This window comes from Eucalyptus grandis, chromosome 8, assembly GCF_016545825.1.
Source record: "Eucalyptus grandis isolate ANBG69807.140 chromosome 8, ASM1654582v1, whole genome shotgun sequence".
NCBI classification, from domain to species: Eukaryota; Viridiplantae; Streptophyta; class Magnoliopsida; order Myrtales; family Myrtaceae; genus Eucalyptus; species Eucalyptus grandis.
In genome coordinates this window covers 10,860,009-11,004,187 of record NC_052619.1, presented here as the reverse complement: position 1 = coordinate 11,004,187, position 144,179 = coordinate 10,860,009, and the positions used below count along the sequence as shown (strand labels likewise).

The 144,179-nt window shown below is 39.6% G+C and overlaps 8 protein-coding genes, 3 long non-coding RNA genes, 1 other non-coding gene and 3 pseudogenes across 14 annotated transcripts in view; 9 read left to right on the top strand and 6 right to left on the bottom strand.

Annotated features, from left to right (window-relative positions):
* LOC104434864 (peptidyl-prolyl cis-trans isomerase FKBP43-like) overlaps positions 1-4,068 on the top strand; it is a 4,356-nt gene extending 288 nt beyond the window's left edge. Inside the window, exons 2-8 of the mRNA XM_039299571.1 lie at positions 125-192; positions 315-541; positions 804-934; positions 2,268-2,463; positions 2,758-2,862; positions 3,370-3,681; positions 3,960-4,068. Of these exons, the coding sequence (XP_039155505.1) occupies positions 125-192; positions 315-541; positions 804-934; positions 2,268-2,463; positions 2,758-2,862; positions 3,370-3,681; positions 3,960-4,068 (1,148 nt within the window). The remainder of the gene's footprint in view (positions 1-124; positions 193-314; positions 542-803; positions 935-2,267; positions 2,464-2,757; positions 2,863-3,369; positions 3,682-3,959) is intronic.
* Positions 4,069-21,337: 17,269 nt separating this feature from the next.
* On the top strand, positions 21,338-27,543 carry LOC120286955 (annotated as a pseudogene).
* Positions 27,544-75,489: 47,946 nt separating this feature from the next.
* Positions 75,490-76,485, top strand: LOC120286954. Its single transcript, XM_039299570.1, has 3 exons — positions 75,490-75,846; positions 75,923-76,093; positions 76,423-76,485. Exons 1-3 carry the CDS (start codon positions 75,490-75,492, stop codon positions 76,483-76,485), a joined length of 591 nt encoding a protein of 196 aa, XP_039155504.1.
* Positions 76,486-80,970: 4,485 nt separating this feature from the next.
* Positions 80,971-82,012, top strand: LOC120286837. Its single transcript, XR_005545540.1, has 4 exons — positions 80,971-80,985; positions 81,406-81,464; positions 81,617-81,701; positions 81,858-82,012. It is a non-coding gene; the product is annotated as an uncharacterized LOC120286837 (long non-coding RNA).
* A 5-nt stretch (positions 82,013-82,017) lies between these two features.
* On the top strand, positions 82,018-84,275 carry LOC120286836 (SH3 domain-containing protein PJ696.02-like). Of its 2 annotated transcripts, none has more exons than XM_039299376.1 (4): positions 82,018-82,093; positions 82,234-82,660; positions 83,406-83,601; positions 84,003-84,275. In XM_039299376.1, exons 2-4 carry the CDS (start codon positions 82,517-82,519, stop codon positions 84,032-84,034), a joined length of 372 nt encoding a protein of 123 aa, XP_039155310.1. In that variant the 5' UTR covers positions 82,018-82,093; positions 82,234-82,516; the 3' UTR covers positions 84,035-84,275. The 2 variants fall into 2 exon arrangements, with proteins under 2 accessions (XP_039155310.1, XP_039155309.1); XM_039299375.1 differs by having other exon boundaries at positions 83,983-84,275.
* A 1,022-nt stretch (positions 84,276-85,297) lies between these two features.
* Positions 85,298-88,831, bottom strand: LOC120286392 (annotated as a pseudogene).
* A 363-nt stretch (positions 88,832-89,194) lies between these two features.
* Positions 89,195-90,743, bottom strand: LOC120286413. Its single transcript, XR_005545336.1, has 4 exons — positions 90,689-90,743; positions 89,989-90,030; positions 89,461-89,520; positions 89,195-89,271 (listed from the first exon to the last, which is right to left on the bottom strand). It is a non-coding gene; the product is annotated as an uncharacterized LOC120286413 (long non-coding RNA).
* On the bottom strand, positions 90,742-92,750 carry LOC104456428. 2 transcript variants are annotated; one of them, XR_005545335.1, is made up of 4 exons: positions 92,612-92,750; positions 91,618-91,758; positions 91,420-91,534; positions 90,742-90,756 (listed from the first exon to the last, which is right to left on the bottom strand). It is a non-coding gene; the product is annotated as an uncharacterized LOC104456428 (long non-coding RNA). The 2 variants fall into 2 exon arrangements; XR_005545334.1 differs by having other exon boundaries at positions 91,618-91,747; positions 92,612-92,732.
* A 1,623-nt stretch (positions 92,751-94,373) lies between these two features.
* LOC108956994 lies at positions 94,374-97,221 on the top strand (annotated as a pseudogene).
* A 2,497-nt stretch (positions 97,222-99,718) lies between these two features.
* On the bottom strand, positions 99,719-100,804 carry LOC104416267 (F-box protein SKIP23). The gene has a single exon (XM_010027679.2). It carries the CDS (start codon positions 100,802-100,804, stop codon positions 99,719-99,721), a length of 1,086 nt encoding a protein of 361 aa, XP_010025981.2.
* A 3,379-nt stretch (positions 100,805-104,183) lies between these two features.
* On the top strand, positions 104,184-110,568 carry LOC104456427 (plastid division protein CDP1, chloroplastic). The gene is given in 13 exon segments (XM_010071213.3): positions 104,184-104,671; positions 105,031-105,144; positions 105,243-105,312; positions 105,315-105,379; positions 105,577-105,681; positions 105,773-105,895; positions 106,179-106,547; positions 106,726-106,821; positions 106,956-107,075; positions 107,967-108,035; positions 108,131-108,910; positions 109,544-109,734; positions 110,095-110,568. Coding segments are annotated over 13 exon segments (2,472 nt in total). The 5' UTR covers positions 104,184-104,386; the 3' UTR covers positions 110,180-110,568.
* A 449-nt stretch (positions 110,569-111,017) lies between these two features.
* On the top strand, positions 111,018-115,642 carry LOC104456426 (succinate--CoA ligase [ADP-forming] subunit alpha, mitochondrial). Its single transcript, XM_010071212.3, has 7 exons — positions 111,018-111,311; positions 111,906-112,115; positions 112,688-112,858; positions 113,617-113,740; positions 114,228-114,289; positions 115,167-115,248; positions 115,369-115,642. The coding sequence occupies exons 1-7, from the start codon at positions 111,084-111,086 to the stop codon at positions 115,506-115,508; spliced, it is 1,017 nt and encodes a 338-aa protein (XP_010069514.2). The 5' UTR covers positions 111,018-111,083; the 3' UTR covers positions 115,509-115,642.
* Positions 115,643-116,153: 511 nt separating this feature from the next.
* On the bottom strand, positions 116,154-120,347 carry LOC104456425. Its single transcript, XM_010071211.3, has 3 exons — positions 119,886-120,347; positions 118,849-118,979; positions 116,154-117,285 (listed from the first exon to the last, which is right to left on the bottom strand). Exons 1-3 carry the CDS (start codon positions 120,009-120,011, stop codon positions 116,505-116,507), a joined length of 1,038 nt encoding a protein of 345 aa, XP_010069513.2. The 5' UTR covers positions 120,012-120,347; the 3' UTR covers positions 116,154-116,504.
* A 2,535-nt stretch (positions 120,348-122,882) lies between these two features.
* On the bottom strand, positions 122,883-127,983 carry LOC104456424 (E3 ubiquitin-protein ligase RING1-like). Its single transcript, XM_039299568.1, has 3 exons — positions 127,562-127,983; positions 126,638-127,518; positions 122,883-123,243 (listed from the first exon to the last, which is right to left on the bottom strand). The coding sequence occupies exons 1-2, from the start codon at positions 127,849-127,851 to the stop codon at positions 126,669-126,671; spliced, it is 1,140 nt and encodes a 379-aa protein (XP_039155502.1). The 5' UTR covers positions 127,852-127,983; the 3' UTR covers positions 122,883-123,243; positions 126,638-126,668.
* Positions 127,984-129,941: 1,958 nt separating this feature from the next.
* On the top strand, positions 129,942-130,014 carry TRNAF-GAA. Its single transcript has one exon. It is a non-coding gene; the product is annotated as a tRNA-Phe (tRNA).
* The last annotated feature ends 14,165 nt before the right edge of the window (positions 130,015-144,179 follow it).

Sequence of the window (144,179 nt, the reverse complement as noted above, 5' to 3'; positions counted from 1 at the left end):
CGCACATTCTTTTGCCTGTGAATTTGATACGACCCTTTTATGTTTCGATCGGTTGTTCTTGTTTGTGATTTTATTTCATGAGAGTGATGATATCGTTTGCTCTGTTTTTCCACTGAGTGAGTAGGGATTGAAGTGAAACCCGGCAAGCCTTATACTCAGAAGCCAAATGGGTCGAGGCTTCGCATCTCCCAGGTAAAACGCTTCTCTGTTCTTTGATTTTGGTTCATTGCAACATTGAAAAGTCCAGATTTCATCAGTTTTTTATTTTATTTTATTGGTATTACCTTAAATTGGATGTGCATAATTTTGGGCAGGGGACACTCGGGACTGGTGTTGCCACCACCAAGAGCACGGTGCAATGCAATGTGGGCAATGCGACTCCTGTATTTATATGCTCCTTGCTTCCGGGAAAAGAAGAATCTGCTCAGATAAATTTGGAATTCGAGGAAGCCCAGCAAGTCATTTTTTCTGTTCTCGGTGTTCGCAGTGTTCACCTCACAGGTTACTACGTGCGAAAGGGTCGAGAATTTGATGATGACTCGTATCCTTGGTTGAGTTATGTTGTATTATTCCTTCTTACTGTTATCTCATTTCTCATATATTTTTGTTTTCTAATTGTATAAGATGATCGATTGGTACCATTACATCATTTTAACCATGCAGACATTGGTACACGTTGGGGTGAGCTAAAAAGGTCGAGAGATACTAATCAGTGTCCTTACGGACTTCACTTTCTAGACTGTTTCATACACTAAATATAGAAGCTTCATTCTAGAGTTCCGTTCCTTTATAATGATTATTAGAGAGTCCTACGGAGAAGATATTGCAGACACTGAGACAGATATTTCTGAGGACGACGACAAGTATGAAGATAGCTTTATCAATGATGGTGGTGTTGAATTCCTTCCACCTTCTCCTATGCTGAATAAATCAGGTGCTCGTAGTTTAACAATGTTCTTTTCTTATTTCTCATAAGGCATTTGTTGATGAGCTTCTACTTTGAAAATTATGTATGCACAGCTCTTCAATCTTTATATCTAAAGGGGAAGAAAAAAAAAGCTCAATTTTGAGAAATCAATTGGATTTTATATAAAGAACAATTTGGAATCTATCGTGATTAGATGTCGATATCATAACAACACAATAGACCATTTTGCTTTGTTGAGTTACGCATCTAAAGTCCTTGGAGTTGGTTGCTTTGTTCAATTCTCGACATTGCTTGAATTCTTTTTGCTTGATATTAGTGACACCGAGAAGCAATTACAACAACATATGCAACTAATCTTTCACATTTTCAGATTCAATGAAATATAAATCATTAAATAATTTCCATTTTGTGTAACTAAGTACCAGTTGTCCAGCCATGCATTTGTAAAATGAAATTTGGAGCTCATTCTTTTCTATCTTAAGTGCTCAAGATTGTTGCATCAGAGTTGCTTGCATCCTGCATCAAAGTAGGACCAGTGAAAACCCTCTAGTAACTCTTGTTTCTGGAGGCAAAGGCAATATCCTATAACTTGTTGCTTTTATATTTTAGAAAGAAAGATTATTAATGATGTAGTATGAAGAAATTGACCTTCTTTAAAAAATTGCTGTTCGGCAATTTTATTTATTTATCAATAATATGGTATCAACTATCACAAACAAAATATACTTAACTGTGGTGCCATAGAGAAAGATTATGATGTTTGAGCAATTTGTATGATTATGTGACCATAGAGAAAGAATATGATGTGGGAGGATTCTGCTTTTATTTTTGTGCTTGCCAGATAATCTTATATAACTAATATTATTCTTCACTTTAAAATGTGAAATTGCTTCTCCTTCTCATATTCATGTGATGTCATTGGTGTTTTTTCCTTTGGCCTTCACCGTGATAGATTTGTCATATTGTATTATTATTCTGTTTCTTATGAATTCATTAATGTTGTAGGATCTCGCACCATGCCAGATTTTATTTTATAGTTGTTAGCATTCTTTATTTTGAAATTTCAAGTTGATTTTCCTTCTTATATTCGTATGATGGCATTACATGGACAAGTACAGATATGTTGGTTGCTCTCATTATGCTCAGTTTTGCATCTTCAATTTAGGAGAAAGTTTATATGGCGTGTTTGCAATGTGAATTTTTAACAGCAGAGGAGGAGAAACCAAACCACAAGAAAGGAAGAAAGGGAAAAGACCGTCGTCGACGACTTAGGAAAAAGCATGAAAAAGTGAATCTAATAAGGTCAATAGCTTGCAGAATTCTGAGGGCCTGTTGTTAGAATCCGATGAGGAAGATTTCTTTGTATCCTCTCTACTTAAGAAAAAGTCTTATGCGAAGGACTCAGAAATAAATGTCCCAGTTGTAGTCATTGAATCTCCTTTAGATGTTGTCAAGAAGAAGGGAAAGCAAGATGGAAGCACCACCATGAAATCATCTGAACCTTTGCCTCCTGTTGTTGGCATTGAACCTGGAAGGTAATTTATTAAATTAGAGACTTAACAATTTGTTACTTATTTTACTTTTTCCACGATAAGAGAATTCATTGATTTGCTGGAAATGCTTCGTCTTCGCACTTATCTCAACTTGAATAGCTTGTGTAATGTCCAACTGAAGATAAGTGGTTAAGGAATGGACTCTTGACTATTGTGAGACAGGAACTTATGTTTTAGTTACTCATCTAAAGCAGAAGGCCTGCCTATAAATATTATAAAATCAGATACACATGGATGCACATGATTTCATCTAACACGTTGATACATTGGAACCAGCACTGCAATGAAAATGAAGAGTAAATTGCGTATTGTGGAGGGAGAGATGCAGAATCAAGCATGGCAGGAAGATAAGGAACCAAAAGCTGAGGATCCGAGTAAGGAGTGAGTACCTTTATGTCCTCACGTTCTTGTTGACCTCTCATTATCCACACTCACATATATAACGATGCTTGGTTGAAAGCATTGATCCTATAGCTGGGTGTCCTAGGGTTCATTCCACATGTAATCTTTGACATGATGTAGCAACAAAAGTTTGACCCATCTTGAAAATGAAAGACCTCCATTTGTAGGTCCCCCACTTCCTACCTTTTATTAATTTCAGTGACCCCACACATATGTATATGATGAAAGATTGAAGTAGAAAATTTTCAAAATGATTGTGCTTGATGCCTGAGCAAAACTCTTATTGTTATGGCTTGTTAGTGCAGATAGCTAAGCATGAATACTTCAATAGTAAATGTGGACCGATGACCTTTCTACTTGCATTTGCAAACGAAGTCTCATGGCAAGCACTGGTCAGTTGCCTAGACAGTAATGAAAGTGATTAAACGATCCTCATAACAAGGAAAATAGAACTTTACCAGGGATTTTCTTATCTGTGATGAATAGGAGATCTGCTGTTGAAATTAAGCAAGCTCTAAGTAGAGAGAATTGCAAGAAGTCCAAAAAAAAGAAAAGGAAGGACAATAGCTTGCCCCATCAGAATCCTGGAGCCCGGTCGTCAGAACCTGATGGTGAAGATTTCTTCGTATCTTCTCTACTTAAGAAAATGTCTTCTGCGAAGGACTCGGAGACTCAGATCCCAGATGTAGTCATGGACACACCGCTAGATGTTGCCAGGAAGAAGCAAAAGCAAGATGGAAACACTGCCGTGAAATGTTCTGAAAGTTTGTCTCCTGCTGTTGACGGCAAACCTGGAAGGTAATTGACTGAATTTGAGACTTAACAATATGTTACCTATTTTACTTTTTTCACAATAAGGGAAGTCATTTATATGCTGGAAATGCTTCAGCTTGACACCCACTTCAGTTTGAAAGGTCATGTACCGTCTCAAAAACCATAGATAAGTAGTTAAGGACTGGACTCTTGACTATAGTGAGACATGAAACTTTTGTTTTAGTTATTCAACAAAAGTAAAAGGCCTTCTATAGACAAGGAAGCATATGATTTGATCTAACATTTTGTTACATTGGAATCAGCTCTGCAAATAAAATAAAGAGGAAATTGCAGTTCATGGAGGAAGAGATGCAAAATCAAGCATGTCAGGAAGATAAAGAACCAAAAGCCGACGATCCAACTCAGAAGTGAGTAGCTTTATGTTTTCATGTTCTTATTGGCTTTTCATAATCCAAACTCACATATATATAATGGTATTTGGTTGAATGCATTGATCATGTAGCTGGGTGTCCTAGGTGTAATCTCAGACGTGATGTAGCAACCAGAGTTTGGACTCCACTTGAAATAATGAAAAACGTCCGTTTGTAGGACTCTACTAGCAATGACTCCGCACATATTTATATTTTGAAAGACTCTACTAGCATTCTCATAATATGATTTTGCTTTTAAAGCCCTCAGGAAAAGTTCATAATTTTTCTTTTTGAGTAATATGTCTGAAAAGACCCTTGAGTCTTTATAAACACCGCTTCGAACACAATTGATACATTTTAAAATGGTCATTGCTCAGACATATTTACCCTTGGCCTCTTCTAGGTTTTTTGGAAAAGAAATAGAAAGGATCTTGGAACTGTAATTGTTATGGCTTCTCAATGCAGATAGTTAAGTGTGCATGCCCAAAGAATAATTGTTGAGCAATGACCTTTCTGCTTGCTTTTATGAACGGATTTGTATTAATTCTCTTGTCAAGCACCGGTTGGTTGGATCGACACTCATGAAGGTGGTTAAACAATCCTTATGACGAGAAAAAAATGTACTCGATGCACCTTCTCTAAATTTGGGATTTCCTTCTCTGTGATGAACAGGAGTTCTGCCGTTGAAGTTGAGCAAGTTCCAAGCGGAAGAATCGCAAGAAATCAAAAAGAAGAAAAGGAAGAACAACGTGGCAAATGGGAAAGAAAAAAGAACGTGAAATCTCTCTATCTCCATCCCTAGAGAAAGACGATGGGAAAGAAACAACCGCTCTTTCTTGTGATTTGTTTGTGAAACCAAAGTCACCGTTAAATTTGAACTTTTTACTTGATATCAGCTTATAGTTGCGAGATGAATTTTGAGGATTTTGGACTACATATTCGTCATTATTATTCTTATATATGTTCCATGTGATGTGATACATGGCTGGTGTTATTAGATTCTGTAAAAACCATAGATTTTTTTTTTTAAATTTAACTATGTATATGAACTAAAGTTATTCCTGTATTAGAGTTTGAGAAAACTTGTGATATGTCTAAATTCAAACTCATCGTAAGAGTAGGAAATGTTTTTGCGATGAATATAGAATACAAAGTTGTTCTACTAGATAATAACCAAAGATTATTATTTGTTCCTAGATGCTTTAGATGGTAATGTCAATAGCATATCTCATAGATGAGCACATTTGACCGAATTGCGGGTAATCCGTGGACAATCATGAAGAGGTTCCATTCATGATACATCATCACCACTTGGACACAAACACGTAGGCCACTATCTCAATGAGTTGGTATCTTACGTGGACTAACTTAGCTTGAGGTACGTTCCTTAGCCTTCTTGAAGCTTCAAGAATCTTCTAAATATCTTCACATGTTGGTAGATGTAGTAATTCTTGATAGGAGTGAGATTGTAAATAATGTCAGTTGGTTGGAAGAGAACCTTTAATGTAATTTACTATGGTATCGGTTAATTACTCCTTGGTGAATTTTTGTTCATAAACGCAAATTACTAATTATAGGTGTAATTGACATTGCGACAATTACAAGTAGTTGTCTATATCATATAAGAGAAACTTATCTTCAAAGTAGTAACATAACCTAAGAGGAAGTAATTTACCCTATAGTAAATAATTTAATTTGCAGTTAATTTTCACTTTATAGGTTAATAATCTATGTTAATATTAGTAAACTGAGTGAATGGTAATTGCTACTAATGTAACTTTCCTTTTATTAGTAAACTGAATACTGAACCTAGTTGTAACAACATTCCTCATTGGGGCAAAATTTCTTTCGGTTTATAAATTACATTTTTATATGAATATTAATAAACACAAATTATAACAAAAGTTATAAATTATCTTTTCGGCTACAAATATTTAATCAATTTAACAAGCACAATGCTGACAAAAGCGCCCAGATTGAGACAACCGTTTAATTTAAGGTTACCAATTTCAATTATTGAGCACCGAACAACAAGAATATAAAAGCTTCCAAAATCAAATTGTTGATATGGTATTTTATGTCATCATATCACATTCTATTCTTCAATACTTGACTAAGACCAAGTCATGAGGTTATTATCCTAGGTTGAAACAAGTTCTCCTGTCGGATTATTGTCCACTTGAATAGACCAGATTGATTATGCAATAGCGGCTATTTTTATGATCAATAAAATATTTGGAGTTAATAGTACTAAGTAAAGATCTTTTAATTTCTGAGTATATATTAACGATTACCGGACATTAGATTTTGGTAGGAATAATTTTGTTTTTGTCCAGGTGCAATATTTAATGCAAAGATACAAATTCATCGATGGTTTCTTTTAATTCTTAGGTTACAAACTTTAGCTTATTTTGTAAGAAAAGAATAACAAACTGCATCATACACCATGAAACATGAGACATTATCTATCTATCTATAAGAAAATAGTATTTTGAAGGTTCGTGGGCTTTTCACTCAATTTTGCCACTTGGCAATATGTCTAGGGCACAACTACAAAATGTGGCCAATAAAACCCCAGACCCCGATTGAGGAAAAGAGCAAAATAATATTAAATGGGAAAACAGAAAAATGAACAACACTTCATTTAAAAATATCAAATCAAAAATCCTTTACGAAATTAAATTTTAGAAAGTTAAATAAATTAATCACATAATTAGGAAAAAGTAGATATCAAACAGAAGGTTATTCAAAAGAAAGCCTAAAATTTAGCACTACCACGTAAAAAGTTCGTGTGAAATTAATAAATTAACTATATTATTATCAACAATTTAAATGTTAAACAAAAATCTACCAGAAGTAAAAGCTAAATTTTTTAAAAAAGCAGTATTACCTAAAAAATAGACAAAAGATATTGAGATAAAAACTTAAACTAATAAAAATAGTTGCACTCAGCCTGGCGCTATTATATCAAGCAATAAATAACTCAAGCCCAATCATCCTATGTTATGTAATTTTGAAGATATATGTGTCTATTTCTTTTGCTAACATATATTTTAAAAAGAATACTAGAAATTTGATTAGGTTCACAAACCTATTGACCTAAGTATAGTGAGCTTGAGCTTGACTCAACAAGACGTTCAAAGAAGCTCACTTGACCAGAAATCATATTAGTCGACCTCAGGTAATCACGAAATTAAGCCCCAGTTACTACTGAGTAGCTTGACTCAATTTCACTCCTTCATGTGATGGTATAGTTACATAATGTAAAGAATTAATAGTTGAAGAAAAAGGTGCCAAAAAGTGTATATACCCAACCATTTCCAAACAAATTAAAAAAATTAATGTTTGATCTCATTTAACAAATAAAGAAAGATTCCACCCGTGCAAGCACAGGTTACTCCACTAGGTATTATATGATGTCTAAAATACAGTAAATGGTAATGTTCTCTATTGTGTATGAACTGAATCAGTTGTGGTAAAGTGTAATTATTGCAATAGAGGCTTATGCGGTCATATTGACGTCGTATGCATCTTCTGTATCTATATCTATGAATGAATGGATAAAACCTAAAGTTGAGAATGGTAGAAAAACTAGACTCCATATTAATACTAAGCAAAAGTTGATCTCCAACATAGCTCGAGATTGACTTGTTGAAGTGCTAAGAAATTATTGACATAGTATTTGAGCGAAGTTGATAAATTTACCTTCTGTTTCTCTATCTCTACTTCATACAAAATGATCTGCCAAATATGTGCCATTCTATCCCAGTATATTTCTGACAGAGCATAGCTAATCTTCATCATTTTTCCTCATCCTCTTGACTAGGGGAAGAGAATTACCTTTCTCGTCAGAAACAGATTCATCCGCAGACAATGAGAGCCCGACTCCGGAGACATGGCATTTTCCTCTCCTCCATCTTCATCAGAAGCATCGCATGATTCGTTTTCATGTGCTGCAGAACGAGAACAGCCAGGTTCGTGGTCAGGATTGTCTTCTTCCCCAACTATACTGGTGGCCTCCGGGAAGTGCTGCTTAGCATGCCTCAGCATTCGCTTTAGTGACCTTGCTAAGTCGGATTTAATACTTCTCATAATCTTCTATAAGAAAGATCAGCTCGGGATGCAGCGATTTTCCTTTTGATCTTTCCCACAATTCTCCTTCTATTAGTGTTTTCTTGCTGTTCCTGCCTCTTAAGTCATCACATAAATCACTCAAACACAAAGAAAACATTCAAAAAGAAGAGAAGGAAATGCAAATGATGACTGGAGCTTGAGACTGGATAGGGTGGCAATACATAGAGTACTCACCTTCTGCATTTCAGCAACAAAATTATAGAGTTGAAAAGTGAGATGCTTGTGTCATGGGTCGATAGTTTCCTTGACTGCAGATTAACCTATGCGGCGTCCGGTGAACGGAATTCACCAGACCAGCCTTCCTTTTATAGTTGTTCCAATGAACAATACGACAAATATTTCTTTTTATATGAGATTGTATCATACCCAGCTTGGCTCAAAGTCTAATCCATTGAGCGAGACAGCAGCCCTAAAAGCATTTGGTTTCGGCTTACCATAGCCTCATAAGGAGAATGGCATTAACCTGACCGTTTGTGCACGGGAGGCCAACTTCGCCCTGAGCTCATAAGTAATATTATCTTTCTATCCTAAAACTCTTAACGCCAACGTCCTAATGATACTCCCGTGGCCAGTTGTGTTAATCCTTCTCTGCCCTCGGTCTTCACTCGATAACCTCAAACTTCACTCTCAAGGATTCGCGGGTACAGAGAATCACGGACCGTGTCAAACTCCCCATCCATTCTGCAACGCCCTCGTTGCGGGCTGTATTGTCGCTTCCCTCGTTTCCAACCTTCAAGGCCTTCTTGGGAATTACGTAGATGGCAACGCTTGTCAAACAGAATAAGTCACAGCACTCCATTGCTTCCTTCTCCCAATCAAAGCTGTTCGCGAATCTCCAATCACTTGTACTCCCCGACAAGTGTGGCACCTCTAGCCAACTACACCCCTATGGCAGCACTTTTTCGCCTACTAAGCTCCTCCCGATTTCAAGCCAACAGATGATCCTCTTGGTGGAAACGTGATCGTAGACCTTTTCTTGCCCATTGATCCAGGACGTTATTCCCAACAGTAATTCAATTCCTTCCTATGCCCCCATTGCCATCTCGAAGCTAGACAAGAGCCGCACGTTATCCGAGCCCCTTTGGCCTCGCAATCTCTTTGCCCTCATAGGACTGGGAAAACCACATGCTTTTCCCAAAATCACCCACCTACCGGAGAGATCCCCGTTCGATACCATTTGTCATAGGTCGATAATTTCCTTGGCCGCGAATTAACCCGTGCGTACTGGCGAACGGAATTCACCAAGCCAGCCTTCTTTCTATGGTTGTTCCAATGAACAATACGACGAATAGCTCTTTTCGTATGAGATCGTACCACGTCTAGCTTGTCTCGTGCATCTAGTCCATCGAGCGAGACCCCTCTTTAGACTCAACAATCGGCTTTGGCCTACCATAGCCTCATTAGGAAAGCGACATCAACTCCCGACCAATTTGTGCACGGGAGGCTGATCCCGCTTTAAAGCTCCTAAGTAATATTATCCTTCTATCTTTGTGGCATCCCAAAATTCAAAGTCAAGTTATAAGGTGTGTTAAAGCCTCTAATTAGGTAATGAGATTACCTATGGTTTAATGCTTTAGCCATTAGTCTTTTTAAGATTAGGTGATTTGTGCTTATGTTCATGAGATTTTAAATTTGATAGATTAATAATGATAATCTATGCTTGGCCATGCACCTTATGAATTAAATAAAATGTCACAAGACTTTGGCCATGTGGAATTTAAAATTTAAAATTTATAGAAGAAATTATGAAATGGGGAAAATTTAAATTTTATTAGGATGGGCCTTAGGCCCATTGGCCTAAGCTTTAGTGGGCCAAGCTAGTCGGCCCAATAGGAGCCCACGGTGGGGCTGTCGACCGGCCCATTGAGGCCCAAGGAGGTGTGGCCGTCGGCCACAAAGGAGGCCCAAGAGGAAGGCCCAAGCCCAAGCCCAAGCCCAAGTTCAAAGCCCATCTTGCATGTGTGGTGAGAAGTGGCACAAAGGAAGATGGCATGCATTGGCCATTGGTGAGGCAATCTCATGATTGCAAATGATGGGGTTTGGGGGAGATAAAAAGGGAAGAGAGGAGAGAGAATGGCCGGTTAGCCATTCGCCCAAGGGAGAGAGGTACCGTGCGAGAGAGAGGGAGAGAGGGCCGAGAGAGGAGAAGCCGAGAGGAAGAGGAGGAGTCGCCGTCCGTCCGCCGTGCTTGCCGCCGTGTGCCGTCGTCCGTTCGGTCTAGAGGCAAGTTGGAGTCCTCTAGCTGCTCTTGCACGTGTGTGTGTGTTACATGTATGTCGAATTTTGGGTGATTAGGAGAGAAAAACCGAAGCTTGGATGGCTTGTTCTTGAGTGGTGTTGCTGTTTTCGCTTGAACAGTTTGAGTCAGAATGTTGTGTGAGCTTGCATGCATGTTTAGAGTCCGATTTTGGCTTCTATTTCTTCATAAAAGTTGTAGCTAACATCTTAAAATACAACATAATAAAATTTGGTGGAAAATTATGGAGATTTAAGGGGTTAAACTCTCATCCTACGGAGACACCAGATCTGGAACGATTTCACTGACCTTTCGGTGGATTTGTGGTTGCATGTTGATTTGAACTAAGAATATCTCTTCTATTTATTCATTAAAGTTGTAGGTAACATCTTAAAATACAACATACTCAAATTTGAAGTAAAATGAACAAGTATAGCCTAGGAAATCGACTTATTCTTGAAGACTGGAGACGTGGTACTGACACCCGAGACTTCATGGACCCATATGGTGACTTTTCTTTGGAAATTTGACTTGGATCTCTTCATGAAACTTGTAGAGAACATCTTGAAGTAAAACATATCCAAATTTCAGAGGAAAATAATAAGAATAGGTAGGTGAAGACTCAGTATTTCGGAGAAGCATGCACTGGACGATTCGGTGTTAGATTCAGAAGCTTCGTGAGACTGTAGAAATTAATATAAAAAATTTGACTTGAAGTCTTCATAAAAAATGTACTTTAGTGTCCTGGCTATAACTTGGTAAAATTTAGTAATTTTTGGAGGTCGTATGGATATTTTAATCAAATTGTTTCGGAAACTGTGCATTCTGATTTCATCCGAAAATTATATGCTGTTTTGTGTGAATTATGGATTTGTGTGGATTTCTCATTGGCCGTGTATTTTGCATGAAATCATTATCCTATTGTCTTGTTTATCACTTGCCCTAAATTTTATGATTTTTGAGAATCATATAGATATTTAAATTTAATATCTTTGAAAGTGGCATAAGCTGGAATTTAAATAAACGTAAAAGGGCATGATAAATGGATTATTTTAATTGGCATAAATTCCATAAATTATATTTCATGAATGATTGTACCATGTTGCATGTATGATGAGGTCTTGATGTATGCATGACAATGAATTGAAATGCAGGTGTGAATTCAATGTTGAACATGATTTTTGGTTGCCATTGCATCTTATGCCATGCTAAATTGAGACCGAAATTGGTGAACATGAATAATGTTAAATGAGGAGATTGTTGTGGCGGATGGTAATGCCCGAATGTATAGAGACACATTGCCGGATGGCCTCGGGAGTGTCAGGATGCCCGGTGGTATACGGTACGTAATTCCGTGGGAGGCCCGGTGGTATGTCGGTACATAATTAAAGTCTTGTTGGAGGTCTTTGCTCGAAAGGAATGCCTCGCAATGCCGCAGGGTGCGGGATGCCCGGCCAGGGAGTGTAAATGTCGGAAGCCCCGTCGGAGGTCTTTGCCCGAGGGGAATGCCTCGTGATGTCGCTGAGATGCGAGATGCCCGTAATGTGGGGGCAGATGCCCTGTCCCGGAATGGCTGAATGCCGGAGGTTTTCGCATGGGATGCGAGTGTAAAATATGAGATGAAATTAATGATCCGAGGAAGGGTGATGTGGTGATCAAATTGAAAGTTAAAAGTGGAAATTGAACCATGCATGATATGATATGATGATGATCACCCATGGCATGATGATATGCATGATGATGATCACCCATGGCATGATGATATGCATGATGATGATGATGTATGATGTGATATGATGATGATGATCACCCATGGCATGATGACATGCATGATGATGATGATGTATGATGTGATATGGTGATGATCACCCATGGCATGATGATATGCATGATGATGATGATGTGTGATGTGATATGATGATGATGATATATGATGTGGCATGATGACATGCATATATGTTGTGATATGATGATGTCATGATGATGATGACATGTGTGATATGATGAAGTCATGATGATGATGACATGTGTGATATGATGATGTCATGATGATGATGACATGTGTGATATGATGATGTCATGATGATGATGACATGTGTGTGATATAATAATGTCATGATGACGATGATATGAGTATGACATGATGATACACATGTATGTGTTATGATTGTGGTGATGATGCATGATAGTATACGCCTGGCTTCAAGGTAAGTAATGCCTGAGATGCATGTATGACTTGTATGATGCATTGGGTGGTTATTGGATTCCTTTCTGTTGAGTGGTTGTACACCCATTTTGGGGAATAACATTTCGACTAGAAAAGATAACATTCTAAGGAGGAGGATAGCAAAGGGATAAAACTTTTGGACGCCGATACCGATCAATGGACTTTAAGTATTCGATTGGAGAAGATGTCGGTCATCCTTTGAAGTGTAGCCGAGTATAGAAGACTACGGCATTTTGATGTACTGACTAAAGATGTCCATATGCTTTATGCAAATAAACGTGTTCGGCTTTAACTTATATAAGATGTTTAGTAGGTGTGCATCGTTTTCTGAATATAGGGAAGGGAGTTTGTTGGATGTGCTTCCGTATATGAATTGCGCAAGGGACCTATAAAAAAAAGAAGAAGTGTAAACCTCCTATGCTGCATGGACTTGCTGCAATTGAAATGGTATTGGAGTAACATGTTAATAAGGAAAGTGAAAGGTAAGCGAACTGTGGCGACCCTAATGGATCGGGGCCGCCGAGGGTGCCACAATCTTATAACTCTTAGCACCAACCGTCCCGACAACACTTTTACGGACCAGCTTGTGTTCATCCTTTCTGCACCCTTGCTCTTCACTTGATAACCCCAAGCTTCACTCCCATGGGTTCACGGGCATGAGAGAATTATGGACTGTGTCACTTGCAAGTTAATTCAACAAGTTTTTGAAATCTAGTGCTTGGCAGAAGTTGCTTGGATCTTCTAGGGGCAATATGAAGTTTTGTTATTTGAGCCAATTGCTTCCACAATCTTGTAACCATTATGAGTAAATGATTTGCTTGAGGGTTTGCACACATTTATCACAACAAAAACAAAGTTAAACAAAATAACTTGGTACAACTTTCACCCCCCACCCCCGAAAAAATAAAATTTGATGAAGTGCAATCTTACCCTTCAACCTTCAAGGTCATCTCAAAGCAAATGATGATAGTACTCTCACTACAGCTTCAGACATAGAGAACATATTGTCCTCCAGTACCAATTTAACATCAAGAGCAAGTTCTCCTTCAATCGTTTTATTTCTAATTTGAGAGGAGAGAGAAAGTTCCTTCAGTTTTCTAATGGCCCAATCCACATCGCATATGACTGCTTCAACTGATTGCAGAATGCAAATGATTACTGCAATGCTGGTGTATTTGTCGACAACAGGATATAATTCAGAAATCTCCACGGACCATCAATTGCTGACCCTGTAACTTTGCACAACTCTATAGCAACATCTTGAGCAAAGATCGAATCATCAGGAGGCGAGCTTAGTTGAAAGGCTAGTAATACCAGACTCCTAACAACTTGGAATATTTGATTCCATTGCTTTTGCAGATCTGTGTAGCCCAGGATTCATGAGAGTTTCTCAGTTGGCAGGGCAACTTGTTAGTAATCATCAACATAATATCACCAAGGACCTGAAAAGAACATACTGCCATAGCTTAGAAAACAGCACATGAAATCAGCAAAAGACTTATGAAAGAGAAAATTTGCTTTTACCTCAGCCTCACGAAAGGATGAAATTGCAAGAAGCTCGGATAACAGAGGCTTCAGGATCTTCACGACGAATATCTCAATGTTCTTTATTTTGGATCATTAATCACATGGGTTGTATTTTCACCATCAAAACCGTACTCAGTTATGCAGACTGACACCAAATCTTCAAGCAGCTGGGCAAAATGAGGGCCCTGCAAATAAATCATTAACATATCCTTAAGGCAGATAAGTGCTTGATGGAGATTATCTCTTTGACCTTCAATCCTACTTTTGTTCTTTTCATTTGGAAGACTCGATTGGACTGACTTAAGGAGAAGTATCAGCTTCAGCAATTGGGTCCCAGAATCTTAATGTCACCATAGATAGAAGTCTTAAAGGGATCGTCCTCACTAAAACAGGGCAAGACCTGACGTGACGAAGCAGAATATTCAAGATGAGATATAATGTTTGAGCAGCTTGTGCTCTTGTTGAAGGATGATTGGCCAAGACTCTGGGAGGCTGTACTAGCATTAGAAAATTCAGGATCGTATAACTTTATTGTAGTTTGCAGTAATTGATTGATTGCTGACGTTGCCAAGAGAGGCATCTGTTCTTAAGTCAAGGTGGTGCAGCCAGAATCAGTATGGTCAGGAATATCAATTGCAGTAGTTTTGCCCATTTGCCCTTTTTAGTCCATTGATCTGCCTTGGTTTGCCTATATGTTTCTCCACCAACTAATGGAATTTAACCAAGTCAATTAGCTCCTTTTCAAGTTCTACCCTCTTATCACCTGTTGCTTTCTCCATTTCAGTGGCTATGGTGTTGGGCACCACCTCCGTTATACCCGGTAAAATTATGGCGCAGCTTTTGGTTCTCTTGAACCTGAGCCTGAGTCAGCTCTCTGACCAAGAAGGACTGATCTGCCAAGAAAATGAATACATAGTTACGAAAATGCAAAATTCTTCCACCCGAAAACTCATGCAAAAGGTATGTGTTATCATCGTTTGAAAACTCATTACGTCGGGTAGGTTCTATATTAAAAATAATAAACTAATTTAGATGGGTAAGTCCTAGGTTCCATCTTGGACAAAATCCGAAACTACTCATTCCCACTGTATCATAGGGTTCGAACAAGCATAGGAAGCCATCTGGTCCTAATAACCTCCGATTAACCATCCTTATTTCCTTGAACAACTCTCTTCCCCATCGCAGCCGTTTTGTCCTCAGCTACTTCGCCCTTGTCATTTTTTCATCACCATTTATTTAGAGCCTGTTTGGTTTGACTTTGGGGAAATGCTATTGAGAGAATGCAAATACCTTTGAGATAAAGGGGTTTCGAAATGTTAGATTTTGGTAAATTATAACTGAAAAGTGCTTTAGGAAATACAAGACTGTTTGGTAAACATATATTTGAAAAGCCCTTTAGTGTGACTAAATTAAGTTTTTTAGTTTTAGTATTTTTAAAATTGTAAAAAACAATGACTATATAACCTTTTACATTTTCATGCCGAGAGTAATGTTAAAGATATATATTAGTAAATTTATTTAAAAATTATATTAAAAGAATTTGATTATAGATTAAATGCAAAGCTCAACTTTTGGCCTAGTTTTTTTAGGTTTGTTTTCAACTTTGAATATTTTTTTAATTATTGTAGTATTAATCATATTTGTTAATTAATGATCATTCTAGTGTATTGATAAAAAGTTAGGCTATTGATTGTCAAAAGATAAAAATGACAAAAAAAAGAAAGGCGAACAACATTTACAAAATGGTTTTATTTTTTAAATAAAAATCCGATGAAACTCGTTGTCGATCAACGACGGTTGGGGTGTGGGGAAGATAATCGGTTTAAAAAGAAGAAGAAATTAACAGATGAATAGTAGAGGTGGACTTGCATTTCAAAGGCCAGCATTTGGCCAATGACATCTTCGAATGCTGAATCAAACACCTAAATTTTTTCCTAATGGGCTTTCGGGCCGAAATTGGAAATGCTAAACCAAACGGAGCCTTAGTCTACTACCCAAAAAATAAAAATAAAAATATAAACAAGCCATTTGATAGAGGTTTACTAATTTTCCATCCTTTTGCATGTTGAGTTTTCTTCTTTCGCTAGGTATTCTTTTCACAGTGATTTACTTCTCGATGATGCGCGTATCAGCAATGACCTTCAAATGAGCTCAATCTTGTTCAAGATGGGCTCTACACACCAAAAACGAGAATGCCTCTTGGGATTTTCCTTAGGCGGATCCCCAAGTGATTTAGTGGGTAGCGGTTTGAAGAAGAGAATATATAAGTAGAAAGAATTTTATACTTGGAAAAGATGAGAGAGTTATAATAGATTTCCCCAATTTGTGCTCTCATCTTCCTATTCATAGTAGTCAATCTCTGAGCCATGGCTTGCCACGTGGCACAAACACATTTTTAGATACTATATATAATTTAACTCTCATTTGTAGTAATAAATAAGTTGTTCTCTTGCCATTATAGTTTTGTCTCAATAAGATTCAGGCTTCCAAACTTTGATATTCTTAAGAAGGAATTCCGTAAAAAATTTTGTTCGCAGGCTTCAGGCGGCTTTCAAGTATGAACCTTTGATAACTCCCTAGACACCAAGATTCGAGGTTAATCGGACTTGAAATGTTTTCCAGGATTTCGATGTTGGCCGGATACGAACAGATGATTTTTTATTATTATGGGCTTTTGACCATCTAAAAATGTTAATATCTGACCCATTTAGTGAATTTATGTTTTCTAATACAAAGCATCTTTTTTAAGACCCCTCATTTAAGTCACATCAAGCTATGAGCCATGCACTGGCTTTGACCAACCGCACTACAAAAGAGCATATAATTCCAATGCGAATATGGTCCTAACTCCAAATTGAAAGCCAACTACTTCCTCTGGTCAACTTTGACTTATTTTGTCAGCTAGAACAAGCAAGGTGATTACTTGAATGAAGTCAACACCATACTCGCGGGTTGAACAATTGACTGCTGGCACGTTTGATGGGACGCAATATCGAGAATTACACCCCAAAATAAAAAAAAAATTGTTTTTCTCGAAGGTGAAAAAGAAGTCATGCTCTGGCCATATCATATCAACATAAATTCACACCATTAAAAAGAAATGAAATTTTGTCCTGAATATGGTGTGTGTTTCTACGTATAGTCATATATTATTGATTCTATCCAGTGCTCCACGTTAATAAATACCAAATCGTAAAACCATAAACTATGAAAAAAAAAAAACAAAATAAAAGAAGTTAAAGTGAGGGTTATCTCAAACAAGATCTTTAACATTAAACTTCCAAAATCCCATTTCTTTTCTGCCAAAATAAATGGAAATACTTCAATTTTAGGAAAGATTTTGAGAATCTGGATATATAATGATCCGCATGGACTTGAAGATTGGAGTAAGTGTTGAGTAACATGTAATCCTCGAAATTTGAACAAAGAGCTAAAGCCACTTCAATATCAACCCAAAGTTTAATCCCCATTCTTTTTCATGGCCAGAAAAATCCCTCTTTTCATTTGGTAAACCAGTTTGTAGTGAAAGTGACAAAGGGTCATGCAAAAATAAAGATTCATGAAAATAGGGGCCTCATAAGGGAAGTGACAAAAATGAGAGAATGAGAAAATGAAAAATATAGCAAAAAGTATCACTAAAACCCTAAACTATATCTGCCGCAATATCAAAATGACACAAATTGATAATATGGGAGGAAGAATGTAATTGCATTCATTGTATCCTCTTGCACATGTATAAGAAGTCCATTTAAAATGGAAGAAAAACAAAAAAGAAAAGTAGGAAAAAATATACAATATAGCATTTTCCTATTCTAAAATTTGTAAATATGATATTGTGGATTGATTGAATCAATTAGTCTCCAATTAGAACAATCTCAATAAAAACATATCATCAATAGTATCTCCACCAATCCCTTTTAAGCCGGCGGCTTAGAAATATCAAAGACGCCTACCTTGCTTAATAGATATATGTGTTGTCTCTGATATAGTGGCTTATTAAAATATCTGCAGGTTGTTCCATCGTTTCAATCTCCTTTGTTATTACCATCCCTTCTTGGATTTTATCTTGAGTGAAATGACAATCAACCTCTATATATTTTGTTCTTTCATGAAGTCTGGATTTGCCATCAATTTAAGTGTAGCATCATTGTCACAAAACAATTCACTTGGTCCATCCTTGCTTGTCAAGATCTAATAGTAGACCCCATATCCAAACTATTTCATAAACTCTTTTGCCATGCTCAATATTCCAACTTGGTTGAGGATAATGAGGTAGTCACTTGTTTCTTTGTCTTCCATGCTATCAAGGATTTTCCCAATTTTATGCAAAAACTAGTGATGGATCTACGAGTCATTAGACAAGTGGGGTAGTTTGTATCACAATAGGTTGTCATCTTCATGTTGCAATTATGAGATAGAAGTATATCAAGTCTTGGCCATCCTTTAAAATATTTTACAACCTTCAATGCCACATTTATATGAGATTGTTTTGGGGTCATGCATGGATTGATCAAGTATATGTACTGCATAAAATATGTCAGCTTGGTCATGGTAAGGTAAATCAACTTACTACAAGTCACGATATCTTGATGGATCTTCAAGCAATGCATCTTCATTAGATGATGATGAACCCACATTATATTCATGTGTTGTTAGTTTGGCTTTTTGCTCAATTGGCATGACAACGGGCTTGCATCCCAATAGTCTGCCTGCAAAACAATTTCCAAAATAAACTTCCACGACTAAGACAAATTTCTTTGTCGGATCAAGTTATCTCAATGCCAAAAAATATTTTTGGCCCAAATCTTTAATGTGGAAAATAGAATGCTGGTATTATTTAAATTTTCCAATAGCCAAGTCATCATTTCCTATGATAAATATGTCATCAACATATATCAATAGATAAATCGATGAGGTACTTGGGTCTAGGTAAATAAGACATAATCATGTTTGGAATGTTGAAAACCTGCATTTGTGAGTGCAATGGTAAATTTTGCATGTCATTGTCGAGAAGTCTACTTCAGTCTATATAGGGATTTTCGGAGACAACACACTTGAGACTCCCAATATTTGTAAACCTTATGGGAGTTCTATATAAATTTCCTCATAAAGGTTGCCGTGAAGAAAAGTATTGTGAATGCCCATTTGATGTAGTTGCCAATTATGAGATGCGGCAATGGATAAGAAAGAACGAACAATTACTTCATTGGTGACTAGGGACAAAGTTTCATGGTAATTGAAACATTCCCTTTTTGTAAATCCCTCGGCAACTAAGTGAGCCTTGAAACGTTCTTGAAGCCATCGCCTTGTAGTTGATTTTATGTACTCATTTGCAATTAATCGATAAGTAGAGGTACAAGATCCCAAGTGTGATTCTCAATGAGTGCCTACAACTTAGCTTCTATGGTCTATTGCCATTGTGGATCACGTGCCACTTCATTATAGGAAGATGGTTTTGTTCCTGTGATAGGTGACTAATAATATAACACGTGTTCTGGAGATAGTCTAGTAAATGAGACATAAGATGATGCAATGTAATAAGTACTTGGAGAATTCAAAGTGGGACATTTGTAAACCTTGGTTCATGTAGGGGGACCAACATGGTGTCTAGAATGTCGAGGCGGTTCTATATGAGTCTGTTTAGGAATCGACAAACAAGCATCATTAATAGATGGTTGTGGGGTGCCACTAATGAAATAGGTGAATCATTCCCCTCATTTGATAATATTGGTGATCCAATTTCTCGATTCAAAGATGAAGAAATAGCTGGCATAGATGGTATATACTCTGGTGCAATAAAGATATATTGGGGATATGTAAAAAATTCTTCTTCTAATGAGAATGGACGGTAGTCAGATGTTGTGACAGATGACTGAGATGAAGATTTCAACTCCTAGAATGGAAATACATCTTCATAAAAAATAACATCTTGGTTGACAAAAAAATGCCTCGTAATATCTCCACAACTTGATATCTTTTGTAAAGAAAGGTATCTAATAAAAATGTGTGGAATTGCACAAGGATCCATCTTATTTCGAGAAGCCATAGTTGCTATAAAGCATAAGTGGCCAAATACTCTTAGGTGATGAATTTCTGGTTGATTCTCGAAGAGCATGTCAAATGGGTTTCATCGTTCAAGAACATGATTTGGCATGCGATTGATTAGATAATTTACCATGATCACACAATCCTAAAAAAAATTCAGGAATGAAAACTTAATATTTTATTGTACGAGCAACTTCTTGACACCATGCCATGAATTGTTAATATTGGAGGAAGAATGTAATTGTAGCCACCCGTATCTTCTTGTACATATATTACAAGTCCATTTATAATGGAAGAAAAAACAAAAAGTAGGAAAGAATATATAAGATAGCTTTTTCCTATTCTATAATTTGTAAATTTGATCTTATGAATTGATTGAATCAATCAGTCCACAATTAGAACAATCAGAAAAAGGCGCATCTCAATAGTATCTCGAAAACGAAATTTCCAAACTTGTACCTTGCGACAAGAATACAATTCGTCTACCATTCAAAGATCCTCAAATTTATTCATGGGTACAAATATATCCTCTCTCTATCATGAAAAACCTAAACTTTCTTTAACGTGACCCAATGCTCCACTATTTTTCGTGTCATGAATACCTCAATACTTATACGAACAAGCCGTGAGAAAAAAGAACTTTCGCCATAGTTCCGTCCAGTTCGATGGAATGGCTTGTGTGGACAAAACGGGCAAATGGAGCTGACGTAGAATTGGTGTTTGCGAAAGATATGATTTAAGGATTTTGATGGTACAAAAAGTTTTACGCCAATGATCCCATACACATATTCAAGGCTTTTGGAACAAGGAAATAAAAAAAAACATGTTTCGGCGCGAGTCATTGTCGGAGGAACCGTCTGGTTTGTCCCCAAATGATACGGTCGCCATTCCGATTCGACCCCTCCCCACCTACGTTTACGGGGGCATTTGGCAGTGCTCGTTCCAATTCCACAGACCGTTCAGCTTCCAATGGCCGTACAATAACCTCCCCGCATTGTCATTCCGACCGGAATTCATCAACCTCTGTTTTCTCCCATCTCCAACTTCATCGAGAGAAAAACAGAGGGAAAGCAGAGACAGAGAGAAACAGAGACACGGAAAATGGGGAGCTGGGGAGCGATTCTGAGGCACCGGGGGATTTCTACCCGCTGATGAAGCTGAAGATGGCGGCGAGCAATGCCGAGAAGCAGATCCCCGCAGCCCCACTGGGCATTCTGCTACTCCATGCTCCACAAGGTCTCCCGCAGCTTCGCCCTCGTCATCCAACAGCTCGGCACCGAGCTCCGTGATGCGGTGAGCGCCGGTTCTCGATCTCCACGTTCTCGTGATGGGTCGGTGTCCGTTCTTTTCTTTCTTTCTTTCTTTCTTTCGTTTTTCGTTTCCGAGAAATTTGGACGATCGAGACGTGGTGATGATACGTGCATAGGATTGTGGATCAGGGTGGATGAGCATTTTGAGCTTTTGTGGATGCGTAATCGCTGAATATGTCCGTTTGTGGTGTTTCAGCAATGCCGTGATGAATTTTGGATGCATTGACTCCGCCTTTTGCTGCTAAATGGGAACGAAGTTGTTTTCTGTTTCTTTTTTTATCTGTTGGGGCCAAGAGAAATTTTTCTATGGCTCAGTGAGCAGTGCATCGGTGATCAGGAAATGTAAGCAAATTTGCCATATCATGATGGGAGGAGCAATATGAGAGAGGAAAAAAATTGCTAATTCTAGACTACCTGCCAAAGACAGCCGGCACAACGGCTTAGATAAAGTCAGTGAACCATAAATATTCTGCAAAGATGAATTCGGGTACATTTCTCTGTATGTTGTGCCTTGAGCGGCGCCCTTACCTACCAAAAGGCCCCGAAACAGTTTAATGAGGCATTCTAGTAGAGGGTCAATGCATGATCTTGATGCAAGACCATGACGTTAGAAGGAGTATTCCAAGCTTACGCTATTCTCTCTCATCAGCTTAAGCACAAGGTTTCCATGATTTTGGCATTTAGTTGATGGGAGGAGGTTCCTTGAGTCCATCTTCCTCCTCCTCCTCCTCCAAGGGTTTTGCTGTTTTAGTATTATTGTTTCTGCATTCCTAGCGAAATAAATTATAGGCTTTTCTCTCTCCTTCTTTCTCAAGAGAGATTCTGCAGGGAGGATATCATGTGTCAATGTTTGGAATGTTTCTTGGCTGCCCTGGCTTTACTCATACTGTTTGATAGCATGCGTGTGGCACACGTGGCACCTGGATCTAACAGTTCTGATGAACTGGATATAATAACAATTTAGTCATAGAAGATGACACAAGTATTAGTGAACCAGCTCCAGGACCTGATATTTGTCTATTCCTAGAAATCAGAATATCAGCTGTGGAAGTACATATTATTATCTAACCAATTTTACATGGTCAATGGAAGCTAGTTACTTTATCCTAGACAACTGTTGAAATTCAAAAGTCATAGGAAGTAATATAGGCTCTTATGACATGAACCGCATCTAAGTATGATGTTGGCTGGAATGTCGTGATATTAGTTTTGAAGTCAATGCTGTCATCATCCATAGATTCATGTGGTTACTTCTTGTTTTCTTTTTATACTTTCTCCTACTAACTTCTGTTGTCTGCTACTCCGAATGCAAAACTGTGAACTGTTAGATTAGTTGATGCAAATGCTACTAGTAGCCAATGCAGATTTCAGTGGAATTATTATATTAGTTTCTTGCAATGTGTTTTATCTGTTTAAATTTCTTTCACATTTTTGCAGGTGTGCATATTCTATTTGGTCCTGCGAGCACTTGATACAGTTGGTTCGTCCCATAACTCTGTATTTATTCTCTTTGTCTTGCATTTGCAAGATATTATGCTGTCTATCAAATATAGTGCATCTGTCCTATATTACTGTCATTTCATTTTGGGGACAGTAAACCTTAGCAGTCGTTTATCAAATTGATTTCAAATGTATCTATCCAGTTGGCAGCTCTACTTTTCCCATCAAACTTCTACATAACAGGAAAAGGAAGTGGAGGTTTTGAGGCTACATTTTCTTGTCTGTGTGTTTTCAAAGGCGAAAACCTATTCCTCTGTGAATCTCGATAATTCCGTATTTTTTAGCTATGGGAAGTTGCAACACTTATCTTTAGCACCTTTGGTTGGCTACTTTGCGCGAGCTGTCCTTTTCTGTCAATGACTAGCCATAGCGTGAATGCATTTGGAGTTTCCTTTTATGCTGATAACGTTCATGCAAATATTATGATGTTGGTCAGAGTGAGTAATTCATATCTAGATTTCATTTTATTTATCACCACTGACCATCATAAATGGAAGTGAAGCATGTTAATGCTCTAGTTGTTAGGGCCCCTGCTGATTTATTGGATGATAAACATTGACTTATAGTTTTAATCTGTTGAATAATCCATAAAAATCAGTTTTGAGGATTAGTCCTTAGTTCCCCTGTCTAATTCTCTTTAACATCGTGTTGAATAGTCGCTTCCAGCTCCATAATGACAGTAGTATGTGTTTTGGTGCTGGAATCTTATTTCTTCTAATGTAACCTTTCCAGAGGATGACACAAGCATACCTACTGATGTCAAAGTGCCTATCCTGAAAGCCTTTCATCAGCACGTGTATGATAAGGAGTGGCATTTTTCATGTGAGTAAACATGCTATTCAGTTACCTCTTTCTTGCCAGTTGAAGTTTTTGGTAATCTAAAGACTGGTCTTCATGTATTTAAATGCTTGCTTAAGTGTTGCTGCCCTCTGCTAACTTTTGCAAAAATTTCAGAAAACATGAATTGTATGTATATTGACAAAAATATTGTTGGACTCATATCTCTTAGCGGTTTCCTTGTACAAGTATGTGTCTCTATGCGTAAATAATTGGTGTGCTCCACATTTTGCATTAAGAATGGTCTTCGGAGCTACCTGGAGATTCTATCTTTAACAATATCCTGTAGCAATTGTACATCTTTGCCACATTGTTTTCATAGAGGTAGTTGTGTCTGTGACTTTATTTGAATTGACTTCAAATTGACTGAAATCATTTTCTTAACACCGCCTCGTAGAACAAGATATATCAACAAAATTTTGCCTCTATGTTATGATTCTACATGAGGAGCTCTACAAATAGTATCATCTACTTTTCTTTTTTTGCATTCTTTTACTAACTTTTACGAACCAATACTAAAGTATGATAGCGCTCTCTTGCTGTGACAAATTCTTGTAATATTTCTAGCATATGGGGATATTGGACAACCCCATAGGGTTAAATATTGCTAAATTATATCTAATGTCAAGTTGGGAAATAAGTTGTTTCTAAGCTCTTTAGGTTCCATCATGCCACTAATTCTCAACTGGCAAATTTTGGGACATGCAGAACTTGGTTAGCAAAGCTGTCTTAAGTTGCGACTGTTGTTACCTTGAAATTCTTATTATTGTAAGTTATAGTCTTTTGCTGTTTTAGTATATGAGAATCTGTAGATGGTGCTTATCCACTTCTCTGTGTTACCTCATTTGAGAAGAAGTTGGAGTGGACTATTTCAGTGGTCCAGAACTTTAGTGAGTTCACTGACTTGAATTTTCTGTTGTCGTATTAAGGTGGTACAAAGGAATACAAGGTTCTAATGGACCAATTTCATCATGTTTCCATGGCTTTCCTGGAGCTAGGGAAAAGGTTACAAACTAACGATTTTTCTTTGTAATCTTGATGTGAACGCCTTTTATGACATCAGAATATTCTCTTCTTCTAGCTGATCTTTAGCCACTCACTTAACCATATGTGTTTCCTTCACCAACATATCTAAACATCATAATGTCACAACTGATACTTGATAATATCATTGTCTACCAGATGTTTCTCTAACCAGTTTTTCTGTCAATGGGAATGCAAACTTGAAATTAAATTTTCCTGCAATTAACACAACCTTGGCAAACTGTTTCTGCTGGTTGTTAATTGACTTATTTTGCTTTATAGACCGTGGCTTTTGATTATACTTGCAGTTACCAAGAGGCTATTGAGGATATTACTAAAAGGATGGGAGTAGGAATGGCAAACTTTATTTGCAAGAGGTTTGTGATCTATGCTATGTGACACTTGTGATATTTTCCAAGACCTTACCTTAACAAGTAGCCAAGCCTCTTACAAAGATTACAGTACTTGGTTGCGCTTGGACTAGTTCGATATTGAGCAAGTGCATATACTTCACATGAGGAGAATCCTTGCCTCCAATGGGTAGCCCATCCTGCCTTTTACTATGACCGTGCTGGAGTAAGGGTTTGATCTTAGCTCTTTGGTACAACTCCTTGCGGGGTTCACTTATAAAAAAAAAAAAAAAAAAACTTCGGGCATCTAGAAGTTTATCATTTGGCCTAAATGACCATTCTTCCATCTTCCAAGGTCCACTGGCTTATTAACTCACTATTGACTACTATTCGCCTGCTTTATGGTAACTGATCAGGTTGGATTGAAACAAGTTTGATCAAAGAGCTGGCAATGTTCTTTGCACAAAGCATTTCAATGCTAGTTGTAGTCTTGCACCTTCCGGAAGAGCTGCTTGAGTGGAGATTAATCTGTTTATATGTCATTCAATTACTTATTTTACAAAAGTAACTAATTTCTTCCTCACCGCAGGTGAAACAATTGATGATTACGATGAATATTGCCACTATGTGGCAGGACTTGTTGGTTTAGGTTTGTCAAAGCTTTTCCATGCTTCGGGAGCTGAAGATCTGGCACCAGATTCTCTATCTAATTCGATGGGTTTGTTTCTACAGGTGGTTAAAAAGACGACTAAGTTTCATGTGTATTGCCACCTTTTATTTTTGGATTTCTGACATTGTTTTTGAATGCAAAAATCAGAAAACAAACATTATTCGAATTATTTGGAGGATATCAATGAGATTCCAAGTCACGCATGTTTTGGCCTCGTCAAATTTGGAGCAAATATGTAAACAAACTTGAGGTGTGCCTCTTCAACATGATTAATGACTATTAAGTGCTTAAGTAGATTGTTCAAGCCTTTTGCTATATGAAGTCGATTTTCCTTCACCCTGTTTGTAGGTGAATTGAGATATTATTCACTTATAGTGCTGAATAACATATTGCATGCACATCCTTATTTTCTCTATTCTGTGATTGGCCCCATCTATATAGGACTTGAAGTGTGAGGAGAACTCAGAGAAGGCAGTGCGATGTTTGAATGATATGGTCACGAATGCTTTGACACATGTTGAAGACTGTTTGACCTACATGTCTGCTTTAGGGGATCCTTCTATATTCCGGTTTTGTGCCATTCCTCAGGTACATGGTCAATTCTTCAAGGCAACATTGTGCTTCTCTTCAACCAAAAGTTGTTGCCTTCCTATATTTTAAAAAATATAGGAGGTAGCTATTGATATTCAAATTTCGGCTCTATAATAAGATCTCCGTTGAAAGTTTTCTCACGAACATACTACGAGCTCACTGTACACTACTCCCCACCCACATTCTCATGCACATTTGCACGCACAGCGTGCGCTCAGACACACAAATTGTCCCCTTCTCTCCCCTTTCACACATGTTTGTGCATCCTACACTAGTTTGCATTAAAGAAAAAGGTTGCTCTAATATTGGTTTCGCACATTGATTCTGAAAACTTTTCCTGCCATAATGAATTTTGCTGAAGTTGCTCTTCATTAAGACTTTCTGTACATGGTTGTTTTGCTTTCATGGTATTTAAGATTGCTATTTTCTTGTCTATGCCATTAATCTTTTGATTATCTGGGAGAAGCTACTTTGCCAACATTTTTGTACTGTTTCTAGATAATGGCAATTGGAACATTAGCTTTATGCTACAACAATATTGAAGTTTTCAAAGGCGTAGTGAAGATAAGGCGAGGTAAGAAAATGATTTGCTGATATTTTCTTTCATCATTGAAACTATAGCTATCTAGACTAGATGAAATGATTAGGCATGCTGAAGAACTTCAATGGCACTAGGCATTCGTAAAATAGTTTTACTGAGCCATTAGACACGAGGAAATAATGAGGTTTACTGAAGAACTAGATCGAGGCAAGACGGAAATGGCTTGTGCGGCTCACCATTCATTAGTTCGAGACCATTCATAGGGCCTTGCTTCCTGTTCTCATAATTGGTCATTTGTCATGGCAGTGTCTATCCATGACTCTCTCTACTTTGTGTATGCTCCAAGATAATGGTCCCTTAGTGATTCCATTTCTCTACCTATACTTTTCAGGTCTTACTGCTAAAGTTATCGATCGTACAAGAACAATGGCTGATGTTTATGGTGCATTCTATGATTTTCTTGTATGCTGAAGTCCAAGGTATGAAAGTCAAGAAGTAGCATGCACATCTTGTAATCTATTCTCGTGCACTTATCATCTTTAATTTTTAGTTATTTCTTCTTGAAAATGCACTAGACCTTATAACCTGTGTTAGACTTGATTTGTTGGAAGCAAACTGCTGAAGGCCTGCTCAGGACATGGCCAGCAATTAAAAGGGCGAATTTTCCAATGTCTTAGGGTTGTCATTGGACCAATTCCAATCCCTGTATCTCTAGATACTTCTTTCTCAGAGGGCTAATTCCCTATGTAGCTCTAGGCAAGGGCTAATATCCAAGCTGCCCCTCAATGCTGGTCTTAGACTGGTGGGGAATGACTGCAGTGTGAGGACACGTTAGGAGTTCTCGTTAGAGATAGCAGTACCAACATACATGTGAAGCATGAAGGGGAAGTAAGTCAAAACTGTTTAGAGGCTAAAAGAAATAATTTTAATGACGGTTCAGATAGTGAGGAAGGAGTAAAATTCTTTCAAGAAAAGTGGCTTTTAGATGATGAAGATGAAGAGTTTTCAGCTGTCAGAAAATATTTCAGAGATTCCAGAAGAAGAACGTTGAGAGAAGTGAGAGTGGCAGAGAACAAAGCGAAACATCTGCTTGTTGGTTTCACCTGCAGGAGATACATTTATGGAAAGATCTAGATTAGTGGAAGAAATAGCAAATGGTGGCAATGAATCAGTGTATTTTGACTCAAGCGACTGCCAACCACCAGTCAATCTCATTTGGCTCTCTCTACAAACTATTGAGACCTTTGACCTGCAGTTTTGACGGAGGGATATCACAAACACACAATTATTTGTGAAAAATGCACGCTTTACCCAGAAAATGAAGAGATTCGTGGATATTGTCCTCTTCACACGATTCTTTTCTTTTCTTCCTTTTATGCTAAAGCTCCGCGCAATTTTTTTTTTCATTTAGCAAGATTTGGCCCCACTCCAAAACATTGTGATTTCTCTAAAATGATTTCCAATATTTTGTTTTTCTCAATTTACAACCGCACCCTGTTCTAGTCCATTCTTGTGTAGATCGTGCTCTTAGTTTCTCTTCACACCAGCAAAAATTCGGGCCGCTGCCATCTGGGCTCTATGGAACATTCTGACTTGGACCCAATTTTCCTTTTTACCTTAATATTTTTCATAACTAATCTTTTGATTAAGCTTTGCAATTTAAATACAATTACAATTTGGGCTATATTGAACATTCACTCGTACAATAGTCATTACAAAACAGATGAAGAGATATTACTCGGAATGGAATTCCATTTCTTTTTGTCTTTGATAGCAAATTAAGTGCTTCCAAGTCCTGCTTCTTGCATTGGCATATTTTAGATGTTTAGAATTCTGTCATTAACCAATTCAAGTATTTCTTCGAGACTGCAACAATGAACAACGAAAGAAAAAGTCTGTTTTCATCAGGCATGTAATAAAAAGGATATCAAAATGACAATCTAATTGGTCTATGTCTACACCGAAATTTGGTCCGACATTGGTCAAATTGAAAAAAAGTTAAGATGCTTATCACAGAATAGGAAAAAGAAACGAAGTTTCGCATGTATATAATCGATTACACAAGACATAAATATGTGATGGTAAACTCTTTTGTTTTATGGCTCCATTCTTGTGGGCTTTGGCTTTCGTTGTCTTTTGTTTTCACTTGCCCGCCCATGCACTGTTGACGGTTGGTCCAAGCGTGCAGTGCACGAGGCTTCTCCACCTTGTTATTTGTGCTGAATTATTTGCAATTACAGTGTGCTTGCCTTGATTTATGGATTTAATTTACGTGATTATATAATATGTGTCGTGACCTACCTTTTCCGTTAAGAGGGAAAAAGACATAGGGGTAGACCTATGACCAAGCCTATACCTCGTGTGATATTATGGTATTTGATATTAAGTTAAATTGACATCTAAGAATTTTTTAATGAGAATTCGTCACTAGCCTATTGAGATTAATTAAAAACCAAGTGAAGTATGTGAGCATACCTAACTCAATACACAACCAAAGAAGATAGGGTTGAGAACTTGGTTACACTAATTAATCAACTAATGCCCTTTCAATACCTAATGTTATTCATTTTAAGATATTTATCAGGCAATTTGGATTAATTCTAAACTTATCCACCAACATGTGATGTGATCATACATATGTATAATCATTAAAACATAATTAGCAACTAATGAAGCATTAAATAAATCGCAAGAAAAAATAAGAATCCAACACTAAGAAATAAGACAAATGCCAATCCTAACTAGACTAAAGGGAAAAAATAATCAATATATTGAAAATGCACAATGAAGAGTGTTTATCTTAAACCCTATTATAAAACTTTAAAAGCTTATTCAATTTGGAGCACAAATTTTTTATCAAAGATTTTCACACATTTTAAGAAAAAAATACTCAAAAACTAATTTTTAAGCTTTATCCTAATTTTAGAAAAAAAGAAGATTTTTTTGGATTTTTTAAAAAAAATTAAGAAATGAAAATGTGATTTTTAATCTGGAAATAGCGACCCGATCCGGCCCGGGTCGCCAGACCCTCACACAGACTGGGCCTGATGTGAAGGCCCAGTCTACCTCAAAATTGAGGCCCCGCCCGTAAAACAAAAATGGGCCTTCTGGACCCGGTCCGAAAATGGGACTGGGCTTGTGAAGGCACGGGCCTAATTCTACGGCCCGTGTCCAAACCAAGGTCAGGTTTGGGTTATTAAAAGGACATGCTTCAAATAGGCTTACTACTTCGGCCTATTTTAATTAAAACTTCGCAAGCCCACACTCTTCCTAAAGCAACACCAAGCCCCTTACTGAAGCCCTCTTTCAATTAGTCAGTATAAGGCCGGAAGCACCAGCCCAATAATAATTAGAACCACGCCCACCTGCACTAAAACCCTATATGCCCTTATCGCCTACCACGCTTGCTCCGTCACGTCTTCTCCAGCACGCCCAGAAACCAACGACGTCCATTAAACCCAGAACAGCAGAACGCTAACTATCCTATGTTATATCAAGAATCACTCGATCCTCCAACGACCACCATCGGCTATTGGAAAGTCTTCATGAGCGATTTGTGCTCGACAGACCCGACTCAGACCAAATCGTTACAGACCCTGACTCCTCCATTAGTCGAAGTCCGAGCGACGCGGAGTTGTCCTCGGCCAAGCCAACTCCCAGCCCCTGTAAACGTTACCCCTCCACAAACCCGTCACGACGCAAACAAAGGATGCGCGAAACGACCTATGTTTCCCGAAGCAAATCGAACTCAAGAAAAAGTTTGCGGATCTAGTCGAGGCATTTTCACAAACGGGCGACGTGCGACCCTGGTAATGGAGTTTTCGACTCGAACAGGACTCGAACCCACGCTGGGTTCTCGACGGAAGACAAGCAGAGACAGATGACAACAGAGCATAGGACCGACGGGGGCGGAGATCGGGTGAACCGGACGGCCACGAGCTCCGGCCTGGCGCAGTCAAAACAGGACAATAGCAGAGCCGAGGCTTACCTGTTCGGGGCCGGGAGCGGTCGTCGGACGGGTCCGCTCGTGGCCGAGATGTTTGGAGCCCTCACCCTCTCTCTGTCGCCCCTTGTTATAAAAAAAAAAAAAAAAAGAAAGCTCTCCTCTCTCCGTTTCTCAAGCTCTTCCCCGAAACCCTTTTGGCTGATTTTCTTTCTCTTCAAAGACTACAGGCTGGCGCACATGGCTTCTGCCGCCGCCAGCCTGCCATGGTCGACTGATCCCTGACCCTAGGATTGTGCCGCGGCTTGCTCTGCTTCTGTTCCTGCTGATATGCTTCTGCATGTTGCTGTTGCGCAACGTGAGGGAAGGAACAAGACCCGCTCGTGGGCCGGCCCGCGTGGGTTAAAAAAAAAGAAAAAAAAAAACGAGCCGAGCCAGATTCCATTTTTTAAAAATAATAATAATTTTTTTTTTTTTTTGTAAATTTTAATACTAGCAATGCAAATACTTTTAATATCTATATCTATATGTGACTGAATTTTGGTAGATTTTGTAATTATTCTACCACTCATAGCACTGTACCTTCTTCTTTTTTTTTTTTTTTTTTTTTTTTACAATTGATGTACTTTTTAACCGCAACAATCACTTTTCTAGCGATGTATTAATGTGGTGGACACATGATAGTGATGAGTGAACATGTGTAGCTACATGGCATCAGAAAAATTAACCACATTTTCACCATGTCAGCATTTTAATGGAAGATTTTCAATTTATGTGGAATCTAGCAAAAATGCATCATTAGATTGAAAAAAAAATGGTAAAGTTTCCTGCTCTTAATGAAAGAAATCAAAATTCATTGGCTTGATAGCAAGTACGCTAAAGTTCAGTAAACGTCCATAAGATTTATGTTGAAATTCCTCAAGTATTTGTGCTAGGAAAGTTAGATAACTTTCTAGAAGAGATCTTGTGCCCATCTGCGTTCTCCCAAAATTTTGTACAGGCTTACAACGTGTATCGACTATCACCCATCTTGAATTAAACTTCTATCAAAATCTGGCGTTGACATCCATCAGATGTCTCGAAACCTCTCGATAGTCAATTCGACCACTTCTTCAGGGCTGCGGCAACACACAAAGAACGAAAAGTTCACATTGGTGACTCGAAGAAACATAACTTGAAGATCATTTTAACTCATACACCAAAGAAGAGACAAAAAAAGAAGAAGAAGAACTTATGGTCTATTTTCCCCCACTCAATGCCTCTGGCTATGATGAACTATAAGGATCTGCTTGAAGGGATCATTTGCCATTAGCTCTTTGATGAACAAATATTTAAAATCCATGGATCTATTCAAATTAATATGTTGATTGCTACAGAACTTGAATTACGAGATAAGCAAATTGAACACGAGTTCCTAATAAAATCTTGAGAAATCAGGAAATTTCACTGGAAATTTCACCTGTCAGACTTATATATGACCTATGTAACTTTCTTATTACTAAAGAGTCCATTCTAGTTACTTTCAACTTCTTCAAATTTCCAATTGAATCCGGTAGATTGACGGTCTTTAACATTTCAAGTCCAACTAAACCAACAGGTTTATTTTTCACAAGGGTACGGAAGCTCCTTTATCACAACACCCACATCAACACGGTTGTGTAAGCTTTAAGTCCTTCAGGAGAGTGTGGAGGCACCTCTATCTCCTAGCACCCCCTTAACGAAAAACCTGCAATCTTCACTAACCTCCCAATAGAGTGCAAAAGTTCAATTTTCTAGATTCGATTGACAAAGCACAATAGATTTAAAAAATTTTGGACAATTTTCCTCTTCTATTGTGATGACGTGATTAAGTAAAAGTTATTACTAAGTGTGAAGTGGGTATTTACCTGTCGTGTCATATTGGGTTAACCCAACAAGAATTGGAAAATGCCTTGACGGGATGGCGGTTCGTTACGCGGGTTATCGGGTGTTGGGTCTAGCTTTCACTAACTTCCAAGGCAAATATTAGCAAAAAATAGCCAAAAATATTTGGAAATTTCAAGGGAGTAAATTTCATCCAATGAAATGTAAGTATTGGGCTTGCTAACCAAAAAGTCGAGGAAAATTACCTTTCGTCATTTTTAACATTAAGATGCCATCCCTTTATATGGGCAACCTCTACAAGGGCATTTTCCCACCACTTCAATTCCTTGGAGGCAAACTTCATCTTGTGCTCAGATATAGCTCTCTTGTACAATTGGGTTTTGAGCTTAACATCAGTAGGATCCACGTGATAGAAAATGGGCAGTATCACTTTCTTCCCCTTTGATTTTGATGTGCATTCTACCATGTGTGCAACCTCACGAAAACACCACGAACTGGTAGGATAACCCTTAGAGAGGATAGGTATGTAGATTCAAGTCTTGTCAATCGCTTTCAAAAGCTCTTTACCAATTTCTTCACCCTTTTGGAGTTCTTTGCCATCTAAGAAAACATCGACTCTGGCGCCCATCAACATGGTACAAAGGAAAGAAGCAAAATCCTGACGCACATCCGGTCCCCTAAAATTCAAAAACACATCATACTCGAATTTTGATTTAGTTTCCATGCTCAGGATTACCTTGAGCTCCTCTTCCTCTTGATTTTGGTCAGTCGTCTCAGAATCCTGCCAATGAGTATAGACTACAGCCTTATGAGACTTCAAAATAGTAATCTCACCAAACAAGCACAGCCAATTGCATCCAACATTTTTAAGTGCAAGTTTCTTTCCCTTGCCTCAAGGTTTGTCAATTTTTGTAAAAATACTTAGCACTTATTTAACTATGAAGTGAAGTAGATTACGTATTTACAGTTCACCTGACACGACGAAGTTCAGAATGTCATAAAAGCGGCGCCTCAATGGAGTCCAATTTGCGGCCAATCATCTACTATTGCATTCACCAGCAATATAACCACGGCCTGCAAAAAGAGCTAATTGCGACAAGACTTGATGAAAGAAGATCCGACTAGCTTCTCGAGGACAAGTGTTTCTTTTTGGCTCTGCAACCAAAATGAAGACAAATCAAGAAACGTGGGGAGGATGAGGGTGATTTTCAGAGAAAGATAGGAAAGACAGGAGTTAAGATGCAAGCCACTGGGGAAAAGAGGAACAATATTAATTGGGCAGTTGGGTATTTGAAAAAAAAAATGGGTAAGAGTTTATCGCATTACGCTGTAAAATGAAATTTTTGTTTCTCCTGATAAGTTTCCGCGAAAGAGCGGACCCTAGGATAGTAGCAATCAAATATGAAAACCATTAAAGTCCAAAAAAAGCTACCCCGACTACCCGAGAAAGCAGTGAGGGCGTGGTTGGGAGCATTGGGGTTGGAACAAGGTGCATTCACAGCTTCCTTTTTGACCGTTTTTTCTCCCTTTTTAACCGTTTACTTAGTATATTTTTGACCGATTGGTAGGGGCGTTTGCTTTCAAGGAAATCCTCTTCCATTTCCCCGTTCTCATCCTCTTTTGGAAACGCCAAACAGGTTTGATGAATTTAAAGCTAAAACTGGCTTTTTTTTTTTTTTTTAAAACAAACAAAACTGCGGGTTCAAAGTTTTACTCAACTGAAAACACGCCATTGAGCGGGAACGGAAGTTGATGGTTGCAGATTCTTTTTTATAGATATCTCTCATGCTAAAGACTAATAGTAGATCATCTTCTTTACCAAAAACATGAAGCTCATCTCAAGCTTCTTGAAATCTCGCACTGCAATCTTATATTCACTCGCCCTAACCCTGCTCTAGATGACCTCTGATGCAGCACTAGGCTAAGGCTTGTCTGAGAAATGAAACCACATCTGTATTGTAAATCTGTAGTTGCAAATAATCCAGCTAAAGTAATAGGAATTAGACCTAAGACAATTCCAAATAGAAAAATTTCAATCATTTCAATTTTTTTTGAAAGGGAAAAAGGAGAGGTAATATCTATCCCTACATATTAATCCGCATTGCCCTTGAGTCGGGAAAAGTACCAAAAAAGTCATAAACCTATTGCATTGGTACCAATTCAGTCCTAAACTTTTTAATTGGACCAATTCAGTCCTAAACATTTTTACATCGGTACCAATTCAGTCCATCTGGCTAATTTTGACCGGCCAACGCTGACGTGGACATCGGCCGGTGACTAGACGCCGACGTGGCCATTTTTCAATATTTTTATTTTTTTGAATTTTTTTGAATTTTTTTTCTTTTCTTTTTCCTTTTCTTTTTCCTTTTCTTTTCTTCCTTCTTCCTCCTTGGACTGTTCCGGTGGTGGCCGACGAGCCTCCGGTGAGGCTCGCCAGCCATTGGGCAAGGGCCTTGAAGCCCTTGCCTGCCACCGGTGAGGGTCGCGGCCCTCCCTTGGCCTCTCCTAGGGTCGCCGGCGAGGCGGCTTTGCTCGGATCTAGGCGAGGCCAGCCTCGCCGACCGCGGGCGAGGGGCCGCGAGGCTGGCCTCGCCAGATTTGGGCGAGTCGCCACCTCCCTCGCTGGCCTTGGGCAAGGCCGAGCGAGGGCCGCGACCCCGCCGGCGGTTGGCGAGGGCCGCGCCTCCCGCGGCCCTAGGCGAGGCCGAGTGAGGGCCGCAACCCTCGCCGACGCCGGCGAGGGCCACGCCTCGCCCGTGGCCTTAGGGAAGGCGAGTGAGGGCCGCGGATCGGCAGGGCGCAGCCTCGCTCGGCCCTAAGGCGCCCGCGGTCGGCGAGGCCAAGGCGAGGCTAGCCTTGCCCGCCCCTCACCGACCCGTGGGTGAGGGGGCGAGATCCGGGCGAAGCCGCCTCGCCAACAGCCCTAGGAGAGGTCGGGCGAGGGCCGCGACCCTTGCCGGCGGTAGGCGAGGGCTTCGAGGCCCTCACCGGCCACCGCCGGAACAATCCAAGGAGGAAGAAGGAAGAAAAGAAAAGAAAAATAAAAGAAAAAGAAAAGTAAAAAGAAAAAAAAAAAGGAAAAAGGAAAAAGGAAAAAATTCAAAAAAATAATAAAAAATATTTAAAAATTGCCACATCGGCGTCCGGTCATAGGCCGATGTCCATGTCGTGCCGGCCAACCAAAATTGGCTAGATGGACTTAATTGGTACCGATGTAAAAAGTTTAGGGCTGAATTGGTCCAATTGAAAAGTTTAGGACTGAATTGGTACTAATGCAATAGGTTTAGGACTTTTTTTGTACTTTTCCCCCCATGAGTCTCAATAACCACTAATTGGAAATTGACTCTCTAAGGAACTATAGAGTCTATGGGGCTATTTGTTTAAATTTGTTTCAATTCCCCGCAACATAAACTTTTTTGTTCTTTTGTCCTGGGAACAAAAAAAAATAATAAAAATGCGTTTGTTTATACTTTTGTTTTCAGGAACAAAAAATCTATTTTTTTTTTTTGTTTTCAGGAATAAAAAATCATGGGAATAGATTTGGAACATAAATAAGAAGTAAAAAAACTTGTTTCTTGTTCTTGGAACAATTTCGAGAAACACTTCTTTTTTTCTTTTTCTTTTTTCTTTGGCCGGTCACGGCCTCGACCATGGCCGGCGACCAGCCGTCGAGGGCCGGCGACCTCGTCGGAGTGTTGCCGGCCTTGTCGGGGGCCGGTGAGCCTCGTCGTGGCTGGGCAATGCTGCCAATCCTTGTCGGCTAGTTGTCGGCCATGACCAAGGCCGGCAACCGGCCAAAAGGAAGAAAGAAAGAAAAAGGAAAAAAAATAAAAAATATTAAAAAATTAAAAAAAACAAAAAAATTATATAAGTTTACCAAACGTGTTTTCTGTTCAAAATTTTTCCCTAGAACAAAAATAATTTTTTCTATTTCTGTTCCGGGAATAATTTTTGAATAGAAATGTTACCAAACGTGCCCTTTGAATACCACATAAAGATTATCGATAAGTCATATGAACGCATGAATCTACTTCCTCGGCTTGTCTCAATCAAAAGTTGACTTGGCTTTTTCATAGTCCTTTGTTTTTAGTTGCGTCTCCGCACTAACGCACTATCGTTGGTGAAGGGAGTGCATCGAACTTTACTGAGTCAAGCTCGAACTCAGAACTCACGCAGCAAGTTCCTCTCTATGTTCCTCGTTTGACCATCCTTGGGCTTTGCTAATGATGTTCAGCCCATGTTTTCTTTTTCTTTTTTCTTTTTTTATTTCCCCATTTGACCATGCGGTGTGCATCAAGTGGACGTGAGGGCTATCAGCTAAGATCAGGCGTGTGTCTATGTTGACACCTAAATTTTGATTATGTTTTAATTATGCCTTAATTTCTCTATTTATGTATTTTTCCTTTTTTTCGGATAATAAATAATAGATAATAATAATAAGAGAAAAAAAAAAGAAAAAAAAAATAAGCAGCCAAAGGGGGCTGCTTATTTTCCAGAAAAATAAAAAAATAAAAAATATCCCATATTTTCCCAAAAAAATAAAAAAAAATCAGAAAAAGCCAAAAAAAAATGATTTATATTTTTCAGAAAAAGAACAAAAAGTCAAAAATCCCTTTTATGTTCAAAAAAGAAGAAAATGTCCAAAAAAAATATTTTTCCTCCACAAATGCATAGAAAACCCCTAAAAATCCAAAAAAAAAAAAAAAAAAAAAAAACCTTAGGGTTTAAACAAGATTAGATACTAGAAGGGCATTAGTGATTAAGTGTAATCAAGTTCTTGAACCTAGTTTTTCTGGTTACGCAGGAGCGAGTATTTCTCCCAATACTTCGCTTAAGTTTCTAATCGACTCACCCCAAATTGATTAGTGACGATTCCTATTTAAAATTAACTTACAGGTTAAAAAAACTTGGACCATTAAGTCATGAATTGGTGGACTTGGAAGAGTTCAGGCTAAGCCTAATAGACCTAGCCAAACCATTAGCTTCCGCAGACACCTGGCCTTGAACGGGCATTGAAAAAGAGGTCATGACAGTCTAGTCCCCTGAAATTCAAAAACACATCGCACTCGTCTTTTGGCTCAATATCCATGCTTAGGATTGCCTTCGAGTTCCTCTTCCTCTTGATTTTAGTCGGTCATCTCATAAGCCAGCCAATAATTATAGACTCCAGCCTAATGAGACTTGGATATGGGAAGACCATTAGGCAAGCACAACCAATTGCATTAATTATATATGCCGGTTTCTTTGCTGTGCCTCAAGGTCTGTCAAGATTTGGACATATGCTTATCACTTATTTAATTTTGAAGTCAAGTAGATTACGTGCTCGCAGTCCACCTACCACGACGTAGACCTCATCACCTTTCGATCTTAATAAATGTATTTTCACCCTCAATTATCTTAGCTAGTTGTTGTCAAACGAATGATAGTTACTGTCGCGAACTAATTTTTCGGGTGCACCACCTAAAACTAGGTTAATGGACTGTCAAGTTTTTAAACTTAACTCGGACTCTCCCAAGCCCATACCAAATCACGATTTAAGTCTAAATTTTTTAAACATGCAAAAGATTATTAACTAGGAGTCGCCACTAATCGATTCACGGTAGGTCGATTAGACACCTAAGTAAAATAAAGGGAGATTTATTTTACTCTTATGAACCAGAGACTATGAATACGGGAACTTGGTTACACTAGATTTCTCTAATGCTCTTTTGGTACCATTCTTTTTATTTTCAAAATGTGTTTGCAGGCAGCTGATTTATTTTAACCTAAATTACTATCATGCAAAAATGGTGACCACACGGATGCTCATCCACTATTAAACATTCAAATAAATTAATAAATAAATTGCATCACACAAAGCAAATGACACAAAACCAAACAATTTTTTTTTTAGTTTCCTCATATTTTTATTTTTTTTGGAAAATGCATTTTTAACTACATGTCCTAATCTTATTAATATGCAAATTCTAATTAAATGGGCCTATTATGCAAACTAGTTAATATGCATCTCATATTTTTGTATTTTTAGAATTAATAAAAACCCTAATTGAACTATCTAAAAGGGATAATTTTCTAATTTATTCTAGGGATTAATTTTGACTTAAACCCTATCCTATCTTAGAAAACTATTTTTTGAAAAATGAGATAATTAAAATGTGCGATAATTATTTAAAAAATTAATTTAGGTCCAACCCTAACTTATTTCTAAAAGTGCAACCCTAAGAATGTAATCCTAAGAAAATTCTAATTTACTAAACCTACATGTCTCGATTTACTAAACTTATATGCTCATGCAGAATTTTGTTTTTTTGTTTTTTTTTTTTTTTGTTTTTCTGATTTTTTAGTTTTTTTTCAAAGATAAGTAATTATTAAATAAATATTAAATCTAAACTATCAATAAAATAAAGGATTAAAATAATCGAAAAAATAACTTGTTGTCTCACAGGTCAAATTAACGATTATCCTAATCCTAATTATCACGACAAAGAAATCAAAATAATTAAAAATCTGATCCGAAGTCTTACGGATCAAATTAATAATTACAATAATTTGGAAAAAATCCGTGCGGATAATGAAAAACACATTCTGTACAATAATATTGAAAATAAAAATAAACTAAAATAGCATGAAATAAATAAAAATACAAATAACAAAAGCCACCTAAAGGGGGACTTGGAAAGAGAGAGCAACGGCGCCGATTAGTGAGGGGCGGAGCATGGCGGAGGGTAGGCGGGAAGAGTGGCGGCGTCGGGCTCCGGCGGCGGGGAAGCGAACGAGCGGAGGTGGTGCGGTGGCACGGCGTCGGCGACGATCTCAAGAGGTAGGTGAGTCGCGAGCTGTGGTAGCGATGCGGCAGAGAATGAGGGCGTTGGGGCGTCGCGGACTGCTGGGCAGCAACGGCATCGGGGCGCTCGAGCAATGAGGTCGGGACAACAGCGGTCGAGCGGTGAACAGTGAGAGCTCGGTTGCTGCGGAACAAGCAATGGAGCGGCGAGCCTCGGGCTTCGAGGCGTGGCGTCGGGTGCGCAGGTGCGGCGTCCGGTGAGCGGAGACGGGCGACGAAGGCACCGGGTGCTAGGCTGAGGCGAGCGGCACGGTGGCGCGGCGAGGTCGGAGCGGCGGAGCTTCGGAGCTCGGCGTCGGGCGGCAGCAGAGGTCGCGGGTGCGAGGCGCGGCGGTGGGCGTCAATCCGGGTAGTAGGGATCATCGATGGGGGAGAGGCAGGGTGGCGGAGATGCTGCTCGGTTGTAGCAGTGGTTACCAGCAAGGGATGGGCTACGAGCGGCGGTACGGCTTCAAGCGCCGAGCTCGCGGATCGCTGCGACTTCGGGTTCTAGCTTGCGGAGCAAAGCGGAGGGGCGGTGGAGCGAGGGGGCTCGTGAGACGCCGGCGGAGCAACGGTGGTCGACGGCTCGGCTGCTAGCGTGGGCGATGCTGGTGCAACACTCGAGGACGAAAGCCGCGGGGGCGAAGGAGACCCATGCGCGAGGAAGACAATCTGCTTGCTACTTTTCTTTTCTTTTTTCTTTTTTTTTTCTCCTGTCTCGTCACACAACGTCTCTCTACTGTCCCTTTCTGCAGAAACCAAAACTCACTTTTTGTGGACTTTGACTCATGCAAAAAGGAAAAATGAAAAATAGAAAAGGACCCCTTCATACGAATTCTCTCCCCTATTTTTCCTCACGAATTTTTCTCTCGATTTTCTTTGCCCTGAATTTTTTTTTGAATTCGCTCCCCCCTGTCACGAAAATTGTTGCTCCTTTTTATAGTGATTCTAAAAACTCCAATTCATGGCAATTTTCGAGCTTCCTATTTCCGTTGCATTAATCTATGGTCTGTAAATTGGAGCAAAATCTTGCAATCGACTTGATTTTTTCTTGGATGTTTCGATTCATTTCCTTTTATCAAACTCATTGCTTTTTTTATTCACCAAATTTATTTGATTGAGAATTTGCTTCCCAATTTACTATGATCTGAACATTCACCGGAGCAAAAATGGTTAATCAGAATTTCCACATTCCATTCATAATCAAATCACATTGATCCTCCATTTATTTTCCTTTTATTTGCTCAGATGCAATTTTTTTTAGGGTTTAAAATAACCCATTTTTTTATGCAAAAAATCCATGACTAGGTCACCAAAATTTAGGTGTCAATAGCTGTCTCTCTTTGAACGTGAGCTCGTAGAGGTTGCCTTCAAAAACAAGTTGAGACGTAAATTTTGATCATGCACATGCACTAAATGACTAATTTTTTTGTTTTGTTTTGTTTTTTTTTTTGGGAAGATGAATCCCATTTTGAAATGCAATTCATATGATGCATGGAAATACTAATGCACATGATAAAGTAACTTACCTGGAATATCTTACCTTCGAGGAGGGTAGAGTAACTCGAGATAGTTGCTGTTACATGTCCAGAACCCATATCATTCTACGGTCGCCTAGAATAGTAATATGACTTTACAAAGAGACTGCTTCCCCAGGACCCGTACCATTCTACGGTCGCCCAGTATGACAGTGTTTGGTTGTGTCTAGGACCCGTACCATTCTACGTTCGCCTAAACAGGGATTCATTTTCCAAGACCCGTACCATTCTACAGTCGTCTAAATAAGTGTTGTCTAGGCACCGTACCATTCTACGGTCGCCTAAACTGAGATTCATTTTCCAAGACACGTACCATTCTATGGTCGCCTGAATAGGTGTTGTCTAGGATCCGTACCATTTTACGGTCGCCTTGACGAAAAAAAAAATGATTTTCTAGGACCCGTACCATTCTACGGTCGCCTGAACTGAGGTTCTCTAAGACTCGTACCATTCTACGGTCGCCTGAACTGAGGTTGTCTAAGACCCGTACCATTCTACGGTCACCTTGACGAAAAAAATGATTTTCCAGGACCCGTACCATTCTACTGTCGCCTGAATAGTTATCGTCTAGACCCCGTACCATTCTACAGTCACCTGAATAAGTGTTGTCTAGGACCCATACCTTTCTACGGTCGCCTAAACTGAGATTAATTTTTCAGGACTCGTACTATTCTACGGTCGCCTGATGAATCTGGGAAAATTCTTTGGGGGGAACTCCATCGAGTGCCGGTGCTTGAAAATGAATACCTATACAATGACAAGTATTTAAGATATTGATAGAGTTATACTTACCTGGTGACATCTTTGATCCTTAGAGATATGTCTCCCAAATTAATGAGGTGACTTTGGGCTACAGAAGCACACCATGTCAACGAAGAGAAACATCGGGCTACGGAAGCACGCCGATTTGATAGGGAGACTCTGGGCTACAGAAGCACGCCATGTCATATCAAAGGACACCGGGCTACGAAAGCACGCTTGGTCGATGAAAGGGACTCTAGGCTACGAAAGCACACCGGGTCAATATAAAGGACACCGGACTACGAAAGCACGCCGGGTCGATGAAAGGGACTCTGGGCTACGAAAGCACGCTAGGTCAATATAAAGGACACCGGGCTACGAAAGCACGCCGAGTCGATGTAAAAGGACTCTGGGTTATGAAAGCACGCCAGGTCAATTTAAAGGACACTGGGCTACGAAAGTACGCCGGGTCGATGAAAGGGACGCTGGGCTATGAAAGCACGCCAGGTCAATTTAAAGGACACCAGGCTATGGAAGCACGCCAGGTCGATAAAAGGGACTCTGGGCTACAGAAGCACACCAGGTTAATATAAAGGACACCGAGCTATGAAAGCACGACGGGTCAATATAGAAGACAGCTTGACCGAGTCAAGTATTGATGCACTTGGGAGAGAATACCTGCATAATGACAAGTATTTAAAGTATGGGTAGAGATATACTTACTTGGTGATATCTCTGATTCTTGGGGATATGTCCTTTGGAACTTAGATATCTTGTGGAGGCCTTTCCCCTCCTGAATGTCAGAAGCTCTTGGGTCTTTGAGAAAACATTATCTGTCAGACATGATTAGAGTAAAAATGCATTCACCAAAGAAATAAGCAATTAATGCTATTTTGGAACGCACACTTCAAAATCCACTGAAGTTTTTATCAATTCAATCGGGGTTCATGCATAATGACCTTTGCATTACCCAAATTTCCACTAGAGAATTACCGTTCAAGATAATTTTCACTCATGACATGGATTTCTTAAGAATACTAAATGAGAGAGTTTCGGTTAGAAAGGACTTTCACTCACTCTCATTTAAAAGAGAATCACTCCATCTCACCATATCGACAGGGGTTTGAGTATTCTCGCAAGCGGTACGACCTTACCAATCTGAGAGGTCTTCAACAGGGACCATATTGTGGGCTTGGTCAACGGCTTAACAAAAGGACTCTTTGAGTCAAGGCTATTGAAAGAATAGCTTCACAATCATCTCTGGGTTTACAAGTCAAGAACCCTGCAAAATGAGAAAGAAATAATCTTGCTTGCACTTCTTCAAGCTATGCTTAAAACATCTGAACCCCTAAGTTAATTCAAGTGCCCTAATCGAAGAGACTTTGCAAGGGATGTAACATAGGCTTGGCTCATAAGTTGAGAAATGAAAGGATCATTAGGCTTAAAAAGTGTTTAGGGGGGTCAAAGTTGGTGATCATCTTGACATTTCCACCACTTTCCTTCTCCACTGTCGAAGATTTTCATATCACAACTGCATTGATTGTAACAGCATTTGAGTTTTTTAGTATTGTCTTGTTGGGGATACGACTCACTATATTATGAGTTTGATTTCTTTCTATTTTCTAGGCATTGACCTTGCTTTTACCAGGCACACTGCTTTTTCCATGCCCCTAATTCTTTGTTTTTTTTCACTTCTTTTTCACGGGCATTGGTCTTACTTTTACTAGGCACATTGCTTTTTCATTCCCCTTAGTTCTGTTCTGATTTCAATCCTTACGCACAATGCATGCGTCAAGCAATACTTTGAATGACACTCAAACTTTCAAGAGTCTTCATTTGTCTTTTGCCTTGCCCCAATGTGGGGGATGATTACCAACTGGGTTTAAAGAAATGAAATTGTAGGCTCAAGTGGGCTATGCAAATGGTATAAGTATGTATGATAGAGAAACAAATGCTCTTCGTCATCCTAAGGCACTTAAGTTAACACATGAATTCAATGCAATAGCACGACTTGAAGATTGATGCAAGTGAGAGCAAGAAAATTTCAATTCATTTTCCTCACCTCATGATGCCATTTTATCTCCCCTTTGCCCCCAATGTGGGGTGATTCTTGACAAGGGTAATTTTAAAAGAATATTCATAAGTGTATAGGCTCAAAAGGGTTAAGCAATGGATCACCTGTAGTGTTTGGGATAAAGAAATGAACTACCTCTCGTCATTTCGGTTGTTGTACCTTTTGCAAGAGAACTCTTTACCTTGTGTATATGAACCTTCCTACACTCATTTCATAAGTGCATAAGTAGGGGACTGTGTATAGGATAAGGTTTGCCTTTCATCATTCCGACTCGTCTCATTTAGTATGCTCAATCAATTCCACCCCATTCATTAAATTAGTCCATCTTGATGTTCTTTAGTGGAATTGGTGGCTAAAAGTCATCATGCAAAATCTTTTCTTTTCTTTTTCAAAAGAGCTCAACAGCTTTAGGCATGAAAAATTATCAACTCCAAAACAAACAGTTTTCCACACTGCAAAATGGTTTTAAGAATTCATTCAAGGATTCATCTACAATGGGATTGCCTCAGTAGTTGATGTCTTTGGATTGTTCCTATCCGCTTTTGCCCCTACACAAGAGAACGTGCATGAATAGGATACTATGCAACATCAAGGTGAATTCAAATTGCACATTCATTTTATCTCAGTCATGTCACTACTAGAGTCTGTAGTGCTCTCAATTCAACATCTGTTGAGTAACAGTTGAGCCTATTGATCTATCATTGCAACCTAATGTGCCTTTTCAGATGCCTTCTCATCAGACCGAAAAAGTAATGCTCTGAAACATGAAGTAAATGAGTCAGAAAATTAAACAGTGCTAACCTAATGCATGCTTTTGGAAATGGCTTCAAAAGTAATTTTCTTTTTGGATTTTTTGGATGGGGAAGCATAAAGAAGCCCAGTCCTCAGAATTCTCCTTGGAAAATATTTTCTTTTCATTGTTGGATATCGTCACCGGACTAGTTTGGTGTACCTCATCATGCCCTCAAAATAAAATCTGTAATTTCATTGAAATTCATCAATCAATTACATTTATTGAATGGAAAAAATGCAACACTCAATCACTAAAAGAAAGAAGATATTGAAAACATTATTAAGAAAATAATAAAAATTCCCACGTAGGGGAATGTGCAAAAGCAGTAAAAGAGTTACTCTTGTAGGTCAAGGCCCATCTCTTCAGAGGGTCCTTCATTAATGGCTCCTATGATGAGGTCGTCGAACAAATTTGTAACTCCTTCCAGCACATCATCAGGGTTCTCTGCATTTGGCGGTGTCAGATCATCCATGCCACCCCATCCATCTGGGACTATCCCGTGAGGATCAATGTAGTAGCTGGGAGGAGCCGAATACTTTACCAGGTAATCAAACTTACCACTAGGTTGTCCCAGAGTGTCTATCACTTCCGCTTCATCCTGCATCATTCTTGGAGGACCGGGGAATGTCTTGTGAATGCTCGGGAGTAGTGGGTTTTGCCTCCCTCGCCCTTGGTCAGGTGGCGAGTTCCGCCTTTCTTGTTTTTGTTCTTCATAACTTCCCCCACCTCTTCCATGGTGCCCTAATTCAGTAGAATGGGACCTCCGAGGGGCTTCGATAGGGTTCCAAATGCCTTGACCTCTTCTTTCAATGCCATATGACATCATCTTGAAACCCCAAAAGTGGAAATGAATGGTACGACGATTTTTCCTAAGGAATATAAAACAAGATGAAAGATGAAACATTGTCATGGACCGACGAAAATTGCAACAAAGTAAGTGAATTGCAAAGTGAGAGTCTAGACAACTTACTTTCACCGGAAATGGATGACAATCACATAGACACACGCATGAAGTGTGAGGCTCGATTTCTATCTAGACGGCTTAACAAAGTGGAGCTAAGAGGATGATCTGACCGTTACAGTCTCGCATTAACATGTCAGGTCCCCCTAACTCCGGCTCAGTCGAATGGAATGTCCAATAGTCACGCAGTCTCGCGGATATGGACAAACACATTCGACACCATGAAAAAACTTTCGGGGAAGAGAAGGTCAATCTCTACATAGCAATCTCGCTTTGAATGAAGTATCCTTTTCAACACCATCCTAGAAATCCTATCGTAGCCCAGGTCCAGCCACAGGTTGTGTGTGCAATAGTGTAGTGCTAAAAGCAATAAAACATGCACAACAGTTTAAATGCAAACAACACTTTTAATCATGGAAAAATAAATTATTAGTCCCACACTCCAACCTCCAAGACAAGGGTTAGCAAAGACTACTCCCCTTATACCTTACATCTGCAAGAACATTTAACACCTTAGAAATGTTAGGGACGTACCTGGGATCCTCGCTGCCAAACAAAAACATTTTTAAAAGAAAAAAAAAATTGGCCAAAGTCCATTAAGTGTTTTAACACAAGTCCCCAGTGGAGTCGCCAAGCTATCGCGACCTAATTTTTCAGGTGCACCACCTAAAACTAGGTTAATGGATTGTCAAGTTTTTAAACTTAACTTGGGCTCTCCCAAGCCCATATCAAATCTCGACTTAAGTCTAAATTTTTAAACATGCAAAAGATTATTAACTAGGAGTCGCCACTAATCGGTTCACGGTAAGTCGATTAGACATCTAAGTAAAATAAAGGGAGATTTATTTTATTCCTACGAACCAGAGACTATGAATACATGGACTTGGTTACACTAGATTTCTCTAATGCCCTTTCGGTACCATTCTTTTTATTTTCAAAATGTTTTTGCAAGCAGCTAATTTATTTTAACCTAAATTATTATCATGCAAAAAATGGTGACCACACGGATGCTCATCCACTATTAAGCATTCAAATAAATAAATAAATAAATTGCATCACACAAAACAAATCACACAAAACCAAACAACTTTTTTTTGGGTTTTCTCAGATTTTCTTTTTTGGAAATGCATTTTTAACTACATGTCCTAATCTTATTAATATGCAAATTCTAATTGAATGGGCCTATTATGCAAACTAGTTAATATGCATCTCATATTTTTGTATTTTTTAGAATTAATAAAAAAAACCCTTAAACTATCTAAAAATGGATAATTTTCTAATTTATTCTAGGGATTAATTTTGACTTAAACCCTATCCTATCTTAGAAAACTATTTTTTGAAAAACGAGATAATTAAAATGTGCGATCATTATTTAAAAAATTAATTTAGGTCCAACCCTAACTTATTTCTAAAAGTTCAACCCTAAGAATGTAATCCTAAGAAAATTCTAATTTACTAAACCTACATGTCTGATTTACTAAACCTATATGCTCATGCAGAATTTTGTTTTTGTTTTTTTTGTTTTTTTTTGTTTTGTTTTTTTTCAAAGATAAGTAATTATTAAATAAATATTAAATCTAAACTATCAACACAATAAATGATTAAAATAATCGAAAAAATAACATGTTGTCTCACAGGTCAAATTAACAATTATCCTAATCCTAATTATCATGACAAAGAGATCAAAATAATTAAAAATTTGATCCGAAGTCTTACGGATCAAATTAATAATTATAATGATTCAACAATTTAAATTCTACCAAAAAGCCCAAAAATTAATGTAACTAAAAAATGATCCAACGTCTTACGGATCAAATTAATAATTACAATAATTTGGACAAAATCCGTGCGGATAATGAAAATCACATTCATGTACAATAATATTGAAAATAAAAAATAAACTAAAATAGCATGAAATAAAAAAAAAATACAAATAACAAAAGCCACCTAAAGGGGGACTTGGAAAGAGGGAGCAACGGTGCCGATCGGTGAGGGGTGGAGCACGACGGAGGGCAGGCGGGAAGCGCGGCGGTGTCGGGCTCCGGTGGTGGGGAAGCGGACGAGCGGAGGTGGTGCGGTGGCGCGGCGTTGGCGAGGATCTCAAGAGGCAGGTGAGTCGCGAGTTGTGGCAGCGGTGTGGCAGAGAATGAGGGCGTTGGGGCGTCGCGAACTGCTAGGTAGCAACGGCGTCGGGCGCTCGGCGGTGAGGTCGGGACAGCGGCGGTCGAGCGGTGAACAGTGAGAGCTCGGTTGCTGCAGAACGGTAGTGGAGCGGAGCAGGCGTCGGGTGTGCAGGCGTGGCGTCCAGTGAGCGAAGACGGGCGGCGAAGGCACCGGGTGCTGGGCTGAGGCGAGTGGCGCGGCAAGGTCAGGAGCGGCAGGCTTCAGAGCTCCGCCGACGGCTGGGCAGCAGCAGGTCGCGGGTGCAGAGGCACGGCGGTGGGCGTCGATCCGAGTAGCGGGATCACCGGCGGGGAGAGGCGGGGCGGCGGAGATGCTACTCGGTTGCAGCGGTGGTGACTAACGAGGGATGGGCTACGAGTGGCGGTATGGCTTCAAGCGCCGAGCTCGCGGATCGCTGCGACTTCGGGTTCTGGCTCGCAGGTGGAGCGGAGCGGCGATGGAGAAGAGGGGGCTCGTGAGGCGCCGGCGGAGCAACGGTGGTCGACGGCTTAGCTGTTGGCGTGGGCGATGCTGGCACAATGCTCGCGGACGGAAGCCGCGGGGGCAAAGGAGACCCGTGCGCGAGGAAGACGATATGCTTGCTGCTTTTCGTTTCTTTTTTTCTTTTTTTCTCCTGTGTCCTCACACGACGTCTCTTTGCTGTCCCTTTCTACAGAAACCAAAACTCACTTTTTGTGGACTTTGACTCATGCAAAAGGAAAAATGAAAAATAGAAAAGGACCCCTTCGTACGAATTCTCTCCCCTATTTTTCCTCACGAATTTTTCTCTCGATTTTTCTTTGCCCTAAAATTTTTTTTGAATTCGCTCCCTCTGTCACGAAAATTGTTGCTCCCTTTTATAGTGATTCTGAAAACCACAATTCATGGCAATTCTCGAGCTTCCTATTTCCATTGCCTTAATCCATGGTTTGTAAATTGGAGCAAAATCTTACGATCGGCTTGATTTTTCTTTGGATGTTTCGATTCCTTTCCTTTTATCAAATTCATTGTTTTTTTATTCACCAAATTTATTTGATTGAGAATTTGCTTCCACATTTACTATAATTTGAACATTTATCGAGCACAAATGGTTAATCAAAATTTCCATAGTCCATTCATAATCAAATCACATTGATCCTCCCTTTATTTGCCTTTTATTTGCTCTGATGCAATTTTTTTAGGGGTTAAAATTAACCCATTTTTTATGCAAAAAATCCATGACTAGGTGGCCAAAATTTAGGTGTCAACAGTTACTACAATTTCCCAAAAAATATTATGCCTTAATTAATTAAGGCAATTGATTTCAATTTTTACTTTTGCATATTCAAGTTTTATGGCTTGTTTACATGACACAAGATTATTTTAATTTTGTTCAAATTTTTGGTACCATAGTTTAGGGGTAAGCATCAGTCTAGGGTTGACCCTAGACCGACTCTAGACCGACCCAACTTTGCTAGTCCCGATCTGGTTCCTAGGGAGATTGGGTCAATCTTTGATCCTAGGATTCATGGACTAGCATTGTGAGAGTTGGTCCTCGGTACTAAGAGTTTAAGGTTGGTTTAATCGGGACCAACCTTGACTATATAATTATTATATATCTAATATATTATTGATAAAAAAATTTTATATAGAGAAAACTCTAAAATAAACGGTGCACCAATATTAAATAACTCTAGTCCAAGCAATTTTACAGCATTCTTTAATAACTTAGATTTCTAATGTATTTTATGACATCAACAACGATAATTTACAAATGAGGAAAATGTTTTTTTGAGGAGTCCTCACGTCGTTCAAAATGGCTTAAACAGCTCCTCACAGCATCCTCCTCTAGTACTCGTTCTTTTCTGTCTTATTTGTCATCTTAATCTTCAATTTGTCAAAATCGATAGAAACAACTTATTCGCTCACCACTCGACATTCAACTTGCTCGCTTTTGGCCACTCGTGCCGCTTACCACTCGACGCTCACCCTGCTCGACACTCGATGCTCGCCCTGGCCTCTCTTAGTTAACCTTGCTCGTCACCAAATCTATTGGGTTAGTCTAGTCATCGGTCACCTTTTCAGGGAGTACAAAAAATGAAATAAAAAAAAATTATCTATTGGTCTCGGATTAATCTTGGAATCGGACCGAACCCATTGGGTCGATCCGGTCTTTGGTCCCAAACTCAATAGGGTCGGTCATCAGTCCCAAAAATTGAGGACCAACACTGTACGGGTTGATCCTAGGGTTAGGGGTGGACCGGCCCAACTCGGACCATACTCACCCCTAGCATTGTTTATTATCTAAGAGATGTTAGATTTAGGTTATTACATATAGATATTACGGAGAAATTGATTATGGATTTTTTCAAACTATCATGCATTAGTTTCACGGTGTTTAATGACTTGGTCCACTTATAATATTTTTTGGTATTTAAATTCTTACTTATAAATAAATAAAAAGACTTCGCAAGACCTCCCTATTTGTTGGGCACGAAACTGATCGGTGATTTGTGAACACATGAATTTCCCTCCGGCGGGTCTTAGTCGAAAGTTTTGCCCGGTCCTTTGTTTCAGTCGCGTCTTTCTTACTGACTCGCTATTATTGGTGTACTAAATGCGCGGAACTTGACCGAGTCAAGGTATAGAACTCAAGAAGCAAGTTCCTCCGTTTTTTTTTCCTCATTTGACCATCCTTGCCAATTGAGTTTTAGTCTCCAGGAAAGGAAAGGGGGTCAATTAAAATAAACAGTTTTCAGGTTTAATTGAAATCCCGAGAGCTAATTAGGCCTTAATAAATAATCAATCACACATATAATCTAGTTATTAGTAATGTAATCGAGCTATTAACACTATATTTAGGGGGAAAAAAAAGCATTCTGTTTCGAGTCCCTACAAACATGTGTGAGGGGATTCAATGTGCAAGTTAGGTCAGATTTTTTGCATGACTAAAGTTTAAAATGCCTTGTCTTGACATATACTTAGCGCTTATAAATTATGTTAGAAAAACACCATATTGGAAAATTGATATGGAGTAGAGTAGTTAATATATTATACTTGATCCATTACAGCTTTTGAGTGAAGTTGATTCCAACTGAATATATTAATGTGCTCAAACTTGAACTTCCTTTTGCTTGTGGAATGCTGAACAAACAAACAAACAAACAAATATAATTATTAATTAATTAATTAATCAATTAATTAATTAGTCTTCCGATTGTTGAACAGGAAATGTAGACGTCAGCAGGTTCAAGTCAAGTTGGAGTGCAAGGAAAGAAAGAATCTGGAAGGTGGACAAAATTACAGATAGAAACATTGGCTGTTCGAGTGAAATAAGAGGAAAAAAATAAAAACAAAAGTTGGTTGTGTAAGTACTAAGTACCATGAACTGTCTAGTGTGTTTGTTTGGAAATTTCCCATGCCGTTAGTCGAGAATTTTTATGCGGATGATCTTGTCTATCAATGTTGTCGGGCAATAATTTTCTCTTAGGACACATATACAATCATAATACATTAATTTTGTGATAACTTCCTCTTAAAAATAGACGAGATAATCTCTCTTAATATTGAAATCATAATTGACGAATGTTGGACGTACTCTTTTTTTTTTTTTTTTTTTGGTCTTTGGAGGAACCGCTCGGGCCGACAGCCGTCCCGTAAACCCCCAGGCGACGCTAGCAGGGAAACCACCACCCCAACGTCATGCTTAAGTCACTATATAGTAGCTAGACTGCCTCCCCGCTTCGCAGGGGATTCGAACCTTGGCCTCCACCGGGGAGGTCCAAGGCCCTACCATCTATGCCACCTTGGTCGGTGGTTTAGACGTACTCTTTTATATATGATTGGTTGCTCAATTGTACAATCTAGACCTCATCAGCTTTCAATCTCAATAAATAGATTTTCACCCTTGATTACCTTAGCAAGTTGTTGTCAAAGGGATCATAATTAATACAATTTTCCAAAAAATATTACGGCTTAATTAATTAAAGCAATTGATTTCAATTTTTACCTTCGCATCTTGAAGCTTTATGGCTCGTTCACATGTCACAAGAGTATTTTGGTTTTGTCCAAATATTTGCTAGCATCGTTTATCATCCTAGTTGTTTATTCATATGAGATGTTAGATTCAGATTATTATATGTAGATTTTACCGAGAAATTGATTGTGGATTTTTTTAAACTACTATACATTAGAAGGATGGTTGATGAATGATATGTTTCGTGATGCTTGATGACATGCTCCACTTACAATATTTTTTGGAATACAAATTCTTACTTATAAACAAATAAATAGACTTCGCAAGTCCACGCTCTCTTGTGCATGAAACTCATCAGTGATTGGATATCACCAACTTCTTGTTATTACGTCATTGTCCTCGCAATTCTTATGAGATAATGACCAAAAAACAATGTCTATCGACCAGCCACATGAACACATGAATTTCCCTCCTCATCTTGTCTTAATCGAAAGTTGGCTTGGCTTGGCGTTTTCCCGTCCTTTGATGTCAATCGCGTCTTCCGCACCGATGCACTATTATTGGTGAAGTGAATGCATGGAACTTTACCTAGTCGAGGAAGAACTCACGACGCAAGTTCTTCTCTTTTTCCCTCGTTTGACAGTCCTTGCGATCTGCATTGAGTCCAGACCACGCTTTCTTTTTCTTTTTCTTCATTAAACTAGAGCTTTCTTATTTTCCACGGAAAGAGAAGGGTTTGGTCAAATAAATAAACAATTGTCAGGTTTAATTGAGAATTCCCATGACCTAAGCAAGCCTTAATAAATGAACAATCATTCATGTAATCTAGTGATTAGTAATGTAATCGATCTATTAACACAATATTTAGAAGAAGAAAAAACAATTCTGTTTCGAGTCCCTAACAAACATGTGTGAGGGGATTAAATGCATGAGTTAGGTCAGATTTTTTTCATGATCAAAGTTTAACTTGCCTCGTCTCAAGCAGTTGTAGTATAAAAAAGTTTAATTAGCTTAGAGAAGCCTCTCAAATCAAGTATCACTAAGTTCGAGCATAGTTTGTTCCATACTTTGGCAGCTTAAACTTGAGCCTCTCATAGTCATCGGTTTGTCTCAATGTTCAATTATAATCTATTTGAATTAGAAATTTCATGTTTTAGTGCCTTTTCAAGGTTTTTGCTCTCGGGCTGCATTCAGCCCAAAGCTATAAGGGCTATTCACACCAGGCCCTCCTCTTTCTAAGCAGTGTCTGATATTAATATGTGGGTGCTTTATTTTTATGACATCATCGATTATGTTTGTTTTTCCCCCAATAATTAACAAGTTAAATAGAGAACAGAAAAGGAAAAAAAAATTGTAAGATGTCTGAGAATGGTTTGAAATCCTCTCAGCTACGTTGGTGTTGAGCAAAATGTCTTCCGGTTAGTGTAAGCCCAACTCAATAAAGAACAAACTCAGCCCAAAACCAAATCAAACTAAGCCCAAGCTCACTTAAGACTGTTCAAGCCCAAAGTTCATTAAACCTAATGAAGCCCATCTTGAAGGACGACTGTACTAAGCCAATTATGGATTAAGAAATATAAAGCCCATCCTCTCTCTCTCTCTCTCTCTCTCTCTCTCTCTCTCTCTCTCTCTCTCTCTCTCTCTATATATATATATATATTGACCAAACACTCGCAAATCTAAGATGACATCTACGAACGACCATGATTCAGCTAGAACCGTTCATATACTACCCCGCAACCACCATTGACCGCCTCCGGAATACCGCCGTGTCCATTCACGGACCTTCCAAGATAAGGCCCCCTGATATTGCAGAACGTTCTTTAGTATATTAAGAACCACCAAGGCCGATCCAAGCACCTGAAAATACGTTAATAGAGATCCGACAATATGCATATCCGTGACTCTTGCTCATTTTGCTCGCCAATAATCACCCTTGCGAAACTGTCATCAGTAACTGGATCGGAAGCTTTGGTTGTCGTTGAGGATCAGAGTCACGGCCAACGAAAGGATGTGACTTTCAGCAATGAACCCGAGCAGAGCAGAGCGGAGCACGTTGTGCACCCTCTCGAAACTACAGCTGACGGTGACAAGCAATGATCAGCCGAGTTCAAGATAGATGGAAGACGTCGGGAACTGGTTTTGAGGAGGATTTCTCACGTGCTCTGAGACAAGGTCCCTCTCGATTCTGTATTGGCCAGCGAGTGGAGGTGTGTTGATGGGGGATGGTGAACGGCGTACGGTGGTGTCGTTCGGTGGCTGACCCGGGAGAGCCAACTTCTGGAGGGGATTTCTTCTGGATTTTCTCTCCGTAAAAAAAATGGCGTAAACCTCGACCAATAAAAGAGGGATTGTTTCTTCTTTTACACGTGCCGCTACCCGTCCAAAATGGGTAGAAGAATACATTTTATTTTTTTCTTTAGGATTTTGTGCGGTTACATCAAGTGGCACGGAGTGTGAGTTTAAGTAATTCTAATCTTATGTGCCAAATTTTTACTCTAAATGAGTGATTGGTTCCATAGGTTGAGATTTCTTTAATCAGATTGAAAACTTCTAAATTTGCAGTCTTTAAATCAAATGTATAAGAAAAACAGATTAGAAACGGTTGAAGGTTTGACAAAAAATTCAACCGGTTGGCCATTTTTACGAAAATTCGAAACTTAAAGGCCTAATTCTACACACCTATCTAAATTGTATAAATTGACATCTATATACAATTTTTTATGTCTTTTTTTTTTTGCAATTTTTTACTTAGAGTTGACTTTTTGGGTTTGACTAGCCCAAAATATCCACCAAACCCAAAAAATCAACTCTTGGTTTATTGAAAAATTGACGCCTAATTACTGATGAAATGCAATACTCCTAATTTCTACACGCAATTGAGATGCTACGGACATTACACCGATTTTTTTTTTTTTTTTAAGAAACGAGACTCACCACAATTGGAGATCTTGAACCAATGAATTTTCTTACTTAAACCTTCAGGAAAGTTCAAATGTCAACAATCTGCTAAAGTTTTAAATTTGGTAGTGGTACGACATGATTGGTTTTTATAAGAAACTATAGAAGAATGCACCCCACATGAGCGAAAGGATAATGATGATACTGTATCACCCAATTATAGTGAGGGATATAATGCTGATAATAACTTATTTATTATGCATTTTCTTTTGGTGCTACTTGTGTGCACTTTTTTTTTTTCAAATTATATGAAGATGTACATGTACTTAATTTGGTATAATTTTAATGATTTTTCATCAACTTTCTCAATTAATTTTTCTTGTTATATTTTAACAAAAATTAGTTCTATTGAAGTTTTTTTCTTTTTAAAAATCGGACCAAGGCCAACCATGAACAAGACCCGACACATGGGCCGACAAAATAATGTGCCGATTCTGGCATGCTCAGGCCATGCATGTTTAAGCAAGGCCCGGTGCCCAGCCTCAGTTAAATCGTTGGCGTCAATTAAGAGAGTCCAAAAAATGAAAAAAAAACAAAAAAGTAAGGTTAGTCAAAAGAAGACAAAAGCCGCAATATACGCTAGACGGATAGCAAATTGTTCACACATTAATGGGACAAACTTTTGGTGATGTTTAACAGATCCACTCAAGCCAATGCAATCCTAAATTTTTAGTGGTGTATAATAAACTATTTGCACATTAAGTGTTTACTTAGAGTTTATTTTGATTGTTGTTGACCAATTAAAATAACGACAACTAATTCAATTTTAAATCTACTGGACAACAACCAATTCATTTTTTTTTAATTTTAGTCAATTTAGTCATAAACATTTTGACAATTTATCAATATAGTCCTCTAGTCAAAATGTAGCATGACAAACGCTAATGTGAATGATTTTTGCAATGTTTTTTTGAAGTAAATGGTAAAATTTAGATTAATACGTTGCAAAGTAGACCCTCCCTTCGTTGAATTTGGTCCAACACAAATCTAAGACCAAATTGCTTATGACTTTACGTGTCGAATGTCATCTTCTTGGAGTTTTGAGGCAATGAAAAAGCCATCGAAATGGTTGGAGATCACATTGCTTACAAACAAAACCAAGTAATCTGAGACTTGCGCCTGCACCTATTGCTTTGATTCGGACGAGACTGTAGTTGTGGACAGAATGAGTGTAGAAATACCAAGAAACGTGGAAGCGGATAGACAAAAATGCGAAACAGTTTTAAATCATGTTGAACTGGGATTTCAACGTAATTCCAGGGCGGACACCAGCCTTAAAAGTTCTCCCTTTACGAAGTAGCTTGGATCTGGCGTGGTTATTTTTAAGATACGCGAGCATATCTTCAAAGATCCCTTTTCTATAATAGAAAATTTTAATTCTACTACAATAAACCTCACATCTTCAAAGATTTGATTACTAATGACGAGTTTAAACTTTCCACAAGAAGTAGATATGAGAGTTTCCGGCCCACTTCAATAATATTTTGCAAAAGGCCAATCCCCACAACTTGAGAATACAATTTAATTGATCATTCGATCTGCAAATTTATCTGTTAATATCACACAGACCGGAGTATATTGCTGATCCTCAACGTGTTCATGTCCCGTATATTGTTTCTTCTTGAAGTGGCTTTACCTTTTCTCAAGTTTGAGAAGTCAAAGGACCTCAAATCTCTAATTTCTCCAGAAATTTCAACTGAAACTTTGTATTTCAAAACCACGAATTATCTAAGTGCTCATGCTATACATATTGGAATCTCAAGAAGAATTTCAGTTAGTCACCTGGAAGATATTTTCAGCTTCAGTTTAGACATCATTCTCTTGCACAAGAAACTCCGCTAGCTCTTGTGGCCGTCCGTACCACATCTGAATGACCGAAATGTGGTTGGACGCAAGCAAGCTAAAAGCATGATCAATGAAAACTGCCTCTCTGTTATTACCTTCGATTATGACAACATTTAGGTATCATAAAATTTTGAACTTGTATTCTCATTGATTCATTCCAATATGTTGCCAAAGAACTCCACTAAAAAGTCACGTATTAAATTCACTTAAAATGAAAAGATACATAGGAAAACTGGTCCACAAGAGTCTTCTGCCCAGATTTTTAGCTAAACAATTTATCTTTGTTGATTGTAATATCCAGGGCAAAATCATTACAGAGACCAGGTTTTGCGTCAGAAGTTCGATATGCCAAAAACAAGAAGTAGATGAACTAACAAGGAAGAAAAATAAAAGTGCAGCATATGGCAGGAGGAAATGTTTAATTAGGGTCAATGTGGAAAATAGAAACCATGTAAATGTCAGTAGCACTAGCAGGCACTATGCCATAGGAAATAGGTGTAACCCCTTTCTATCAAAATCTGCTCAAATCCCAAGCCAGATGTGTCTTTTCTTTGCATACCTCACGACCACCTTTAAGTCTTCCCACACCATATGCTTATGGACAATGATTTTGCTTCAGACCGATTGACTTAGTGATAAAAGTGCAGAGAGTCATCAATTACCATCCCAGCCAGGGAGACTTTAATACAAATCTCTTTCATGAGCTGCTTCTGCCTTTTGGCGATCTCCAATCTGTCTCTGCCTTTGTTCCCAGCCTAGTCTCCTCTGTCCGGTGAGTTCCAAGCAACACCAGTGAGCCTCTTCGCAATGTTCCAGCTCCAACGAGGCCCCAATGCGCTGTTATGGGCGAAGCTCTCCATAGGCCATCTCAGCACCTTGAGCGAGTTCACAGTCCCAGCCAATCTCGTGCAGCCAGTCCAGACGCAAAATCAACCCCCCGGGTGCAAGGATTCGCAAGTTCAGCAATTTCCTACAGTGCTTGCACGTCTGCAAGAGAAAACATCCGTGAACTCTCTCTCCCCGTAGCTTCATCGCCTCACATCACTCACCACTTCCCGACCCAGGTTTGGAAGAATTCCAAAAGATTCGATCCTTTCGTATTAATTGCTAAGTGGAGTGCAGGGCTGAAGACAATACCCACAGAAGAAAAGTCAAAGAAGAAGTCCAGCAGTGCACAAAAACAGTTAGGATATGGTAGGTTTTCAAAGGAATAAGATCTAGGCAAGTGGCAGCAATGTTGAGGAACAGCCGAGAATTGCACTACAGGTTTGTACGAGCACGAAATGATAAGAATATAAGGTAAGCCTTAATTTTAACATCTGAATTATCGGTTTGCGAGGTAAGTAACCAGTTATAGACAATTTCAAGCTTGTAACCCTTGACTTGGACCTAATGTGGTCAACGGCTGGCTTGAGTTTAAATTTAAAGCAAATGAAACTGTCTCAAACGAACGCAAATAGCGAAAATAGCGAGAGATTAGAGAGAGTTCTGAACAAGAATCGTCATGATGCCTTAGGATTAGCAATATTCAGGAGGAAATACACACATATATACCAGTACACCGAGCAACACCCAATCATGATCATTGCAAGGAGCAATTCCTTAACGAGCTTTGTTTGAGGTCACTCATACCTTTTATAAGAATTTTTTATCTGGCTTTCACACGGATCAAACCGCACATTGGAAGTGGTAGAGGCATGACTCATTGTTGGCTTTACAAATTTATTGCTGAGGACTTTGTTTGAGGAAATTATATAAAAAGAAAAATCATAAACCTATTGCAATAGACTTTTTTTTTTGTCAAATAAGTTCTAAACGTTTTGCATATATATTAATTCAGTCCATCCGGCCTCATTATTCCCCACCATTAATCTAACTTTTCACTAGGATGATAAACATATAATGCAAAACCTGTAACAAAGTCATGGACGATTGAAAAATTGAAAGTGAGGACTTTATACTCTAGCAAAAGCATTTAGGAAGCTAAAATTAAAAGAATTTAATGTATGATATACATACCTTACTATATTGATAAAAGTTATAAAAGTAAGGACTGGATAGGAGTGTTAGGAGCACGAAAGTAAGAGAAGAAGACACAAATTTCCGATACCTTAACCTAGGAGGGAGCTAAAATCCGAGTCCATTGACATATGTAGTTAAATCCACCTTTAGTAAAAAGTTCAAGGTAATGAATTGTGGATCTATTAGGATATCTTAGTTACTTCACATCATATCAATTTTCCGATATGGAACTTTTCTAAAACAATTCGTGTGCATCTCATCAAGAAATGAAGAATGAAATGCTCATTGTCGTTAATGAATTTGCGGGACAAACTAATATATATGGACAATCCATGTCTTTCGTTATCAAGAGCCCACTCTGCACAATAAATGGAGAGACAAGACTTACAAGGGTACAAAATCTAGGTAACACATTGATTTATGCTAGCTCCTGATATAGACGCAGGGCCCGACGTTTTATTAGCGGGTTCAAGCCTACATGTAAAGAAAGCCCAATGAGTTGCAAGCCCAAAAAGTGTTTTGAGCCCATATGATAAGTCATATGGAGAAATAAGGTTTCTCACTATTTTTAAAAAGTAGTAGTTGCAAAAAGACGTAGTAACAAGAGAAAAAGAGAAAGCATAAAATATGGGGTTTGGGCAAAATCTTATTTACATCAAGCTAGCATTGATTTGTGGTCTGATTGAGCTGAAATTTTGTCAGCATGTTCGTGGCACAATCTTCTCAAATCTAAACGGTTTGATTTTTGTTTGAAGCTCTTTACATCAGGTTTTTCGTGGATTGATCAAAACTTGTGTTTTTTATCAGATTTATCATTGATCTATTGTGAAATTCATGTGTATTGCCAAGAATTATATTTTTGAGGTCTTTGCTGCTATGTACCTCTAGTATTTGCTAGAGAAGAATATTGTTCACTCAATTTTGTTGATAGTGAAAATTTTCGGGTAGACTCTGGTCCCGTGATTTTTTATCTCCTCACATCGAGGAAGTTTTTCCCGTAAAAAAATCATTTTGTGTTCGCATGCTTGGTATTTATTTTACTCTACTATATCGATTCCTATTAGGTTTACCCAAAAGGAGAGATTATTTTATTCCGCTGCGTTAATTCGATATTGTTCGAATTGTTACTGTTCTCCCATCAGAGTGGTATCAGAGCATCTAGTTATTAGTTGATTTTTCTACCTTGTGTTAAACAATGGAAACGAATATGAGTAGAATTGTTACACTGAATGGTTCGAATTATCATATTTGAAAAGGGAATATGGAAGACATTTTATATGTGAAAGATTTTTATTTGCCCGTATTTGCCGAGGAGAAACCGAAGAATAAAACTAATGCTAAATGGTCTCTACTTTATCGTCAAGTGTGTAGTTATATTAGGCAGTGGGTGGATGATAATGTTTTAAACCATATTATTGAGAAAATACATGCAGGCAGTTTATGAGATAAGCTCGAACAGTTATATGCTCAAAAGACTGGGAATAATAAATTGTTTTTGATAAAACAGATGATGGCTCTGAGATATCAAGATGGTACTCGTTTGACTAATCATTTAAATTCTTTTCAAGGAATTATAAATAAGTTGGCTGCGATGAGAATCAAGTTTGATTATGAGATACAAGCACTATGGATGCTTGGTACTTTGCCGGACTCATGGGAGACGTTCCAAACATCTTTGTTTAATTCTGCCCCGGATGGTACGATTACCATGGATTTGGTCAAGAGTAGTATTTTGAATGAAGAGATGAGAAGGAAGATACAATGATCGTCCTCTTCACATTATGATGCCCTGGTTGTTGAGAAAATGGGAAGAAGTGAGTCTCAAGATTCAAGAATTAGAGATAAAAGTCGAAATAAAAGCAGAGGTAAATATAATAAATTTTCTAATGTTGAGTGCCATTATTGTTATCAGAATGGACATATTCAGAGGTTTTGTCGCTAGTTAAAAAGGGAGAAACAAAAGGAGAAAGGTAAAAAAAAAAAAGTGATAATGATAGTGATGACAATCATGTTGCTGCACTTAAAGAAGACTTTCTCATCATTTTTTATGATGATGTGGTGAATTTTGTATCTCATGAGACTAGTTGGGTAATTGATAGTGGTGCATTTATTCATGCTACGTCTCGTAGGGATTTCTTTACATCATATATGTCAAGTGACTTTGGATCTGTGAAGATGGAAAACAATGGGCTAGCTTAAGTTGTAGGCATTGGTAATGTGTGCCTAGAAACCAGCAATGGCACAAGATTAGTATTGAATAATGTTAAACATATACCCGATATCCGCTTGAATTTGATTTCTACAAGCAAGTTGGATGATCAGGGGTATTGCAGCACCTTCAGTAATGGTCAATGGAAGCTCACCAAAGGTTCTCTTGTTGTGGCTAGAGGTGAAAAATATTCTTTGTTGTACATTATGCAGGCAAAGTTGTCCACAAACAAAATTAATGCAGTAGACAGCGAAGATGCAGCTGAGTTATGGCATAAGAAGCTCAGTCACATCAGTGAGAAGGGTTTGTCAATATTGGCCAAGAAGAAGCTCCTTTCAGGATTGAAAAATTCGGCACTAAAGAAGTGTGTTCACTGTTTAGCAGGAAAACATAATAGAGTTGCATTTAAAAGCTCTCCTCCTTCAAGAAAGTCAGGTATACTAGATTTAGTGCATTCTGATGTTTGCGGTCCTATAAAAACAAAATCACTTGGTGGCTGTCTTTTTTCTGTTACCTTCATAGATGATTTTTCAAGGAAAATTTGGATTCATACCTTGAAAACTAAAGATCAAGTATTATATGCTTTTAAGCAATTTCAGGCTTCAATTGAGAGACAGATTGGAAAGAAATTGAAATGCATGAGAATTGATAACAGGGGAGAGTATAATGGACCTTTTGATGAATATAAAAGACAACAAGGTATTCGACATCAAAAGACACCTCCCAAGACACCTTAGTTAAATGGCTTAGCTGAGAGAATGAACAGAACACTGGTTGAAAGGGTAAGATGCTTACTTTCACAGTCAAAGTTACCTGGATCCTTTTGGAGTGAGGCTTTAAGTACAGTTGTGCATGTACTAAATCTTACTCCATACGTTCCTTTAGAATTTGATGTTCCTAATAGAGTTTGGACAAGCAAGACGTTTCTTATGATTATTTGTGTGTCTTTGGGTGCAAATAATTTGTGCATATTCCCAAAGATGAGAGGTTTAAACTTGATGCAAAAACACGACAGTGCATATTTATTGGTTATGAACTGGATATGCTTGGCTACAAGTTTTATGATCCGTTTGAAAAGAAAATTGTAAGAAGCGGAGACGTTGTGTTTATGGAATATCAAACAATAGAAGATATTGAGAAAGTAGAGATGATTCAGCACCATAGGTTAATGATAATTTGGTTGATTTGGATCCAATTCCTCTTAGAAATATTCTTACACAAGTTGATGAAGAGCAGTAGGAAGTCAATGTTCCAAATAACGCACATGTTCCTGAACATGTTGAAACGGATAATACTATTCCTAAACCATAAGCTCAATTAGATGTTCCACTGGATGTTCCAGTCCGGAGATCCGTTAGAGACCGACGACCTTCCACCAGGTATTCTAAAGATGAGTATGTATTATTGACTGATGTAGGTGAACCAGAGTGCTATGCAGAAGCAATAGAAGATGAGTACAAAAGCAATTGGTTTGATGCTATGCGAGATGAGATGCAGTCACCTTATGATAATCATACTTTTGAGTTGGTGAAGTTATCTAAAGGTAAAAGAGTTTTAAAGAACAAGTGTGTATATAAGTTAAAGCAAGATGAACATACTTCACAACCACAGTACAAAACTAGATTGGTTGTTAAGAGATTCGGTTAGAGAAAGGGTATTGATTTTGATAATATATTTTCTCCGGTAGTGAAAATGTCTTCTATCCATGTGGTACTAGGCTTGGCAGCTACCCTAGATTTGGAAATTGAGCAAATGGATGTCAAAACAGCTTTCCTACATGGTGACTTGAAGGAAGAGATATATATGGAACAAGCTGAGGGTTCTAAAGTGAAAATGAAAGATAATTATGTGTGCAAATTGAAGAAAAGTCTCTATAGCCTAAACAAGTACTGAGGCAGTGGTACAAAAAGTTTGTATCAGTTATAACAAAATGGGGATATAAGTAGACTTTCTCGGATAACTGTGTATTTGTCCAAATTTTTTTTAATGATGACTTTATTATTCTCCTGCTTTAGTTGATGATATGTTGATTGTTGGCAGGAATGCTTCAAGAATTGAGTTATTGAAGAAACAATTGAGCAAGTCTTTTACCATGAAAGATTTGGGCTCGGCGAAGCAGATTCTTGGCATTAGAATTACCCAAGACAGAGATATTAAGAAGTTATTTTTGTCACAAGAGAAATATATCAAGAAGATCCTTCATAAATTTTACATGGACAAGGCTAAAGTGATTAGTACTCCTCTTACTGCCTACTTTAAGTTAAATATGAAGCAAAGTCCTACGACTAATAAAGAGAAGAAAGATATGAAAAGTATTCCATATATCTCAGCTGTAGGAAGCTTAATGTATGCGATGGTATGTACACGCCCAGCCTTGGCGCATGCAGTTGGCGTTGTTAGTCACTATTTGTCAAATCTAGGCAAAGAGCAATGGAATGCAGTGAAGTGAATTATAAGGTATCTTCGAGGAACTTCAAATTTGTAACTCAATTTTGGGACCGGAAAACTTGAGTTAGTTGGATACACAGATTCCGACTTGGCAGAAGATATTGATACTCGTAAATCTACTTCTGGTTATTTGATTTCTTTTGCGAGTGGAGCTGTGTTATGGAAGTCAAGATTGCAAAAGTGTATTGCATTTTCTACAACCGAAGCTGAATTTATTGCAACGACTGAAACTAGTAAAGATATGCTATGGATGAAGAAGTTCTTAGAAGAACTTGGGTTCAAGTAAAAGAGGTATGTGCTATTTTGTGATAATCAAAGCGTAATTTATCTTGGTAAGAATTCATCTTTTCATTCTAAATCGAAACATATTGATGTTGGATATAATTAGATAAGGGATGTTCTAGATGTAAAGTTGTTGGAACTTGAGAAAATGCATATGGATCATAATGGCTCTGATATGATGACGAAGACTCTACCAAGAGAGAAGCTTGAACATTGCCAATTGATAGCATGGATGGTAAATCCCTCCACATTATCATGAGGGCAAGATTTGTTATTTGTGTTCACTCCTATGCAGAGGAAGCCTAATGAGTTACAAGCTCAAAAAGGGCTTGAGCCCATATGATAAGTCATATGGAGAAATAGGGTTTCTCACTATCTTCAAAAAGTTGTGGCCGCTAAAAGATGTAGTAACAAGAGAAAAAGAGAAAGCAAAAATCTGGGGTTGGGGCAAAGTTTGATTTACATCAAGCTAGCATCGGAGGTTGATTCGTTGTCCAATTGAGCTGAAATTTTGTCAACAAGTTTGTGGCGCAATCTTCTCGAATTTGAATGGTTTGATTTTCGTTTGAACCTCCCTCCATTAGGTTTTTTGTGGATTGATCAAAACCTGCGTTTTTAATCAAATTTATCATTGATCTTTTGTGAAATTCATGTGTATTATCAAGAATTATGTTCTTAAGGTCTTTGCTGCTATGTACCTCTAATATTTGCTAGAGAGGAACATTGTTCACCAAATTTTGTTGATAATGAAGATTTTCGGGTGGACTCCGGTCCCGTGGTTTTTGATCTCCTCACATCGACGAGGTTTTCCACGTAAAAAAAAAAATCATTTTGTGTTCGCGTGCTTGGTATTTATTTTACTCTACTATATCGATTCATATTAGGTTTATACAAGATGGGAGATTATTTTATTTCGTTGCGTTAATTCGATATTGTTCGAATTGTTACTGTTCTCCCATCACGCTCCTGGCGACTCCCAATCTCAATGTTTCTTGTGCTTTCCAATCTGTGGATAGCGTGGTCCACCCCGGATAATCAGGCAACCTTCCGGGGACATGCAACTTTGTGACACAAAAAATCTTTAAACATCGTAAGCGACCGAGACCCTCAATGTCACGCCCCAAACCTCGAGCATGTGCACATCCCTCGGTGGTCAATAAAATTATGCGACATCCCAGGACACGTCGCCGACTCATTCATTTTATTATGCATGCAGAAGCGAAACAAATCTCCTAACAACATTTAACTTGGGATAGAAAAGTAGGCAATCAATCACAACCAAACACTTCTTTATAAACACATAGGTTTATATACAATACTGGCCTGTCTACAAAATAGACCGGCTCAACAAAAATGGGAAACTATCCTAAGACCAACTAGACAGACAAGTTCGCCAATCCTTCGGTCTTCACCTCCCTTTTTACTCCATGACTTTGGGTCCTCCACGACCGCCATCTAAGGACCTGAAAATGTTGAGCTCACAACAGGGTGAGACATTGTCTCAGCAAGTTCACCCCTAAACTCCTATTAGGAAGAAAATACGCCTTAAGGCACTCTAGCCACACAATTAGGACAAAGGACTTACCTTGCCTCAGTCCCATCCTGCACGTCAGTACAATTCATAATTCAACCAATCAAATTAGTCCCAACGATTCAATTCAATCATACTATCTATCTTTCCACTCCAATCCATGCTATCTATCCATTCATACTATCTATCATCCATACCGTCTATCAATTCATTCGTCAATATGACATATGCTCTCCAAAGCTACAATATAATTAGACGGTAGCTCACCAAAGTTGTATAGATAGATAGGTAGCTCGCTAAAGCTGTAATATATATGTATATTATAATTGCTCACCAAAGCTAATACATATATATATAATTGCTCGCCAAAGCTGATTAATGCTCGCCTAAGCTGCTAGGGAACTTTACAAATCCCTATCAATGTCAACACCCGACACCAGTCATTTTCCAATGAAGACACCCATACATCTCAATTATCAACCAATTTCACAATTTAAGCAATCAATAGCATAAACTAACAACACCACTGCGGTCAGTATGGAATTCTAACAAACGGCTCTCCCGGTATAATTTTCGGAAAATATTAATTAATTAATAATTAAGTAAATTCCGAAAATTAATTAAATTTAAATAATAAATAGTATAATTTAAATAATATTTATAATATTTAATAGGGAAAAGCCACGAAAAACCCTGAACTTTGCCCAGTGACACATTTTACCCCAAACTTTTTTTTGTGACGTGAAAAACCCAAACTTTCAAACCGTGACACATTTACCCCATCGAGGGCATTTTTGTCTTTTTATTCTGTTTTTCCTTTTTTTTTTTCTTTTTTTCTTCTTCTTCCCTCCGCCATGGCCGGCGGAGGGAAGCCGGCGTCGGCGACCTCGCCCGGCGTCGGGCGAGGGCGTGGACACCCTCGCCCGACGCAGCGGCGTGACACCCTCGCCCGACGCAGCGGGCGGCCCTCGCCGGCGACGGGCGGGACGGCCCTCGCGGATCTAGCGAGGGCAGAGACACCCTCGCCCGACGCAGGCGAGGGCGGCCCTCGCCGGCGACGGCGAGGACGGCCCTCGCGGATCTAGCGAGGGCGAGACACCTCGCCCGACGCAGCGAGGGCGGCCTCGCCGGCGTCGGCGAGGACCCTGCCGGTCTGGCGAGGGCACCCTCGCCCGACGCAGCGAGGGCGGCCCTCGCCCGAGGCCGGCGAGGGCCGCCCTAGCCCGAGGCCGGCGAGGGTGACCTCGCCCGATGCCGGCGAGGGCAGCCTCGCCGGATGCCGGCTTCCCTTCGGCCGGCCCGGTGGAGGGGAGAGAAAAAAAAATTTTAAAGTAAAAAAAATTTAAAAAATTTTTAAAAATGAAAAGACCAAAATGCCCTCTAATTTTGGGGTAAATGTGTCACGTAACGAAAGTTCGGGGTTTTTCACGTCACAAAAAGAGTTTGGGGTAAATGTGTCACGGTGGCAAAGTTCGGGGTTTTTCACGTCACAAAAAAAGTTTGGGGTAAATGTGTCACTTTGGGCAAAGTTCGGGGTTTTCGTGGCTTTTTCCCTATTTAATAACATTTAATTTTAAATAAATAATTTAGTAAATAAAATAATTAATTAAAGTCTAAACATGATTAATATTAATCTAATTACACAATTAGATTAATTAACCCAACCCTTAATCTAATCATTCATCTAATTAAATCAACATTTAAATAATCTAATCTATCTATCTAATCATACTTAAACTAATCTAAACACCCCTTAAGCATAATTAACTCCATAAGCGGAGATTAGAGAGTAAACTCACCGATTTAGCATTTCGATGAGTCCACAGCAACGGCGACGCCAAGGCGGGCGATAAACCTCAAAGCGACAACACTAACCAAGGCCAAGAAGGCACCTAAAATGGGCCTCGAAGACTGAAAACCCTTGCTATCTTCGGTTTCTGTTCTTGAGCCGAGCAGTTGGAACCGGCGGCGGTTTGGCGCGGAAATAGCGACTCCGGCGGCTTTCCGGCCGCTTGAGGGCGTATGACGGAGGCGACACACCGGGGCCTCAACCACAGCAATCCAAGGTGGTCCCGAAGCTAGAACAGCAGCCACAAATTTGTACTCCCTCTACAATTTTGAAAAACTGGCTACTGGAGGAGAAACAGAGCTAAACGGGCTTGGCCGGAGCTCTAGCGAGGGGTTGGCCAGCAATTTGCAACACTCGGGAGTCGAGGGGGACTTGTTGGCGGTTGGTATGGGTGGAGGTTGGGTTGAAATGAAAGAAAAATGGCTGAAACGGGCGAAACAGGCGAAATCGGGCAAGCTACTAGGTGGATCGACGGACCGGCAACCGGTGGCTTGCAGCAGCTGTACAAGACAGCCGGTGGCTCCATTCAAGGCATGGTTGGACTCTTTGGAACGATCTGGATGTGCTAGTCAGGGTGATGGGTGGATCATTGGCTAATTTGTCCGGAAAGACCACTTTTGACTCAAATCTTTGGCAAAAGGTTAGCTGGAGCAGAAACCGGTAGAAGAGAAAACAGAGGGGGAAACAGCGATCGATGGTGGCCTTGCGGGCATGCGACGGTGGAGGGGTTGGTGTGCTTGGTTTCCTCTGGTTCTCTTGAGCTCTCCAAGGACCACAACAATGGAGAAAGCCACCATTCAAGGAGAAAGAAGAGCTGTTGAAGCAAGGGGGTCCCCAAGGGCTTTTTAGCCTCCAACACTTGTCATCTCCTCCACTCTCTTGCCCCCACCATGACAGCCCATGACCTCAGCCATTCTCTCTCCTCAAATCTTCCTTAGCAAGCTTCCAATGGGTCCAAAATGTTCCTCCCCACATGGTGAAACACCTCAATCCACGAACGCATGCCCATCTCTCACTTGGTCAATTAATAGCAACGTCCCAGGACGCATCGCCAACCCTTTTCAATTTAGTACGCATGCGAAAGCAAACTAAAATCCTCAAACAATAAAACATTGTGATAGAAAAGTAGGCCATAATTTTCACAACATGAAAATACATAACCACACTTTTATACAAGGTAAACTATAGTATAATACAATACTATTCACAAGTCTGATCTACTATGTATTCAATCAAAACCCAAATTTTGTAAAATAGGATGGGATTTCAGTCCTCATTCGGGTCGTACTCAGGATCCTCCTCTGGATCATATTCTTTTTCAAAATCTTCCTCCTCCTCATGTTTCACATTAGGGTTCTCCTTCTTAGATTCCTACTCCTCAAGCTCCTCATCAGGGTCCTGAAATGGTTATACAATAACCATTAAGACCACGTCTCAGTAAGTTCTACCCCCTAACACTCGATTAGTAAACCAATACGCTAACCGGGCTACCTATGCACGCACGGGTTAGAGGACTTACCTTAGCTTCAGATTCCACCTGCATATTAGTATAGTTCAATAAGTACCCAAGCAATCACATTACAGATCGATATCTCAATCAATCGACCTAGTCGATTACATGTCAGTCGGACCATTTCTAGGTCATTTCACCCCACACTATATAACCTCCAATAGTATACTTAGTCACAGAGTTACATTAATGTTCTCGGGCGTCGTTTTCGCCAATGTGACGTATGTAGAAGACGCCGTTTTCGCCAGTGATATCCCTAATCACCGAATCACATATGTCCACAAATCACGTACATTCTTTTTCTCTAGCGCCGTTTTCGCCAACGTGATGTATATAATAGACAGTTACGTGCGTTCTTTAAGGCACCGTTTTCTCTAGTAATATCCTTAATCACTAAACCACGTATGTCCATAATGATGTATGTACTAGATCATTACGCACGTTCTTTAAGGCGCCGGTGATATCCTTAATCACCGAATCGTACATGATTGGTCTTAGCCAAGAGTATTCCCATTTCACTCTTACCCTTCTCTCTACTTTAGTCCATCAAAGCATTAATGGTGCTAAATAATTATACTCAGCCATCTACCAATTAATTATTCAAATTCAACTCAATATAGGATAAATTTCTCAAATTGCACAATCAATTTAATTCAACACAACGTAGAGCTCAAATAAATAAACAGACCACACCACGACAATCGGCATAAAATTTTGGTCGTCGGCTATCTTAACCTTATTTCCGAAAAATAAATAAATAATTAAATTAATTTCGAAAAGTAATAATTAAATACTAAAAATCCAATTTAGGCCCGTAATGCCTAATTGAAGCCCGAGATGGGTCATGGAAAATCCCGAGATGCATTCAATAAATAATATAGGCTATCTTCTAGCTAATTACACTAGTCAAACGCCTAACATGCATCATAATTAATTAATAATTACTAATCTACTCTAATCTAACCACCTAATCCTACTTCATTAACACTAATCAACCCTTAAGCATCATTAGCAAGCTAAGCAAGGATTAGTGAGCTAAACTCACCCGTTTAACAATTCGCTTGGATCGAAATGTCGGGAATGTTGCGGGGGACGTTAAACTTCAAAGTGGGCCTAATCTCCTAGGTTTGGAACCACCTCAAAACAGCCTCCAAAGGTGGCTGGAAACCCACAATTTTCTGGACTGAACTTGCTGAAAACAGAAGCCAAACAACTTGATTTCAAGCGGAGATTGATCGGGAAAGAGGAAATAGGCCAAACCGGACCTTGGCGGGGCTTTATTGGTGAAGAAACGGCAAAGGCAGCTCTGGTTGAGCTACTCTGGTCACGGCACAGCTGCTGGGATGGTGAGGAGGGGCGAGCAGGGCGCGGCGTGCACGGGTGGTGCACACATGGCGGCGAGTGGCGCGGTTCTGGTGGCTTCTTGGTGTGCAATGGTTGGATGGCGTGGTTGCTCCTTCCTCTGCTGGTTGCTGGTTGCACAAGCTGAGAGAGAGAAAGGATGGAGGTGGACGGTGGAGTAGAGAGAGAGGATGAGGGTGAACATAGAGTTGAGGAGGGGTGGGCCACCATGGCCATATTTTCCACCATTTTGTCTCCCCAACTTGTCCAAGAAGCCAACCTTCCTTGGCTGTCAAAAGGCCACCAATGCACTCTCCCACAACATCTCAAATGGTCCAAAATGCTAGGGGAAGGGGGAGTTACGAAATTGAGGGGTTTTAGATTCAATCGAACTTTTATTCATACTTGTTTCGTCATGAACCGGCCTCAATAAATTCAATTGACCCATCAATGATCATTTTAGCATTTTTCCTCACCCATAAGTCCATCACGCTTCTCAAATGTGCAACTAAAAATAATCACCGGCCTTTTCTGCGCAAAACGGTCCTAAACCAACTTTTTCCCAAAAAGTTTCGATTGTCAGAAAAATTTTCTGAGACTGAGTTGATACTCCTATAACTTATTGTGACATGACGGAATCTTCAATTTCTGAAATCAGACTCAAATTGGTGGTTAATTTCCATTCGACGCGTTTTTAGCATGACCTAGGCTACCGAGTAGTTTTCGGAACTTTTTAGGACAAATGACCTATGGTCGATTTTCATCGAGCCATTATGAACCCACTCGACTCACCGGCGACTCTTGATTGTCATGAAAATCTCGAGGGTTCAATTACGGACATATGGTACCAAAACGATAGTAAAATCAGATTAATGCCGATTGACGAGAATTTTTCCAATTTAGTAGAGTCACCCACGATCGGCCACACATCTCAGTCGAATAGACCTATCTCTGATCTCAAATCCATTTTTAACTGTGCCGTAATGGCCTCTAAAGATAAGCATGGTCGAGAAGCCGATTCTTGGTCGAATTCTCAAGTCGATTTGCTTTAAAGTCCTTAATAGCTTCCCTAGATAGTCTAGTTATCTCGAGAGTGATCAGCTCTGAGAACAGCCCTGTAGGCGCGTCAATGAAATGCCCGATTAATTCAGTAGAAAACAGGATTGAAAAAACTGGGATGTCACACATGGCATACGAATTTTATGCAATTTGGCCTTCAAAGTCTTCAATTCCTCTTCAATCCTCTTCAATTCAATTCAATTAAAGTCCCAAAAATTAATCTCATGTTTCCACACTTGAATCCACATTTTCCATGCCAATAAATCCATCTTGGATGCCAAAAGTGTGCTCAAGAATGGTCTTCCAACTTTCCCGATCCAATTCCGTCAATTCTTGATTTTTCGCCGAAAACTCGATTTGTAGAAAAATCTTCTGAAGATGAGTCTATGTTCCTAAAATGATTTGTGATATGACAGAACTTTCAATTTCTGAAATCGGGTTCAATTTCTTGGTTAATTTCACTATGGCGCAACTTTAGCGCGTCCTAATCTATCGGGTAGCTTTTAGGAACTTTTCATGCAATTGACCTATGGTCGATTGTTTTCGAACCACAAAGTTCATCTTCAACACATTGGCGACTCTCAGTTATCGTAGAAATCTTAAGATTTCAAATACAGACACAGGGTACCAAAACGACAGAGAAATCGGTCTAGTGCCGATCGATAAGATTTATGCAACTTAATCACATGCCTTGTCAAGTCGACCTATCTCCGGTCTCTCGATCGGTTTGTGCCGCAATGACCCTTGCAGATTAGTAAAATCAAGCAGTCGTTTCTTGGTCGAATTCTCAAGTCATTTGCGTTTAGATTCCTTAACGATTTCACCCGATAGACTAGTTATCTCGTAAGTAGCCAACTCAGAGAAGAGAACTATAGGCACAAACATGAAATGCCCGACTTATTCAATTGAAAACAGAACTGAAAAATCAGGATGTCACACTCAATGCCCCGTAGTTCTTGGCAACGGTGTAGCTGAAAAAGTTCGAGCTTTGCCAACTTTGATAGTTGAGGTAATCCATCTAATGACTTACAGCAGAAAATCCGTAGTGACACAAAGTTTGTATCTCCACAAGACTTCCCAATTCAGACAGATACAAAGTTTCTAGATTCTTCAAGCACGGTAGATCGTATTCTCTCGAGGGTTGGACAGACTTCTATGGACAATTTCTTCAACTTCTCCAAGTGTTCAAGCACCGGGAGATGTGCCATTGTGCATCTAGAAATGGAGAGACTTGACAAGTTCCTGAAGTTGGAAAACCGTTGTGGTGGCAGTATACCCGTGAGATGCAAGGTTGACAAATTAGATGGAAGCCGGTGGATGGATTCTATAATCTTCCAAGGGGACAAAATTTCCTCTAACTGGTGAGGAGCCTTGGGATTATACGTAGGAAAGGACAAGTTCAAGTGATCTAAAGTAACTAAGTTAGAGAGGTCTGGGATAATTTCACAATGATAAGCATCAAGGATAAGGCTTATCAAACTCGAAGGAAGCTGTGGCACTAGTCGAAGCTCCTTGCGGTCCTTCAACACAAGTTCTTTAAGGCAAGCGAGACAACGGATCGTGATAGGCAAACCAGAAATATGAGTATTAGAGACTTCCAAGACCCTCGCTGCGTTTGGTCGACCGGATAAAAATCAGGATAGGATATGCTTTATCCTATCCCTTGTTTAGTAGTTGTCTAGGATAGGATAAGGTCGAATATAGAAAGGATATAAACTGGATAAAAAAATCCGAGGGAGGGTAGGATAAGGTTGGATAGGATTTCTTTTATCCAAAACATAAAACCCTACACTTTTTTTCTTTCTCCGTCGTTCACCCACAGACGACTCCAACTCCTCTGTTTCCAAAGTATCAACGTCGAAGCCTTCTCCTCGATAGCTCTTCGATTCACATTGAAATTTTATGAAAGTGACGAATTTTCGAAGGTAAATAATCATGCGGTGGGATAAGGTTGGATGGAATTTCTTTTATCCAAAACATAAAACCCTACACTTTTTTTCTTTCTCTGTCGTTCACCCACAGATGACTCCAACTCCTCTGTTTCCAAAGAATCCATGTCGAAGCCTTCTCCTCGATAGCTCTCCGATTCACATCAAAATTTTACGAAAGTGACGAATTTTCGAAGGTAAATAATCATGCTCTCTCTCTCTCTCTCTCTCTCTCTCTCTCTCTCTCTCTCTCTCTCTCTCTCTCTCTCTCTCTCTCTCTCTCTCTCTCTCTCTCTCTCTCTCTCTCTCTCTCTCTCTCTCTCTCTCTCTCTCTCTCACGTTGACTTCTAAAGTAGCCATGAGGTTGGTTGTGGATTGTTTTCATGTTTCATCTATGTTTCGGCTTACGTAGGTTAGAATTCTCTCTCTCTCTCGTTGACTTCTAAAGTAGCCATAAGGTTGGTTGTGGATTGTTTTCATGTTTCATCTATGTTTCGGCTTACGTAGGTCAGAATTGTAGTTCTATTGGTTTTTTTGCTGGTTGATTGGAGATCGTGTTCTTGGAAGTGAAATTTTTATAGTCCATTCATTTTAGCATTTGGCGGGGCACAAGGTGGGCACGTCGATAGGGCGGGGCAGGGATGGTCTTTAGTTGGAGCTTTGATCAACAGTACGACTTGCCCGTGCATAAATTTTTTACATTATTTCCATGCAAAGGGCTTCTTTTCCAGAATTGTTATTATGCATTTGTGGCAAAGAGCTATGGTGGAGAGATTTTTTATTATATCCCTGCTTTGCGATGTAAAAGAGAGATTTTTTTTTTTTATAAGGTTTAAAGCTGCATATAGGCCCCAATTTACTGCTGTGATGTATGGGTGCCGTTATGCCCTGGCCATAGATTGGCGCTTCTTCCCTGGTGTTTTGAGATTGAATTTACATGTGACTTCTGTTAGTCCGGCGTATCGAATTTTGTTTTATTTATAAGCACATGATGGGATTCATTGAGGCAAAGCTATTATGTCGTCTACTGCAGTGATGTATAGATGTAGACATGCCCAGTTATAGATTATGTCTCGCCCCTACCTTTTTAAAGTTTAAATCTGCATATAGGTCCTGTTTAGTGAGTCCAGCACCATCGAATGTTTTATAGGCATGTGCTCATGATGAAGGGGTGTTACGGTGTTTGATGTGGCTCCTCATTCCCTCAGGAAACTTGATTGTTTGCTTGCTTGCTTTTGGTTGTCACAAATTTGGTTGAATAATACCTTCTGGTTCTTTGATGAATGGCCAAAACCTGCTCTCTTCTTGGTAGTTTTGAATCTGTAGATAAGGCCTTTCTGTTTTTGTGCAAAATATTTGATATCTCGAAAGCCCCTAGAAATTATATGTCCCTTCTAAACTTTTGAAAAACAACCAAAGCAAATCCACAAGATCAAGGATTTTCTCCTTACTGCAAGGAAGGAAAACCTCCTTGAAATTTGCTGATTTGAAAAAGATATTATTTTATATATTTTTTTCTATTATCTAACCTATTAATTTGTACTTGTCTAATGTTTTTTTTTTTCTCATTAGAAATAGATCACAATGATAGAGATGAAATTTTCACCATTCTTATATTAGAGGAGATGAGCCTCCAAATGTTGCTTTGGCGTATGATGTATATGCTAGCAGTGTCCACTGCTGCTGAAAGGCACTACCGCAAGCATATATTGAAGGATCGGACATAACTTAGAATCCAAGCTCATTTAGATCACCTTGACCGCCTCATTAAGAGCAATGACTTGAATTGTGTGGAACAACTTCAGATGGATAGATGTATATTTACTCTACTATGCAAGTTGGCACGTACAATTGGTGGGTTAAAAGAAGATGGACTTGTAACTATAGAAGAACAAATGGCCATGTTTCTACATGTACTTGCCCATCACGTGAAAAATCGAGTCATCAAGTTCAGATTTATGAGGTCTGGGAGACAATAAGTAGGTATTTTAACTTAGTTTTAAATGCGGTGATAAGAATGCATAGTGTGCTTCTTGTCTCACCTGAACCAATTCCAAAGGAATGTGATGGAAGTGGTTTAAGATAGGTTTGTTATGCTATTTCATGGACTAATTTAATACTTTAAAGATAATATTATTTTATTAATTTTATGTTTCTAGGGTTTCTTAGGAGCATTAGATGGCACATATACAAGGGTACGTGTTCCAAACTTTGATAAACCGAGGCACCGAAATAGAAAGGGTGAGATTGCGTCCAATGTATTAGGAGTTTGCTCACGTGACATGAGATTCGTTTATGTTTTACCTGGATGGGAAGGCTCAGCAGCGGATTCTAGAGTGCTTCAAGATGATTTAGTTAAACCCAATGGTTTAAATATCCCTATTGGTAAGATAAGCGTTTATCAATATATTGCATTCTATGTATTGTAGGTTTTAAAGGTTCTAAGACAATTAATAATATCATCATTTGTTTAAATCATGACTTTATCATTTTAAATTTGAAGTACTATGCTGTCTCTATAATTAAATTTCCTCTATCATGTTATCTTCCATCATTAAATTTTCTGAAATTGCAATGAGATGTTTAGGAATGGAAGGTAGCAATTTCAGTCAAACTCAAGGAAGGGGAACAAAGAGAGATCGACATGTATGGACAATAGATGAAGAAAATGCACTTCTAGATGGTCTTGAAGAATTAGTTGTGCGAGGAATGAAAGCCGATAACGGCTTCAAGAGTGGTTACATGATTATGTTAGAGAAGTGGTTTGAAGAAAAGTTCCCTTATTCTAACATCAAGAGTAATCCTCACATAGAGTCAAAAATGAAAAACTTGAAAAAGTTGTATAATCAGATATATGACTTGAGGAATCAAAGTGGCTTTGGATGGGACCATGAAAAACATTGTGTTGATATTCATTTTGAGGATAGTTGGCAAAAATATTGCAAGGTTTGTATCTCTTCTTCTCATTTTTCTTCTTTATTAATTGTTTCATTTTTAACAAAATAATATATTTTCTTTGTAGACCTATCCAGGAGCTACTTCTTTGAGAGGGAAGTCCTTCCCTCAATATGATCGACTAGCAACCGTATTTGGAAAAGACCGTGCCAAGGGAAATCTCAGTGAAGACCCTTCAGAAGCTCATGCGGCTGTAGATCATGAAGGTGAAAATCATGATAATGTGGCAACCAATAGTGTAAGTCAAAACTTACCGCCACTATCATCTTATCAAACATAAAATGTTTCTGATTCTTCAAGAAAAAAAAAAAAGGGGCTAAAGCAAGTGACAAATGGGCTGCTGGCTTAATTGAGATAGTAGGAACTTTTGGCTCATTCTTGGAAAAAGCTAACGAGAGAATGGAGATGATCGCTAGCCGCATCGCACATGCTAAGGATTTGGATAATGACAAATAAAAAATCAATGAGGAGCTTCTTCAAATGTCTTTAGGTACCATGGATAGAATAAAATTATGTAGAAAAATTGTGAAGGATCCTGGGAATATTCATCTATTTTTGGGATTCAAGGAGATGACAGGGAAAGCATTTGAGGAATTACTTCTCCAAGAGATGAGAGAAGAGAATGAGTGATGATTGGGAGTGATGGATCGCAATTAATGAAGTCATATCGAATTAGCACTTTAAGCTTTGTTCCAAATTGGACATCTGTTTTAGAGTCTTATATTTGGTGTTTATGATTTTAGTTATATTGAGTTGTTTCCGAGTTTGTAAGAGATATGTTTTCTCTCCCTACTTTTTTCTTTTTTTCTTCTTTTTTTTTTTTTTGAAGGTTTTTTGGGGCTAGCTATAAGCATTAATGTTATCTTTTGGGACCTTTTGCTTGTAGCCATGACTTGAAAAGAGTTGGATATGGCTTGAAACTTTATCTCTATGTTGATTGCCAAGCAAACCATTATTTATAATATTCTTTGCATCTGTCTTTTATTTTCTTAAATATTTTCTTTGTCTTTTGGCAGAAAACCTAGCCACAAACTTAAAAGGAGCCTTAAGTCAAGACAATTCACATCTTATATGAACATGAACATGAGTTTACTTTGGTCAAAATGCAGCCGGTCGATATTCAACAAATGTAAGGTACTTTATAAATGCAAATTGTTCGAGAGATCGTTCATTAACGTGATTAATTGGCATTACATCCTCATGACAGCTAGGAAAAAAAGCAAATGAACTTCAGACTTTATGCTTTGTTCTAATTGGGCATTTGTTTGATTTGGTATTGAACCCGTAACAAAATGGAAACAAACGAAAAACTTGTACGAGAGAAAAAAAAATCATATTTCAAAGTGAATATATGGAAATTGAGGTTATTCTAAAAGCGTTTGATGTTGAAGGGGGTAACCAAAATATTATTTCAAAGGAACATAAAAGATTATTATAATATGTAATCATCAAATTCGATGAGAATCTGTTAATTTGAAAAAGATATAATATTTTAGATGATTTTGTGAATATTAAACTTGCAAATTTGTACTTGCCTAATGTATCCAAATTTAAATACGTAGTTCACCAAACAATAAATTGGATAAGATATGAGGATATTTGATTTTAAATCCGTAGTTCACCAAATGGTAGATTTGATAGGATATGAGGATATCCAACTTTAAATACATAGTTAACGAAAAAATATTCAGTGGTATGTGTGCGCCACGTCATCCGCTGATGTGGCGCACACATACCACTTAGATACCGACACCTGTTCCGAGCGGGACCCTGAAAAATGAGAAAAGGGCTAGTATTCGGCTGGCTGGGCTTGGCTCCACTGCAGAAAAGAAAGGACGTCCTCCCGCCCAAAATTTTTCTCTCTCCTCACTTGAATGGGCGAGTTCTCTCTCTCCTCGTAAAAGAACCAAGAACGCTCAGAGCCTTCCTCTGTTTACTTTTCCGCGCATCCCACCTCCTCCGCCTCCGCCTCGGCCTCCGTCTCCGCCTCCTCCTCCTCGGCCTCCGCCTACCCAAAAGTCTCGTTGGTCATCTGCCTCTGGCATCTCGGTCTTGTTCCCAAGCGGCACCAGGCTCCCCACCGCTGACCGAGCGCTGTCCCTAACGCTGGCCCGCTCGGTCACGAGGGAGATCTCGGCGGACTTGGGCGGGGTCGACGGCGCGGCGAAGGAGAGGCCTGCTGCATTTTCTCTGCTTTTTTTCAACGGAGCGTGTGCTATTTCTTCCCGCTTCTGCCTCTCTTCCTCAAGCACTCCTCTCCTCTCTGTCCCGAGCCCTCTCAGTCACCCCAAGCGCCCCCCTCCTCTTTGTCTCGAGCCCTCTCACTCACCCTAAGCGCTTCCCTCCTCGCCTCGTTCTTGGTCGATGATGGCGGAGTTCTGCTTGATGGCTTCGCATGGTTATCCACCGAGCCTCGTTCTTGGTCAGGAGCAAGGCGCGAGCAGAGTCGTCAGGGTGAGTCTCGACTTCTCTCGGTTCCTCTCGATTCCGTACGTCGCAGATTCGAATCGGAACGAACTGGGTTTCGTGCCTAGGGATTGCCGAAGCGCTTTAGATAGCTTCCATCTGTTGATTCTTGTGCGGTGTTGTCGATTTTGTTCTGTTGTCGTGGCAGCTCCGTGCTTGCTGCTTGGCGTTCGGTCTTTGATTGGGTCGTGTGGTGTTTTAGCTCTGTAGCTCGTCGTTAGCTGCGGCTTTTGTGAGTTTCGATGCTGCACTGTGCACGTCGTTGACTGGGCCTCTGATGTGTTGCAGAACTCTGGTTCTCTAGGAGATTCATCTATGTAAGATCTCTTGATCACGAGTTTTTTGTTTTTTCATCACTCTTTGTCTAAAAGATTGAAATTTTACAACTCCATCTTGACCTCCGTGGCTTGATGCTCCAATCTTGGTGATTTCGGGTTTAAAGAGTGTTGCGAAGTTGCAATTAAATTTTGCTTTTCATTGGTGCTTGCACGTTGCGAAGCTTTGTCTTTGTTGATTTTGACCTCCTCAATTGTTTAGGGTGGTTTAGATCTATGTGCAGTGATGTTTGCTAGGGACTTTTCTTTTGTTCTATGTTAGATTATAGAAATGGTTAATGTTGGTCAGGTGTCGGTTCCTTGTTATTTTGCATCCTACATTCGGGAAATCTAATTATGGAAAGTGCAGGATCTTCAGCCAATTTTGCCTACTGCTAGGACATGACAAGACATTATAAGATTGGGATCCATGACCCTCAGTCCTAATCAATTCAAGGAGGCAGTGGAACCCCTATATGTACTGTTAGCAGCAAAGCGGTGTGTGCAGATTGAATCTGTGGAGAAAGATCCCGTGATTCTAGATTTGCAAGGTATGCATGTAATACTCAGTTGAAGATCTCTCTCTCTTTTATTTTTTTATTTGTTTTAAATCAATTCACGTTATATGTCAGCTTGTCCAAAAGGAGAGACCTTGAAATAAAGTGCTCGCGTTCCTTCTGGGTATAATTTATTTCTCATGTAAATTTGTTAATTACAAGCTTCAAGTCATTGATTTCATTTGATGAAAATCTCACCCTTCATGCCACAGAGATAATGAAATTTTTTGGGGCCACTATTATTTATCACCCTTACAGTTTTAAATCATCTTACCACAAAACTACTTAAGAATCTGAATTTGTATCCATTTGCAAGTGCTTGACGGTATAAGCAATTATATTAGGCCACACGAATTTGTAGAATCATAAGCTTAATGGAAACTGAAACTAGCAATTTAGTCATGGCACTTGCATTTGTATGGTCAGAACATTCATGGAAACCGAATTTCAACAACAAATGGGGGATTACTGTTGGGGTTGGTAGAACTGGCTAAAGTGCTGAACCATCTATATAGGTTTACGAGATCACTGAAACCAAGATCTGCTTCTAAAGAAAACAATATAGCTTTTGTAGGACATGTGTTGCAGTGCTCTTTGCAATTAAACAGGTTACTTGTCGTGAGAGGGGATGGTCAAGTAATGGTTTATTTATTATGATTGCAGATGTCCACTCAACTACTGGGCCCCTAGGCACCAGAATTGCCGAACAATCCACCATGCAGAGAGAAGTCTTTGAGTTTAGCATGTCTGGATTGAGTTGTGCTGAAAAGGCTGGACTAGATATGTCTCTAGTATCTGATTTAACAGGTCTTCACTCAGTGGAAACTGACATGCATCACCTGCCCAACATTCCTTCTCTCGTCTACCCTAACTTTCAATTTTCCACTCAGAGCGCTCTCTCAGATTTCATGGGAGATTTGGTCCGAAATTCAAAAATAACCATTAACTCCGATGGTAGAGTCTTGATCGCAGCTAGTGGGGCTGAGATGAAGGATCTCCTCTCAATTGTAACGGAGTTTTACCTATCGAGGAACTTAACTCAAGGAGAAAGCTTTCGATGCCAGTTCCTTATGACAACAACCACCTCATATGGTTAGTGGGTCATCGCCTTAAACCATTGTTAAATTGAGCGTATTTGTTTGTAGATGAACATGCAATTGAGAAATGCCAAATCGTTGCCCTGTTATATTTGTGTATGCGCAAGGCCAGTCTTTAGCACTTTATGGAACTGTATATCTACCTCAATAAACTTATTTGCTTCTTAACAGATCTAACTGAGTGAGAACCTTAGTTGTAAGTATAACATGTGGGAAGTAAACACAAAACCACCCCATGTGCATCAACTTAGTTGCTTGACATTAGAGAAGCATGACCCTTGGAAGGAAATTAAGCTTAAAGGCTACAATAAGCAGGTGGGTTGAGCTGACATCTGGCATTTCGCCATACTGCTGGGGATGTTTGTGCTCAGAAATTTGCATGCTTTTGATGAACTTCAAATAGTGTTATTACATGGCTTCTGCCTTATGTATGTGAGAGCCTCTGACCCAAGCGTTATAGAATCTTCGTTGAACAGTATATTAAGTCAATTGTTTCTTTTTATATGTTCCTGTTTATATTCTTCTTCTTATTTCTATTACTGCTGCAAATGTGTACTTTTGGAAATAGACTGCTCATATCCTCATGTCACACTAATTTTCTGCATTATGGTTCTTGATAATTTCCAGAAAACTGCAAAAGAGGAGGTAGACAAAATTGTGGTTACTGATGCACCACTTTCTTTTCCTCCTGGACAGGTACTTCTTGCATTTTCCTTTTCTTACAGTTCTACTTTTACTTGGTTCATGAGCAAATTTTTAGGCCCGGCAACTTGCTTTCAATTTTTGGATAATTTCCCATTAGGTTTATATACTCTATATGAGGAGTATAGATTTGTTCGAATAAAAGGAGTTGAACTCATGTCAGATGCTTCAACGTGTTAAATGGGTATCTGGGCAACAGAGAAATATGGTGCAGGAGCAATTTTGTAACCTTTAGAAATGTTGGCTGCAATACCGGTAATAGTGGATGTGTTTGGAAATTATAACTCTTGAGCGCTTCCAAGATCTTGGTCTCTACCTCACTGAATAAATCCTTTAGAATTTCTCCTTAGTTTGATGGTGTAGCTGAACTCCCATGTTATATTCTTAAAGGCTTTTTTATGATTTCTGGTGCAGCTGGCATTGGCGGCTTTGCGTCATGCTAATGAGGTGCATAGAGTTCTGGACTATGAAAGGTTAAAAGAAACTCAATTTTTTTTTTATGAAACCAACAATAAGAATTACTTGCCATAGACATCTCTACATTGGGGCAGCCAGTTGGTCTGATTCTGTTGGTACCTTAGTTGTAATGATGATTGGGTCAATTGAAATTTATGCTTCTTTTCAGATACCTAGAGAACATGCTCATATGCCAAAATTCCATTCACAGCAGCACAGAGCTCATTCAGCATCTGAATGCGATAGATTCCTCGGTAAATCCTCAAGTTTTCTCGCATTTATCTCAAAATATAAAAGCATAACTGGTCTTGCGATCTCAATTCTACTTGAAAATGCAAGTCATGTGAACCAAGTTCTAGGTATTGATAAAAAGTTTCTAATTTGTTCTTCATGCTGCTGATTGAATACAGGTTAGGACATATAAATTCCCTTCTGAGAAAGATATGAAACACATCAACAGGAAGCTGAGGTCTTGCTGGGGCCTTAGTTCACATGATGAGTAATTCCTTCAAACCCCTGTCCTCTGATTTCTTTTATTCTTGATAACAATTGGCATGTGAAACCTATGAGAACGAGACAAGAAATCGAAGCACAAATCCAAGCAGAGTGCAGATTAGATGCAAGAGGGGTCATCTCTTGCTTGACAGTATGTCATATGGGTCCCTTGTGTACTGCTCTCATTATTTCCTTACAAACCGTTCTGATTGCTTGGTTTGTCCTGTTTTAGACTTCTCCTCAGAAATGCTTCAAGTTGCTCTTAAGAAACTAGTCGTTGGTATATGGCAGGTGTATGCACAGCTGAGGCATCATCATTAGTGCCACACTCATCCAAATATGCATCTACTGCGACCATGGTTGCTGAACTTACTCTTCAAAGCTTGTTTTGTATCACGAAAATATTCCTCAGTATGGAAGTGACAGAAAACAGTGGGCATCTAGCAGCTTGAAAGAGCTCTTGAAATGCAATTGATTTAGGAGCATCGCTGACCAGGGAAGTTGAGAAATTACATAAACTACTTTGTGTATTTTGTGTTCATCTGGTGGTGTAAATCAGCAGGTCGAGACAGTCATGTATGCGATAATTACTGTTGTGAAAGTTGGTATGATGGTAACCTACAATATTGGAACAGGCCTTGTGGTTGCTCGTAGGGAAGACAGCTCATGGTCTCCACCTTCTGCAATTTCTTCATGTGGAATAGGGTGGGGAGCACAGGTAGGCTTGTTTTATCGTATACCTGGATTTTGATTTCATCAACCTTAAGGGCCAAGCGTCGGAACCAACAAGTGTTTTTGGCTTTCATGCAGTCTGCAGATTAACCATGTGAATCAACGTGCTCAAAATGATTGTTTAGATAATAAACACCAATTTGATTTTTTACTCCATCCGGAATGCTTGACGTATTGTCTGCTTCATTTCCATGGTCTCTGTGAGAATTTTCCTTTGTAAATGTCTGGTCTGTCATCCTTCTATTTCATGGAATGTGCCATTTGTTTCTCCTTTCTGGAACTCTATCTAAGAACAGTATTTCTCAGGATGAGATTTGGACTTTTTGTTTGATTACCATGTTGCCATTGAGTTTTCAAGTTCCTTTCTGCATCTCTGTTCCCTTTCTCTGAATTTGTGTTTTGCTTTTGTGGAAGTGGGAGAAGTCCCTGAGCCAGAGATTGCCCTTGTGTTACTTATAATCGTTCCCTTTCTGTTAACATGTCTATCGCATCAATAGTTTCTGCTTGTGTGGCTTAAGCTCGAGCAAAGAAGTCTTGCATAAAACATAAAAATCAACTAAAGAAATCTTTAGTCAATTCCCCTTCCTCCCGAAATGATAACAACAATAATAGTAAAAATCAAATACATAAATGAAAAGATTATCCCTGCAAGAAATGTTTGATTTTGTGTTATATTTTATGTAGAGATATCCTTATTCCAGTCAATAGTAACCAGTCAAGGGTGATTGCAGGCTGGAGGAGAATTGACAGACTTCGTTATAGTGTTGAGATCAACTGAGGCTGTGAAGACATTTGATGGTACTGCTCATTTTTCAGTTGGGGCTGGTTTGAGTGCAGCAGTTTGTGCCATTGGAAGGGCTGCTGAAGCTGATGTACGAGTGGGGGATGGTGGCTGTGCTGCTTGTTATACGTACAGCTGCAGTAAAGGTACTCATCTATATAGCTATTTTTCCTTTTAAACTGTGGAGTTGTCCTCTGGACTGATTTTTGGGGTATGTATACATTGCTATGCAAAAACATGGATAGTATCCTATGATATTAACCGTTTTTAATGTGATAGTATCCTATGATATTAACCGTTTTAATGGCCGTTGTCATACTGAGAGTGAAACGAAGTGAAGCTACTTACAATCCTCTTGAAGTTAGAAAAGATTAAATCTAGAAACAAGACAGGAGCAAATATCCTAAAATCTCTTCGGTTTCATCAATCATAGATACGTTGATTCACAGTAAGTACTTATTCACATCTTCATTTCATAATGTAAACCCTTAATTCCTACATTCGCTTTGTTGATTATATTGCATTAGTGTTTTGTTTCCCAATGCAGAAAACAAGTCTTTGGAGAGTCAAGTGGAGTAGCAGACATACTTACAATGAGCCCTGTCTTTGCTGACAACTCAGAAAGTGAAGTGGATGCAGACACCGAGGAAGCGAGACTTAGTAATTGAAATGTAAACATTGCCGATACTATAAAGGTAAGGAGCACAAAGTTGGGAGAAAATGCTCCAGTAGTTGCTGTAGAAGGTTTGAAAGATCACGAGGATCATCCTGCAGAGCAAACTGCGGAATTCAAGAAAGCACAACTTAATTTTTAAACAAGTCTCCGTTGAAAACCAAAGAAGACGGGGGAGCTTTCCTCAGAGTCACCGACGATGAGCATCCTGAGGACATGGCTATGTCAGAATACTCCCATGCTATGGAACATGAAGGGACAGACACACCAGACGACCATGGCATTGACTACCAAAACTGTACATGAGCTTACAATCAAGAACAAGAAAGAGTCAATGGAGCGGGAAGTCTCTGCCATGATTGCAGAGTATATCGATCTTGAGAAGTTGGAAGATGGGAGTGCCTGAGGAAATGTTAGTGCCTTATGCAAGTGAGAACGAACGTGCTAAAGTTTATGCAATTGATAGTGCTCCTTCAGATGTATTTCAATGTCATCCGAGTTATCAAGGTGATGGCAATGAAAATATTGAATTAGGAATTGACATGAAGAAAGAGACGTGTTACAAGACCACAGCGAACTGTGTATTTCCATTTTATCGAGTCAATCTTCTCCTGTAAGACAGAAGCTTATCGGGAAAACAGCCAATTGTGTGAACTACGAAAATTCCGAGTCAGGCTGAACGTCCTAAAAGTGCGCTTGTGTTGGATTCTTGGCACGACACCCTTCACTAAAGTAAAACACCACGAGCTTCAACTGTTGTCATCTTTGTTTTTGCGTGAAGATACTAATGCAAGAACACAGAATACAGAATCCTAATTCTGAATCTAAATTATTAAAATGGGGAAAAATCATCATAGCTTAACTAACAAGGTTAATCCCCTGATCACGCTGCACAGTGCATGCGGCTTTCTGAAAATAGATTTGACATCCGCATGCAAATTTTAATGACCAGTGCAATAATTGCTTCCGTCTCCACGTCCAAGTCCATCCACCCAGCAAGTGTACCATGTTCACATGAACGGGGTGCCTCACATGAACGGGGTGCCTAACAAGTTTTAAGTACTGATATAAAACAAATGCAGAAGCTCGCATATGCAGCAAGAATATTTCCAGAAACATCCCGCTTGTCCCATTGGAGTAAGAAAACAACGGAAAATGCGGAAACGGTATGATTCAGCAGCCCCTGCTAGCATTGATAAAAAGATAGATCATCACTTGAAAAAGTGCTACATTTCTCGAGTAGCACTATGAGCTTTACTTTTCCGGAGTTACAAACTATCTTGTTTCATCCACCTCATTGCAACACTAAACACGCGGAAACAATCGAGAGGATTTTGCACAACTCAAGGCCCACATCTGCCAAAAATCATACTTTTCCTTTCTTCTTTTCAATTTTCCTTTTTTTGTACATATACCCTTCAAGGAGCCTTCTCATTGATGAATCCCACCGCCAATTGCAAAAGGGTGCCCTCCTCTTCGAGTCTTCAACCAACGAACAAAATCAAGTGCAAAATACAGCAACAAAATTTCTACAGGTAAATTTTTTAGTGACTACAACATTCCAGCTCACCTAATCCTAGTTGCAATCCAATCCACATACCTCTAGTACGATGCCGTCCTTGGACATGAAAGGGTTTATTCGGACCCATAAAAGAGTTAAAATCGAGGCAAGAAGAATTGCCCAAACAATTATGATTGTAGGTAACCGATCTTGTTTTCCCATGAATCCCTTGAGGAAGGGATACAGATGAACAATGACCCACAAAGCAAAGAAAAGTTTACCAAACAGTGGACCCCAAGATTCGTAGCCATTAGTGATGGCATCTGAAACGCCGACAATGACTCCAATTATGTTTAGGATGAGCAGAGTCAAGGGAGGGATTAACAGTGATGTCCACTTAAAGAGGTATAGCTCAAAGAATTCTCCATCATCTCCGGCTTTGGACGTGACCGTGAAATTTGTGCTGACTCCAGCCAAAACTTTTAGTAGACCCTGGAAGAGAGCAAACAGGTGACAGGAGACCCCACCAATTACCCAGAACTGCTCATTTCTCCACCAGTCGTGGATGCCGACACCACCCCACCGCATCTCAAGGATGCCTGTAGCCGCAATAGATATAAAGAGTGCCATGAAAATGAGACTAGCATAGTTGCTCATCTGCAACAATGTTGACAAGGTAAAGTCAGCAATGGTCTTGTTGCAATCAAGCAAAATCAATTGCTCGAGCAAGCACAGAACTCCTGGAAGTGTGGTGGAACTTACCTCAGGGACAATAAACTTTCCCGTTAGAAGACAAACGGCTGGAAGAGTACAATATGCGATCAAGGGAATGGAAGTCAAAGGATAGACGACCGAGTTGATGTAAGAAAACCGCTCTAACCATTTTAAGCCACAGCCATACCCATACCATATCGGACAATGCCTGCTCAAAAGGATCTCAACCTTTCCAAGAGCCCAACGGAGAACCTGATGCAGGCGATCTGATAGGTTTATTGGAGCTGAACCCTTGAAAGCGGGCCGCTTAGGCACGCAGTATACAGATCGCCAGCCATGACAATGCATCTTGAAGCCCGTTAGAATATCCTCTGTAACGGAGCCATATATCCAGCCCACCTAAGGGATAGTTACAAGTAGACAATAAGCGCAATGCAAAGTAGACAATCTCGATACAGTATCAAAAGCAGTGACTTCTGCTGAAATTGTAAGATCTTTACCTCTTTTCCCCATTCCGTTTTGTCCTCATAACCACAGCTAATGACATGAATGGCTTCTTTCAAAAGTGATGCAGTAGTGGCTCCCTTTGGGGCACCACCTTCTTCCATCAGGGTTTTAGCTATAAAAACTGGGAATTGACCGAATTTCTTCTCGAACTTTACTCGGGACATTAGTGATGATTTTTCATTGTCTAGACCTGAAATATAGTTCCAAAAAGTACGTATCATTTTGCATCTATCCATTTCTATTATAAGAAATAACAAGCAAGCGCCATAAGACTACTATGTGAAATCACAATCGTAGAAATGAATGCAGCGTAAAAAATGAAGATTTCAGATAAAGCATATATTTGGAAAATCAACTACTTGATACAAGTGGAACAACATGCAAGTCCAAAGATTAATTTAGATAGAAAATGGGCACCTTCAATTCCCTCTTCAATATTTTCCAGTGCATGAATCTGCTTTGAAGCCTCCCTGTTCCTCCCTGTCTTCTTTTGCTCATCGGACTTCATTTTCCTACCTCTTTTCTAGATCCACAACACAAGCAGCACCATTTTGGCCAACAGTTACATGTTTTCCCGGGAGGTTTCTTTTTCATTGGGGCATCATATCCATACAAAGCCTGCCTCCGGAAGACACAACCAGTTCCGACATAAATTGGTCCTTGTTTACCATCCAAACCCTTCATATTTATCTGGATTCAACAGTATAGACATAAGTATATATGAATAATTTGCTTTTTTTCTGAAAAAAGGAAAGGAAGAACATTACGATATTAATGAGGCCTATATATATGTTTACTTACATCAAAAAATACTACATTACGATTTGAGTATCTATCATGACGATCTATCCCGTCAAATCTCTGTGGAAATTGCACATAACATGTCTTCTTGCCCGAAATTGGATCCATCATGAAGCACATGGCTTCTCGAAGAGCCTTGCTGTTGTTTATATAATGATCACAATCCACGTTCAGCAAATAAGGGCATTTGTGATGACTGCTGAGACCCGCACCTTGATTAACGACTCACAAAATAGCAGGTAATTCAGCAACTTGAGAGAGATGATATAAACAGCTGAGAAGTAAGTCCAGACTTTGAAAGGTACTTCGGGTAGACAGGGATTCATACCAGAGCATTCATGGCACCAGCTTTCTTGTGATGATCAAAACCAGGTCTCTTCTCGAGAGACATAAACTAGCCGAGGTAATTCATTTCCTTCAACATCACGGTCACCATTTTGGCCAAGGAAAACCTGCATAAAGATGATTAAATGAAAGACGACTTTAAATTCTCTGAATGTAAGCCAACTTCATAAATCTTATGCCACAAATAATAGAAAAATTCCCGAAAGCAGCATCCACCTGGATCATTCCAGGATGATCTCTGACATTGTTCCCAGGCCACGGAGTGCCATCCTGCATTGTCCAACCCTCTTCAGGAACTTTCTGTGCCATTGCCACCAACCCATTTATCCGAACTTTGAACTCTTCATATTCTCTCTGCAACAAGAAAGGTGAGAGAGCCAATATAAGACATCTAGAAACAAGCAGTCTCCTTGATTATGTAAAGGCAAAGACGCCACATTGGCTTTCACACAAGAGTAGATAAAAGTCACACAACAAACTTGAAAAGGTTAAAAGCTGAAGACCCTCATGGCGCGGCGTTCTCTCACAAATTCAGGATTCACTTTGTCCTTCAAATAGTCAACCTTCTGAGAAAAATACCATTCTGGGGCCCTAGGCTCAATATTGAATCTCTTACAGAATGGGACCCACTTCATTGCAAACTCTGATGTCTCGGAAAGGGCTTCAAAGGTGAGCATCGCTGCCCGTCATCTGAGACATAGCATGCTACTTTGTCGACTGGGTAATCTACAGCAAGTATGGACAGAACAGTGTTTGCAGTTATAAGAGGAGGTTCTTTCATGGTATCCGCTGTACTCACAAATATCCACTTGAGGTGCTTTTGAAGTCGCCACATTGGGTGCCTGCCCAGGCAACTCCAGTGCTTTTTGAGAACACTAGTGACACCTAAACAGAACAATCGATCTCACTTCAACTCATAAACGAGACCTAGCACTTAGTGGCTTAATGTGGCAGAAGATGCTTGAAGGCCTAGATTATTTTCTCTTTGCAAATTGAACCTAATGCATCAATCAACCCCCAAATAACTCAAGGTTGCAATATTAATGACTTAAGTGGCAATGGTTGAATCAAAACTAAGTCAACATGTCATTACATTTAAGTGGTTATTTATTATTTTCCCTTAACATCAATATACACACTTCATATTTATACATGGAACTCACATTACAAAGAAGAGTGTATGAAGAAACCAGGATACCTCTTTGAATCATAGATAATAGGGAACACAGGCGAGTTCTCTATTATGTGCAAGAACTTCTTCAATTTCAAATCTGACTGCAACAAAGTAGCGAAAACAGGTAAAACAACATGGCAAAAATGAGGAACTATTACATAATTCTTCATTTACAGGAAGATATCAACTAGCACACTAAATAAGCAAGTTCCAAGCATAAGATATATGTAACAAAACAAATATGACAGTTATAAAAAGACCATTAAAAGGAGCAGCTATTGAGGACCCACCTTCTAAAATTCCATTAGTTCATCAGCTCTGAAGTTCTTCACCTAATATCAGAACAGAAACTAAGGCGCGATCAGCCAACACATCAATCACAGTTGGTAGAGAAAACAAAACAAATATATAAATGAAAGCAATCTCATGAACTCAAAAGTGGCATTGACATGTTAAGCATACTTAATTTGGAATAATTCACTTTGCAAAATAGTAATTAGAAATAACATGCTAATGCATTGGAAACTACAAAATTTCCTTTTTAGTTACTTAGTAAGTCTCCTTAGAGCACTGTTAACAAAAGGGCACTTGTTAAGCATACTTATTTAATATGATTCACTTTCCAAAGAAAAATTACAAACACCACAAGAACAATCTGTGCATCCAATTGAAAACCATAAAAATTTCTTAATCAACTACTTAAGAATTGCCCCTAGAGAACAGTTAACAAAATCCTTACAAATACATAGATCTTCACTACAGATCAGACTCATGGCACATGCATGAACAGAAAAATACAATCTTTATCATGAAACTACCTGCTTCAAGGGGACGAAACTTATACTGGAAGGCGGCAAAGCCTGAGACCAAAGGAAAAGGAACATGAGTCGGTGATACGCTGCACTTCTCGTAACATTTTATCATACTTTGCTCTAAGAAACATTTAGCCATAGCAGATATATAACTTGACATATTAAGAAGAAACATTTAGCTGTAGCAAATATATGACTCATACATATTAAGCTAAACCAAATGTGCAATTCCTTGTCATGTCTGTTTACATCTATGCTTTATCTAGTAGATGAGCACTCCTGATAGGGAAACATAATACTATGAATTTTTGGGATCAAAATAGAGTATCTCGAATATATATAGTAATACCATCCTCTGGGACAAGCTCAGAGGATGACAAAACTTGAACTGGTCAAAGCTTGTCTAGCCAGCTGCAACTCCTCGAAAACATGTAATAGATGCTGAGGCAAAGTGTGGGGTGGAAAGAAGCTTCAAGAGGGAATCCTTCAGGCATTTAAATATATAGAGAGAAAAAAAAGGAAAGAATAGGTGAGAACAAGCTTCCAGCCTGGATAACACTCTATCATGACAAGATCCATTATGCCAGCAATCTGAAAATCTTCCATTTAAGTTCTAGCTGGGCCTTAGCTTCAATCGAGGATAGTAGGACATGTGCAGAATTCTTCATTTTAGATTCTAGTTTAGGCGATTAGTTCAAACACACACCTCATAGCTGAAGGGGCCTTCTAGCGTATCCAAGTCATGAGTCCCAATTGCAACCCAGTGTTCTTCGCCTAAAATATCGAGAGAATCCGAGCATGTCAATCCAAGCAGAACATTTTGAGGATCTAGCATAAGCACAAGCATCTGCTGTACTAAGTGGAGGGATTGAGGGGCTGGGCATCTATTCCATGCAAATAAAATATCAAATTGAATATAGATCTCGAGAATGAAAACTAGTTCAAGCAACATATCTATCATCACCACTTCACCAAATTATTCAAAACAACTCAGCGGAGTCCTCTCTTCACATCCAGGCATTTCTCACAATTTAAAGCCCTCCTAAGGGCAATAATATATATGGCCCCTACTGAGCACATAGAGCATAAGTAACAGTGAAGCCATGACTTATTTTTAAAAAATAAAAATAAATAATGCTTCCCTCACATCTTTAATTTATAAAGTAACATTATTGTATCACACTAAAATGCACGCTTGCAAAGACAATTGGCTGCATGCTGGAAATTTTAAAACCATTGCTCTGGACAAGCCATATAGGACGTTGCATCTCAATGTAAGATCACGGTCGCTCTTCTTTACATTTAAGGTTCAAATGAACACAGTAAAAGCTTCCCAAAAATGTGTTGTCCTCCCGCCACTCCTCTCAAACCTGAAATCTTGAAATAGAGAAGGAAAACAGGTATTATGCTGCATGTTAAAGATCCAAAAATTAATACCGGCAAATGTTCTGATGGAGCTTGTCTTGAAGATCAATGAAGCTGTTATAACTGGCTTCATCAAATGTTATCCTCTTAAGACAGCAGAAACAACGTATGGACGGATTTGTGAGGTCTGCAACACATAAATGGTCACTCAAGTAATAAATGATTCCAGCATAGATCAATCTAGACAGATCGATCCTCACATATCAGTACCTCTGGTTTTACATGCATCTTAAGCATTGATCCCCTGCTGATGTTACGAAGACTGTATTGAGGTGTCTCCTCCTGCTTATTGAATACACGTAGGGCCTGAGCAAGCCCTTAGAGGCAAAGCAAGTCGTATCTGTGCATTTCCTAGAGGATACCTTATTATTATAATAGTATAGTCATTTCTACACTACATGCAGGAATTTATCAAGAAGAATAATCATTAATTACCAATACAGACTAAAATGATGATAAACCCATCATCTCTTTGAAAAACTTGACTTATAACTAAATAATGAAGTTTCTAGATGACATGATTCAAAATAAAGCCAACAGCATTAAGGAGTCAATATCGCAACCTGCTGACCAAATCTAAAAAGGCTTGTTACGTTTCTTGCCGACGATAATACCTATAAAATTTGGGGATTGACCCATCTAGCATGACAAAATGTTGAACATAAACTAAATTCAAGATCAACCCCTTTTAGGACCCTTATCATGAACCGGGAATCCCAAGGGTCAGAATATCAACCCGCTTCCCCATACAACTAGAATTCTTCACAAAGTGGTGAAAAGATGTCCTAACTTGTAACAATCTTTCGAGACTATTAAAAGAAACTATTAACACATAAGTAAGAAAAGCCTTGACGCACACTATAAATGCTACATCACATGGACTACTCAAAAGCTGAGCCTTTTTCAGGTGGTAATGTGTTTATGAAGTCTCTAATTACATGCAATTAGTCCTTCACATTGATCGACCGAAAAGATAACAAAAAAAACCTTCGACAACATCATAACATCAAAGAAAAGATCGAACCACACAGCATCTCGATAGCCATTACGAGCAACATGGTCCGCGAAAGACTTTAACCCATCCGAAGTCGGACACTAGCATCTTAAACCCCGAACCAAAATTTACCCACGACTTGCGAAACAGCTCCAAACCCATCCGAAACACGCAACATCTAACCGAATGCCGAATCAACTTCGCAGTCACCTGTTCGCCGGAACTTCGATTTTGTAGATGACTTCCTCGTCCTCATCAGTCTCCTCTTCCAGGTGCTTCTCCTTTCTGATGATCGCCTTCTCCGTCGTCTGGCCGGCACAAACAAAGAAGCCCAACCCCTCAGCCTTTAAAAAAAAAACCCAGGTCTGATTTGCTCGGGGTGGTTCGTCGGTAGGAAAGAGGGAGGTCGCGGTCCTCTCGCCAGTCCCGTGCAGTGGTTCGTCGATTGCTCGCGGTCCTCTCGCCGGTCCCGTGCGGTGGTTCGCCGGTCGGAAAGAGGGAGGGCACAGAGAGACTAGGAGGTCGCGTCTGTTCGTCGGAGAGAGAAAGAGAGAGGGAGGGAAGAGTGAGAGAGGCGAGAGAGGAGAGAGAGAAAAACCCAGCAAATTCGAGTGAAGAGAGAGAAAAAAATTTTGAGCGGGAGGAATACGATGCGGTGGAGCCGAGCCGAGCCGAGCAAAAATCTGCGCCTCCTTTTCTAGCGGGTCCCGCTCGGGGACACGTGCCGGCATTTCATTGGTTTGTGCGCACCAGGTCAGCGGATGACCTGGCGCGCACGAACCACTGAATATTTTCTCGCGGGTTTCTTTAAGTTGTGTTTGACAATAACTCTTTGCTATCTAACGATACGACCTCCAAGATTTGCTTTTCACTACATAGCTAGTAGAATTATCTTTAAGAAAGGGAATGAAAAGGGCCTCTTTACTGGCCTGTCAACTACGTAGTCAGATATGTCATTCCAGGAAATTAAATGCGGCAGAACGATATGGTTGATCCTTCTAAAGCAAAAATGAGATAATGTCATCAAAGTCAGTGTTATCTTCAATTAAAAGGTTTTGTCGCTCTGAACCGACCGATCTATCGCTTTTAGCTTTCTTACTAATTGCACATGAACAGTGGATCCATGAATTATATGCGAACGACTTAGTTTCTATGGACTTAGTCTACTTTGTGAAGCTATCGAAATGAAGTCGAACTCTACTCAATCGATCGCACCAATTAAAAAGTATCATTTTTTGATTGTCATATCCAGATACTCAAGGGTCTTCTTAAACTTTCATAAATTAGGGAGTATGTATATTGCCAGAACAAATATGTCATATGATCAATATCAATCGTAATGTGTATATTATAAAGATTACATGCAGATTGCTAGAGCATGTCATACAATCAATATCGACTATCATGCTTACGTTACAAGTTTTTCTATAGTGAAAAATTGAATCTTTGGTCTTTAAGTTTACTGAGGGAAATTGCATAATCATCTTCGACGTTGATTTTACATATTTAGCACATGACAACCTCTCAATTCCTAGATTACCAATTTCAACTAGTTTCAAGGTTTTCATTTCCATAAAGTTGAAACCATGGTCCATGGATTTCTAGAACTAGATGTGAAATTATGTTTTGAGGTATACGGTACTCGATTCGCAAGCTCACCATTTATTAATACTCTAAAAGGGCGAAACACGTCCGCGGAGCTTCGTGAGAACGGTGCGGCATCAAATGAAGAAGGACAAATCTTCCGCACGGAGGACTATGCTCATGTGTTATCATAAATACACAAAACTATTAAAGAAAAAACAAATCCCTCGACCGACGACATTCGCATGTCGATCCATGTAATCGACGGCCTTTTTTTCTCTCTCTAGACTTCTCCCTCTAGACGGTTTTTCTTCCCGCCCTTTTCCCCCTCGCTGTCCCATCATAAAGTCCGGTCACTTCCAATTTCCATCTTTAAAGTCCGTCGAAAATGGCGAAGCGATGCTCTAGAAAGTGCATCGACCAGAAGAAGCAGAAATTCTGTTTCCCCTGCGATAAGCCGTTTACTGACAAAGGCTTTGCGGACCATAACCAGATAAAGCACCGCAGCTGCGATCGCCGCTGCGGTGCGTGCGGATCATTCTTCTTCAATCTCCGGCAGTTCGAGGAGCACGAAGAAAGGTTCAGCGGTGGAACTTGCGCCAGATGGATGAAGGAGAAAACCGATCGTGCTGAGCGTAAGTCCTTCTCTACTCACTCCTCATTTTTTTTCTGTAAGTGAGTATTCCCTTTCGTTAGTCACTTTCTCCTCCTTCCCTACTGAGCGAGCGAGTCTTGTGCTTTTTTTTTTGTAGGTTTCGCTGAAGGATCGGGAGGATCGGTCGATCCTCCCGAACGCTGAACTCCAACCTCCGATAATAGGTATTCTGCTTACTTTGTGTACGATCCTCAGTGGCTCTTTCCTGTTTGCCTTCGCTAGAACACCTGAATCACGGTGATGAGGATGATGTGTTAGTGTCAATACTATTGCGACGGAGAAGATAAGAAAGGTTTTCGCTAGAACACCTGAATCGCGTTGATGAGGATGAAGTGTTAAGTGTCAATACTGTTGCGACGGGGATTATCGAGTGTTGGCGACGTATAAGAACACTAAAGGACTTCTGGTGAGCGGTGACGAATAAAAAGTCGAAAGACTATCGTGTATGGTCGCTTTAACGCTTGCTGTTAATGACTCTACAGTCAAATAATTACGAGTTAACTAGTTAACTAGTTTCGATATGTGGTGTCATTGAAATTGTCGATTCTCATCTGCATTCTCGACCCTAGAGGCTCAACAGGAAAGGTTTTGCCTACGGTAGCTCCGCCTTCTGTAACTCGAGAGGAAAAAAAGGCTCAACCACGTCTACGTACCCGTCATTACTTTTGATCATGGCCGATGCCCCATGATCATGATCTTTTTGGCCAGTAAAGTTTACGTCGGAGATTTGTCCAACGAGGAAAAATATATGAGTTTTTTTTTTGAAAAATGTCGTTAGTTTTGTCCCACAGATATAATTTCATGGTTATTTGGAATTCGGTGGATATCTCTGACCTCTGACACTCGAACAAAATTGCTTACTTATTTTTCTGTCGTTTTGAATTGAGGATATTTTTTGTCCTCCTTGTCGAAGTTGACGCTTTTTTTTTCCCCGGCGTTTGACCCTTCATCTTCGGGTCAACTAATTGTAATTAATTTGCTCAATTGCCTACTGAAGTCTTGATAAAAGGACAATAAGATTGTAATAATTAAACGGAGTGTCTTTCTGTATTGTTTGATGAGGGACGATGGTCTGTCTTTGTCAGGAAAAAATGAAAAAGAACTATCTTCGTGTTCCGTTGCACTAAATCCCAATTCATCTGCCTCAATTTTTTGCTCCTATTGATTGTAATAATTTTTTATTGGATTCTGAATCCCATCACACTTATGAGTTTCTTGTCTTATGGTCTTATGTCACTTTTGCTTATGGCAGGTTACAAGAGATAGTACATAGTGAGAATAGGCTGTATCTAGTTTTTGAGTATCTGGAACTTGATTTGAAGAAGCGCAGGATTCATGTCCAGACTTTGCCAAGGATCCACATCTGGCATAAGCGAGGGAGCTGTTTGCTTCTACACTAGGAGGGCCATGCCTTTGTGCTTCACGATATGATCATTTTCTTGGGATGAAAGGCCATCTTCATTTGCAGATATTTCTTTTTCAAATACTGTGTGGAATAGCGTATTGTTGTTCACATAGAGTCCCCCACTAAGATTTGAAGCCTTAGAATCTGTTAGTTGATCAGTGTACAAATGCCTCAAAGCTTCCTGACTTTGGACTTGCAAGAGCACTTGGTATTCCTATCGTAATTTTTACACATGAGGTGCCTATGTCATGTTCTCTCTTGGTTGTCTCATGTATGTCTTACCACATTTAGTATATTCTTCTCATCCTCTGGTTATGCACCGCTAAATTTTGGATGTCGGGTAGATGTTTGTATAACAAAAGAAAAATGTGGAATATTTTGACTGTAGGAGTATCTCAACTAACTTATTTGGAGTCTTCGCTTCTGTCTTTCACACAAAGCGCAGTAGGCAGATTCTGCTTTTTAAAGAATTTCCCTGGTGACAGTTTGGTTTCAAATAATGTCAGATAATTAAAACACAATGAGATTGAGTCATCTTTCCTATTGCTGAATTTCCTGAATCTTTCATTCTAGTTCTGGCAGTTCTTGATTCCTACATCAAAGAAAGGTATCCTCGCTTGAAAAATCACACTAATTTTCAAAAAGTTGGAAACTATGGATTTTGGATAAGAGGAAAGAGACGAACAATCGCTGCGATGTCAAAAACTGATCTTAGCATGTTTCATGTTTTTAGAATGTCTTTCATAGTTCTTCATAGCCTGTTGGAATTTAGCGCAGGTTAGTAGTTTATTCTTGATTACTTTTCACTATCCAAATGGGAGGCATGACGAACACTTCAGGCAATGCTGTTGAAGGTTCGGATGCCTTAACTTGTGACACTATGAAAAAGTGTTGCTAACACTATCTTAAGCTCTGACGGGTTATACTTTGCGTATAGATTAAGATTGGTGGCTTTCTTTCTAGGTGGTACCAGAAATACTTTGTGGTTCTTGTTACTATTCCTCCCCACTTGATGTCTGGTCAGTTGGCTGTATATTCACTGAGATGGCGTACCAACGCCCTTTATTTCCTGGAGATTCTGAAATTGATGAGCTGTTCAAGATATTCAGGTGCTACAGCTCTTTCAGAATGATTTGCCATTTCCCTTTGCAAGTTTTTGACCTAATCTTCATTTAGACTTTAGTTAATCGTGTGGTCTGTGGGTATATGTCAATCCCACAATTCAGTTATAAGTAGGGGTTTCTGTTGGTTGCCCGCTCCACCAAATGACGCACGTTATGGTTAAATTTCAGGAACTGTCTGATTCTGCGGTCCATTTCAATTATCTATTTGCATGCCTGTCCATATGAAATTAAGTGGTGAAAATGGTTCTGGTTCAGTAATGTTACATTCATCAGTGTCTTATCGATATCTTACTCGATGATGGTTTTGCTTTCAATCTTTGAACTTATTATAGGTTTTATATACAAACTTACTGAGGATGTCTTTTACTCTTTTGGCCTGATATACGGCTTTCAGAGCCACATGTTTCAAATGGCAGCAAAAACAATCACAAAACATTTTAGCTGCGACAGTATTTTCTTGTACCCCACCATATACAATGTTCAGCGATGAAGCATACTCTGACTTCTGAAGCTAGTATTGCATTCTCCTGGCTGTGTATCAAATTTGCATTGAACTTTGGTAGTCGGAATTCATTTTCCTGGATTAGTATATGATTCTGGTCATCCTCGTGCAGTCACTTAAAATCCTGCTGGTAATTGGCTCACTATTTAGGCTTAAACATTTGATAACATTGTTATTCGGTCATGACAAAGTCTTCTCAAAAAATAAAAATAAAAAGATAATATCGAAACGTTGTTTTCATACTTTCAGAATCCGCAGGATGTGGTTCCGGGTCTTGATTTAGCTGGAGTCAACCTTATCTGTAAGTTGCAATCCTACAAAATGGAATGAACAGAAATGAGAGCATAGAGTTCGTGGGTTATTAGATGATAACGATGCTGCCCCCTATGCAGAAAATTCTCTGCTTGGACCCCGGGAATTGCAGCGTTGGATTTGTACCCTGATTATCTTTTGCCGTTTGGTCAAAGAGTGTTATATATTGGCGTGTGTAGGTGATTCTGCTCTTCTTTTAAGGTGTGAGTCGCGCGTGATCTCTGGTATTCACATGTCGCAGCTCTTCTGAAACCTTAGACAAATCAAGTATAACTTATCTCGGCAGCATCAGATTTTCTAATTCATACCTGATTTGCTCGGTGATCCCACTTTGTTTGAAGTATATCTTCCTTTTATTATTGAATTGGATCTTGCATTTTTTCCCCTCCCCTTTTGTGATTTTGACTTCATCGGAAAGCTTATTATTTCACATTAGTGGTGATGCGCCTCACTGGATTGACAGCAAGGAAACATGTACACAATGTTATTGATTCTTGAGTCAACCTTTTTGCACTTGGTCTCTTCTTTTCACTTACCCTCTTTTTCATGCAATTTTCGGGTGAAAGCGAATGATAGCCAGGGGAAGGCTGATGCCAAGATCTCAACGAACAAAATTTCCGACTTTTACTTTACTGGCCAAAAAAGATTACGCGGCATCTGATTAACAGGAATGTTGTGTACAAAGACGTCATTGAGCCTCAATGTCTCAATGGACGTCATTGAGCCTTCTTTCTTCTCGATTGCTTATGAATTGCAGACGCTGGAGCTACTGTTGGCGAAACCTTCTTTTGAATGGACAGTGGCTCTTTCCTGTTGAGCCTCTAGGATGCAGGCAAGAATAGACGGTTTTAGTGACACCACATATTGAAGCTAGTTAACTCGTGGTTATTCAACTGTAGAGTCATTAGTAGGAAGCGTATCAGTGACCATGCGCGATGGTCTTTTGGCCTTTTAGTCGTCACTAGAAATCCTCCTTTGGCACTTCTACTGTCGTTACGATGATGATTATCGCAACGGCATTTGGCCTTTTAGTCATCCCTATAAATCCTCCTTTGGCGTCTCTATTGTCGATGATGATTATCCCAATAGCATGTCTCAACAACGCTGACTCAACCACCGTCAATTTCATGATCACCTCTCACTATCTCCACCTTTCTCACGATCTCCATCGCAATGGTATCAGCGCCATCAATTCATCATACTCAAGTGATGTAGTGGTTTCTTACTCAAATTGATCTAAAGTCATCAAAAGCACATCCGGATATCCGCTCTTGAAGAATTCGAAAATTAGCTTTGACAGTAAATTTGAGGAATGCGGAGAAACTTGCTCGAGCTTTATGAGAAAAATAGCCCGACTTTATGAGAGAAATATGCCTAGGGGACGCAGGGTGAAAAGTTTGTTCTTAATGTGTGTTAAGACTAAAGTCTCTCCTTAAAGCCCATCTCTGCATGGCCATCCCCGAAAAGAACATCAGCGGTTGTTCATCCATTGTCTTTCCTTAATATTTTTATCTTTCCCTTATTTCTTCCTCGTTTAAAGTTCAGACACTATGTTTTGCCTTTGCTACAACATGTAAGCATATAAAACAATAAAAAGAAATCACACCATGTTTCGCCTTTGCTAGAACATGTAATGATATAAAACAATATAAAGAAATCACACCCAGACATCTGAAAAAAACTGAAGTAAGTTCTAGTACAATTTTGGAAATTCAAATCAACAATCATAACAAATTTAGAAGTTCGGTTCGATCCACAGCGGAGGAGAATAATGGCTGTAAGATTTCCCCTGGAAGTGCGGCTCGATCGTACCATCTTGGAGGTGGTATATTCCCATGTCTTTGCCCCCTCCATCTTTAGTAACCCGGGAATTATCAATAAAATCATCAGTAAAATAAATACAATTTGGCTTAATGTGATGCTTTTCATCGACTTCCAAAGAGAAGGAAGAATTCCAGCCCAAGAAGAGCGAAGAGTTCTTCAAGGTCTTAATTCCTCTCCATGATTGTGCTACTAGGTCAATCTCAAAAACATGAAATCGAAAGGTTCCTCGAGGTCTATATTGTCCCCGTCGCGACACCACAAGTAGAGATCCTGTTGTCGATTGCACTAGATACATTTGCTCCAAACCTAATAAATCTCGCGGCATCTCGAAAACTACTTGAGCTTTGGATGGAGTTGGTCCGTTCACGTCGCACCTCAATATGTGACCATTGGCGTTAAGAGCATAAAAGCACCCCCTATAAAATATGACATCAAAATTAAAAGAGCTGGGGTGGTCAACCTTTGTCCACTCCTCGTCACCGGGTTTCCAAAGCCCTAAACGTGCATTGTAGTAATAGGTGACCATGACCCTGAAATCTGGAGATGTAGTGGGGCTATCGGATATGACGAACTTATTGATGAAGGCACCATACGAGTGATAATACCTACGCAAGTTTTCAACTTCGATGTTGGGGAACTTGTTCAAATTGGGAAGATTAATAATATGACTGCCACGCGACATGGGATTTTTCAGCATGTGGAGTTCCCAGTCCCTGCCGATCGTCAACACCCAACCTCGCGAGGAGAAGCATCTCCTCGCCTTCACCTCGGGCATGAACTTTTTGTGAACCCGTTGACATTGGAGGCAGAAAAACTCGCGGCACCGCTTACCCTTTTTGTCCGCCAGCATCAACCACGGGACGTCGCTACTCTCTTCGACCGCCGCGGATCGCCACGAGCGGCACACTGCTCGGAACGCCGACAAATCATTTGGACAAAGGCCTTGGGAGCACGATCCGAGCAACTCAGGGAGAAGATCTGCCCAATTTCTCTCCATTCTCAACTTTATCGAATTGATAGGAAGCAGAATTTCACGAGGGGAGATAGAGTATCGGTTTGGACGATGTTAATAATTAAGCACAGAAGCGCTATATATACTACGTTATACTTTGCTAATCTATAGAGATACACTGACTCTAACTAGGAATCCAAATCTTAACTGGAAAAAACGAAACAAAGCAATCACTTGAATTATGTTAAATTGCTAAAATAAGAGAAACAATGAATATTTCACTCAGCCAGCCAAAAGAGGAAACAGAATAATCTAATATATTAATTTGATTTGGGTGTGATAAATTGAAGAAAATTGCAAGTAAACCAACGTGTGTGGGGATATAAAATTTTCTTTTTCTTCTATTTTTTTGAAAAAAAAAAGAAATTAATTCTTCTTAGAGTATCAGTTTCAATTTCCTTAATGGTTAACTGAAAAAGAAGTTAGTTGCTATTCGATACAAAGATAGATTCTCGGTCTAAATAGGAATCCAAATCTTAAGTGGAAAAAGAAATAAAATATTCGTTTGAATTATGCTTTATTAGATTGGAAATATCTTCTGAAAATATATAATTATTAAAATAAACAAGTGAGGAATATCAACCAGAAGAGGAAACAAAAGAATGTGATTTTCATTCGATTTTGTGGTGATAAAGTGAAGGAAATCGCAAGTGAGCCGACATGTGTCCTAAATGTTTTGAAGTGACAAAATTGTATGCGTATGTAAGATTGTTAGCTTCTACTAACGCATAAATTTTAGAATTGCTAGTTCTGTAACGGCCGAGATGGCAGCGATGTAAATGGTGCCCACCCCATTGGTGACGTTGTCGGCCGAATTGACCGTGCCTCAGCGAAGCTTCTTGACATTGTTGGCCGACTTGGCTGAGATGATCTACCACTTTTCTTCTTTGAAAAGAAAATTGAATATCATTTTTCATTCTTTTTTTTTATAAGAAAATGGGTGCTAATAAAAAAAAAAAAGTGTATGACTAACAAATGTTGTAAATGCAGCCGACTTATTGAATATGTCAAGTTTGCAGTTGGAGATTTATGATATCTTAATATGTTGCGTCCAAAACTAAAGTAAAGTAAAATAAATATGACCGATGCAAAAAGATGGGACGAAAGTGAAATGTACATGGCCGTTTGTGTGGTTAACTTTTCTTTTCGGATTCAAGATGCATGCATTATTAGAGGAATAGAAGAAAGGGGTCAAATCGATGCTTCCGCCTGAATTTTCACAAATTTGGGTTATACTTAAGTCTTAATGAGGGACATAGATGACGTAACAAATGACCTGTTAGGAGAAGATACTTTTGGCTTCTTCTTTGATTAACAGTGACACGGAATTTTCACAATGAGGACAAGATGATTGCATTTACTTCCTCAAGTGATAGCCTACTGCTCCAAGGTATAAACACAACCCAGCATATGAAATGATTGTTTTTCAGTATTGTTTGACAAGGACCGATGGTTTGTCTTTGTCAGTAAAAAAAGAAGGAAAAAACGAGCTTTGCTTTTTGTTGCACTAAATCCAAATCCATTAGCCTTAATCTTTTGGTCCTATTGATTTTGTAATCGTTCTTATTTGGATCTCATCATGCTTTGCAGTTTCTTGTCTAATGGTCTCATACATGAACTAGCACTTTTGCTTATGGCAGGCTTCAAGATGTCGTGCACAATGAGAATAGGCTTTGTCTAGTTTTTGAGTATCTGGACTTGGATTTGAAGAGGCACATGGATTCACCTCCAGACTTGGCCAAGGATCCATGTATGGTAAAAGCGAGTGAGCCGTTTGCTCCTATGCGAGGAGATCCATGCATTTGTGCTTAAAGATATGATCTTAATATGTTTCATGTGTTTAGAATGTCTTCCGTAGTTCTTCATAGCCTGTTGAAATTTAGGGCAGGTTAGTAGTTTATTTTTTTTTTATTACTGTTGACTATCGAAGTGCGAGACACTATAGGTCCCCTCGACCATACTGTTGAAGGTTCAGATGTCTTAATTTGTGATAGTGTGAAACAATATTGCCTACACTATCTTAAACTCTAACAGTTTATGGTTTGCGTATAGATTGATATCAGTAGTGAGCACCAGAAACACTTTTGGGCTTTCATCACTATTGCCCTAGTAAATGTCTGGTTAGTTGGTCGTGTATTCACTGAGATGGTGAACCAATGTCCTTTATTTCGGGACAATGGTTCTTTCCATTGAGTCTCTAGGTTGAGAATGCCAATAAAAATAATTCACGACTCCACAAATCATAGCGAGTTAATTCGTAGTTATTTGACAGTAGTCATTGGTAACAAGCATATGAGCGAGTTGGCCTTTTAGTCATCACTAGAAGTCCTCCTTTAGTGTCTACTAGCGTTATGAGGATGATTATCTTAACTACATGTCAACAACACTGCCTCAACCGTCAACTACATGTGAAAAAAAGTCGAATCGGTCGTATTATTGTAATATTGTGTTCTTGGGTCATGCATTACAAGGAGTGGAGTTGGTATAATAATGTGTCCATCAAACTTGCCTCAAGAAATTCAAGATTGCAAAGATTTTTCTCATTTAGTTTTATTCGACGGAATCGATAGGACATCCCAGTGTTGGTCTCACAATTGGAACAACAAGACGAAGACGATGGAGCAATGGGTTTGAGGCTTTCACCATGGAATTATAGGTTCAAACGTGTATAGAGCTCAAGAGTTTGGGAAGACGACAGATCCTATTAATGTATGACTTTCGAGGGATATGATACATGATAAATTGAAGTCCGTAACAATGATAGCCTGCTTAATTACCGCTAATTTCGGTTGCTGAATGTTGCTATGTATTTTGGAGTAACGATGTGGAAAACCAGTAACTTAGAGAACATAGGAGGAATTTTTATTAAAAAAACTGATAAAAGGAATTTACATTAGAAAAGCTACTTAAAGTAGGAGATGCAACCACACCTATTTGAGAAGAAAGAAAGAACCAAAAAGAAATTCGCACGTGTGATGGACCAGGGCCCAAGCAAGACCGGCCCAACAATTTCTTATCCGGACTCGGGTTTAGTTTGGGGTCGTGCATCTTATGGGATCTAAGTGGGCCGACGCACGAAGCCAGCCGAATGGACGGTCGGGATGGATCCGTCGCGTGGGGCTTGGGTCCAGGCAATCCTAGCCGCTCGTTCCCACAGGAGTTCTCAACACGACGTCTCCCGATCCGACGGGCGGAGCCCCATCGCGCACGATCGCGCGCTTTACGAAATCCACTGCGGACCCCACCCGCACCCGGCAACAGATGAACGGCCCCGATGGATGCGGTCCGGTGCGCTCCGGGCGCAGGCGAGCGCAGCCCCCCGCATTCCAGAGCTCCCCAACGGTCTTGCCGAGATAAATTCTTTAATCCAGCTCATGTGGACGCCTGTCGAGCGGAATCACCTCCCCGGAAAAGAGCACAAATCGAGCTCCCATCTCGCTCAGCTTTTCCCCTCCGGCGAGCCTCGCTTCACTGCACTGCCCCGCCCCGGAGCTCCGGCCATAAAACCCTAGCTCCGGGATCTCCCCCAAATGTAGTAGTGGCGTCGGGGAATCCGTCCGCTTCCCCATGGCGCTGGCTCGCGTCGCGGCCGACGTCTCCGCCGCTCCGCCGCCTCCTCCTCCTCCTCGCGTCTGCGGCCGCGGCGACCCCAATCGGAACGCCTCGCTGTCGCTCCTCCGCCTCGCCCGGGCGGCGGCCGTCTCGAGAATCGGTGGCCGCGGCCTCGCGAGCGGGCCGCGCCCCGCGGCGGTCGGGTCCCGCGCGTGGAGGTTGAAGGCCGCCGCGACGGCTCGCGTTTTGGAGAGTCCGCCGGCTCGGAGCGCCGTCGATATCCCCGTCACTTGTTATCAGGTGATTCGGCTTCGTTCGAATACGTTTACGAGCTCACGAAGGTGTTAGTTGGGTCGTTTCCCTGCTTAGATTTTGGGTCAGTGCGCTATTGGAGCTAGTTCTGGGTGCAGTCAACGGAGAAATGAAGCGAAATTAGTTCTTATTACTCGGTTGCTCGTTCATCAGCTGGCGAGAGTTAGCTTGGAAGGATGTTTGGCGACGATCCAATTTGAAATTGATACTTTCTTGGCGTGCTTTGCAAATGCACAGTTCTTGTCCTTCATGACACAAATAGATCATGCATTTACTGTTATCTGGCGTTTCTGCACTTCTCCTTTTCATTCGCTGAACCACTCACAGGAGATTACATTTGCTTGCAGCTTCTTGGCCTCCCCGATCAAGCAGAGAAAGATGAGATCGTGAAGTCAGTCATGCAATTGAAACGTGCTGAAGTAGAGGAGGGATACACTATGGAGGCCGTCAAATCTCGAGAGGTAGCAACTTCAAGGTTCACTATTGTTGCTTCCTGTTCCATCAGTATCTTCTTCAATTAATTAAAGAGAACTTTTATGTTCTATCGATTCTGTTGCAGGATCTTCTTATGGACGTGAGGGATAAACTTCTATTTGAACCAGAATATTCTGGAAATACAAGGGAAAAATCCTACCTAAATCATCTCTTAGAATTCCGTGGGCTTGGTTGCCAGGCGCTCTCTGCCTGCTTCAAGAGGTATATTTTACATAAATTGGAGAAGCTAAGTGTTAGTGGTTGATTAGCTATTCCTTATGCCGACAATTTTATCTTGTCATCATAGAATGTTGCTATTATTAATAATCTGAAAAGAAAAGTTCTTTTGAGTAGGAAAGACAAATGCCCATTGCTTCAGATGGTAGGTGCAATGTTGCCACTTTTATTATCTATGGCAGGTTGGAGAAGAAAAGCTGGTGCTAAATATTGGTCAAGCAGCTCTTCAACATCCAGATGCAAAGCCGAATGTTCATGATCTGCTTCTATCTATGGCACTTGCTGAGGTGAGAAAAACCACCAAGATAAAAGATAGTTTCATCAATTTGTAGCAGCCTTGTTATGCTTCCCTGTCTTATCTTAGGCGCTTTCTTGAAGTGTGCAATTGCGAAGACTAGCTTTGAGAAGAACAAAGTGTCCCAAGGATTTGAAGCCCTGGCTCGTGCTCAGTGTCTTCTCAGAAGTAAGATTTCCCTTGGAAAAATGCCATTACTGTCTCAGGTAAAATCATATGCAGTTAACTAGTGCGTTTTGTGAAATTGCAGGGGAAGAATCTATTTTTTTTGTAGAATAAGTAACAATTTTCTTCCCTGTTGCCCTGGTCATCAGTAAAAAGATCTTTAAAGTGGCAACCTCCATCTGAATAGATGGTTCATTTAGATCAGATATTATTTCTGTCTGGGCAAGATAGACTCCTTTTGAATAGATTTATGCTACGGCGTATCTCGTCTTTGCTTTAATTTGTAATTAGTCATCGTTGTAAATTCTTTGATGAATAATGTAGATTGAAGAATCTTTGGAGGAGCTTGCCCCTGCTTGCACTTTGGAATTGCTGGGCATGCCTTGTTCTCCTGAAAATGCTGAACGGAGACGGGGAGCACTTGCAGCCTTGCGTGAATTGCTGAGGCAGGGCCTTGATGTGGAAACTTCATGCAGGGTCCAAGATTGGCCATGTTTTTTAAACCAAGCACTAAGTAGGCTTATGGCTACAGAAATAATAGATCTCATCCCCTGGGATGATCTAGCCATGACAAGGAAGAACAAGAAATCTCTAGAATCTCAAAATCAGAGGGTGATTGTTGATTTTGATTGTTTCTACGTGGTGCTGATAGCTCATATTGCTCTCGGATTTTCAGCGAAGCAAATGGAGTTGGTAAGAATTGCTGATATACTCCATCGTTCTTCTTCACCCTCCCCATGGCCTTTTTCACAGCTCTTGCTTTTTCTTTCTTTCTATCCTTTTTTTCTTTTTTGGTTGGACTTCATGTCTTCTAATGGTAATCATTAAATTCTTTTGTGCTCATGTTAGAACATGTTACTGATGGATGCAGATCAACAGGGCAAAAGTTATTTGCGAATGCTTGATAGCATCGGAAGGTATCGATCTGAAATTTGAGGAAGCCTTCTGCTTATTCCTTCTTGGTCAGGTACATTTGAAGTGTACTCTTTTTCTGCTATCTTTCCTCTGTACGCTGTGCTATCATATTGAATTGGTCGGGCAGATCTCTCATTTATTGACCGTATCTTCATCAAATAATTTGTGAGTTACCTTGTTTTGCAGGGTAGTGAGGCAGAGGCGGTTCAAAGACTTCACCTGCTGGAAGTAAATTCCAATTCCACTACACAGAAGTCACCTACAAGAAAGGAAATCAAAGATGTTTCTGGCACAGGTCCCTCTTTGGTGAGCATTTGATTTTGCAATGGGCTCATATTTCCCATTTCGTAATTCCTTGATGATGCATGCTTGCTATCGAACTCAAACCTCTCAAACATGTCATGAAATGTATTTTGATATGTGTACAGATGTCTAATCATTTGCTTTACCTCTCTGATACCCATTATATGCCATGGTAGAACCTTGGGAGGCTGAGGCATTAAATATTTTTAACGCGAGTTTATACAGGGTTATATAAGTTTATATAGATTTATGAGTAGGAGTCTATGCCTTCCTACTAGGGTGTGTGCACCTAATAAAATGGGCTTCTGTTTCATTTCTTGCTATCTAAGCTTTCTCAGTATGGATACTTGGTTTTGACCTCTGTCTTCTTACTGTGTACACTGCATTTCATCTGTGGGGAAGGACATCTGACCTGTACTTCCTTAGCTTAAAATTAAAAGGAGGGAAAAGGATCTTGTTTAGATTCTGGATTTCTTTAGTTTGGATTTTTAATTTATTTTCTTCAATATAAATTGCAGCAATGACTTCACTAACGTCTTCTACCATACTGGATCTGCCAGCTGTGAATATCACAGCAGTGTTGTGTCTCGTACTTTTCTTTTTGGGCCAAATGGTGTCTCATACTCTTGATTTGTTTGCTGGTGGTAACAATATGAGCTTTATCCATAGTGTACTAAGCATTTATTTTTTTTCTCTTTAATTATCTGGTTTCAGGCAAGTTATTGTTATGTTGCTCTGCTGACTATAGTGTGATAAGATTTAAATGTCAAACAATGCTATATGGTGGACATTGCATTGTAATATCTGTCCATATTCTGTTGCTTCTCTGCTGTTTTTGTCATTTCGCTTATGCTCTGTTTTGATTTTATATGTTTAACTCCTTGTTAATTTAAGCAGGAACAATGGCTGAAAGATGCAGTTCTTACTGTATTTGCAGATACACAAGATTGTTCCCCATCATTGGTAAGAAATTTTTTTGTCAGCATGACTTGTGTCATAGTGACGTAAGATAAATTCACCCAGAAACATCAAATGATTATAACAGGATGTCCTTGCAGGGTCATTTCTTTAGTGGGGAAAAAAGATCTGCCCAAAAGAAAAGCAAACGAGCAGTAGAAACCATGTCATCGGTGAACCACAGACCACTATCCACTTCTCTAGCAACAAACAGAAGAGAATTTGATGAATCTCTTCCAGCCTCAAGTTCCTCCCGATACCTTGGATTGGCTGTTAAGCAGTTGACTGATATTCAGGGCACAGACATGGTCGGTCAGAACAGCAGTGGAAGCAACATTAGCTCACCCTCTATTCAAATGAAAAGAAGGCTTGGTGGACACCATAGCACCATTTTGGATATGCTGTTCAGTGAGAAGAATATAATTGGACGGATTGTCTTTGTTACAGTTTTGGGTTGCTTTATGTTCATAACCCTTAGGCCACTGAGCAAGAATGTGGTAAGGATGGCCAATGGATCTAGATGGATCTCTACTAGCATATCCGACAGGGATACAGGATCTACTGTCTGTCATGTGGATTCTTTTCCACACAAGGCTGGTTCTGCTCATCGTGAGGGAAATGGCATGACCAGCAGAGTGGACAAATTGTTGACCATGGTGAAGAAGCAGTTTGAAAGCCTCTCTGGTTCTAAAAGCACAAGCAATTCATTTTTGGCTGCGGGTTTGTTCTCATCGACAGCCGCAGTTACCAGGAGGCCGATGCAATTGGAGGATGCTGAATCTCTTGTGAAACAGTGGCAAACAATCAAAGCTGAGGCTCTAGGGCCTGATTATCAAGTTCAGTTCCTTCCTGAAATACTTGATGAGTCCATGCTAGTTCAGGTAAATGTCCTGTTTGTATTTTTGTGTTTTCACAGTGGAGATACTCAATTAATCTTTCGATGTATTGTGAGACACCAAGCTGACTTACCGAGCTGGTTATTGCAAGGAAGTGAGCGAGCATAGTAGCTTTACGATGATTGATTGGTTTATGCACTCTCAGTCAAGAACCCCATGGTTATATTGGTTTTTTAATCGCACACTTAAGCCATAATGTGACCATCTGGGTACTGATTTTTTTACCAATAACCAGAGAGAAATATTTTCTGAATTAACATGGAAGGTTATACAAGTGCCCTTATTTTGCCCTTTGTTTTCTGAGCCATGCTTCGTTGTCATCCCTTTCACTTTTGTTGCTTAGCCCCATATCTACTTGGTTTTTTGTCACTTGTGTACATATGGGGTTACCATATTATTGCTACATTGTCAAAACCATCTGAAGTTTTGTATGTAAAATATAATCTAAACCCTTGATTTTTGGCATGATCATTTTCAAAGATTTTCTTTAGGGGATTGCAATTAGCCCACTATGTGAAGGATATGTTTTCCTTGAGGTCCAAAGACACGGGACTTCTCTTTTTTCCATCTTTTTTCTCTTGATATTTATTTATTTGGTGATAATGTATTTTGGATCAGTGGGAAGCTTTGGTCGACAAGGCTAAAGCCAGGTCTTGTTATTGGAGATTTGTCCTGTTGCAACTCTCTGTCCTTCGAGCTGAGACTCTTTCAGATGGGATGGGCATAGAGATGGCCGAAATTGATGCTCTTCTGGAGGAAGCTGCTGAGCTTGTTGATGAATCTCAGCCAAAGAACCCAAATTACTACAGGTAGGTTTAAGTCGTTATTGCCTATAGGTTAATCGAGTACAATGCAATCATGAACAAATCTCTGGTCATCTCATATGTGCATTGTTCAGTTCTGCTTTAACTTTTAATTGGCTTGTCATATGGGTGACGCTTTTGATTAAGAAAGAGAACCTATCTCTCTTTATCCTCGTGGCGGAGATCCTCTCTCAAAATGCGAAAGTCCTTGCCTTGTCTGCTCTTTTCCCTTAATTGGTCATAACACTTTTTTCGTCTCCTCCCAACTTCTTTAAGACGGTTCCACCTTTCCCTTTTCTGAATTCGATTTGGCAGTACTTATTGTGGGTGTCAACTTCATTTTGTTTCCTCTTTTGCCAATGCCAGCTCTTATAAAATTCGTTACGTCCTAAAGAAGCAAGAGGACGGATCATGGAAGTTCTGTAAAGGCGATGTGCAAGCTCCTTCGTGACATTCGTCTCAGTTTTCAGACACGTGGCTAGAAGTAGTTCATGATGGCTAACGTTCCCTCGCATCACTCGCTGCTCGGACCCACGAACGACTCTGCATTAATCTGGTGCTGACATGTCAACTTTAGCTGTATAGTGTAGATTTGCTAGTCATGAATAATGGCCGGTTGCTTCCTAACCCACCGTTCTTTATTCTATTGGAAGGATGAGAGAGAGAGAGAGAGAGAGAGAGTTGAGTTTGTCTAGGAACTTGTAATCGAGATAAGGAGAGGAATGGATTTCCATTGCTCGTGGCACCGGTTCGGTGCGATGTAACACAAGGGAAGAGCACGAGTTAAATCGTGCTGAGTTCTTTCATCATTGTTCTACTGGCCATAATGTTTCATGACTATATATCCTCAAAAGGCATAATGTATCATCATGTAGCAAAGACTATTATAGCATTCAGAAGAAGCTCAGACTGATCGCAATCAATGCTGTCTAATCGCGGAACTCAATAAACCCCCGAGACGAAAGAACCAGTTAGCAGCAATTTTACCAATACTCGATTTAGAAAGAGTGCGAAGAAACTCTCATCTTATTACGAAATCTCTCGCGCCTCCTAAATTTAAATTGAAAATTTCCTCATCTTGGAAGGATTTCGAATTTTTCTTCCTAAATCTCATTTCCCTTTTATTCATATTTCCCTATAACATACGCGCGCTTTTTCGATGCGTTGTAAAATGGGCTCGAGCCCATAGGCCCAGTCCTTTCCCATCGGAGCCCGGAAAAAAAGCCCATGATTGTCAGGACCTCCGCTGCTTCCTGCGACTTCGCGAGGACGTCCCCCTCGACCGAGCGCTTTTCCTAGAGAGACGCGCAGAGAGAGAGAGAGAGAGAGAGAGAGGAGGCGAGGGACTCGAATCGATGGCTCGACGTGCGGTGACCAAGCTCATCGGCTCGATCGCATCGGAGAAGCCGTCCTCTCTCCTCGCCGCCCTCGCGTCGTCCCGGGCGCGGGGCTACGCCGCCGCGGCCGCGCCGCACCAGCCGGCGGTGTTCGTGGACAAGAGCACCCGCGTCATCTGCCAAGGCATCACCGGCAAGAACGGCACCTTCCACACCGAGCAGGCCATCGAGTATGGCACCAAGATGGTGAGCCTCTCTCGCGCGCGCTCTCTCTCCTTGCCGGCGCGCATGTCATTTCTCCGCTTCTTTTTTTGGCTCTACCGGGCGGCGGCTTCCGTTTCGGCTTCGGAGTCGGACGTTGCGGCGTCGGCGTGACGTGTCGCGGCGCTCCGATCTTTTTCGGTGCCAGTTTTGTTGCGCTAGTCGGTAGGTTTGATCGGCGATTGTCGGTACTTTCGCTGTGTTTCAAGCGGATGATCTGGAACTGTTGAAGACGTAGCTCGTTCGAGCTTTTGCTTTGGAGCATTGGCTTCGCTTCGCGTCCACGTTGCCCGTACATGCCAGTTTTGTTTGAGCACTTCTTTCTTCTTCTTTTTTTTGTCCACCGGTAAATCTGTCCAGTTGCATGAAGATTTTTTAAGCGGTGGCATTGTAGAGTATGATGGAGTCTTTCTTTTTAGTCTTGCTTTGGATGCGAAAATCTGTCGCGAGATGATTCTCCACTTTTGAGCGCTAAGTCAATGTGGACGACAGTTTGAATCGCTTGAATTAGTTATGGGACTTGGGATTGGGAGTGTCTTGCGAGTTGATTATAAGATTTAATGTACTTTATGGGAACAGGTGGGTGGTGTGACTCCCGAGAAGGGCGGAACAGAGCATTTGGGCCTTCCGGTTTTCAATACGGTTGCTGAAGCGAAGGCTGAAACTAAGGCTAATGCTTCGGTCGTATATGTTCCGCCTCCATTTGCTGCTGCTGCCATTATGGAGGCCATGGAAGCTGAGCTCAATCTTGTTGTTTGCATCACGGAAGGGATTCCTCAGCATGATATGGTATTCTAAATTATACCCTTTCACCTGGTATGGGCAAACAACCCATGCTTATTTGTTGATGATTGATAAGGAAGGATTGATGCATTTAAAGGCTAATTGAGTTTGAAAGAACTTAAATTTCAACCACAATTGATTTTTTTTTTTTTTTATATGATACTCAGGGAACATTAATACAACGTTAGGATTTTGACTTCCTTTTACATTTGCAAAAACTAGAAGTCAAGAACTGTTATTCTAAACCCCCTTCTCCCCAGGCGCGCTCTCTCTCTCTCTCTCTCTCTAAGTTTCAAGTATGGATAGTTTAAATGTTGTCGTTGAACATGAGACATCCTGAGATTCATAAAAAAGATCCACATTTTCTGTGATTTAAAGTCAAAACTGATGAACATAATTTCTTCTTTCAAGCCAAAATATGCTTTGGTCATTCTGGACTAGTTTAGTTACTTAGCGATTCTTTTTTGAATAATTGTACAAGTAAATGGTTTTACTTATCAGGGTTTGTATACTAATTATGAATTTGTGACTCCTGATATCCGAAGTTGGACATAACAAATGTATGCTTATGATTCCAGGTTCGAGTCAAGGCTGCTCTGAACAGGCAATCCAAGACACGACTGATTGGACCTAACTGCCCTGGTATTATTAAACCTGGAGAATGTAAAATAGGCATTATGCCTGGGTACATACACAAACCAGGACGTGTGGGTATTGTGTCCCGCTCTGGGACCTTGACTTATGAAGCAGTAAGTCTTCTTTATTTTAGCAGGAATATCATGGCATTCCTAAAATTTCCTTGGTTCAGAATTGATTAGATTTACACTGCTGCACATAAATAGTTATCCAGCAACATATGCAGCAGTATCACTTTTGGACTTCTCATATCCCTTTAATGGTTTAGTGTTTTCTCTCTCAAAATGCACGTTCCTTTTTGAAAAGCCCATTGAAGAAATTAAAGATTTTTTAGGAGAATTGTTTGTCAGTTTGACATTCTTGCCTTCCGATCTCTTTTCTGAAATTCTTTATTGTTCATGTTTTACATGGGAAGTAGTACATGCATAGGTTGTGCCTTGTACTTCGTTTCTGTCAGGGGTGACTCCAAATTTGACCAATGCATTGCTAATTCTTTGGGACAAAGTTGGCCCCTGCAGTTGCTCTAATCAAATACTGACTCTGTTTCTTTTCCTGGGTGGAAACTCTTGTTTTCATTTTCTTTAATCATGCCCTTGGGCCCTCACATCATCTAAATGTTAGTTGAAGAACAGCTTGCGTCTAATCTGTATCTGCCTGGATTATGTCCAATATTTTAGTGGCAGTATCCATCTTATGAGTACTTGCTGAATTTGGAAATTTGTCACTTAGCTCACTTGTCAATTTCTGTTTGTGGGCCTTGTTGGTCATTTGATTTTTGTGGATTCTTGTTTGCTTGAATAGCAGTTATATAGATATGCCTAGTGGGATGACAGAAATTATATTATTTCTCTGTCTTCCTTTTTCCTTGCAGGTTTTTCAAACGACTGCAGTTGGTCTTGGACAATCCACATGTGTGGGAATAGGTGGTGACCCTTTCAATGGGACCAACTTTGTTGACTGCCTCGAGAGATTCGTTGTGGATCCTCAAACAGAAGGTAGATGTCCAAAATGTCAGTTAGTATGCTCATAATTCAATTGGGGTTGTTCATGATTGTTTTTCTCATTATTCAATCTGCCACTCAGCAAAAGCTTGTGAACAGACACGTTCTTATTATTCCTAATCATCTATTTGGTCTAAGATTCTAGGAGAATGGATTGTGACTTACGAGAATTCCTTGTATGAGAAAAAGGGAGCACTAGGATCCAGGAGACTAACACAATTTGGTCCACTTGGCCTGCTGTTCATCTAATCTATTTTGAACTTTGTTTGGCTTAGATCACGATACTCTTTATGTAGTGGCAAGTATATTCTTTTCCACAGAGTGTATGTTCACTTGGTCAATTGAACTGGTATAGATTCCCTAGTGAATCTCTCCTCATAATTTCATCACTGCATCAATTCTCTTAGAATTATTGGTGATCTTCTAATTCCGTTCATACAATTCTCTTGAACATAGATACCTGACACTTGTGCACTTCCAGGGATTATTCTAATAGGTGAAATAGGTGGAACTGCTGAAGAAGATGCTGCTGCATTTATTAAGGTGAGAATTATTTTTCTACCCTTTGATGAATCTTGGCAGTTCATGACAAAATGAAAAAGATAGGCATAACTGGCGCTTTTGTTTGATTATTCAGTCTTCCGCATCCAAAGATAAGATTCCTACATATTTGGAATGCTTTATTTGCTGTTTCATGTACTTTTTAATGAAGATATTTTCATTACTTCTGGAGATTGCTTGGCAACACGTTCTTGCTGTCTGAGCAACTTGAAAGAAACATGGCCCTGTACTTCTAATGCTTGCTTTTGCTTCAGAGATGGTTCATAGTAAATTTTTAGACTACAGGAGAACAACTAACTGACAGCTGAAAGCTCTCTTGTTTCACTAGCGGTACGGATTGTTCATGCATGCAGGCAACTTTACAAAGAAGTTTAGTAATGTTTACGTCTTGTCAATCGGTACCCTGAGGGCACTAATCACTTCTTCTGAGTGCTGTTATAAAGAGAGAATCTGTATCTTCAAGTCATTAAAATTGAATAAAGTGTAATGTTTTGACATGTCCCCAAGAGGATTCAAAATGTTGACTTTTTGTTTCGCATTCATAAAGCACATCGGTGATTGCTTAACAAGTGCCAAGGATACCTGTTTTCCTTATATTATTATTCAAAACTCTTACATAGTTTAGTGTGGCGGCTCAGAGGGACTTTTGTACGACTGCTGAGCTGTGCATTTGTCATTGTCTGAGTTCTTCTGCTTTAACCTCACCTGCTCATTGTGAAAATGTTCATTTGTCTGCAAGTTTGTGATGTTTTGTGTGTTTGGGAAGAGTTATACTTGCAAAAACTAGTCATGCTCCGCTGCCCCATATAATTCTTCTCCTATACTGTCACTGAACTGTCTTTGGTGATCAATCAAACAGGAAAGCAAGACAGAGAAACCCGTCGTTGCTTTTATTGCTGGTCTAACTGCTCCCCCTGGTCGTCGTATGGGTCATGCTGGAGGTGAGCATTTCCTCCAATTTACTACTCTCGACACATTGTCACTCTATCCAGCAGTTGAGAAATACCCTAGGACGTTCTTGTTTCTCATAGAATTGAGGTCCCATATCTCGCTTCTTGCAGCTATTGTGTCAGGTGGCAAAGGCACAGCTCAGGGCAAAACCGAGGCACTTCGAGAAGCCGGTGTTACAGTAGTACAGTCCCCAGCAAAGATTGGTGCTGCTATGCTTGATGTGTTCAAGCAAAGAGGGCTTTGTCAGTAGTTAGAATTGAGTAACATGAACCAAGTTAACATCAATATGAATTTTTTTTTTTTGTCTTGGGAATTTTTGAAAATTTTGTTCCTTTTTCGTGTCCGATCTTAATACAAAGTTGTTTAGAAAGCTTGGGTTCTATATGCTGCAGATGATTTCCATGTTCTTATTTTTGGCTGGTCATTGCTGAGGTGACATTCCGCGTTAGCAGAAACGTGTGACAAGGTTCTTCGTTTGATGAACAGACCACATTGAGGTGATTTTCGAAAGTCTTTAGACTAAACTGAACTTTAAAAACTCAAGGATCACATTTAACATCAAAGAAAAATTCAACAACCTCCCGTGTGACTACCCCGGAAAAAAACTATACATGCAAGAACCTTGCTACTTATTTTTTTGTGACATCGTGACGGCCTCATAATCGTTCATTTTCACATAGGTGATAATTTCTGGAGACTCGGTAATTAATAACAATCAGTGAACATGTCATGATCTTATATAACCACGAGACGAGAAGAGAGAATCTCGTGGAAAGTGAACTTTGCACTCAGTAGTTTCGGTAGCCACGCATTAATGCCAAACATCAAATTTAGTAATGACATGAACCTGCAATTATCCAACAGTCACTCCCAAAAGCATACGGCGCAGACCACAGTAACAAATGGTGATACATTCTTCATTAATGCATAGTCGACCACAGATTATTGCGATTGCAGTACTTACAAATTCAATCAATTTGGATGACACAGAGATTACAAATATTAGGAAATACAAGAATAGAATAGCGGTACGATAGCCTGCCCATTTCAGGCTGTTGACCGATCGACCCTCTCGTGGAGTTGGCACAATGATCTATATCCTATACCTCACCGGGGTTTTCCTTCGTTCTTCCCCTCAATGTACATTTCAGGGCGGTAACATATGAATGTGGCGTAACGTTGGCAACTTGTTCCATTAAATCGAAATCCAAATAAATAAATGACGTATATGTGCGAGCTTTTACGGCTAATCAAGAGCTGCTTTGTTCCTACGGCCAGACATCGCTAGTGGGAGGCCCTCCAAAAGTGGTCCGGTGATGGACGCAGCTGAGAGTACTTGCAAGTCTGATTTCAAGTTCCAGTTGGAAGTTGACCAAATGGATGAGGACCTACGGCCATCCTGATCCTGGAGGCTAGATAAGCTTGAGGCCTTCCGTACTCCAACAGGTTCATCGACCATTACAGAATCCCCAATACCAAGAGGGATAGCATTCGACAAGCTTGACTCCACATCACCAGTCAGCGATGTTCGACTGGCTGATTTTGGTCTCAATGCCAAACCCTTTCCTGTTATTGTGGAGAAACTGCTACGTCTTCCACCACTGTTTTCTTCTTTCAACAACTTTTCTGGAGTCCCGACCCCTAAATCCGGTTCCGCCTTTTGACGCCTCCGGACAGACTTTTCACTAGATTTCTCTCCCTCGTCATCCCCAGAATCTGTAAGAGGTCCATAGTCTGCAACTCCATCTTGGGAAAAACCTAAACTTCGAGTCTTGTAAGATGACTCAGGAAAAGTTGAGGCTTTAGGAGGCAATCCATTGTCAAAGATGTAAGGGGTTCCTGTTCTATAAACAGTCATTTCCATGCCTTCTACACTTCTTTTATTCCGTAAATCAAGGCCGTAGTAATTTTGCAAGGTGTTCATTGCCGGAGAGACCTTTAGAGGTGGTTTCAATCTTAGAGACTCTAAGGAGTCCAAGATATTAGAGGTGGTTCGATGTGAGTGACTATTTTTGCACCCATTCTCTCTGCAAACAATTTGAGCCTTATTAGTCACATACAGTATAATGTGCAGAGATGATTGTACAGAATATTATCCCCTAACAAGAGTGAAAAATGAGGCACCACAAAAAATGATGCTTCTTCTTTCATCACTTAGGAGCAGTACTTATTAATGAGCACCAGGCATATGAAGATATTCATACTTCTTTCCACATACAGAAATGTAAAATTCAGACAAAAAGCCAGAAAAGCTTTATCATCTTTTGTCTCCCTTATCAATACATTTAGGTAGAAGCCCTGATCCAACCAAAAAAGAAAGGTAGAAGCCTTGACAATCTCAGTTGATAAACATCCCATAACAATGACTACTATTTAAGTAAAAGACTTGGCAATCTCACTTTATGAAAACCAAGACAAGATTCTCCCTCCACAACTCTGCTCTTTACGTATAGCCACAATGAGTAGACAAGTACAAGGAGTCGATGAACAGTTATTAGTGAGCAGCATCAACTTTCACCAGGAAAGTGGTTCTTACATAGAAATAATTTCAACGGCAATGGAAAGAATAATTCTGTAGGAATGAAAGCAGAAGAATATTGGGAAACAATAGTTTTAATCAAACTTAATGGATCCAACTCCTTGTTCCTTGGAAATTTTATCTACCAGGAATTGCTCTCCAAGTCCTTGAAAAAACAGGACAGGTAGTTTCTTCCTTTCCGTTTAATTGTTTTCTGGTCAATTAGGTTTCACAGAAGCACAATAATTTTAACTTTGCCATCACCAAGGCCCACTCATCCGGTGATCATCTTGCCCAAGTTAGCATTTCAGCTGCTCTTTAAACACTCAAATGTGCATAAATTTGAAATCGTCTGGTGGTAAAAGGGAATGACAGCAATTATAAAACTCCAAGGAAATCTAGGGGATTAGATATCCTTAAGTACATAACGAGAAACATTAGCTCTGCATCTTTCGGGACCATGTGCATATTTCTGAAAAAAGGTCAGCCATCTCCCATGGAGAAGGCCCAGAGGGATGTCTCCTTGAGGCTATGATGTCTTGATTCTGTTAGAACTCCTTAAATAGTTAGGGAACAACAAATCCCAGCATGTTTTCTAGAGTACATTGCAGTCTCTCGTTAGATTAGTCAGTAGTGCAGTAGCCACATTTGAATGACTTTGTTGAAAGTGCCCTTAAAGCAATTTGGTACGTACCTACCAAAGGAATATTTACTACTTACAATGCAATGGTTGTCCTAGGGCACATGTACTAATTGTATAAAAAAAATCGTCATTTGTTACGTATGCTTAACAAGCACTCAAATAAGGTACTCATTAACATGACCACATAATTTTTGTTAAAAGAAAAGGCGTGTCAGGTATCGAACTACTCTGGTTATCCTTGTTCTTTTTAAGGTTTTAACCACTAAATAATGATGGGCAGAGAATATACCACAATGCTATGATAAACAAGATAGGGACCTTTCAAAAAAGCAATCAAGCATAGGTATTTTGCAGTCTTTTGCTTCAGAAATACAAGAGTCTTGTCTTCGTAAAATGTCCTTAATATAACAAAGCATCATTGCACAATACCTTGAAGAACCAGAGTCATCAGACGGGATGGCGGAAGGTGGATGTCTTCCTGGTAACGGTATCCGCAACGTCTTCATAGCAAACATTTGAAGATCAGTGGCTAACCCATTCATCCTTTTTATATCTGCGACCTATGCAGCAAAATAAAAGCCATTAGAAGAGCAAGATAACCTTGAGTGAATCACATAAGTGACACACATTCCTTTAGCTATATCACAAATCTGAGATGGGAACACTTATTCTGGTGACCTAATCCCATAAGAAGGAATGCAAAAGGTAGCTACTTGACCATAAGGATGTAGTCTCTGGAGAGGTGCAATATGCTCGATAGTAGCAAATGTAGAACAATGTTCTAGGGTAAATCTAACCATTACACAGGAAAAAACCTCACTGGCATGCCAGATTAGTTTCTGATCCTTGAAGTACAACGAGACTATCACAGGCATATCATTTCATATGACTGATGCGGAAAGAGCATTTCCCGTCACATGCAAAACCCCATGAGAAGATTACAGGATAGCCTATCGGCATCAGAAACTGCAGAGACTCGATAACCACAAATGCCTTATTTACTTCCATCTCCACGACACATTTCACTCTTATAAGCCGGCCTAAAAATGACTTCAACTCCTTTTAAAAAAAATTAAGGATTTGATCCAGAAAAAACACATCCAAAGTTTTGCGCAAATTCTACACAACCTAAGCCGAGCCATTATCCATGGACAGACACCAGCAACCCACAAGCCTCATGCAGGTCCAAAATTAGCTCTTCTAGCATTCCAACATTGCCAGTCAAAGTCAGTCCGGACAGCAACCTCCACTCATCCGGGAGCGAAATACAAAAGCACGCGATCCTACTCCTACCAACCAACTCCGGAAAGGCGCTCGTCTCAAGCCGTTCCCTTCGGAACCCAAGCCATAACACTCCAATCGAGCCATCCCCCCCGCAGGAACAACCTCAATCCTCACCACACGAAGATCTAGAGCACACGAAAAACGAACCGCGCGAGCCGCCAAACGGGAGAAAGCCGACGAACCTCGACGCCGTACTTGATGGCGACCCCGGCGAGGGTGTCCATCTTCGTCACCTCGTGCTCCAGGTAGTTGCGGCCGTTGGTAGCTCCGGCTCCGCCGCCGCCGGGGACGCCGTTGGAAGGAGACATCTCCTCCTCCGCCGATCCGACGGCCGGATCGAGCCGATCTCCCCTCCGGATCAACGGAAAAGGGGGAAGCAGCCGCGGGCCGACCGGGGAAAGCGCGAGAAGCTTCGGACGGGAAGCGCGAGAGCGAAGAGAGAATGCGGAAGCGAGGCCCCCTCTTCTTTCTCTCTCTTCTTTCTCTCTCTTCTGCAATGGATTTTGTCGAACAGGTAGAGAGCAGCACCGACAGAAGGAAGGCGAAACGAATGAAATGATTGAACGCGTAGAGATAGAGAGAGAGAGAGAGAGAGGCGATGTGGGGGAGTTCGATCGAGCTTCTTCTGAAATTTTAACTGCGGAATCGCATATTCTTCGGCAGGAAATATTTATGGATTCTCTGTCACGATAATAGTTAAAAAAATAAATAAAAATAGAATAAATAATGTCACAGTTCATAAACTTCGACTCGTATATATCGTGAGCCGCAAACTTTTTGTTCATTAAATATACGCCAAAAATTTCAAAAATTATATTAAATAAATTAAAATTTTATAGAGCATAATGTATATCTAAACAAAAATTAAAAACCGATTTGTGTCATTTTTTCAAAATGGAAACCGTCCAGAAAATTTATTTTAATTTTTTTATTTAACTTTTGTGCTTGTTCGTGCTCACGTTAGGTGATGATTAGCTGAGACGCGTCCCAGGTACGAGCGATGCTTGTCCGTTGCTCCTCTCTCTCTCCTTTGACCCTAATATTTATTTGGGGATTCGTGGTGTGAGATAGGCATATAATATATATATCCAGTTAATAAATTTTTCGTTCATTTAATACAAGGTTACAGTTTCCAAAGTCTTTTATATATATATATATATATATATTCTCCAATTCCTGAGTCAACCCTCGCAATTTAATTAATTGGGAATACTAATTCGAGGATCAAGAGCAGATTTGGAGAAAAGTGCGTGTATTTATGAGTTGTTAGATCCGTTAAATGACGTGAAAATTTAACTCTATATAATTTTTTCCTGATAAGAAAAATTCAACAACTTAAATTAGTCAATAAAAGTTACGAATTTCAAAGTTTGTCCGTCAATCACGCGGGCACAATCTGGTGAAAACGAGCAACGGATTTCAAATGAAGTGTCAAAAAGCACGAGGAAAAATATCACGGTCAAATTCGGGAGACTGCCATCTCCGGGCGGCCAGGAGAGAAGGGTCACCTGTTTTTCGTTTCGACATTGGACACCCGAAATCGGTGGTCGTAAGCTCTCTCTGATTTGACGAGAACAGGGTTTTGGCAGCAAAACGCACAGATCAAACCCGCAAAAGCGCATCAAGTCACGGAAGGACGTGCGTCTTGTCAAAGAAAGTTAGGGGCGAGACTGAGCCTACGTTGTGTGCATCGGACCTTAGTCAGCATCTAATTTCTCACTCTCTTAAAAGGCGATGACAAAACGGATCTTTCATAGTCTTGTCATATATTTGAGTTTTGACTATCAACTTCTCCCTTCGGAGATACCGGTAAATGGACCTATCAAAGCTGGGGAACGCGAATCGACCGCTCGATAGAGCCATGGGTCGTTTGTCTCTTTGCTTTCCAAGAGTTTCAAAAGGGGAGGTCGGTACCCGAGACGTCCGTCATCCTCCGCTTTTTGGAATTCTTTCGCTACGCGTCCTCATCGGCTTTAATGCTATGGCATTATTACATGTCGAGTCTCGATCAGATCTGAAGGGGGAGAGCATGTTCACAGCGTCCTATATTAGCACACCCGGACTAGTAAAACCTCGTGATGCATTAGGGGACCTAAGTTGGAATTTAATAAAATTGTGACGGCAACAAGGGCAAAATAAAATTTTCCTTTAAATGACCCCCTCAACATGCCGAAAATGCTGAAAAGCCCAAGGTAGCCCCAACCTGTCTTGAACTTTCAGCCTTAAAAATGCTAGCTTGGCTATTAAGCCTCTTCAAAAAAAAATTCCCAAACACTTCTATTTTTACCTAAAGATCTTTAACCCCCAAAACTCCTTGGAAAACTCCTTGGAAAGCAGTTTCCAAACGCACTCTTGACCTTGTTTGGTTTCAACTTTTACAAGACTCTTGACCTTGTTTGGTTTCAACTTTTACAAGCAGATTTTGGGAAAATATAAAATGCTTCGCAAGTATTTTTTAGACTCTCTTGCTCAAATACTAATTTTGCAAATGCCAAAACCTACTTTGAGCTTTCAACATCTTGAAAATACAAGTCCGATGTTCATCTTCTTCCCTATTCATTCACGACTATTCATCTTCCACCACTTGGGGGTCACACATCCCTAGTGACCATCGCTTGGGGCGATGCACCTCACAACCTAAGCGATGCCACGTAAACACGTAACCTTAGGCTGCCAAATTTGGCCGTCCGGCAATTGTCTGGCAGTTGGCTAGTAGCCGGCCTCCGTCGAATTTAATTTTCAGACTTGAAAAAAAAATAACAAAAGCCTTTTTATAAATGTGAATTTGGAATTTTACCAAACGACATTTATGCCAAAACTATTTTTCAATGCTATTTGAAGTTATAATTTGTCAAAAGATATAGTATTTCGGAAAACCCCTTTACCCAAAAGATATTACCATTTTCCCAAAACCATTTCCCCAAAGACGAACCAAATAGGCTTAACATCTACTGTTACCCAAGGTCGTATCACCCAAAAAACAGTACCTGTGGCGGAGCCCAACATGGAAAACAGTTCTAGAAATATGTCAGAAATGCATGAATGTTCGGCACCAGGAAACGCAGAACCACGGACAAGATGATGTACTGCTCATAGATCCATTGAGAGAATGAACATATAGCGCTAACTCAACATCTTCCCCCACGGATATTCTAGCATTTGGATAGAGGATAAGACCATGTGAATGCCTTTCTCAGGAACTCTTTCGATTATTGCGCCAGGAGAAAGCAAAAAGAGAGTTCCAACAGGAGCAAATCCTTTTCAAGACAGTAATTAGCTTGAATAAAAAGGACACGTTAAACATACATATGCTAGGGTATACATTTTCCCAGATGAGAAACATCATACTACTAGAAACAAATGACACTCGAACAAAAGTATAGTATATCAACAGGATAACAAAAAATTATCTCCCAACATTCTGATGAAGATAGTGGTTCGCCTATGAATGTATTCGATACACCTCTCACCTGGAGGGGCTTTTAAATTACGGAATAGTGACAGGTTCAAAGCTAAATTCCCCCTGCCAAAGAAGCTTCCCTGCAAAAGAGAGTGTTGAAACAGAGGTCATACCTATTGTCGCAACTCCATAAAAACCAAGGGTGCCCCCCAACATAAAGTTTGATTACCCATTTACTCTCTCTCTCTCTCTCTCTCTCTGATCATAAGATACTTACCCTACAGAAGGCTTCCAACAATAAAACAGAAACATCTGCCTAACTCACTGTATGTTTAATTAAACATCAACATCTCCAACAAAGGAGAACAGAAAGACAAAGCCACTTGCAACATTAATTGTCCAAGGATATTTCTACAAGTCACTCTAATTCAGATTCAAAGTAAAATCCTTGTGCGGGCTAGCGTTTAGAGAGAGAGAAGTTCCACAGATAACTTTCTTTTCATCTCTGTCTATTTAATCTATTCACCAATCGTCTAAAGATATGCAACGTTAGTTCAAATAATTATTCGACATATCTGAGGTCTGCCAACTTGGTTGTCAACTGGCAGAAAGCTATGGGATGCCAATTTCAGTCATCGTATGCCATTATTGGCGTCATATATAGACAAACTTCCTCATTTTGTTACAGTAGGTTTCAGAAGAATATGAACTACTACGAAGAAAAAGCCAAAAAATCTACAAGTTATGCAAGAGTGGATATCGAACGAATGAAGAAATTGCAGGCTGACACTTGCACTCTTAAAGTGTCCCTGACCCTAAATGACTCCTTCAACAAAAGTACTCCAAAGTGTTGATATGCCGTCATCACATTCTTTGTTGTAAAATTTAAGACTAAACTATATGCTAACAAAAGAAGAAACAGTGGACATCGGCATAAAACTATGTGAGGATGAACCAATGCAGAACGTCAACAAGATAAGACTATCAGCATAAGCACAATAAATAAAATACCTACAATCAGAGTATCCCCTGAAAATGAAAGCTAGTGGAAAGAAGACTAGCATACTCAATTGATTTCCCTCCCAGCAAGGGGGAGCACATAGTTGCGAGATAATTATCATGCGAGGTATAAAAGGCCTGAGCTCAGACAACTTAACAGGACAGCTGTAGGAACCATAGCAAGATAAGCACAGAAAGGAAAAAGATTCTGGTGCTAAAGGAACCTCACCGAGCCTAACTCCTTTGAATTTCTATCTCAATTACTGAGAAGAAGATGCTGGGAGAAGATTTACCTTAATGCTACGGTCAATAAACTAATTTGAAAAAAGTAAGAAATAGTCAGTATTCCACTGGATGCAAAGCACTAGCACAAACTAACACAAGAGGCAAATAAAACTTACAATAATTCATTCTAATGATCTAAACATGTTCGCCAGCTTAATGATTTACTCTGGTACTGGGAACAAAACCGGTAAAAACACACATCAACTGTCTAAAGGTTGAAAGCAAAGAGACAGTGACAGAACTCTGTAGCTCACTAAACTGGATCCGTGGATACATGAGGAAAGCATAATATTGCTTGCAAAATGGAGAATTGTTCGCGAATATTTTGCTCTAGATGTAAACTAAACACGTAAAGTATCAATTCCCTCTCTTACACTTGTCTACAACAAGGCATTGAAGTCACTCATCCCACCATTTTACGTTGTGGAAAAGCTAAACATACATGACAAAGGGACATATGTCCCCATTTATATACATATGCACAATTAAACATGTTTATATAGATAATAGACTCTGCTGGTGTGATAGCATCTTGTGCTACCAGCAATCTAACTTAATCAGTAAATCTACAGAGTGAAAAGGCCCACCGACTCTGTTGTTGACACATGAGACCTCTATTTCTCCAGTGCCATATAGAGTCTCTTGGAGGAAAAAAATGCAAGAACTGGCACATCTTTTCCAGAAAACATGAGGAAAGTGCCCAGAGATGACAATTCAAAAGTTGCCTATCATTTTCCCCCACAACTTCTCTCAATACTACAGTTCTGCCACTTCCAATCTTTCCTATAGTTATGTTTGAGGTAAGCTTTTTTAATAAACTCTCTCCCTCGACAATTTGGGCAAAAACACAAGGATTTAGTGAATTACTACTTCTAGAACATCACACTCCATCATACTATAAAATGCCATTGACCTACCAAACTGCTAGCTCCCAATGTTGTTCTTTTTCCATCTTTTAGCTCTCCACTTTAAACAGTCCTTAAATCCACTCTGTGGTAAGGATGCTAGCTCAATAAGTCTTAAAAGGCAAGAGGCATTTGCAAACTGGAGCGCCACATGGATCAGAGGCAGCAATTGAAATAAAGAAGGAGCTCATTCTTTTCTCGAAAGATTATTAGACAGTTCAGTGGAGCCTTCATCTAGTCACGCGGATGATAATTGTGCCCGTATGGGATGTTATCACCTACACCTCTACTTCATCTGTCAGCGACAAGAATTTTCGCTGCATTTCAGAGTTCTTTCCACATAATCTTTCATCCACCATAAACGAAAAAACTAAGTCATTCTCCATTAAACATTCTTCCTTCCCAGCCTCTCTTTTTCTCCTGAGTGAGAAGTTACAACTATAATATCAAGTCTCCACACATACAAAATGATTAATCAGCTACAAGAATGTCCATTGATTAACTAATAATGCCATCATAGGAGTCATCCAAGCCTAATTGAGTATTCTGAATCCTTTCATTTTGAAAACTAGACTATTTTGTATCCCTATTCTAGATGAAGAAACAACTACCATATCCTGCGCTTATACTCATTGCTGTCCTGCTGACCGGAACAACCGCATAAGCCAAATAAAAAACAGTTTATCCAGTTTCCTCCTAAACTTAATTTAAGTAGCATTAACGATCATAGAAAACAAAACACTGGCGCTTCAAAATCAGTTTGATTAAAAGGAATATTTTTAATAAAAGGGAAAATGCTAATTATCTCGGCTTAAAGTGGGGCATGAGCCATGAACTGATTACTTACATTCACTACAAAGTGAAAGCAAAAACTTTGAATTCAGGAAGATTATTGCATGCATTGCTCTTTTCAAAATTGATGTGAGCTTGTCACCGAAAAACTTCCACAGCAATCAGCCAAACTACTGTCTCCAATTAAAAGTTCACAGTAAAACATATAATAGTAGTCATCCCCAGATCATATGACAAGAAGATAACAGAAGCTGCAGGTTATGATGAAACTCTAGTCAATTTGCATGAAATTTAAGCATAATATAAGGTTTCACTTAACGAAGATGCAGATTAAACCAGCAAGAACATCACCTTCTATTATGCAAATCCCTGGCTATTACAGCTACCAATATCTACTTATCTCTTATCTAAGGTTTAGAGGAGGCAAAACAATACATTGAACTACCCCGAGTTTGTATTGTCAAAAATTAAAATAATAATAATAATAATACTACAAGTATAGACTACAAAAGCAGGAATAAGACAAACCAGAAAATGCGAAAACACAACTCACTCGTTCTTTGATGACCAGCACCCACAGGTTCTCAATCAAGATCTTCCTGTCTGGTTTCCGATTCAAAGTTCCGATTTGCGCCACCCCCAGTATTTGAATTCCCATCGTTGTTTCCATTATTGTTACCACTCCCACTGCCACTATCACTTGTCTCTGCAGGAGAACCAAATGTCCTGTTGAACGGCCATGGAAGTGGCAACGAAATCCTGAATCGCCGCTCCATTGTCTGTGGCGTCTGAGAACTGTCTCCAGACGCAGGAGCACCGGACAAGTCACTAGACACATCGGTTTGGGTCCGACCACCAAGAACTTGCTGGGCCTGGGGACCCCTATTCCTTTGCTCATAATCAGGATCATCAGTGGGTAATTCATGTCTACAAACAGGGCAAGAATTGTGCAATTCCAACCAGGGCAAAATGCAATCAGAATGGTATATATGCTTACAAGGCATTTGCTTTGCCTCCTCACCAAGCTCAAACGTGTCCTTACAGACCGCACACTGCGAATTGTCTGAGGCGAGCGATTCCTCGTCGATCTTGACAACCGGAAGCCCATTAATTGCGGTCTTCGACGCAGGGGGCGTGCCGTAGCGATTGGGATCGTTCTCCGCGAGTTGCTGGATTAGTTGCTCGAGATTGGAGCCAATAAAGTAGTCGCCTAGGTTGATGTTCCCGGGGAAGCGGAAGGAGCCGCCGCTGTCGCCGCCGGTATTGTTGTCAATGACGAACTGAATGTTGGCGCCGCCGGCTCTTAGGGTTTGGAAGTAGTTGTTGAGGAAGAGGAGGGGGTTGAACGCGTCCGGATTGTTGCTGTTGCCGCCGCCGTCGCCGAAGGCGGAGGCGCCCCCGAAGAGCGCCGAGAAATCGTCCATCCCCCCGCCCCTCCGCCCGCGGCGCCGCCGGCGGTGGAGGAGGACGTGAAGACCCAGGGAGTCCGGCGCCGGAGCTGAAACTCATGCCGCCGCCCGACCCCGACCCCGACCCGGCGGAGCCGCCGCTGCCGAAGTTCTCGAAGGGGAAGAAGGGGGGGAGCATGGGGCTGACGTCGGGGCTCTCGGACTCCTCTAAGAATTCGCCGTTGCAGTCGGGGCAGACGAGATCGGCGGTCGGGGAGCGGTTGATCGAGACCGTACTTCTGCACTGGTGACAATAATAGAGCTGCGGGCCGCCGCCGAAGCCGGCGCCGGCGCCGGTCCTGCCGCCAGAGGATGCCATGAGGAGAGAGAAAGGAGGGGAATTGTAGAGAGAGAAAGGGCGCCTGCTTCGGACGGGGAGGGATAAATATCGGAACGGATGACGACGCGCCGGTGAGAAGAGGGGACGAGGACGGGAGGGGAGGAGGTGTGTAATTGGCCTTGGTTGGTGCCGACTAGAATGTTCCAATTTTTGGAAGGAACGAATTTTTTTGATTTAATTAATTAATTAGGAACTACACTAATTTAAAAAAAAAGGGATTTTTTTTTTCTATTTGTGGAGAATTTACTTAATAAAGAATGGACTTGTTCCAACGAAAAGAAGTTGGATTTAATTGATTAGGTTTAGCTTTTCTTTTTCAAATCATCCATTTGAAAACACCGGTAGTTTATACCTAGATAAATAATTTAAAAATGAACCGGGGTGGTGAGTTCTCTTGTTTACCTAGCACCTAGGGGTTTACGCTTTAGCTACCTGGCTAAGGCGGTTTTTCCAAAGACAAAAATAAAATAAAATAAAATATAATATAATAAAAGAAAGAATTTTTCTACGGATAAAACACTATTCATAAATTGGTTTGATTACGACTTTAGAGAAGGATGCTAGTATCAATGCACAGACTCACTCGCCTAGAGTGTTTTAAAGAGAGAAGTTCTATGTTTAAATGCTCTATATTGTTCAATTGTTTAAATGGATACAAATGAGGGAAAGAACCATTTTATTTATACGAGTCACTCTTATTAAAATTTTGACTACTTTTCGATTTAACAGTAAAACTACCAACTACCGATATTTATGATAATAATTCTTCAGAATTCGATACGTTTATGTATTGCTCGTCCAACAGAAGATTCTAGAGAATTTCAAAACTCTAGCTTGATCTTCTAGAATCATACATGGCCCTTCATTTAGAGGAAGCTTGAGATCGTGACATTAGCACGATGTTAAAATCTCGTCATTTATGATTCTTTCTAAACGAACATGGAGAGAATAACTTCTCCTTCTTTTTCCCAAAATTCATGTATTCCTTTTATTTTCATTTGGCATTGAACAAACTTAATTTTATGTTATCACTTAGTATAAATTAAGAGTAAGCATTAGTCTAGGGTCAATCTTGAACCGGCCTAATTTGGTTGATCCTAGTCTAGTTCTTAAGAAGATTGGGCCGATCTTTAGTTTTATAACCTCTAACCTATATCATGCAGGTTAATTCTTGATCTAGGACTTTAGGGTTGATCTAATTATGGTATATTATGTATACTCTAAACCTCAACGTCTCTGCCTCTATTCTTTTTTATACGATTTTGCCCTATAAATTAGAAAGTAGAAACTTAACCCTAATTTGACCAAAAAAACAAAAGAAACTATCTTTGCTCACCTCGGCCTTGCTCACCTCTAGCCTCTCCTTACTTGTCTCATGAGCACAACTCGGTACAATCTCTCACGTCTCATGAACGCAGCTCAACAATTGCAAATAGAGATTTCTGTTGTTATTTTATCTTAAATTTATATTTGATATGTATAGTTTGGTTGCTTATGAATATGGAACTTATAAGAGTACATTTATCCTTTTAAGGAGTACAAAAAATAAAACAAAAATATAATTAATTGGTCTTAGGTTGACGCTGAAATTAGGCTAGACCCATAGGGCCAGTCTAGTTATTGCTCCCGAGGTCAATAGGGTCAATTCTTGGTCCCAAAAATTGAGGACCAATACTATACGATTAGCCTTATATTAGGTATTGGACCAACCCAACTTAGACCATATTTAGCCCTAATATAAACTTTTCTTTTTTGGGCTAGAAATCTAGTATATACGTCTTGTTACTTAATTCACTTATTAAAGGATCCTGTCAAGTGGAAACAAATCAAACTTACATGTTTAATTTGATTTGTAACATATGCATACATATGTATGTAAAATGAGGGTGTAAGTTGAAAAAATCTCCAAACATAACCAAAGCCAAACCGTGGGTATCAGTATTATACTCCTATATGATTTTCATTTGTTTAGGAATAATTCGGGTTCAAGGCGTAGTCTAGCTTTGATGACGAATGCGTACTATATAGAAAAGTATAACATAAATTTAATGTGAATACAGCATCACCGAGCGGGGATAGCTCAGTTGGGAGAGCGTCAGACTGAAGATCTGAAGGTCGCGTGTTCGATCCACGCTCACCGCACTTTTCCTTTTTCATATTTTCTTTTCCCAAAATCTCTGGATTTTACACTTTATTTTTTGGTTGTTCTCTCAAATTTTCATATCTGCATAAGTTGTTCTTTGGGAAAGAATTCTAAATTCCGCTTAATACTGCACTTTCCCTGTTTTCAGATTTTCTTTTCCCAAAATCTCTCGATTTTATTTAATTTTTTGGTTGTTCTATCAAAATTTCGTATATTGATATTATTATCCGTAAAAAAATCCTGAATTCCGTTGTTTTGTCAAAATTTTCACATCTTCATAAGTTATTATCTGCAAGAGAATTCTAAATTCCACTTAATACCGCACTTTCCCCATTTTCATATTTTCTTTTATCAAAATCTCTTAATTTTTTTCGTTGTTCCGTCAAAATTTGTGTATTCATTATCCGCAAAAGAATTCTGAATTGCGCTTGTCGTTATCTACAAAAGAATTCTAAGTTCTGCTTATCACTGCACTTTCCTTGTTGTCATATTTTCTTTTCCCGAAATCTCTCGATTTTTTTTTATTTTATTGTTCTGTCAAAATTTTCATATCTTGGTGAGTTATTATCCGTAAAAGTTCTGTCAAAATTTTCACGTCTTAATAAGTTACCATCCGCAAAAGAATTCTAAATTCTGCTTAACATGGCACTTTTCCTGTTTTCATATTTTCCTTTTCCAAAATTTATCGATTTTGTGTATCTTCATAAGTTACTATCCGCAAAAGAATTCTAAATTCTGCTTGTTGTTATCTACAAGAGAATTCTGAATTTCTCTTAACAATTCATGTTCTTTGATGTCCACGTGTTTGATTGAAATTGCCAACTAGCACTCAAGATTGCGTCCTCGTGTTTGACTTTTTCATAATGATGAGAAATTGGAAGTTTAAGGCAAGTGGATTCTTCGTATGTAGAGGATAGGTAAAATTCATGACACCGAGACCAACTATGTTAGTTGTTTGGCATGTACAATAAGGATGCGTTATATTATCTATATAATTTGATATGAGATGAAATATGTGTGAAATTGAACATAGATCGCATACTCATGGCTCAATCACCACACCATTGTTATCAATGGCAAACCCAGAGGGTTAACAACCCTCCTATTCTTAAGCCGTCAAGTAAACACTCATTACATCTCATAAAAGTTGTCCATAAAATCTATATGACTTGCTCCCCTGACTTCATTTTTTTATTTTTCTGAATACTTTATCTCGACATCTTAAGTTAAAATTGGCATTTTCCATCGGTTAAAATGATTGTGGGGGTTACAAGGCCAACAGGTCGATTGAGAGATACTGTGTGAAGCACGGGTCGATCTTACAATGGATGTTTCACCCACCCTTTTACCTTTACCGGCGCGGGTAGCTATTATATCGGTCTACCAATTCCTCAAACATTCCTTACGAGATGCAATAGAGTTTACCCTCTCCATTTAAAGGACCCCGTAATTTTTAGTGTAATTTTTTCTTCTCCACTCAGGAATGAATACCCTTGATATTTTATGTCCCAAAATTCAAATGAAACAGTTTTAGGACGTATTCAAATCTAAATATTTCAAGTTGTAATTGACATTTTCTATTGGTTAAAACGATGGTGACCGAGCCCCACAAATCGGTGGAGAAAATAAGAAGAGATCGTGCAAGGTGCAAACAAGCAATGACAAACACCATGCCAATGGTCACGGTCACCTAGGGTTTTCTAGGCAGCCATCACATTGTTGTGGCGCACACACGCAAAAAGACCGTCTCGACCATAATGGCTGCCGGCCGGGCACGACGTCACCATCATTCATGGCCACTCTCTCCTTTTCCGGTTTCTATATTATTCTATGTTTTGTTTCAGAGCATGAATTTTCTAAGATATTCTCTTTATTTTATTCATAAAAGCTGTACCATCTCTACATATGGTAATATTTCCCGAAACCACTCTAATATTGGATGATCCTGAGCGACAAATATGAATGTCATCTATGTACTATTTTAACTAAAAATGAGTATGAATGATTTTTTATTTATTTATTTGTAATCCATCAATCATAAAATTAACCGAAAAGAAGTTATCTTCGACCTGGGATGATGGAAGAAAACGCAGCCATTTTTCTTCGGATGTGAATTTTATACGGAATAGGTCAAATTTCGAAGGGAAAATGAAGGAGTAAACTTTTTTCTTTAGAGTAAGCCAAAACAAACTAGTGTCTTGAATGTTGTCTTTATTGATGTTTTATTTGTGTACCTTTCCTTTCATAGTGGTTGATTTAATGGGGCCACCTGTCTCCTAAGGGATCGCGAATTTTATTCATGCCGTGCAGCATTGTCCAATTGTGACCCAGCTTGTAAGGAGAGACTTCCCCAGTTGCCACTTGCCAGTATTTTCGATGGAGCTGTGACCACAGGCATGTCGACTCGGGAATTCTTTGGTGGTGGCGGGCGGTGCAAAGTAGCTATAAGTTCGGACCAGAACATGCAGTACGAGGTACGAAATTTATAGGGAAGTAAATCGTTAGCATTGGCCATCATCTTCCTTTGCAAGCCATTGTTCGAGAAGATGCATCTTATTTTACCGTTGACGTCGGAGAAGAAAAAAGAGAGAGAGAGATTTGACAATGGAGTTCCGCGCCAAAACGGCGCGTCAACTTGTTAAGGGAGAAAGAGGGATAGCATGCACGAGCTGGCAAGGCCACCTCCTTTCCAGGACTCTCTCAACTGTCTCTTTCCCCCCCTCTCTTTCTGTTCATCCACAGACACGAGATAGATAGATAGATAGAGAGAGAACCCACTTCTCTCTCTCTCCTCCTCCTCTTTCCGTGGGGGATCCAGTTCAATCTCTTTCGCTCCTCCTCCTCCTCTCTTGCCCGGAGATGAATCTCAACCTCCCCATTCGTCTTTTTCGTGAGTGATCGGATCCGATCGCCGAGGAGAGGTGGATAGGAAGCACGTACCACGGGCTCGGAAACAATGAACGACAAGGCATTGGTCACCAAGGACCTCCACGCCAGGCACACCAAGGTCGACTAACCCCGCTTTAGATCCTTCATCGGCTCGTCTGATCCTTTTGGTTTTCATTGCTTCCTCATGGTTTTCATTCTGCACCGCTCTTCAACCAGAGCAATTGCTTATTTTTCAGACATTGCCGAGGTCGACCGTATTTGTTGTTTCCTGATAATTCCGTCTAAGATGTTGTATCATGTTAAAGATGACTCCGTAATAACAAGCCATAAGAATAGTTAAAGCCCAAATATCTATCGGCAATGTCGTTTCTGCTCGCAATTCTTTCGATTACAAGGTGAAAACTTGAAATGCATAGTAGGTTGGTCTTTGTTTGGGCGTTGTGTTTTTGTCCAAGGCGCTGGAGTTTGTCGGTAGGCCAAAACGTGCACGTCGTCAAGGAAGTGATCACTTCCAGTCTTTTATCAGCCGGTGTTATATGTGGTCTCTTTTAAGTTCTGTTAACAATAACTCTTTGCCAACTAGTGATAAGACTCCCAAGATTTGTTCTTCATGACATGGCTATTAGAGTTCTCTTTAAGAAAGGGAATGAAAAAGGCCTCCTTGCTGGCCCATCAGCTGCATAGGTCACTCCAGGAAATTAGAGGATCGGCAGAACGGTATTGTTGATCCTTATGAAGGAGAAAATGAGATCTTTTTATCATATTCGGTATCATCATCAATTAAAAAGATTCGTTGCCCTGGACCAATCGACTGCTTTTAGCTTTTCTAACCAGGCTAATTGCACATGAACTATGGATCCATAAATTACATGTGAACAGCTTAGTTTCTTGGCCTGGGTCTACTTTGTGCTGCTATACAAAAGTAGTTGTGCTCCGTTCAGTTGATCTCACCAACTGAAAATATCATTTCTTGATTGTCACATGCAGATACTCGAGGGTCTTCTCAAACTTCCAGAAAATAGGGAGTGTGCAGATTGCCAAAGCAAGTATGTCATGCGATCAATATCAACTGTGCCGTGTATATAATAAGATTTTGTGCAGATTGCCAGAGCATGTCATACAATCAATATCGACTGTGATGCGTATGTCATAAGATTTCCTTAAGTAAATAATTGAATCTTTGGTCTTTTAAGTCTACTTGAAACTCAGGAAATTGCATAATCATCTTGAATGTTGATTTACATATTGAGCACATAACAGCCTCTAAATTCCCAGATTACCAATTTGAACTAGTTTAGGTTGAAACCATGGTGCAAGGACTTCTAGAGCTTGACAGCATTCAGATGGGAATTATGACATTTTCTTTCCACGTGCTTTTTAGGTCTTGGTATCGCATAATGCTTTGACCTGGCAATCTGCATAGTTTCTTTCGGGCATATACTTTCTACTCATTTCTCTAAGTTCAACGCACGTCCTCATTTTATTCCACATTCTGAGCATCTTTTGTACTTGATGCACTAAAACTCTTTTAGGGCTCCTCGATGGGCAAGTGTGAATCTAGGAATTTTCATATGCATGCAATGTTCCGGGATCCATCGGAGTCTTGGAGTACATATTTCAAAGGTACTATTCTACCATTCTTTTTCACTAATGTGTTTTCTTGATAGTATGCTCTAGTTCAGCAAACAACAATTTAAATAATAACAAAGAAATTTCAAACCACCTAGCGTGGACAACAGAAGCAAGCTTGCTGTTTTCTTCTTTTTTGGGATTAAGTTGCTGTTTACTGTTAGATTTCAAGGTGGTTAGAATCTACAAGAGGTTATCCCAGGAGGTTTTGATATGGTTGCTTCTATTCTCATGATAGGCATATTCGGCATCCTGTGCACTTTTCTTTTGCAGTACCTTTTTTCCCTTCCGTCTTGTCTGTATAGAACTAAGTCATCACTTTCCCAAACTCCTAGCTCTGGGAAATGCATCTGCATCTATAATATTAAGGAAGTAACACCGTAGTCATTGTTAGTGACATTCTTGTCATTAAGTTGTAAACCTGTGCATTTGCTATTCTGGGTGCTTAATAAGCTGCTTATTGTTTGTATTTAGTCCCATTCAACGGAACGCACTGAAATTTAGAAAATGAGCCTCAGTCAGACCGTTTGTCACAAGGTTTTACTACAGTGATGATTCCTGTGTGCTTTGTGGACATTGTTGTTGAAATGCTGGTTCTTGTCTTTCGAGTTTCAAGTTTGAGTGGATTTTCCTCCACATGCCAAGTATTTTTTATTAAGTAGTGATCCTTCAGGATATGAATTGATGCTACTGAATTCCAGATCTGTATGCATCTAGGAGTCCATTTAGAGAAGAAAAGTACAATTAGGAAATGGAATTCTTTTTTCTCCTCTTTGATTCTTCTCAAACCTTTATCATTCCCTGTGAAGCTTGAACGTGGAAATATAGCAAGCTGCAACAGGCAGCAGCAGCAACACAAACTCTGGACACATATAGAGATTTTCATTGTAATGCTATTGTTAATATTCTTATCCTAATCATCTCTTCTGTCTGGCTACAACCTCGATCTCTGGACACATACAGAGATTTTCATTGTCATGCTATTGTTAATATTCTTGTCCTAATCACCTCTTATGTCTGGCTACTGCCTGATATCTGATAATGGGCTTTATTTTTTCTTTGTAAATAGGTTAGATCGACTACTTTGGATACATGGCTACCAGAACAGGTTGCTTTTATGCAGTGTAAGAAAATTTGCCATCAACTCGGTTTTTTGATGCATTCTATGACATTGTTCGAGTCCTCCTGTCAAACTTGAGAAAATATGGACAGCAGCACAACGACATGATATTCTCAAGGAGCAACAGTAAAAATGAAATGGGCGATTACTTTTTACAATTCAATGCATCTTTTTCATTGCTATCTTGTAAATAACCCAACTATATTCTTCATTAACTTAATCATTTTTACAGAATAGTTCCATTTGTCCTCCAGCCTTTCTTTGTGATTTATTTAATCATTATTGATCTAATCATGCAGTTAAGTTGCTTTCCATGTTATTGGTTTCTTAATAGTATATTCCATTTTGATCTTCTTTTGCTTTATATACAAACATATTTATAGCTCCGTATCTTGTGAATAACTGTGAAAGGTATGGGAAACAAGAGGTCCAACAAATACTGGGAAGCAGAACTTCCACCGGATTATGACAGAAGTGAGATTCAGAAATTCATTTCTACCAAGTATATATCCTGCTCTGCCTTATGATGAATTTAACAAAATGATATGATTTCCTGTTTCTGTTTTGTTTACAACCTGCTTGCTTGTTATAAGGTATGATGAGAAAAGATGGGTTGCAAAAGATGCACCGCAGCCAAGTTTTGAAGGCATCAGTCTGTGCCGCGTCTCCAGTGAGCCTGTAGAAGACAGATCAAAAGCTTCCATACCTAAGAAGATGAGAAACTTTTCTCTGGAAGAAGAGATTCTCACATCGCATGTAGCACCGGCAGCTCCACCTCCAGCAAGACACCGAGGGGTATCTTCAAATTTCTCTTAGCATCTTTCCAAAGAGATTCAATTGCTAGTTTTTCATGTACAGCAACACCTTCCGTGCTTCTTTTGTATGTCATAGAAAGTCAGAAACTATGTTTCACCTAACCTAGGCCACACCCAGGGTTCTAAGGGGTAAGGGGGGAAGGAACTGGGTTCAAATCCCCAATCAATCCGACTTATCTCAACTTGTGTGGCAGAAAAGAACATGTCTCAACAGGCCAAGAAAAAAACTTAAGCCCGACTTTCTCTCCCTCTTCTCTATGTTTTGTGCCCTCCAGTGTATTTTCTTAGATTTTGCTTTTTTCCGGTACTCTTTTTGAATATCAAACTTAAAATAGAGATGGGCTACAAGCATCTGTTATGTAAGAGGGGTATATTACGGTGGATATAACTAATAAGTCTGTCTGGCAGTTACTTGGCAATTCTCACAATACTATCCAAATGTTGATGTTAACCAATGTGAAAAGTTCCACTTCCGGTTTCTTCATTTTATCTGAGATCCACACGTTGACTAGCTCACTGGCCCCGAGACTTATTTCACTTGTCGCCCTTAATTTCCTCGGTGCAGTTTTCATTTGATATGGAGGACAATGGAGCGGCCAAGTTACCCCCGATGAGTGAGTCCAATACATCCATAAAACCGATTGACGGAAAAGTGGATCTGTTCAGCCTACTCTACTCTCGTGGTTCACAACAAGACTGTTGTTCCAAAACTCCTTCAAACTGGGCAAAATTTGAATGTGAGAATTCCATGTCTTGCCAGTGGATCTGGCTTGCGATGGTTTGTTTTATTCTAATGTGGGAGTCAAGAATCATCTGTTTCATTTCATGTGCATGAATCAGCTCTTTTGGACTTGTGTAATTGAAGTTGTGCTGGTCAGATAGACTTTATAGAGAAAGAGATTCAGCAATTGAAGACGTTTTGTTTGACAAATATGAAGCGGCATCGATTTTAATGATTCCATGCCCAGACAACATAGTAATTGAAATTATATTTGATTTCAGCTGAAGTGATGGAGTTTATCAAAGCTGATCTCTTCTTTTGCCTTCCCAGGAGCATAATCTTTAAAAGGGTAGTGTAGTGCTGGTTGTCCCCGTGGAAGTCAAAGGATTATCAATCGGACAAGGGACACATCTTCTGCGGATGGTATGAAACAAAATTTGCATCTCTCTTTACATGTTTTACGAACCAAATCATCAGAAGTAGGAGGAACAGTAGTGACTAAATGTGTTTCTTAGGCAAGAGGTATTATTATATTTTTTTCCCTTCTTCTAGTTTGTTTACATCCGCGTTTAATTGATCTGTAAGTAGTCATGCATCATCCCACATAGCACATGAATTCGGCCTTCTCATGCTATCCGAGTATAGTATCCCGTAGAAGGAATTGTTAATTCATTGCATTTGAAGATAGATTCCAGCAATTTACATGACTTACCATATGATTGATTATATTCTTCCTGATTCCTTTATGTCGTAGCGGGATTGCTGTTTAAATATAAAATTATCATGCCAGACATGGCTAACACGGCAGATCCTTCATTTTGTTGCTTTCTGTACAGCTCCTTCTGGACGACAAGTACTTAGGAGAAAAGAAGATGTCTCGCTTGCTGACGACTCGGGATGACAGAAAAAGTATACTCTATGAAAATTAAGATGACTTATATTCGGCTCCATGTAATGTGGATTTCGATTGAGGTGTATTCCTTGAAAAAATGAATCAATTATTTTCTCCCCTTTTTGCATTCTTTTGTCATTACCTAGAGTGTCCCGACATCTCCGAGATTATGTTACAAGGTTTTTGGTTATGGTGCACGAAACGTGGTTTATTCTTATTTTGACGATGCCTTGGCATGCATAATTGGCTTATGCCAAAAAGATTCACGCTATGTTCTTGCAGAAAACCTTGCCTCAAACTCACTGTAATAAACTCTTGATAACCATTGGGGGTTCGCCCTAGTGGCCACCCTTCCAACTTAGAAGGGGGAGGTTGGGGGTTCAAATCCCCACCTTCTTAGGGGGGATTGGGGTGGGGACGATTTCATTTCAGGAGTGAGTTTCGATTTCCACGCCCTGCAAGGAGGCAAGGGCAAAAGTTTAAGAGTGAGTGTTAGAATATGATTAAAGTAGGACCGACAAAAAAAAAAAAAAAAAAAACTCTTGAGCACGATGCCATACTTCAAGTGTAAATACTTAATTATAGGCAGGAATGCAAGCGGTTGCTTCATGGCAAGGTTGCCTAAATCAATTATCTTCACTTATTCTCAAAACATAATTATTAACTGTTAAGCGAAAAGTGTAAGTACTATATGGCGTATGAAAAGATTGTAACTTGCAACTTGCAAGTAATTGGCAATTATTTACTAATAACCAAATAGCATTTACTCACAAACTCAATTTCATATAATGTTATATGCGAGATTATATGTGCAGATTGTAGGAATATAAATATTATATATATTACATATTATGTCGTCTTGGAAACTGACCTATTACTAATTGACATAATTAACGCAAAGAACTCTGTTTCTATTATAGCACTATAAGTTATAGATAGATTCAATTTCTCGGGTTATTTGTACCCATAACATAAAACTTATACAAAAATTTGCGACAGGAAAAAATTATATACTATATATTAAATAGGGATGTGTATTTTTAATAACACACGCTAATATACTCCAAGGTTTTTAAACCAAAACATGAGAAATAGGAATTTGCAACTCCTTATATTCTATATTGAAAGATTTCGTGTTTTGTTTCCTTATTAGTCAACATATATAATTAGCTAATTACTTATTATCCAACATATATAATTGATTAGTAATCGCCTCTTTATATATCACGTGAATCTATTTTATAGTTTTAGTAACACCAATATAAGATGAGTAAAATCATTGACCGCTTGCTTATCTAATTGGCGCAAAAGGTAATGGTTTCCGAGTAACGCCAAGAAAAGTGAAAGGGATTGTTGTTTTAGATTTGTGATGTAATCGGGCAATTAATTTGCTTTTCTTCTTCGTATTACGGTTTTCTTTCAGTATATTTTCTTTCGATTTTCTTTTTTTATCCACAAAATGTATCTATAGCTGTGAATATTGTGAACTACTAAAGCTATAGGATCGACAAATTTATTCATATCGTGTGACTATCCTCTTCCTAAACTGATACCGCAAGAAAAACACACGTACAATTTTTTCACTTTAGGATACATGTCGGTTTACTTGTGATTTTCTTTCATTATCACAACAAAATAAAGTAAAAGTTACATTAATTTGTCTCCTCTTTTGGCTTATACTCCTCTCCCCTTTATTTTAACAATTATATTTTCAGAAGATAATTCTAATCTAATAAACATAATTCAAACGAATATTTTGTTTCCTTCTCCAGTTAGAATTTGATTCCTATTTAGACTGAGAGTCTTATCTTTTATCAATTAGCAATCAACAACTTTTGTGGTTAACAGTTAAGGTCATCGAAACAGATACTCTTATCTCCTCTTGCGAAATTCCGCTTCATATCAATTCGATAAAGTTGAGAATGGCGAGAACTTGGGCAGACTTCCACCGGAGTTGCTAGGACTATGCTTGCAACACCTCTGTCTGAACGACTTGTTGGCGGTCCGAGCAGTGTGCCGCTCGTGGCGATCCGCCGCGGTCGAAGAGAGGAGCAATGTCCCGTGGTTGATGCTCGCCGACAAGAAGGGTCCGCTGAGGCGCGAGTTTTTCTGCCTCTCATGTCAGCAGGTTCACAACAAGCTCCTGCCTCAAGCGAAGGCGAGGAGGTGCTTCTCTTCGCGAGGTTGGGTGTTGACGGTCGGCAGAGATTGGAAACTCCACATGCTGAAGAATCCCATGTCGCGTCACCGCCATGTAATCGAGCTTCCCAATTTGAAGAAGTCCTCCGGCATTGAAGTTGAACATTTGCGCATGCATCATCACACCTATGGTGACTTCATCGCTTAGTTCGTCCTATCCGATAGCCCCACTAGATCTCCAGATTACAAGGTTATGGTCATCTATAGGAACAAAGGACGCTTAGGGCTTTGGAATCCTGGCGACGAGAAGTGGACGGCGGTGACTTCCCCAGGCGATATAATTTCGATGTCATATATATTATAAGGGGTGCTTTTTTGCTCTCAATTGCAACGGTGGCATATTGACGTGCGACGCGGACGGGCCAACGTCGTTCAAAGCACAAGTAGTTTTCAAAATGCCACTAAGGGTCCTAGGTCGCAAGCAAGCGTATCTGGTGCAATCAACGACGGGATCTCTATCGGTGATGTCACGACAGGGATAGCAAGAACCTGGAGCAAGAACCTCTCGATTTGACGTTTTCGCGATTTCCTGGAGACTCAATCGTGGACAGAAGTTAAGACCTTGAAGAACACTTCCCTATTCTTGGGCTGGAATTCTTCCTTCTCTTTAGAGGTCAATGAAAAGCATCACATTAAGTCAAATCGTATTTATTTTACTGATGATTATCTCGAATCATCCCGGCATACTAAAAATGGAGGAGGCAAAGACATGGGAATATACCACCTTAAATATGGTAAGATCGAGCCGCATTTCAGTGGGAAATCTTACAGCCATTTTTCACCTCCGCTTTGGATCGAACCCAACTTTTAACTTGTTATGATTGATGATGGCTCATAGGAAGTAAAATTGTACTGATATTCATTTCGGTTTTCGTTATATGTCTGGGTGTCTGCTTTCTATTGTTTTATCTGCCGCACTACATGATATGTCACGTCTCTTCCGACGATGGATGAAACAACCTTTATCACTTAAACCAATCTCCAGATCATTCCAAACTTTCCACTCTGCATCCCCTTGGCATATTTCTCTCATGAAAGCTCGACCAAGAGCAAGTTTGTCCACATTACTTTATTGTCTGAAGCTAATCTCCGAGTTGTTCGAGGGCAATACTAAGGATGTCGGGGACATGCTTTAACAACTTCATTAAAATCAGTAAATCAAAATTTTAAGGGAAAATACCACCAAAAACCCCAAACTTTACCTAAAATGACAAATTTACCCTAATTTTTTTTTTTTGTAACATAAAAAACCCAAAACTTTACAAACTGTGACATATGTTAGTCTAACATGTTAGCCCCACTACATCTCTAGATTATAGGTTCATGGTCATCTACAGGAGGAGGGTACTGTTAGGGCTTTGGAAACTTGGCGACAAGGAGTGGACGGCAGTTACTTCCCCAACTCCAGGTCTTATATTCGCAGTGTCATATTTTTTAGGGGTGCTTTGTTGCTCTTGATTGCGAGGCAGCATATCGAGGTGCAACATGGATGGGCCAACTCCATTCGAAGCTCAAGTAGATTTCCGGAGACCGCGAAGACTTGTCCACTGGGAGCACCTAGATCTAGTGTTATTTAACGACAGAACCTCCATTGCTTCTGAGTGAAGCTTATATAGTGCAGTCAACGATGGGAAGATCATAAACCTGAAAAAGCCTTTAGATTTTAGGCTTTCGAGATTGACCCGATACTCAAACATGCACAAAAGTTAAGAGCTAAGAGAATTCATCCTTCTTAGGCTATAATTTTTCCTTCTCTTTGGAGGTTGATGAAAAGTATCACATTAAGCCGAATTGTATCTATTTATTTATATCTTTATTTATTTATTTATTTTTTATGATTATCCCTCATGGCCCCAACTTAGTGAAGAGGAGGAGGCACGGACATTACCACTTCAAAGATTGTATGGTGGAGCTGTAATCCATGGGGAAGCCTTATTGCCATTATTCTCCTCCGCTTTCGATCGTAAATCCAAGCTTGTAACACATAGCTGAAGAGTTTGGCTTCTTATAATTGATGAAGGAACGCTATGCGATAGATACAGTTGGTATCAAAAGTTAGGAGTTCACTTTAGAAACCTAAAATTGTTAGGCCATTTGAAGTAAAATTGTATTGAAATTTATTTCAGATTGGATTTTGTTAGCATAATAGTCTTTAGGTTACTATGAGAATAATAGCTTGTTGTAAATCATAGATTTTGAAAGAGTGGAACTTACAATAATTTATGATTATTTATTATCTAGTTTTTTTTGTGATAGAAAATAGACAGTTATTCTCATAATAGATTAAAGATTATAACTCAATCATTTCTCCTTTAGATTTCACCAAGCTTTCTATTTGTTTTACTTTCATTTAATTGGCAACATTGCAATGTGTTAACTACAGCCAACGTAAACCACGCCCTATAGAAACTGTCTCCTCGAGACTATCCCTTGGCTCGTAGGCCCCCTCCCCCCAGTGAATGGAAGTCTTTAGTTCTCAATGGTTTAGTGTCAAATATGAATTTGTGCTATTAACGCTTCAAATGTTGCCCCTAATAGTGTTGAATTTTTCGTACTAATAGTCTCATTAACCGCTTCATGTATCATGTCCATTCTACTCAAAAACGAAAATAGAGTTGAGTCGAAACACAATGTTTGTACTTAGAACTAGGAAGAAAGGATGAAGAGATGAAAATATATTGATTTCTTAACATTAGGGTTTAGATTAGACTCACGAGGCTAAAAAAGAACTCTACAAGAACTGGATTGCATGAGAAGAGAAGGGTCAATTAATTTTGTTGCTTGGTTAAAAACAAATCATTATGGAATCGTGAATTTAGTAAATATCCATGTTTTTTTTTTTTTTTTTGGTCGAAAGAGAACTTATATTATATTAGAGATTAATACAAGCGGGAAGCATCGAAGAAAGAACATTAAGAAAGGAAGGCGGAGGAAAGAAAGCGGTTTGTCGATGGGCCTTGATCCCGTGGGCTTTTGCAGCCCAATCACCGCTAGGTTTGCCGTTCGTGGAATATGTCGAAGCGAAGGTGAGGGCATTGCTGAAGAAGATCTTCCCGGAATCGCGAGCGGATGACTCTCCTTCCATGGCGCTGCTTTTTCGTCGGTAACGATCTCCACCAGGCTGCAAGCAATCGGATTCAATCACAAGTGGGAAGATGGAGGCCCACAGATGATCCGTTGAAGAGCGAGACATAAGAGCGTAGATCTCGGCTTGGAATAGCGGCGGGCGGAGCAGTAAGATCGGGTAAGCACATCCGTCAAAATTCCTCTCGTCTCTGTAAACGCAAGCTATGGATCCTTGCTCGAAAGGCGGGCGAAAAGCCCCATCAATATTGCATTTGATAAAGCCTTGGGGGTCCATCCGTGCCCTAGACCGATCGACCCTTTTGAATCTTCTTTGGCGGGTTGGATGACCTTGAAGATAATGCGTTGGGAGAGGGCTTCGTGACGACAAGAAGAGAATCCCAACGAGAGTGGCGAAGACGGCGTTGTTTCGATGTTCCAAATTTCCCACGGGGAGATGAGCAATCACTTCGAAATCCGAGACTCTCGAGGGTTAGAAATATAGTCTACAAGCCAAGCATCAAGTCTCGCGTGCGAGGTAGGACATATGCGGCTACGATATCTTCATGGTTCCATATGTCGTGAGTCAAGGGCAAAAGAAAACAGATGCTCTATTGTTTCTGGTATAGAGTTATGGCGAGAGGTACAAAAGGGTGCTGAATGATATGTCGCTGGTAAGGTTCTGTTTTGTGGCTAATGCGTTTTTACAAGCTAACCATAGAAAAGCTTTAAGCTTGGGCTTGTCTCGCATATTCCAAATTTTTCCATAACATAGGCGGGTTAGTATAAAGAGGATGATGGGGTTTTAATTATGTCCGAGATTGTGCGGAGAGATA

Coding starts and splice junctions, on each gene's coding strand:
- LOC104456426 (XM_010071212.3), top strand. CDS start 111,084: ATGGCTCGACGTGCGGTGACCAAGCTCATCGGCTCGATCGCATCGGAG. Junction 112,116..112,687: donor GGATTCCTCAGCATGATATG/GTATTCTAAATT, acceptor TTATGATTCCAG/GTTCGAGTCAAGGCTGCTCT. Junction 115,249..115,368: donor TCGTATGGGTCATGCTGGAG/GTGAGCATTTCC, acceptor CGCTTCTTGCAG/CTATTGTGTCAGGTGGCAAA.
- LOC120286954 (XM_039299570.1), top strand. CDS start 75,490: ATGGAAGGTAGCAATTTCAGTCAAACTCAAGGAAGGGGAACAAAGAGA. Junction 75,847..75,922: donor GTTGGCAAAAATATTGCAAG/GTTTGTATCTCT, acceptor TTTTCTTTGTAG/ACCTATCCAGGAGCTACTTC. Junction 76,094..76,422: donor ATAATGTGGCAACCAATAGT/GTAAGTCAAAAC, acceptor TTGGGATTCAAG/GAGATGACAGGGAAAGCATT.
- LOC104456424 (XM_039299568.1), bottom strand. CDS start 127,851: ATGGCATCCTCTGGCGGCAGGACCGGCGCCGGCGCCGGCTTCGGCGGC. Junction 127,519..127,561: donor TCCGGCGCCGGACTCCCTGG/GTCTTCACGTCC, acceptor CCGCGGGCGGAG/GGGCGGGGGGATGGACGATT.
- LOC104456425 (XM_010071211.3), bottom strand. CDS start 120,011: ATGTCTCCTTCCAACGGCGTCCCCGGCGGCGGCGGAGCCGGAGCTACC. Junction 118,980..119,885: donor CCATCAAGTACGGCGTCGAG/GTTCGTCGGCTT, acceptor TTTGCTGCATAG/GTCGCAGATATAAAAAGGAT. Junction 117,286..118,848: donor GATGACTCTGGTTCTTCAAG/GTATTGTGCAAT, acceptor AATTGTTTGCAG/AGAGAATGGGTGCAAAAATA.
- LOC120286836 (XM_039299375.1), top strand. CDS start 82,517: ATGTATGCGATAATTACTGTTGTGAAAGTTGGTATGATGGTAACCTAC. Junction 82,661..83,405: donor GAATAGGGTGGGGAGCACAG/GTAGGCTTGTTT, acceptor GGGTGATTGCAG/GCTGGAGGAGAATTGACAGA. Junction 83,602..83,982: donor TACGTACAGCTGCAGTAAAG/GTACTCATCTAT, acceptor ATATTGCATTAG/TGTTTTGTTTCCCAATGCAG.
- LOC104416267 (XM_010027679.2), bottom strand. CDS start 100,804: ATGGAGAGAAATTGGGCAGATCTTCTCCCTGAGTTGCTCGGATCGTGC.